Here is a 136798-nt window from a genome sequence, read left to right on the forward strand (position 1 = left end):
TCCACTGGATTCTGTTCTTGCAAATGGAGGGGACTAAGAAGCAGAAGTGTATGTTTGGTATTTATGCAATGCTGTGGAACAGCTCCTGGGTATTGCAGCAATACTGTGAGACTGCATCTCCCACAAGACATCAGTTCTTCCCAGTGTTTGGATTTGTAAAGCTATGTTGTTGTTACTGAGGTATAGAATAAAGCATGGAAACTCTGAGGATCTCAGGAAGAAATGTCAGCTGATGGTCTTTAGATGTGGGAGTTGCTGAAAATAAATAAGGCAGTTGAGGCAGTGAATTTTAAAATCTGGATGCAAAATCTGTGGAGATATGAGAAGAAGAAAAAAGGGGCCTTTATTTTTTTCTCAGTGGATGCTAACTCACTGATAATTTGTTTTTCCCTAACCACTGCTTACAAGGCTGATAGTATATTTCTTGCTCTTTTCCTAATGTCCACCTAATCTGAACGTCCCTTGACACAGCTTCATACCATTATGTATTATCAGGGGTTGTAGTTATCTTTAATAGGATTATTCATTAATTTTTGCATCACTTGCCATCTAATTGCAGAAATAGAAGAATTGTTTACAGGCATTGTGATTCAGGGCCTGAGTTCTTCTGCACAGGGCAATTTAAAGAAAAAAGTATTGAAAGTAGTTTCTGTATGCAATAGCTTTCTAAATAATTATTCAGTAGCTATCCATTTATATGGGGTCTGAATTAGATGCAGATCTCTTTCTGTACATTCTCTCTATGAACCTTTTTCACAGGTATAAACTATCAGATCTGTAGTGTGTTATTACAGTGGGTTTTGGTATTTTCTATCTCTTTCTGTCAGCCTCCTGATGTGGTCAGAGGGTTACTTTTATCCACTACTGTCCACTAAACCATAGAGATGGCACCTTAGGCAAGGCATTCCATTTCTATGCAAAAATGAAAGAGCAAAAATATCTACACAGCTTTTGTTGATGACACAGATCTTTTCCCTTGATCCCTTTCTTTAATGAGAAGTAATGTTGCCATCTGCTGGCAGATGACGAGGACTCTCTCAGCTACGTCTGGTGCTTTATGAAGAAAGCTGATGTGTTCCCTTGATGAGTTACAAATAATTTCTTCCCCCCTGTGTTTGATTCATTTATCTTGGCCTTATCTTTACCACACCGAGGCAATCATTTCTGTGTGAGATCCATGAGTTACTTATGAAGGTTTGAATCAGAAAACCTTCTACATAGAAAGTTTTCCTTTCAAGTATCCATTGGCCTTGTCTTAGTAAAGGAGTTTAATAAAACATTAATGATGTGATCCTCTTTATGATTTAACTCATCCGTGAAACATTGTTAAAGCAATTTTTTTTCTTATGAAACGGTAAATTTATGCCTTTGCTGTAAACCAAGAGGTTCCTTTCATTACCACCTGCATAATAAAAAAAAATATTTCAGATCCTCTAATCTCAGTCAGAGGTCTCAACAGTAAAGCCAACAGGAAGAGACAGCTGGTTCCTCAGGCCCTGCTCATCTGTCTTTTAATGCTTAGTTCATGAATGAATGCCAGAAAATACTGTCTAGGAGTGTTGGGACTGTTACTGCTTTGGAAGAATGGGGATACCAGAACTGATTCTGTGCCAGTTGTCATATTCTTCTTTGCTCTTGAAATGTGTGCTCCTTAGATAGCCCTGACCTTGGGTACTGTCTATAAAGATACAGAAAAAACACTAATGTCTCTCTGACACTTTTAATGGTCTGATGCCATTTCTGGCAACTTATTCCTAGGACTTCTCTTAGTTTAGCTTGGAAGAGCAATTCATATTCCTCTTCTCAGTTTTAGGGAAACTTCTCGAGACTGGCTTCACTTTAATTCACAAGACTCAGTTTTTAAACCTTTTCTCTCAAGCCACTGCCCCTTTGTTAAACTACTTTGTCTTTAACTCATATCTTCGATCAGTTTTATAACTCAATTTTTCTTATTTTCCCAGATATTAAGTGTTAACTCAGTGCAACTCCTGTAAATGTAGGAAAAGAAAAAAAAAAAAACTTAAACTCCAAACCAAAACCAAAAAAAAAGCAAAAAACCCAACTAGTCCCCAAACCACCACCACCAACTGTGAATGTACCAGAGAATTGTTTCACCTGAGAACATCTGAAATCCTGTTCACAGATAACTAACAGACAAGAAACATTAAAAGGAAAATGCATAATGCCCATATTCAAAAGAAAATAATAAAATAGATCAAACAGCCTTTTCTCCTTATCTGAAACCTATTTTGCTTTAATACAGTTACCATTTGGTTTTGTTGTTTTTGTCTTCTGAACACAAAATAATGATACTCGTCTTCCTCTTTTCATAAAGCTGCTGATCCTGAGGAAACAGATGGAGAACATTTCCTGATTTCACCTTGCTTTATTTTTCAGACTTCATGTATGTTACAGGATGCCGATGGTTAAAAGCCCAGGCCTTCTGGTAGCTGTGGTAATGCTTTTCCATGAGTAACCACTGAGGGGCTCTGAAGGGTGTGTGATACTCCACCATTCTCTCAGAAAAAGAGAACAGTATTTCTGATGTTGATCATGTTCACAAACTGCTGGCTAAAAGAAGGTGCATTTTGGTTGGAAATTGAATATTATGAATTTCTTATCTGTGCAAAAAAATGCTATATCTGATGCCCAGACATCAGTTAAGTGTTGGATATCAAATACTGTGGACTTGAGGAAGCTGTAGCTTTTCATTAACTTACAAATCTCATCCATATGATAAGGTGGTGAATGTACATAGCACTGGTGTCTAGAGAGAAATCATTCTGACTTCCTGGGGTTTTAGTAATTAAAGGCCAAGTTGTAGTAAATTCTACTTAAGTTCGAGGAAGGATGACGAAGGAAACATGGCAAAAATTTGCAAAGAATCCTGTGCCGATGGCAGCATGGACAGATCTTGAGAGATCTCAGATCGCAGTTGTTGCGTGACACTGTTTGAACTGAAAGCTTTCCTACTTCCTTGTCTCCAGGGAGAAGCAACTGGTTGGAGCTGCTGCACATGACAGAGCATAGCTGACATGCTTCTAAAGAACAGACTGTTCTTTAGGCAGGTGTGTATTGAAGAGAAAGTATTTGTCAAACCTCCTGCAGAAGAGAAGGGGATTAATGGCAGAAAACAAGCTAATCCTCCCTGCCCAAATGGTTAGCTGGATCAGAATTTCCATTGCTCTTCATAATGCTCATTTTTTTTAATAGCAGGAAGGGAAAGAAGGAAATTCCTTGGATGTAGTTGAGGGACAAAGCTGTCTCCCACCATTTCATCCCTAGGCCCTGCAAGAAGGTGGATGGTCTTTGAGATTGGGATCATAATAGGAACATGCATTGGAGTTGAAACAGAAAACTAAAGCATATATAGTCAATTTGGAGGGGATGAAGAAGTAGGGTTAAGTGAGCAGAAAAGTAAGGAACTGGGAGTTGAGAGGGAGGGGACTGGGGGGTGAGAGAGAAGGGACTAACAGGCACTTGGATGCCCTGAATTCTAGGCCAGACTTTTCTGTAACCTAGGTTACTTCCTTCAATCTAGTTTTATTTGCTCTTTCATTAAATTACAAATCCCCTTATTTCTCTGTGTTTTGGAGAGTCTTTTGTTCTGCCATGTCAAGTTTGAGTGCTTGGTACTTGGACAAATTAAAGATAGACTAAAAGAGATGTTAAAAACCCTATCCATGAACATTCTGTGATTTGGGTTTTCAGTAGGTCAGCTGACAATATCCTGTACCTCTGTGAATTGACACTGCAAATGAAATCCTTGCATAGCCAATACTCCTATTTTCTGCTGCAGCCTGAGAAGGTTTAAACATAAACCTGAGAGTGTCTCCACCACCAAAATTGTGGGAATGTGCTGGTGGAAATCCATCCATTCCTGCTGAGGCTAAATAACTGTGAGAAAGTCAGCAAGTTACCCAGAGGGAGCTCTGATAGGAAAGAGGGATCCCCATTAGGTTGGAAGTGAGAAACCCTGACCACGGGCCTTATATTGTTTATTGTATCTAATGCCTTCTGATTATTATGACTGTGAACCCATCAACATTGTGATTGATGGAAACTAATCTGAGATAACTTCGTGTTTCTATGCAAACTTAGTTTCTATGCAAATAATGTTGAATGCATTTCTTAATCATATTAACTCTCTGTGTTTACCATTAAATTTTCACATAGTTAAAAACAACTATGTTCCACCTGAGTGGGACTTCAACAGAGCCATAGCTGTGGAACAGTAATTTTTATTTTACTCTGGCCCTTTTTCATGGGTATTCAATTGCATTGCATGGAAACACTCAGGATTTGAATTTTCTATTATGCTATCTCAAGCCAAGTTCTACTGAAGAATGATGTGAAATGGACACAAACAGTTTTGACTTTTTTGAAAGTGGTGAAACAAAATTATAGAATCAGTGTATGGCTTGTCAAGAAAATCTGTTGTTGCCAAAAAAGTTACTACCCCCTTTTTGTATAAAATGTGAGAAGTTTCAAAATATGATATATTTTTGGTATGGAGATTTCTACCACTGCTCCTTACATGGCCTTAGATTTCCAGTTTTCTTCTCTTGCTGTATTCATCCTGAATCTTTTATGGAATTTCTCAGCTGTCAGTCTTGGCCACAACAGCTAAACTGCTTTAGCTAGATCTAACGAAAATACAACATTCACTCCAATTTGGGTAAGTAGTTTGTTCTAAAAAGATAAGATTTTTGCTCCATTATTTGGAATGTACAAAGTAATTTTTTACACAGGGATGGTAGTTGCATTAGGTTAACAAATTCACATTTATAATGAAAATGTTACACCTGTGTGAGTACCATTGACTTTAACATTGAATTAAAAAATCTCTGAGTTGAAGAATATAATTGAAGGAGAGATTATTCAATGCTTAGCACAACAGATTCATGTGTGGGTGGACCCTTCTATGCTACTGCTACAGAATGGGAGAACTGGGGCTTCTAATGTTCTTTGAAGGAAAATTAATACACTTAGGCATTGAAGTGAGATATGTTTAAGTGGTCAAGGCATTATACTATTGAACATAAGCTAAACAATTCTGTTTGGGCTTTCTTTTTTTTTTCCCTTCATGTTTTAAAATGCTGTTTGTAGCCCTGCATTCAGTCCAGGTGTTTTAACAGTCACTTCATTTCACTGTGATGATCATAACAAAACACCCTGTGCAACAGAACAAGTGGCATTTTACCTAGTCACAGTCAAAATTCATTGACCTGCTCTGCTGCAAACAAACACGACATATTAGCATGTGTGAGGACTGTATTTCAGTTACAGGAGGAGGCTGCTTCTCTTAGGAAATGGTTGTAGAATCACAGTCATAGAGTTTTAGGAAGAGCATTTCTTTACAATACCGGAACTTCCTTTCCTTGAACCAGGAACTTGCCATAAGTCACAAACGTAAAGATGGGTACAAACTCCACATATAGGCACTCTCATAATTGTTATATTTTATCAGCTGTGGCATGCAGCTGTTGTTAATTCTTCAGCTCCTCCTGGAGTCTGTATTGTTTGTTCCTTTTGGAAACTGGGCGGAGATTAAATAATGAATGTCTTTACTGGGTGTTTATCTTGGGCCAGGCAGCTCTTTAATGACTGCTGCTCTTTCTCTGTTGTAAAGAGAGTTTTCATTTTCAGAATCTCAGAATTACAGCATCTGCAGGATCTGGAGAATTTAAAACTCCTTCAGAATATTCAGCTTCTCTTCACTGTTGTTCCCGAAAGCTAGTCTGAGTTTTCTGTACTAAAGTGATCCAATTTTAGAGATGCTTTCCTCCACAGATCCAGTAAATGGAAAATAAGCATGTCCAATAAACTGAAAGTACATGTCTGTGTTGTGATGAATAAAATATCATTCACTTGAGTTGCATGCTCAAGCAGCTTATTCCAATGCAGTTCTAAAAGGCAGAAATCCTTTGTTTAGGATAGAGTTACAGTGTTTGGTGAGATAGTTTTACAAGCAGCATGCTGTATTTATGAGATTAGAACACTGAGTGAAAAGAACTGGTAATGATTTTCTAGTTTTCACTGTTCTGAAAAAAAGTGTATGCACTGAAACATGACATGGTGTATACATTTTTAATTTAAAAAATTAGTTCAGTACTTAAGGCGTAGAATAAATGTCAGCGCTGGAGGGTATAAAACATTTACTATAACCACATAGTTGATACAACAAAATCAGTGCCTGTTTGTGCTTCAGCGCTCTGTCTCATCTCAGCTTTGCTGATGCAGAATGACCATTGGCACTAATGAAAAAAATATATGAATTATTGATGCATTTAATTATGATTTGAGTCAGATGGATGCCTTATTATAGACAATAGAAAGAACACAGTACTTTCTATTTCATTTCTGGTACGGAATATGCATACTGCTAAAACTGGAGTGATTTAACCTCAGTACCATTATCTCAGTTGTTTTTCAATTCATGGCCAAGATATAAAAAAGATCTATATACCATTAACAATTAAGAAAATTGATGGTCTGAACTGTATGGTACTATGCTATGCAAATCATGGTACCTCTTTCATCTTCATACTTTTGCTTCTTATATTTATATTTTATTGTATTTATATTTTACCCTTTTCCCTTCACAGTATTAGTGTTTTATCCTTTTCCCAATCATTCTTACTTTTGTCTAATCATTAGGAAAGCTGCAGTTATTTGTGAAGTTTTCTTTTCAAAATGGGTGTGTGATGAATTAACTGTGACTTTAAGATGGCATGTAAGAGGAAAATAGCTAAGCTGTAATGACAGGCTCTTATTTATTACCTCTTAAACTCTGCCTCCCACTCAATTATTGCTCTAAAAATTGAGATCAGTACAAAGTGCTGGAAGACACTGGGTATTAATAATACTAAATGGGTCTGTCTGTATGTCATATATGTTTGGGCTTTTCTCTGATAATAATAATTATCCTGTTGTAGTTAATTCATTTTCATATTTCCTCTTCCCTTTGATGGGGAATGTTAGATTGTCCCTGACAATCTATTGCACTGCAGATTTTAACAATATGTTATTTGCTATTGTCAAAATGTGTGTGCTTATTACACCCTAAAGATGGCCATGCATTTTAGAAAGGCGTAACTATTCATTGTATCACCATGAGTAACTCATGAATAAGGAAAAATTAGAGCTGTAGATTTTTACTAAGGGAAATTTAACACTTTCTCACACTTACCCAAAGCCTATAGATGTCAAGAAATGGAATACAAATTTTCTGCAGAGTTTGAAAATAAGAGAAGGTGACTATGCGGTGGAAGCTCCTGGAAATGCCATCATTTGAATAACTCACACCTAGATTTAAGAAAATAAAAACTATACTTCAGAAAGTAACCATGTTTGCAAAAAGCAGGTATGGTAAAAAGAGCTGTGTGCTTCCACATTCAAATAAATTACAGAATACTTTTCAATCACATTTGTCTTTTTTCTTTGACAGGAAATACCCATATGTGCTTAATTGATCAAATATAGTTTTGTAGTCTATGTTTCTTAACATGGCTTTTATTTGCCAGAGTCTTTTTTTCTAACAGTTTGAAGTAACTCTTACATAAGAAGGATCTAGAACCCATGTCTGTAAATGATTGTGTACATAAGCAGTCTAGTTTGTAAAAAGAATTCATTTAAATAAAGTAGGTAAATAGAGGTGAGAGGATAAGTCTTGTCTAAGAAATTAACCCTATAAAAGAAGGCTACCAAGTGCCTATGTCTTATATAACATGTCACTGCAAAGGTGGAAGAGACAGGAATAAGAAGTCAAACCTTCAGAGTGAGAGGATTAGTGGGGCCAACTGGGACTTTTATTTCACAAGTCCAGTCCTGGGAGAAAGTGCTGAACATTGATGTATCTTTCCCTTCCTACAAAATAACCTTGTTTTTCTTTAAATCCAAAATTAAAATTCAGGTTGTTTTTTTTCTCTGCATTGAGCCGTATCTACAACTGAGCAGAAATCACTGTGCTAACAGAAATCACTGTAGTAACTATAGACTTAAAATCCCATCCTTTTAGTGAGAATGTTGATTACATGTTAAGAGGAGGTCAATGCACTTCTGATTATCCATGCAACATAGGAACAGTTGGAAGTGGAGGAGGTAGTCAGGAAAAAGAGAGAAAGAAGATATGGCTGTGAGAACAGAGCATGTGTCTGCTTAGCAGTATCCATGCACAGCAGTTAAATGTTCAAAAGAACGTGTTCTTTATTTTCTCTAAATTTTTTTTCAAAGATGTTGAAATGCCCAAAGTGCAAAAACCTTCTAAGGTCATTTGAAAAAATTATTTTCTGACTAGACTTCTTTTCTGGAAAGTATTCACCTTGTCTGTGAGTTCTCAAGACAGTCAGACAACTGTGGGGCTGGACAGCACTCACCTGATAGCAACCTTCCAATAGGTAAGGGGACGGTAGAAAAAGTCTGGAGTGGGACTTTTCACAAGGGCATGTAATGATAGAACGAGGGGGAATGGCCTTAAGCTGAAGGAGGGTAGGTTTAAATTAGATAATAGGAAAGAATTTTTTACTGTGAGGATAACGAGGCACTGGAACAGGTTGCCCAGACACATTGTGGACCTCCCATCCCTGGAGGTGTTTAAGGGCAGGCTGGATGGAGCTCTAAATAACCTTGTGTAGTGAAAGGTTTTCCTGTCCGTGGCGGGGGGGTTATAAATACATGATCCTTGAAATCCCTTCCAACCCATGCATTGTATGAATCCATGATTTGCCCAAGCTTGTGTTTGTGTTCAGCACCATGGCCAGGGCAAAAGGTAAGGGATATGTAACAAGGACAAATGTATAAATAATTTTAGTAACAAGTAACCTTTCCGTGGATATGTTGCTATTGTACATTCAGTAGATGATCAGTAGCATATGATTAGCGAGATTTACCAGGCATAAAACTGTTTGATTTCCTTCTCTTCTTGATAGTCAGTCATTAACTGAGTGTTTGTTTCTCCTGTAAGTCAGAGCTGACAGGAAGGTAAATTGCACCATATTTGTAAACTCTTAATCAGAAGTGAAAGACAATCATGCCCAAAAGGAACTATGACAATGTCCCCTTCAATAGTGCCTTATCTAGCTTCCTCTTTAGCACCTCAAGTAAGGGGTTTGAATGTTTATTCTAGGAACGTATTCCAAGTATGAGAGAAACATAGTAAGCTCAAGAAACTCAAAACTGAATCTGAAGATGTAGTTTAGCTTTAGGTAGTGAATAAATAATATTAAAGATGTGCACAATTATGCTTCTCTTTCTGCCTCTGTATCAAATATAAATATGATCTTCATAACTCATGCCCTTCCCCACCCTGCCCAATCATTTAGTAATCAGTGGTATATCCCCTGCAAGCAAACATATGTAATAAAACCCTGCCCAATCATTTGTAACAAGTGGCATATCCCCTGTAAGAAAACATTTGTAATAAAAATGTGCATGGGATCTTTTGGAAAAGGAGAGAGATTCTTATTTACAAAACTTCTACATGAGTTTATTTTATCATCTTTATTTCTTCTGTTCTCAATTTCAGTCAGTTGCCTTTTCACACCCACATTTTGCAAGCATTGAGCTTGAGTTGCCAAGTTTTACCAGGTTTGGCTAGTATTGTTGGTGTGCAAGCTAGAGCACAAGAGACATTACTGTCAATGCCTATTGCATTTATTATTTTTCCTTTTGTTTGGTGGACAAACTACTTTGCAGATCTGTATATCCTTTTGTAGTCCCTGGCTGTTAAGACATGATCATTTGCCACAGAATATGGCTTATTTCAGCTTTCTGATATCTTAGATCTGATTACCGCTTGTTATCTGTTTTCCCCCATTTAAGTTACATGTCTTTAGTCTGTTCTCTTGGTGAACTAATGGAAAAGGAATGGAATATGTGACATGGTGCTACTTACTTCCATCCCAATCTCAGGATGCACTGTCAAGTCATCTGTGATCTTAGCAGAGTGCAGGTCTTTTTGTTTCTGGATGCAAACAACACAATTGCACTTTCTCCCTGGTAGCAGCATCTTGGAACCAGTGTTCTTAATCACAATTTTGTTCTTCCAATGCTTACCACGTGCACATTTTTTTCACATACATTCACATTTCTACCACCATCATCTAGTTCTGGGTCAAGTTCTGAAAATCACATTTTTTTTAATGGTGTAACCCACACTCAGTGGCACTTCCTGTATAAGATATACACCTAGCAATGGAAAAAGTGGTGTAGAAAAATACAGACAGCCATTGTCATGTATAGTGTCCATAGTTGTTCATATTCAATAAATGAGAGGTATCTGAAGACATCAAATGTACTTATTAAAAACCTAGATCTTTACAGGTGAACATTCTGACCTTTTATAGTAAAAAAAATATGCTTCTTGGAATGGAATGACCAGAATAAGAATTTTGTTTTTTTTTTTAAATGTAAACCCTCCATGAATGCAATATAGAATATTACACTCTTACTTTGTGCTTGGTTCTCTATGCCCTTAATACCACTATATGAACATTTTGAATGTCACTGGTCACTTAGATAGTATTATTTGGTACTTGTCACATTGGTTTCAAGATATTTTTCCTGACAGCTGATAAATACCATTGTGCCTTTTATGTGTCTGCAGGAAGGAAGACAGTCTATAAGAAGGAAGGATGGGAAGTGTGCTGTGGACACACTGGAATTCTTCTTTTGAATTCACACTTTATACATGTAGTCACTGGATTTTTTCTACTGTTTTTTTACCCTCTCAGCACTATTGGCTAGTTCTGCAGTTTTCTTTCAGTTTAGTTTTGGCTTTCCTGGATAATCTTGTATGTTAACAAATGGTATGTAGCTTCACAGTTCACTATTCTTAAAACTTTGACAGAGCCCATCAGTTACTTCTGTCTGTTGTGACAACTGACTTTCCTATAGCTTGTTTAAATATCTAGAAAATTTGATCATCCAGGAGATGACTACTCATGGGAGCTTGTCCTCCAACTACTTTTGAAATGTAACAGTTTTGTACTTAAGCTTCTTTAGAACATTTTAAACATTTAAAGATAAATTTGTTTACTGTTCAGTTTATCAATTTATTCTAAAATCTGATTTTTCTTTATTTTAGACTAGTATGTTATTTTGTCTCTATTACTACTGTGCTTGGCCATGCTGGTTTTTATTCTCGTTCCTAGTCCTTTTAGATCTGTTTTGGTTTCTGTTATTCACCTATATGAGTCTTTAATATGGTGCCTGTAAACAGCTATGAGATCACTCCTTATTTTGATTGATGGTCAATTGTTCATGGGCATTTCCCATTTTTAAAGTTAAATATTAGTCTTCTATTAATGGCTGTATTACTCCCAGAGGTGTTGAATTATGTACATTAAAGCATTATTAAAGCATCTCATATCTCCATTCCTACATATAGCAGACAAGTCTCCACAAAAACATATTGCAGACCCAGTTCTTGATACTCAGATTTCCAACGTTGTAGTTCTGGTAGTCTCTGCATTATTGAAAATCTTGTTCATAGCTAATACCCATGGGCGAGAAAAACAAAAAAATTTCCCCAAAAAACCCCAACCCTTAGCAATTAAAAAAAAAAAATTTAATTGTTATAAATGTATTGCTTTAGAATTTGAGAATCTACCCAGCAAGAAAAGTAACTTCTAAAAAATGTTAATAATGTAGTTAAAATGCCTCCTTGACCCTGTTGTTTCAGTAGCTGAACATTTTACATCCCACAGGATAAGCCTTTAACTTGTAACAGAAAATTGTGTCCACTTCCTGAAGTTGTTGTGTAACATATGGATAGAGGTGTTGGACCTGTAGGTACTATAGGTCTAATTGTCCTTGCTAACACTGTCTCTGTGAGGTGTTGCAGAGGAGGTTGCAAACTCAGTCATGGAACTGGGGAGGTGTAGAGAGACCAGGCTCTGTCTCACAGAAATATGTTTGTCACTAACAGTGCTCATGATCTTGAGAATCTTTTCATTAGGTTTCCCACAGAATCAAGATAAAGGTTCCCAGGAAACTGTGCTGGTTTTGGCTGGGATAGACTGAATTTTCTTCTTGATATCTCGTATGGGGCTGTGTTTAGGATCTGTGCTGGATATGATGTGTTATCTGTTGATAACACAAGGATGTTTTAGTTATCCCTGAGCACGTCTTTTCTGCTCCTCACCCCATCAGCATGGAGGCTGGGGTGCACACAGCCTGTGTGAAGGAACACAGCCAGGACAGCTGATCCCAGCTGGCCAAAGGGATATTCCAGACTACATGGTTTCATGCTTAGCAGTGTAAAGCTGGGGGAAGAAGAAGAAGAAAGGGAGGGACACATTTAAAGTGCAGGCATTTTGTCTTGCCAAGTATCCATTGCATGTAATGTAGTCCTGCTTTCCTGTTGGTTCATGGCATTTTACAGTACTGAAATTTTTTTTTTATAGCTTTTGTTTTGTTTCTGTTCTTTTGCAAATTTTACTCATGGTAGTTAGTGGTCTTTGTATTGACACAGTTCCACACAGGAAGTAGTTTTTTTGAAGTGCATTTGAGTACTACATGATTTAATAATAAATGAGAATATGAATGGTTGCAATGAAAGATATGAAGTGCTTTTTTTCTTTTTTTAATCCAAATGACAGTATTTAGGCAATTCTTGTTCTAACATACAAGTCTTAGATTGAATGCAAATATCTGACATGGATTGTATAGAATTAGAAACTGAATTCTTCTATTATTTTAATTTTAACTATGTATTCTTGTCACTATTTTGCCCTCTTCCAGCTAATCAAACTAGAAAGCTTTTTCTTAAGTCTCGTGTAGACTGTGCATGGACTTACCCAGCTCATGCTCATGACTCAGTAGCATGGACTAATCTTCTATTCACATCAGACTTCTTTTATATTTTTTACATTTACTTTGTGAAATGGGAGTTGCCAGATTGTATGGGAGTTTCTCAGTAAACAAAGAGGATACACCTCCTTAGTCAATTAGAGAATTTATTATGAAGGTAAATGCCATAAGTTAAGCATCAATCACTTCCAAGTTCATCCCAGGTATGCTTTGTTTGCTGACCTACTTTAATATTATTTATATAATAGGAGTCAAGATAATACACAGGATTATATAAATACTGTTTAGCTTTGTAAAACCAAATTCTCTTAGTTCAAAATTGCTGAATTATTCCCTGCACCTTTCATGAAAATGTTGTCTAGTCATCCCAATGTAGGATGAAGTGAGTTGCTCTTTTCAAGCACACTGTCCCCTCAGTTAAAAATTACTTTTTTTTGGTGCTTGCAGTTTATTTTGGCTCAGTTCCATATACTAGCTTACATGAGAGAGACCTAATAAGTCCAGGGTCATGACATGAAAATGGCATTTTCAACCAAAGAGGGAGTTTTTTCTAGGACTGCTATGAAGTAGCTCCTATCAAAAGCTCAGATAATCCATGTTTTTAAATCTTTATTTCCACTCATATCCTGTGTGTTTAACATAGGTTTGTTTATAATAAATACTGTCACTTGTATAAATAGTAGCAAAATAAAATCTAGTACGACATCACTCAATTCAGGAGTATTTTTTGCTTTGATTTGGATGACTCAATCTGAAACATTCCTGTGATGACAAAAAAAAAAATCGCAAATTTAGGAAATTAAATGAAAGAGCTGAAAAGCAGGCTTTTCTTTGACATGTCTCTATCACCGTAAATTTCTTTCTAAGAAGGGGAAAAGTCCACTCCCAAATGCATGTAGCCCTAATAGAAAACATCCGTTTTTCAGGTGAAGCCTAGAAGTATGATTTACTTTTTATTTTATTATAATACTCTTCTTCAAGAGTTCATGTGCCTGTCTCAGTCTTTCAATTTCTGTAATATCCTAAGTTATGGTGAATGTGTTGTGATAAATGTATATTAAAGTTTGACTATTGTTTAATAATTTTTGTTGTTTTAAGTACATTTTCTGAATGATGGGTGATTTACAGAAGAATGTTCCCCTCTTGTCAGAGTGCTTGGATTTAATACCTTCGGAGTAAATGCCTAATTACATTGTTTGTTTACTGACAAGCATGTTCAGTCTGGCCTAAAATACCAGAAGAAGATGTTTTGTTAATCATATGGCCCTTTGAGATTATGAAGAGATGTTTCTGTAATAATTTATGTAAAGATGTGTGGTACATGGTAAGATTTTGGTACCAGAGGAGCTGCACAGGGGCCTCTGTAGGAAGAGACATGGATAACCCTGTGCTGGACACAAATGCTGCCAGCTGGCTCCAGACCCAGCACAGCACACAGCTGAGCCCGTCAGCCACACTGGTGGCTTGGAAATATATTTATATGTTTGGAAATATATTTAGGAAATGTTGGAAATATATTTAAGAAAGGCTAAAATGCTGTGTAGCAGTTAGAAAGAGGAGGGAGAAATGTTCTGTTGAGGGAAGGGAATGAGAGAGCTGCTGGCTGAGGGTTTGCAGTCAACCAAGATGAACCCATCACAGCTGGAAAAGAAAGATTCTTTGTGTCTAACTACAGATTTGCCAGACTTAGTGCAATACTTAGTGCAACATTGGTGAAACACTGTTCTGAACTGGAAACTTTACTCTAGTCTCTGTCTTGGGAAAGTACAGATAAGATATTATCACTTATCTCATGGACTTGCTTTTGATTTAACATTTTTATTAAGCTATTTGCCTTCAGCAAACATCTCTTACAGAGTTCTTATGACATACTTTTCCTCTATAATGTTTCTAACCTACGTAAGCATTGCCAGAAAAATAACTGTTCTTCAGAGTGGTCAGAGAAAGGGGATTGTACTCTGTCATCCATGTTCTTCATGCTAATTCACAGGAACATGTTCGTGTTCAGCTAGGTCTTACTTTCCAGGTCAAGATAAGAATTCAACTTTATTTTTTGATAATCTTTTTCTTTCCATAATTTGAGAAACCTCTTTAAAGGTAGATAACCTTAAAAAAAGAAGTGGGCTTATATCCATACCAAAGTTTCTATTCCCATGAGGTATATCAAATGTTTGTATTAAATGTGGTCTCATCTCTCCTCCCTTTTCTCATCAGTGATTCCCTCTAATTTCTGCATTGTAGAGTCATGCTAATTCCTGCTTACCTTGTCTTTGGAGAAGTGAAAAAAGAAAGTATTCTGTGCAAAACTGAAGTGCTTCAAAATTAGGAGAGAACCTTAGAGCCCAGTGATTCAGGCATTAAAATAGATTTGACCAGTTATAAGGAACCTACAACAAACATCTGCTCCAACTATATTCTCACAGTAAATTATAGAATCATAGAACAGTTTGGGTAGGAAGGGACCTTAGAGATCATTTGCTTACGACCCTCTTACCATGGGCAGAGAAAACTCCCACTAGACCAGGTTGCTCATTTAAACTGGCTTTGAACATGTACAGAGATGGGGTATCAACAGCTTATCTGGGCAGCCTGCCCCAGTTTCTCACCCAGTTTCTCACACTCCTTAAAGTAAGGAATTTCTTTCTAACATCGAATCTAAATCTACTCTCCTTCAGCTTAAAGTCATTCCCTTTTGTCCTATCACTATATACCCTTGTAAAAAGTCACCCTCCAGCTTTATTGGAAGGTGCTTTAAGGTCTCTCCAGAGTTTTCTCCCAACTGCGTTTTTCTTTTTCTTTTTCTTTTTTTTCTTTTTCTTTTTTTTTTTTTTTTTTTTAAGATTTTGCTTTTGCCTGGTACAGGCATCTCCTTGTTCAGAGTGCTGGATGTGTTATACATATTGGGACAGGACTTTTTTAGAGGTGCATGTATCAAAACTCTTGAGATATTCTGATGCTCTGGGTAACACTTATTTTGAACATTAATTATCCACAATTTGAAGTCATAATCAGATTTTTTATTCCAAACGTTTTTTATCCATCCCTTACAAAATTTGGTATGTAGGTAGCCCCAGTAGATGTAGTAGACTGAATGGCATGGACTGTCAGTGTTACTACTGGTATTTTATAGTACAGATGATTGACTTCTGAGAATTGACATTTGATTTGAAAAAGCAGCAGCTGAAGAGGAGAAGGATGAAGGAATGCTCAAAAGTATTTTTTAGTTTTGCTTTCCTTTTCTCCCCTTTCAAAAGACACCTTGAGAGTAATCTGATTCAAATTATGAAAGTGCCTGGAAAATAAACAAATCGTGCAAAATATCATGGAAGTGTATAAAGGAAATTTTTTCTCAAGTTGTCTAATTCATCTGTTCACAAAGTATTCTAGATACATTTTTATATTCACAATGCTGCTCTGATAAAGTGCTGTATTGACAATATTGTCTTTTTGATGACTCAAGTGTTAGTTATAAAGTCATGTTGTTAGGAAATGTGCATGGCAGCTGGAAGACTTGGGTACAAGTCAGACGTATTCTCCCGTTTGACGCAGTTAATCCCTGTCCTACAATACAGAAGGCACTATTAACTACGTAACTGCTGCCTTACATAACAGAAAAAAGTTAAACTTTACCATAACTGTGGCAAGTTTGCTATTCTTTTGCAAGCACAGCAAATTATACCAGCAGAATTGTAGTATTCGGTGGTAAGAAGAGGAAGACTAAAGATTCTTAGCAATTCTTACTTCAAATAAGCTCAACGGTTCATAACATCCTGTGGAACCATCACCATATCTTTATCACTACTCAGAATATTGTTTATCTCAGCTACTTGATATTAAATCTTATTAAAGCTTATAAAAATCTGTCACTTCAGTAAAGCTTTTGGCTGTGGGCCATAAACTAAGCCATTTTGTTAAGAGATGGGGAGAAATGGGAAAAGTCTAATCCATCAGCCAAGTAACTAGGCTGGCCATACTTAAAAATAAAAGAATATACTATGTTGAGCAGTAGTATTTGAAGTGTCTTTCATAAATTCTTGTTTTGAAATCTAAAAAATAACTCAAAGCAAGTGTTGACTTGGAGGCAATATTGATATGCTGCTGCAAAAAGGACAGTGAAGGTTTGCTCTCCAATTCTTTGTGGCAGTGAGTCTGATTTCCCATATAAAACTATATAGTAAATGCAAATTTACTTCGGTTCCGCCTTCAGTGTCAATAGGAATTTTGAGACAAGGAGGTGGTAGAAAATACTAGTAGAGGAAATGTGCAATTAAAACAAGTATACTCATTTAGTTTTTTGTTCAAATTCTCTCTAACGTCTCCTTGATATGTGAGCTCCATTGAGAGAGCACAAGTTTAGGTACTCAAGTTTTGTCTCGAATATTTTCTAGCATCTAAGTGAACTGCATTTTCAGAAAAAATCCTCTCCAGAGGACAGAGTTAAAAAACCCCACATTTTGCCAATATTTTTTTCTCCCACTTTTTCCTGCAGAGAAAAGATTTGAAAAATCCCTCTCCCTTGGCAAAATTACCAGTGTGGTATGTGTATTACCAGGGTAAGGTATGTGAAGTGTAATTCCCTTGATGCCCTTCCTATGCCATCTCTTCTTAGCTTGGTCCATTTCCCTGTAGTAAATCCAACAGATGCTTGAGCAAAGGAGAACTGGTCTAAAATTATTTAAAATCATCTAATATTTTTCCTTGTGTATTGATGTAGAAGCTGCTGTGAGGAGTCTTTTTGCAGACTAAAATTTCCTACATCCCTTCCTAATCTTCAGTAATTGTGTGTCACATGTTTATCCCCACTTGTACCCAACTGGAAGAGAAGGAAATGTTTTGCAACTTTAGTCTCATAAGATGAGCTACTGACTTCCAAAGAAGGAAGTACTGTGGGTAGAAAATGGATACTGTTCTTAAAATTTCTATGCCAAACCACTTAAGGAAGGGCATGTGAGAACATTATATTGCAGCCATTATCAGCAGATACCTTACAATATTGTATTTGTTGGGATGAAAATAAAGCCCATAACCAAAGGCTGCTCAAGGTTACAGTGAAGAAAATTATTCTATATCAGTTTTACATCCATCTAAATGTTGGCTCCTTTTGTGTTGATAATTTTGGATTAATCTGTTGACAACGTTCTTGTCAAAATTAAATTCACCTCCATTACTTCGATGTCATTGCTTTAACACTTTCATGCACTGTTCAGCCTTCTGCTGCTTGTCTCTGTTGCTTAAGGTTTTGTCAAGATGTGCTATAGAGGGCTTAAGTGCCTCAGTCAAGGAAATACATCTCTGAATTAATAATTTGACTAGATTTTACCTGAGCTATTTTAGAATGGCTACCAAGGGAGTTCCAACAACCCAGTTGAGACAATCTCTGTGCTTGAAACAAAATGAGTGATGTGTGTATTGTGCAGTTGTATGGTCGTGTGTAAGGCTGTGTGTGCTCTGGTGAAATTCTGGCAGGTGGAAGAGTAGCAGAACAAAATAATTTGACCACATTTGCAGAACAACATTACCAATAGAACATTGTTGCTTGGTTTGGCAGACTGTGATCAAGTCAGGACTACAAAAGGAAATATGGAAAAGACCTCAGTCACCAAGTGTAATTGCACTTTTTGAGGTATTTGTACAGTTGTCATCCTGTGATTGCTGTGGCAACACTGAGATTAGATTTCCTCTTGATACGTTAACTAATAGAAACAGACCCCACATTCTTGAAAAGCTGTTTATTCTTCCTAAAACAATAAACCCAGTCAAGTCTCAGCTGAATTATATCTTAAAGTCATATAAATTATATATATAGGCCCTTTTTTTTGCAGTGTGATTCAGAATGAAGATAATCCTCCATGTAGATTCTCTTTTTAACAACAAGTGTATTGCAAAATAAATTTACCCTGTGACTAAATGAACATTAAAGGTTAGCTGTGCTGATGGAATGACTGGAAATAGTCTCATAAAACTTTAAGGGTAGGGAAACAATGCATTGACATAACCATGACTCAAAACACATCTTTTATCTCTTCTTCTGTATCTGCTGCTATAACAAACACACTTGCCATGCAACCAACTTACCTTTTTTATGCTTTGGATTTTAGCAGTGATTTTTGTAGCACTGCTGTTGCGGCTCCTATGTCAGACGTATAGTGAAAGCTTTGGGAAGTTGTGTTGCTACTCATGGGCTTCAGGAACTTTTAAAAAACCATCTCTGTTAATACTCAACTGTGGAACCTAAATATGATAATCCTTCTTCATGTCACTAATTCTGCTGCCTTTTGCATAGCAACAGCATGCAGGATTATCAGTAATATATTTGGTAATAAAAGAACCTGAACACCTGACATTGGAAAGAAGGTGATTTCTGATGAAGATGACTAGAGGCAGGAATGAAAAAGTTCCACAAAAGTGTCAACGCAGGTATAGATAACTTGTGTAAGCTTAGGGCAAAGATGATAATGGTAAAGTGGAATTAACTTTGTTGCAAAATGATTGGTTACTTCAGGATGTCAAACAATTTATGGCAAATAAATTAATGCATAGATACAGATGTTATCTGCACATTATCAGTAAGGTTCTTCTGGATTAAAATGTATAGTCCAAAAACCTTTGGGGTACTAAGCAAGAAAAAAGCCAGGCTATGATGTCTATCTCAAAGACTGACACATAAACCAGATGGTAGACAGAATCATTACCCTTCTGACAATAAGGAAACAGACACAGTATAGTTCAGGACACCTAATGCTAGCAAAAGTACAAATACCTAAGAATTTTGGAGATTTCTCTTCAGATCATCACAGTCATGTGATGTAAGCTCAAGTGTTAATTCTGCAAGAGTGGTCCCAGTGCTTAAAGACGTGTTGATGTTCCATATTCTCCAGTCACAGCAAGCCACATGTATGTGAGAAGGGACAATGGGAAGTTGTTCTCTGAGAAGCAAAGACTAAGGAAGGAAAATAGTCCTGTGTAACTTCGTAACTCAAGAAGAATCATGCTTCCTGTACAGACAGGACAAAACTGGAACAGAGTAACTCAGTCTCTAAAATTTAGAGCTGCTTAACTAAAAATGTCTCTTCTCCTACACAGAATGTATTAAAATTATTAAAATACCAGCATACTGAGGGATGGTGCAACTGTAGTTGAAGAATTATTACCTTTTTGTCCCAAGAAATGAATGAGTCTCATTCAATCAGGATCTAGAAGCTTTGGGGCAAAAAAACCTGAATGAAAAATATGCAAGCTTCCAACTTACACCTGCCAGCGTACATATCCAGTTTAATCTACATAGGGGTCAGGTTTGCTGTTTACATGGAGTTGTTGCAGTTTGCAAAGAAGGAATTAAGTAATGTAAACCCTTTTTCTTCTGAGGTGATAGTTGTAGCCAGGAGACTACCTAGAAAAACACAGGGAGGAAAATAAAAGCTCAAAGCACAGTCCTTTGGGAATCTCCTAAGTACAGTAATTTCACGATTATAAGCCGCACCATTTTGACTAAAATTTTGATCCGAACCTGAAGAACGGCTTATTATCAGGTGTGGCCAATATATTGATGAGGTTCAGAAATTTACTAACCCGGAAGTGCGAGCCCGCACGGCCCCGAGCCGATCCGAGCCCACATGGTCCCTGCAGGGGAAAAGCGGGGCCGATCCAAGCCTGCACGGCCCTGAGCCAAGTCAGTAAACTCCGTGATCCCGCAATTCTGTTACTAACTGGCAACTTCGTGAAAGTTGCACGTGGATCCTCGCTGCGAACAAAAGTGTGGCTTACAATCTGGTGAGGCTTATATATGGAGGAAAAACGAAACGTTGCCGACACCCCGGAAGTGCGGCTTATAATCAGGTGTGGCTTGTAATCGTGAAATTACTGTATTTTCAGAAAACACTTCCGAACTAAGAGTTTTGGTGGTATAAAAGACAGAAAATGCCAAGTTGGGAGATGTCTCTGACATATCATAAGAAATTTAGTCTGTAACCGCTGAGGAAAGGTATCTGTAGACGGTGTTTTTTCTTTGTTTTATGAATAGTTGGTTCCAACTGGTTATTGCTGGATTTATTTTTATTTTCCAAGAAGGAAAATAAAGTTATATTCTTCCAGTGACAGGTTCATGAGAGACAAAAGGGCTGCTACTTAATTTCAGTCAGGATTGTTGAGTGATACACTGTGTAAGGGTAAGAGAAGTGCAAATTTGTATTCTCAAGTAGAGAAAGGAGAAAATCTAAAACCTTTTGAGATGTTCAGATAGAGTCTAGGCTGTAGCTGAGATAAAATTAGTAAATAAAAAAAAGCAGCTAAAGAATATGCTTTTATAATAAGAGGATATTTCTAATTGACTAGAGCAGTTAAAAGGTCTAAGTAAAAAGTTTTCTTGATATTTTGAAAAATATAAAAATTCTACTTGTAATATGACCAATGAAAGTAAGAAATACTTTAAACAATCAAGAGGATTACAGATTTCTGGTCACTGCATTGAAAATGTTTTGATGTGGAAATACAGAGGCTGGCCTGGGAACTTTAAGAGGTAAAACCCTGTTAGTGGTATGAAGCAGATGTGAAAGAAGTGTGTTCTACCTCAAGGAACCTGTGTTTTATCTTCAGAAGAGACTTGCAGAAAGACCTTCTTAAAGTAACTTTTCAGCACAAAATAATGTGCATGTGGAAATTTTGTGTTTCTGAAGCAGCATTCTGAACTTGCTCCTGATTCCGTTTTCTGCTTTCTGTCTTTCCCAAGGAGCCTCCCAGTCTTTCTCGGCACAAAGCAAAGCTGACCTTATAGCTTTTATAGGATCTGATGTGGGACAGCAGAGTGTAAATTCATCATTTATGTACAAAGTAAACCAGAATGAGCAAGAATGTTTAGGGGGATTAAGGACAGTAATGTTTTTTTGTTTTCCCTCCTTTTTTTACTTTTTCTCTAAAGCTTGATATTATATGAGAATCTCTACAACTTTGATGGACATTCTGTTGGAAAGAGCACCTCTTTTACTGTAAAATCCTTGAACTTACTGTTTCATCTAGTCTCAATTATGTTTTGGGCAAAATGTGCAGTATGGACAGTATTTTGGTTTAGATATTCCCAATAGTTTAAAAATTAAAGAAATCCAATAATTGCCTGCAAAATAATTTTATAACACATGATGTGCCATTTTATTTGTAAAAGTTACTGTTAATTACAAAGAGCTTCACAAACATCCCTTAATTTTTACAGAAGTCGTTCTATGTAATGATGAAAAATGAAAAACTCTTTGATTTTGAAACCTTTATTTTAGGATCTCACCTTAACATTTCTTAAGGGGATTTCTTTGTTCAGCCATCCCAAAATTCATTATTTGTTATGGGAGTTGCTGAAGGTTAAACTTGGCGTGAGCATTTGAAGGATTTAAAAGCACGGCATCCTGTAGATGAAATAGAGCAATAAAAAATTACATGATTGCTGAATCAATATTCTATCGTTTCCTGTATGCTGAATTCCTTCATTTATGAAGGAAAAAAAAAGATTATCTGTTTACTGCTTATCTTCTGCAAATATCACACCTGTTTTTTCACCCCTCCTCTTGCCTCCTCCCTTTGAATCTCCTCCCCTGTGATACAATCAATTGCCTCAGTGAGTATTATAAAAATCCGAAGTTTCCAGTGGATCTGCCATTCACCCAGCTTAGCCACCATGGGGCTAAGAGCGGCCAGCCTCTTCCTCCTCTGGCTGGCTCTTTCCTCTGCTTATGAAATAAAAAAGGGTAAGCTCTAGAGATGAAATGGTAGCAGGCTGCCTTCTGGAAAAGAGGGAGAGAGAAAAAATATCACTGCGGAGCTAGAATGAGGCAGTTCATTTAAATAATTCTCTAGAGTTTTAGGATGCCTTAAATTGGTTAAACTTTCAAATATTGAGGCTGCATTGCTAGGACAAAATTGGTAGATACTACTTTCTTTGGAGAAATTAGTGCCTATATCTACTGCATTGGTGTCTAGTTTGATGTGCTTGAAAAATATTTTCAATGTTGCTTTTCTTTCCATGCATTGAGTCTTTGCTAGGTATGGCAATGACTGGGCAGAAAGGAACTGTAGGACTTTGAGAGGTTCATTGTTAAAGCAACGAAGGAAGTGGATGATGGTATCTTCTATTGCTTTGGAACAACATAAATTGTTATTTAAAAACGAACATAATAACACTGAAAAAAGCTAATTTTGTCATTTAGGACATTTTCAACCCTTTTTCTCTAACTTACTGTATTTGCTATCAAATTTGAAGTGATGGAATGGAGCACTCGTAGTGAAAACTGCTTTTTAGAGGAATAGGTGATGAATTATATCCAGTGATCAGGTTTGAGCTGTTGAGCTTGGTCTGCTGTGTCCTGAATTCAGCAATGGGAGGAAAACTTTACCTTGCATTTGGTCTTCCAGCTGTGAGCTCTGGGAGGATCTCTGTGCAACCGTCCTTCTGGGGAGGGAAGGGTTCCAGCTTGGCTGGATGTACCTGGTATTACTGATACCAGCAAAGTACTGTAACCTAGAGGTTTTCTTAGCAGTTTTGCTTTCTCATGTTAAATGCTGCAAAGAAATCTTATGAAGATGAGAGATATGTCAAGATTCCTAAGGATGCTCAGCTTTTATGATTTGCCCCTAATCTACAGTATCTGGAGATTTATCAGATATTGTGTTTATTTGTATTATTTGTTGGCATAGATGGCAGGGAAAGGAACAAATCATCTTCATATTTTGCTATGGCAAAAAACTTATTTTTTCCCTCCTACCACAGCCTATTTTCTGGCCTGTCATCTGAAAAACTTCTGTCTTGCAGTAATCAAAATCACTACTGCTTTTAGGAAAAGAAATAATTCCCTGAAATCTCCTATTGTGCACAAACCCTTTCATAACCTTTAAACTATTTGCCTTCTAGAGTAGGTAGTACCTTCTTGGTTTCCTACCTGTTTTGTTTCTAGTACATGTTGCAGCAGGGAAGAAGATAGTTCTTGGAAAAATTTAATATTGATAAAAATAATGCTGTAATTCAGAATAAAATCATATGCTTGGCACAGAAGCCAAGTTAGTGGTCAGTATTAAGTCTCCCCAGCTCATGCAGATAAGTTCCTTCACCTCAGTGAGGATTATAGGATATACCCTGGTCTCAGAATTATTTATTAACATCTTATTCTCCTTTAGAGGTTTTCATATTTTCTGCTGACCTGGCAGATACTTGATCAGGCTTGAAATCTATGGAATCACCGTGCACATAATTGCAAGTGGTTCCTACTGTAAAATGGAATGCTTACTTTTATTCACACTAGATCATTTCTTGCACTTCTTTTCATCTCTATGTTCTTTTCATCACTTAACAGGAAGGACAAGAAACCATGGCCACTATGTCTGCAGCACCTGGGGAAACAACCACTTCAAAACTTTCGATGGAGACGTCTACCAATTCCCTGGCATTTGCGAGTATAATTTTGTTTCCGACTGCCGAGATGCTTACAAGGAATTCTCTGTCCACATCCAGCGTGCTCTCAACGATGATGGCCATCCTGAGATCCAGTATATCCTGATGAAAATCAAGGATATCGCGATCTACCTCAAACCAAACCTGGTTGTGGTGGATGGACACATGTAAGTTCTTTTGCTGTAACGGTGTTCAGAGAAATGTGCTGGGAAGAGAAAAGCAGGATTGATTCTTTACACAACTGCCTGTGTACCATTACAGAAACTGCTGCAAAGCATTTCCACAGACTAACAAACAAAAAAGCCTTTTGAAATTCAGCATTAAAACTGCTTTGGGGAGGGGCATTAATATTAATTGTAATTTCTACACTGGCATAAGGGATTATATAAATGCAAGTCAGAAATAGGTTTGAGTGAATTGTTCTTCCTGTTTTGCAGAAAGCAGTGCAACTCAGGAGCCAGATTTTTCACTGGCATAAAATTACATGGCTTCATTTGTTTAGTGGCATCATCTTGAGTTTACCTTAGCAGATGGTCTAGAAAATCCTTGAAAAGGAAATGCATTTCTCTGGGGTCTTTTCCTCTTATTTTCTGACAGAAGAGAGGTATTTTTTTCTGATCTTCATAAATAATTCTTTAAGATCTGATGGTCATTCCTCAAGGGAGTTTAACAGATACAACACAGGTCAAAATTTTCACTAAGTTATCCGTGGCAATATGTACTTTTTCAGACTAAGCAGTGTTATTTTTCTATTCCTATGATATGATTACACAAGAAACTCATCTGACACCATTATTGATGCTAAATAGTGTCTTAACCTAGTCTTTCCTATCATTAGGTTATCCTTGTTGTGTGTGCATTTATATTCTGAAACAAGTGAAGCAACTCATGAGTTAATTATTATGTCTTAGCATAATTGAAAAAGAAAGAGAGCTTTTAAATTGTCATTGGAGAACTTGGTTTTTCCCAGAATTCCGCTTTTGCTCTAGTTTGAAAGCCGCTGCAATGAAAATATGTTCAAAGATTGAAAGTAACATTCAGTTTTCCAAACATGATACTAGAATCCATTAAAAAAGGCCAGAAAGTTACAAAAAATGTATTCTTGCCTCAAATTGAAAAAGCTCTTTATTGTGTACTCTTAACAAGAACTCCATGAAAAAGAAGTTAGAAGTCCTTTTAAAACTGTTTCTCTTAAACTGAACTATTTTTCTCTTAGATAGACTTTATTGTCATGAAACAACAGATCCCTGCTGAACAGGTTTTAGCTTCTTGGAGAACTTTTGTTTTTGTAGAACCTAATTTTCCATATTGATCCTGAAATGATAAATGATCAATTGTCACTTAAAATAGCATTTCACAGTGCTGAAGTGAAAACTGTAAAGTAGGAAAGTGTATGGATTACCCTTCAGGTACCTGATCCACTGATTGACTGAATGTCCTACTATTAGAAAAAAAGATAAATATTTCATACTGTGATAGCTAAAAGCTGAAAAGTTGTCCAACATTTTATGTTCCCCCTCAAGAAACATAATGTCTCAAGACTTCATTGTTTATTGATGACCATGCAGTCAAAAGCAGAAATAATGATCTCTGAGTTTGCATCTAGATGTGTAAGTAATTTCGGCATGTTAAAAAATGCCTGAGGTAAATAGCTGTAAAAACCCCAGTGACAGAAATTCAGGAGATAAAGCTCTCCTAGTCAAGAGACTAGTTAAGAGATGTGCATACACATGCACGAATCCTGATGGATAGCAATTACATTGATAAATCTGTAGAAAATTAACCAGTTATTTTGACTGGATTCCAGTTTACATTACTTCTGTTTGAACAGACTCTGGTCCTCTAGATTTTATAGGATGAGACTGCCTGCCACAATCCTTTTATTGCTGAATGAAATTCAGTAGTTCAGGTTACTTGTAAGACAGACACAAATTGTTATCATGCAAAAATATCTGTGCTCAGACCTCTGCATAGCGACTTCTGTCACTGTTAATGAGCTCAGTCCTGTCCACTTAAAACTAAGCAACTAACTACTGAAAGAGCTACTGAATTCCTCTTAACATGCTCCTTTCTTCTCAAAATTTTTCTGCCAGTCCCTGTAACTGCCTGTGCATTATGAACTCTCTCTTAAGGAAACAGTTCCTTGCAATGGAGCTGTTAATTCTCTCTGAAATGGCTGTGAGATATTTTGGTAAAGAAATGTTGTAAATTAGGTAGCTCCTTTCATTGATGTAAATTATTAGTGAGTGTTTGAATATCCTCTGTTAATACCACAATGATGATGTTTTTTTCTTTGATTAATTTGAAGACATCTGACATTTTGTTTTTTCTTAAGTTAAAGAGCCCAAAGTGTTGGGTAGGCTTTTCCTCTGAAGTTGCTTTTAATTTTAAATGAGTTTTTGCAGTGAGTTATTGTCCCAAGTGTTAGAAAGAGACTTTGTGCTTCATTAAAGCAAGGTATCCTGTTCAGTTAGGATGAGGTAGTCAGACTAGTTCCTCTATTCCGTGGAGCATTTGGCTTATTACAGACATTCGTGTCAGCCCTTATGTTACCTAACTAATCCAAAGTCTGTGATTTTCTTCCTAGTGTGAAGACACCTTACTACTCCTCTGGCGTCTTCATTGAGACCACTGAAATTTACACCAAGATTTATGCCAAAGTAGGCATGGTTCTGATGTGGAATCAACAGGATGCCCTGATGGTATGTATGATCAAAATATTTTTAATTAGTGTTTCCTGTGTTTCTTGGGATATTTCTCTATCTCAGTAGGAAAACCAAAACAAAAAAAAAAAGGAGGAGAAAAAATTTTAAAAAAAGAAAAAAAAGATAATTATTTTATGTTTTTCCTTTTCTTTTCATTGTTTAGGTGGAGCTGGACAACAAATTTAATAACCATACCTGTGGTCTCTGTGGGGATTACAATGGAATTCAAATCTACAATGAGTTCATCAAAGGAGGTGTGTCATCCCACCATACTGACAGTTGTCACTGAAGATAGGCTGACAAGCCTTGTGCATAGAAACGTCACAGGAGAGCAAATTTCACTTGAGAGGTTTCTGTGATTGCCCCAGACTAAACATGAAGTTCCAGTGCTGCATTCCTGGTCTAAATTTATTCTATTCCAGATTAATCTTTTTGTTATTTACTAGCTTTCTTTTCCTGTATCCCCTTTACATTTTTAAGCGCAGTTAGGCATCATTCAGAGCAGGTACCTGTGTCTAACAGGCATATTTGATACCATAGTAACTGTTTCCCTTGATCAGCAGAGTTCCAGGAATCAGGTGCTCCTTGTTGTCAATTTTTGGGGCTCAGCGAGTTTTCTTTCTATTTTTTTCTCATAGATGCAAGCTACAACTCAATTACATTTGGGAACATGCAGAAGATTAGCAAACCCACTGCCAAATGTGAAGACCCAGACGAAACCCAGGCTCTTCCAAGCTGTAATGAGCATGTAAGTATTCCCTGTGAACTTTTACATGGGCATATGGAGACATCCTCATGTAGAAGGGAGTTAGTTGCAAGGAGCAACTATCCCTTCCAGGATAAATGGTTACTTTTTCCTAGCTGTTCAAAAGACAAGAAGTTTTTTTGCAAGATAAGAAATATCCAGAAACTCAGATGCTTGCATATCTCTTAAACATTATTCCTGTTCCTCTTCAGCGTGATGAGTGTCAGAAGCTGCTGACTTCCTCTGCATTTGCTGATTGTCGGCTACGTCTTAATTTGGAAATGTACATCCAAGCCTGCATGCAGGACAAGTGTGCCTGTAATGGGAAGACAGACTCCTTCTGCCTCTGCAGCACCATCTCTGAGTATTCCCGCCAGTGTTCACATGCAGGCGGCCGCCCGGGAGAATGGAGAACAGAGAGCTTTTGCCGTAAGCAGCGACACAAATTTTACAAAGATCCAAATGTTTCATGCATGTAGCACCATGAAATTTAAATTCATTACTTCTTCACAAAACCGTTGGCATGTATTATAAATTTCATACCAGTTGTGCTAAAAATATTATGTTCTCCCTGTTTTCTTCTTCTGTTACTTTTGTTATTAAGAAATATTTTTCAGCAAATTCTGTTCCCATTAAAAAAACCTGAGATTTGATGCTGCAGGAGATAGGAATAATTTGATGTCCATGAAACCAAAAGAAGTAAATATAAAAACCAGGAAAAGCAGTTCAGAGTTAGATGAACATGCTTTGCCATGTGGAGTCTGGCTTGAGACACCATTGACTTGAAGGGAATAGGTATATGATCTGTGGTTTCTCAGGAATGATGGACTTAGCACTCAACTCCTGGTGTCTTTTTACTCTTTCAGCCAAGAGTTGTCCTGCTACCATGGTCTATAGAGAAAGCAGCTCACCCTGCATGGATACTTGCTCACACTTGGACATCAGCAGCCTTTGTGAGGAGCACTACATGGATGGTTGTTTCTGCCCTGAAGGCAAGTGTTATTCTAGCAAGAGGAATTCATACTAGAATACTACATGTAGTCAAATTATATCTTAGAAACGAGTAGAACTACTCATTATTTTTCCCCCCTAGAGGAACATAACTGTAACATTTTCTATGGAGGTAATAATTGATTAATTAATCAATTATTTTATAGTTCCAACATATTAACAGAGTGACAGGTAATAAACCTGTTTTTTAATTCTCAACAAGTGGGCTTTTGATGCTATGCAGTAAATCATGCTTTTTAGGTTGAATAATTCTGAGACAATGGATGTAATTTGCCCAGAGAGTGGCAGTGAGGACAGTGAGTGAAATTCTCAGGCTTGCTGTCTTCTTCAAAAGAAGATTACAGTGATAGTCTTCACAGCCAAAAAGACTAAAAATCTAAACATGTGACATTCTGAGATTGCTCTTATATACTTATATTAACCTTTTAATATGTGTGTAGTTATATAATTGAACAAGGTGGATTTTCAAAGCTGCATAAAAGTGCTTTCTGTATGTCTTATATTACAAAGAATAGAGACAGTATTCTTCACAGTTTAGAGAAACTCAGCCTGTGCAGCAAATTAGAGTTTTTCCTCTGTGGAAATTGCTTATTTGAAAAAGAACTGGAATAGTTAATGTAATGTTTTATAGGAACTGTGTATGATGATATCAGTGAAAAAGGCTGCATCCCTGTTAGCCAGTGCTACTGCAAACTCGGTGGAAAGACGTATGCACCTGGAGAAAGCATTTCCAAAGAATGTGAAGAATGGTAAGAATCCTGGTTGTTGTGCACCTTTATTTGAATGACTGTAAGTAGATCTGCATTTTTCAAATTTCCACTTGGTCATAGTAAATGTCCTGAAGACACTCTGAATTTAATGTTTATGTTGCATGCCTATAGAACAACATTTCTGAAAAGTTTTCTTGATTTTATGGGATGTGGCAGAGGGAAAAATCTAAAAAAAAAGGTCAAAATGTTTTAAAATGTTTTAAAACAGGTGGGGATATTTTGCTGGTTGCCCAGTATACAGATACTTTCAGTGTTCTCATCTCCTCTAATAACTACAAGCATTTTTGTATTATTTGTCTGTTTATAGCACCTGTAATTCAGGCAGATGGACCTGCAAAGATCTAGACTGTCCAGGCACATGCTCAGTGGAAGGAGGTTCCCATATTTCCACCTTTGATGGGAAGAAATACACCTTCCATGGAGACTGCTACTATGTGTTGGCCAAGGTACTGTGTACTGTGGGGCTGTTCTCTTGTAGTAGGCTGATGTGTATCTGTTTGGAGTTATTGTTCTATACCACTTCCATAGAGTGAGGGAAGCAGAAATGCTGGAAGTTTTACTAGAAAATTCAGGATTTAGCTGTAATAGCCCTAAGGGGAAGCTGGGGACTTATTGCAATGGGTGATTAACTCAGTGAGATAGAAGACTGCCTATGCTGTCATTATCCAGTGGAGTCCTTTGTATATAAGAAATCAAAAAGTCTCAGGATTAGAAGTTCTTGACCACTTCTGTAATAGTTATTTCTGAGTGTGAAAGTTGGGTAGGGAAAAGAGGTAGGCAGCTGTTTCATTCATCCCTAAAATATCTGGTGTCCATTCTTCTAGAGAACGGGGAAAATCTTGTCGAGCTAGGAAGGTTACTGTAACTGATAAATTTAGTCTTTGTTGTGGAAATCATCTCATGAGATTTTTTACTTGACTAATGGACATTTCTTTTGCTGTGATTGTAGGGTACTGCAAATGAGAGTTATACTCTCCTGGCAGAGCTGGTTCCCTGTGGCTCCACAGACAAACAGACCTGCTTGAAGACTGTTGTGCTGTTAGCGGATAACAAAAAGAATGTAAGTGATATTCTGTGAATTTTGCTAGATATGTTGAAAACTAGCATATTTCCGTTAATGTGGGTAAATACCTTTTTCTTCAGGACTCATTATTGTGGATAGATAAGGAACCTCAGACAGGCTGACAAACTGCTCAGATTTCTGCCTTGAGAATTCAAAATAAACCTAAATTTTAGAAAATATAAGACTCAAAACAACTGACATTTCCCCCTCTTCTTTACTCTGCTCTGTGCAATATGATTATTCTCACAGGATTCCAGGTGTCTGGAATCAGGAGTACCATTTTTCTCCCCCTCACAGAATTTTTCTTAATTCAGATATAATTTTATATGTCTAATTGAGCTTTTTCAGAAGAAAGTCTGTGTTTGGGGGTACAATCCAACCTTCTCAAATATTCACTTTAGTATTCTCTTTGTTTATGAGAATATATAGACTATCTCTATATATAATTTACATACATATACACATGGTTTTCCTCACATATTTTTGGACTTCCATGCCCTTGCCAGCATTACTAGAACATAAGAAAACCAGATAAAAACACAATAATTTTATGTTTCTATAGGTACAGAGCAACATTTTTTGAGGAAGTTTAATAAACGGCTTTCTTACCATGTCAGAATCATATTAACCATCTGACAGAAGCTGTAGCACATGCTTCAATAAGGAGTAAGAACTTGCTACAGATTCTGAAGACATAATATTTTCTTCTACTTGTTGAAACCAAAGTGCTCAATATAAATGAGTTTTTCATTTCATTATTGGTATGAATTTTTGTAGGCAGATGTAAGAGAACACTGAATAGCAAGATAAAACCTTACGCATATCCTATAGGGCTCCTGCCATGCTCAATTTTCAGACAGATTTTTCCTTTGAAAAATTTGGAGTTCTAGACAGAGCCTAAATGTGTAAAATGTCCTTCCTCTTAATCTCCTTTGTGTTAATTCATTTTCCTCAGTCCCTGGAAGCTCATTGATTCCATTTGCCATTACACAGGTGGTGGTTTTCAGATCAGATGGCAGCGTGCTCCTGAATGACATGACAGTGAATGTGCCTCATGTGTCAGGTAAGGGACATAGCTTTGTATGTTAAGTGTCACACACCTGATTTCTCTTATAGAGGTGTATTTTTATTGAGACAAAAGTGGAAGAGAGGTATTTAGCATTTTCCAAACCTGGCCACGTGGTGTGGGCGTGCCCATCTGGTTCTGATCCCAGAGACCAGTCCTTGTAAGTAATCAACTTGTTAAGTTTGTGAGGACCAGCATCATATCTAGTTGGCCAGTGATTTTTAAAGGAAAAAAAAATTAATTTGATCCTGGTCTCAGAGATTTATTGCTGGTGATACACAAGAATCTATGTCTATAGATTATATATAATAATTTATATAATAATATAATAATTATATATATATATATATATAAAGAGGAAGTGTTTCTTTTGCCAGCCTGTGTGTGTCTGTTTACTAAAACAGTTCATGTTTTGTTTTTCAGCCAGCTTCTCAGTATTCAAGCCATCTTCCAACTTCTTTGTTGTACAAACTTCTTTTGGGCTTCAGATGCAGATCCAGCTGTCCCGAGTCATGCAGCTGTTTGTGACTGTAGATCAATCAGTTAAAGGAAAACTTCAAGGCAAGTGTCTACACAAGTGGGAAGCAAAGCCATGCTGTTTCACAGCTGAATAGTCATGTATTCTATATATGAGGGATAACTCATGCTACTTGGGGAGAAAACAGAAAGAAAATAGACTCAAGCAAACTAGAAATGTGTTTTTATTTTTTGATATTGAAATGACCTATCACTGGTGCCAGTACGTAGGTGTTTCTTAGAATATTTTTAACTATCCACAAAACCAAGTTTTTGGTGTATTTTGTGGTTTCAGTATCATCAGAAGGCATAAAAAAATATGGGTTAGGATAGTAATCTCTTGAAGCACAGATATCTTCATGATTACTGTTTTAGGAGACATTGAAGATTTAAAGCAGGGCTTCTAAAACTTCAGTATTTATAGTATGCATTAAATTGATATGGAATAATCAACTGTTTCTAGTGTTTGTGATCAGTTGTCCCTTTCCTTTGACCTTTCTATATGAGAATAAGTAATGCTTATGTGAAATTTTTACTTTGTTCTCAAATAGGTCTTTGTGGAAACTTCAATGGAATGGAAGGTGATGACTTTAAAGCAGCCAGCGGGCTGATTGAGGCTACAGGATCTGCCTTTGCTAACACGTGGAAAGCTCAGTCCACCTGCAGAGACCAGGCAGAAAAGCTGGAAGACCCCTGCAGTCTCAGCATTGAAAGTGGTAAGCACATTAATAAGTTAAATGGTTGGCTTCTGCCCGGATGAGCAGTGCCTGCTGTGCTTTACTGCAGCAGGCATATAAGAGTTGTAGTGGGGCATTGAAGACTTTTTACGGGACTGTAAAATTAATAATTAGTATCTGCAATTATGTTTGCATACAAGCACTTCATCAACATGAAGTGAAAATTTAAGGGGTGATTGTAAAAGAATCCTAAGGTGGAAGAATGGAAAAAAAGTCATTAATTTTTATTATCTGCAAAGACAGCTTGTATCTCCTATCATTATCTATCCTTGCATTTAACTTAGCTTTATGGTTCCCAAATGGAAGGAGCTGTCACTATTTCTGTGCACAAGTTGCAAAAGTACAGTGCAATTTTTGATTTTATGATTGCATGACTCTGAATCGAGGATTAGAAATACATGTATGGTGATTGCATATAGTTTTTCCACTCCCCAATATGCACATAGTTCTCTCATTTGTATTGCTGCACTGCATTTAGGCATGGCATGGGGAAGATAAGTAAATGTGATGAATTTCTCTTTTTTTTTTTTTCCCAGCAAATTATGCTGAGCATTGGTGTTCTTTGCTGAGAAACCCAGATGGTCCTTTTGCAAGATGTCACTTAGCCGTTGATCCTTCAGAATACTATAAGGTATTGTCATTTTGCACTCTTTTAGTACTGCATTGTTTCAGATGGTTAACTGTAATTTATCATTGTTTGAACATTTGAGACATCAGTGAGTAGCTTGTCCATAAGAGATGCTGAAGTTTTTGCATTGACTGATTCAAGCAGCATAGCATTTGAAGTATCTCATGTAATGGGATCCTTATGGACTGCAGCAGAATAAAAATGTACATTTTTTTCTTTTGCTTTCTTATGTTTTGTGTTTCATGTACATTTTTATTGGCTTGGATATTTGGACTGAAAAGAAGATTCTAGAGTTACATATGTATGTGCACAGTTTAGGCCTACCCTTAAACATTAGTTTCTATAAAGTGGGGGGGAAAATTCCAACCAAATATAGCACCAAATAATTTTCATGCCAGATTCTCCATGAATCTTTTTCCCCCATGTTCATCTCTGTTGAGCAGTAAGTGAGGAAAGGGAATTCCAGAGTCATTGCTTATACTTGGAAGTCAGTGTGAGCTCAAACGCTGTAAAGGTGTTCATAGATCTGGTTGATATTTTGCTTTTATTATTCTAGTTTTTGTGGATCTCTGCATTTCTAATTAGTAACTGAGAACAAGTGGTATCAATATCCTTCAAAAAAGATGTTCTAAAGGAGGCTGACTGCTTTTTAAAGGTTTGAGAGGCTTGGATTAGGTTAGAATAAGCATTCAAATATTTTCATTGTGTATGAAATGAAGCAGCACTTTAACTTTGGTCTTTATCCATTCCTTCCTGTTCACTGGTCATGGGAATTAATACAAATGTCAGGAAAAGCAGACAGGACATTTTGTAGCAATCAAACCGCAATTGCCCATTGATTTCCCGGGGACATATTGACCCTTTTGTTAATTTTCTTTCAGAAATGTAAATATGACACCTGCCTCTGTGAAGACAATGAAGAATGTTTGTGTGCTGCTCTGTCCTCCTACTCAAGAGCCTGTGCTTTCAAAGGGATCATACTGGGAGACTGGAGAAATAGTGTCTGCAGTAAGTAGTGGAACAGTAATCCCTGTGGAAATAATTTCCCCCGAGAAACAAGCAGGTTCTCTTTATATTTGGTTGTCAGTGATCTCATTGTTAAGGGGTTTGGAGTATCTTAGAAATGTCTAATGGACATAAAAGAGACAATGCTGATAATGTTTACTAATCCATGTTATATTCTTCAGATGTAATTCTAAATTTTTATACTTAAAGTAGAAAGCAATATTTTTAACTTTCACCTTTCCCCCCCAGTCTAGCTAATATAATTCCATTTACTAATGGAATCCCAGCCATCAGGGCTTTTACTGTGCAATTTTTTATCAATGTCTTTGTTTCTGATCATGCTTGCTTTTCATCAATGGTTCAGTATGTTTGAGACTAGAAGATTATTGTATTGTGCTCTATGTCTGATTGTCAGTATGTGAAACCTATAGGGGTATGAAAGTAGAAACTATTAGTAGCAGTTAAAAATATGTCTTCAACTAGTAAAGTAGGTCAGTGTTGCTTGTGACTTCTAATACTTTTGTACTTTAATAAGATCTAAGGGAATGTTTTTATCACTACATATGGCACAGCCAAGGAAACCAGAATGAAAATGTCAAGGCCAAATTATCCATCCTGCATACCTTTTTTATCAGTTTGTTTTTTTCCCTCCAGGCAGCGAAGCATCTTGCCCAGGAAATCAAGTCTTCCTTTACAATCTTACAATGTGCGAGCAAACCTGTCGTTCCCTTGCTGATGGTGAAAAGTATTGCTTGCAAGACTTTGCTCCTGTGGATGGCTGTGGCTGCCCATCCAACACATACCTGGATAACCAGGGTAACTGTGTGCCCATCTCCCAGTGCTCATGTTATTACAAGGGCTCATACCTGGAACCCGGGCAATATTTCACAAAAGATGGAGAACGCTGGTATGTTTTATTTTGGCTTCATTTTGTGGGGAAATAGCCCTTCAAAAATTACTTGTTAGGTGTAAGTTGCTTAGGCTTTTTTGTACTTTAATGAGGAGTTGCAATGCATTTCACAACATCTTCATGCTGAGCAAAACATTATTCTGTTGCAATTTACCAATTATTGGGAAGTGCAGCTTGCTTTGGAGGTATGAGTACTGACCTTCACAGAGAAATGTTATTCTGAAGCTGCAGTGTTAATAAGGCTTTGTTAAGCAGAAGGGTGAAAGGAAGATAAAAGACCAACTATGTGTTACATTTGCTTTTCTAGCAGACACAGATTGCTTGTGTCTTCCACTGGAAGAAGGTCCCCTATCCTTGATATGTATTTACTGTAGTACAGGCTTTTGAAAACAACATTAATGATTCTGTCATATTTTGCCATAATCTCTGGCAATGCTTGCTGCCTGAGTCATCAGTGCAAACTGTGAAATGCCTTCTTTCATCCAGCAGAAGAAACATATAGGTCAACAAATTTGCAGCATATAAATTGAATAGGCATGAATATACACTTTGTATTCAAATGAAGGCTTTGATTTAAATTATCTAATTCCTGAGTTGTCATAAAACATAGTACTAAAGATTAATAGACATTCCTTAAAACATAACCTTTCTGTGCATTATGCCTAAAATCTTGCTATACTTTTTCTCCAAAAAAAAAGTTAATGAGGGTGATTCAATAGAATTTACCTTGAAATTTCAGTAGAAATTATGCCAGACATCTTTAATAAATTCTCTCAAATTTATACAAACAAATTCTTAGACTTAAATTGAAGATATTGAGCTTGCTTTTTTTTAAATTTCTACTTACTTTACTTTTCTAGTGTTTGCCGAAATGCTAAGATCCAGTGCACTTCAGTGAAATTAAGAATGAGAAGTAAGTGACATTCTGTGAACTAAACTAGAATGAAACCCATAACCAACCTCCCAGCCCAAACCTACTTTCCTTTTGAATTTTCCATGTATTTGTTTTGTGTGTTTTTTTCTCTTTATGTAAAACAGTAACACATTTTCACTTTGTTCTCTCTTCACTGAGCCTATTTTATTCACTAGGATAGACTGAGATTTCTGTCTCAGAAACTACCGCCTTTCACTCACATTTCTTTTGACTTTTCTTGATTCATCTAAACCAACAATGTACCTTTCAGGTGAAGAAGAATGTTCTTCTAACAAGACATACTTTGACTGCAGTGCATCCTCAAAGTGGAGTTCACAAACACCTCTACAGCTTAGCTGTCATACTCCTCAAACTGATCATGTATGTATTCAACTTTTCTTTCTGTCTTGCTTTCTTTATTCTGTATTCTTTACATTACATGGTGCTACACAGCAAATACAATTGTAACTAACAGTTTATTTTTCTTTGATTTAATTAGCCTTCCCCCCCCCATCATATTAATCTGTTGCCATTTTCATGATGATTCCACTTACAGCTTCCTTCCCCTCTTTCTTTTTACTGTGGCTTCAGTAGAGTCGTAATTTCCAAGGGAAAAAGAATTTTGATTCTTAGGCAATCAAAAAAGAAAATAAAAACATTAGAAACCTAGAAAAAAAGAACCTTATAAAACTAATCAATATTAGACTGTGTGGTTGTAAATGCAGTTTTTAAAGAGTGCTTGTGGATGAAGTGGAATTAAGATGCAGTACTTTGTCATCAGGTAACCATTTCTCCTTATATTCCTTAGTTCCAGACAGAGTGTGTCTCAGGCTGTGTGTGTCCTAAAGGTCTATTTGATGATGGCAGAGGGGGCTGTGTTAAGCAAAATGATTGCCCATGCATTCATAACAATGAGTGGTATTCTTCTGGAGAAAAGATAAAAGTGGACTGCAACACTTGGTGAGTTATAAGTGAATACTCTCTTCTGGAATATATTCTATGCAGTATATGAATATCGTGTCTGGGCTTATGTACTGCAGTAGCTGCAAAAGCTGGAAATATCATCCTTCATTTTCAGGAATACTTACTGCTAACTCAGAAAATACAGATTCTGCTGAAAGTATGGGGGTAGTAATTACCTCTGTTTTCAGTAGGCATCTCTTGTTGGGAAAATTCACTCATTTTTTAAAAATTGAATGTTATCAGATCTAAAGATTGTAGCTCAACAGAGTAAAAATCATTTTATAGGCTTAAAAACAGGCTAAACAACTGAAGTGGAGGCTTGGATATTTTGCACATTATCACATTGTATCAGTCAGCTGCTTGGTTTGTTCTGCAGTTTTTCAAACTGCATACTATTGGTGAGATCTGAAAATTCAACTTCTCTACTCTCTTCTAGCACTTGCCAGAAAGGGCTTTGGAAATGCACTGATCATGTGTGCTATGGGACCTGTACGATATATGGAAGTGGCCATTATAACACTTTTGATGGGAAATTCTATGACTTTGATGGGAGCTGTGAATATGTGGCTACTCAGGTAATGCTCATCACGAGGGCTAAAAAGGAATTTTATTGCCTTGAAAATCTACTTTTCTCTCTGGTTTTGTCATTCCTTATTGCCTGCCATCATTGTTCCCAAGGTGTTCACACATTCTGTCAGGATAAATTGTGTATTTCCAGTGCAGGCAAGTGGTGTGAATGTGGCTTTTTTTTCCCAGATATATCATAAATTACATGTAACAGAACTATGTTACAGTTACAACTAACTATCATTTGTGAAATAAATCCAAATTCTAAGCTTAGAAACTTGAAACTTATATTTAAAGATGTATTCCACACTTTGTATCCCACTCTTTTTCCCAGGCGGAGACTGTGTTAACTGTTTATATGTATGTATGGAAGTATGCATATATGGCTGTGCATCTGTAGAAATATGTGTGTATGGGATCTCACATTTGAAGGAGCGTTAACTTTTTATACATTGTGAAGATTTAAATGGTTGTAATTACTATGAGATTGAACTAAATTAAATATTCTATCTATTTTTCTCATATTCTTTTCTTTCTCTTTTGCAATAGGACTTCTGTGGCGACAAAAATTCCAGTGGCTCATTCAGTATCATCACAGAGAATGTCCCTTGTGGAACTACAGGAGTCACCTGCTCAAAGGCTATCAAAATGTTCCTAGGGGTGAGTGGTGATAGTCAGTACATATCAGTAATCAAGTATTACCAAAAATGTAATGCTTCAGAGTCACACCCCTAAAAGCACCTGTAACAAACATTAGAAGCCCTATCAAATTATTCTGTAAAGGTGTAGGTTCCCAGGTGGTGAAGCCCTCTCAAACAGAAGTGCTACACCATTGCCTGCCATCTTGGAAGTCATCCCAGAGTTTGAGCTATTGGTTTCAGAATGAGTTGCACTGTTACAAGTGCTAGTATTTTGTCTCATCATAAAGCTAGTGTTACAATACTCCTATTTTATCTTTCAGAAAACTGAACTGAAATTGGAGAACAAAGAGTACAAAGAAATTCAGCGAGATGTTGGTGATGATGTGCAGTATTGGAACAGGACAGTCGGTCTGTACCTGGTTATTGAGGCTAGCAATGGTGTGATGCTGATCTGGGACAAGAAGACTACTGTTTTCATCAAGCTGAGCCCTGATTACAAAGTTAGTGCCTGTCTTTTTCTGAAGTAGTATTGTGAATAGACAAGGAAACATAAATCTATGCACTGATGATTAGCTTGCATTATTGCAATCACAGCTTGCAGAAGCACTTCTGAGGTTTCTTACAGTCTATCACAGTGTATTGCACAGAATTCATAGGCTGTAATACTAATAGAGATAAACATCTCAGGCAATACTCTTGAGTTTGTGAGTATTGATAGCCAATCATCCAGAATAATTTAGGGGATGTGGACTAACTGGGCATGTGCTCAGAAATCTACATGAAGTCTCAGCCCTGTGTTAAAACCAAACTCCCTATGCAATGTATGGTAACGATTCTGGTTCCTGAAATTCAGCATGCTGAATTGGAGAATGTTGAGGTATAGTACAAACAGTGACATACTGTTTCCTGAGGGGACTGGTGGACCTTAAATAACACTACCAAAATTTTGCCATTGAGGGCAGATTGGTACATTTTCTTTCAAGAAAAATGGGTCCCTGTCATTTCTTTTCCATGAATGAAGAAATCATGCTGATTATGTTAGAAACTTTTAGTAAAAACAGCTTTGAGCAGAAATTAATTACCTCAGACATATTAATAGGTGAGTTATGATAAATTTGGAAGAATGGAGAATAAATAATTCTTCTCAGCTGTAAGAGGCTTGGACACTCTTTAATGTTTTAAATTGGATATGGAGACAGAGATATGGAAGTACACCCGATATAATTGATTTCAAGGAGGGAAGACATGGCAGCTGAATTTGCTGAGGATGGACAAATAAAAATTTATTTTCTGTACAAATTATTAGACAGTAAAGATGAAAGTCATCATTTACAGAGACAGTAATTTGTCACTTTTCATGTCAGTGTTTTGCTCTTACTTTCCCAGAGCCTGTTTCTCACTTCCATGGTATATTTAAAAACTCCATTTTCTTTAACTCCATTTTCTTTTCCAGGGCAAAGTGTGTGGTCTGTGTGGCAACTTTGATGACAAGGCAAACAATGACTTTACAACAAGGAGTGGTCTGCAGGACTCTAATCCTCTGAATTTTGGAAATTCCTGGAAACAATCTCCCATGTGCCCAGATGTCACACAAGAGATTAAGCCCTGTGATCTGAAACCACACCGGAAATCCTGGGCGGAGAAAGAATGCAGCATCATCCAGAGTGAAGTCTTCAAAATTTGTCACTCCAAGGTTTGTAGAAGACAGTAGGTGATGGGACAGCACAGTGCATTTCTGATAATGCAGAACCAAAAAGACCATCAGAAATGAATGAAGAGATGGTTAAAATAGAGTGATCTTCAATTAACTTCAATAGAGCTACAGGTGTCAGCACATTTCATGTGGCCTTAGTCAAAGTAGTCTGAGTCTGTGGCAATGGGACTGTATCAGTGGTGGTGGCAACCCAGTTGTACAATATTCATCACCACAGTTTCACTGCTACTACTCTGCAAGTTAGCTTAAAAAATGTATCCTGAACAGATGTTTGTTTACTGCAGTTGCACCATCTCTTGTTGAGAGACAGTCAGTATTGCAAGTACTGAAGGACCTTACAATCATCAGACCCATCTCCTGATGGAAATTCATACTAAACGTGAAAGGTGGCTGTTGAAGAGGCTACTGCTTGTAGTATTTAATCCGCAAAAGGATCTTCTTAGACACCACTGACATCACACAGTTTAGATAGACAGATGCTGGTGCTGTGCCTCCAAATTGTCACAGCAAACACTGTGACAGCCCACAGCTCCTAGAGCGCAGTGCACAGAGAGCACTGCTCTTTGTTTCTCATCTCTTTCCTGATGTATGGTAATATTAACAACAGTTTTTTCTTAACTCAAAGTCACAAACAATTTTAAATTTAATTAGTTTACTATATGTTTCCATGTGGTTTACTTCAGCAGCAAAAATCCAGTCTAAGTTTCTCCTCTTGCAGTCTCAAAAAAAAAAAAAAAAAAAAACAAACAAAAAAAAAACAAAAAAAAAAAAAAAAAGGCTTTTAAAAAATGTGTCATTGGATAAACTCCAAACACTGACAGGCACAAAATTATATGTTTCATATTTGCTGTGAATGCATCCTTTTTGACATTGTTCAGCATTTGTTTGGCAAAGCTTGCTGGAAGATAAGACTTCATTGGCATCAATTCAACTTGGTTTTTGGAGCACTAAAATATAACTCTATTAGGAAATGTGAACACTGCCAAGGACTCTTATGTTGTTTTTTCAGTCATAGCGACTTATGAAGGAGCTCTATTATTTTAAGTCTATTATTCCCCAAAATATATTGAGCAGCTTCAAGCTTGTAAATGTTTGTGATTTGGTAACTCTTAGACACAATCTTATTCTGGCCATCTCAATTCCCATGTATCAACAGCTCTCAAACATATTAATTTGAAAACTAATTTGGAGATGAACTGGGGCATCATTTCTTCCCCTGACAGGTGAACCCACTTCCTTTCTATGAAGCTTGTGTTCATGATGCCTGCTCTTGTGACAGTGGTGGAGACTGTGAGTGCTTCTGCTCTGCAGTTGCAGCGTACGCCCAAGAGTGCATCAAGGCTGAGGCCTGTGTTTTCTGGAGAACTCCTGATATCTGCCGTGAGTAACAGATAAATACAGCTATATCTTTCCAGCTGCTGTCAAAAGGCCAGTCAAATATATCATTAGTACTGTCACTGCAAAGTCATGCTGGCTGCTTGGTGAAATCTTTTCTCAGCGTATCAGGGAACAACAGGGCTAGTAAATTTATATATCTCCACTGTCTTTTGTTCAGCCTGGCAATTCTCTTTTCTCTCTTTTCTCTCTTTTCTCTCTTTTCTCTCTTTTCTCTCTTTTTTTCTCTTTTCTCTGTTTTCTCTTTTTTCTCTTTTTTCTCTTTTCTCTTTTCTCTTTTCTCTTTTTGCTCTTTTCTCTTTCCTCTTTTTCTCTTCCTCGATCTCTCTCCTCTCTCAGTTTTTCAAATTACTCAGAATTTTATTTTAGCAAGAAGTATATAGCACTCCCATGCTTTAGCACTGAATCTTATCAGTGTTGTGTATATTAAAGTGTCCATTAGTGATGCTAGTATTCATACCAGTACACCATAAATGAATGTAAAATATTATTTATATTAATATTACTCAAAAAACACTCAAATCAAAAATTTGAGATTCTAAGTAGCAGAAATAGATTTTTTTTTAAATTAAAAAAAATAATTCAGATTCAGAATTTGGACTAATTGGAACTTTAAATTGTAAGAAGCCAGTGAAACGAGAATTGTAAGTTTCATTCAGCTTTGATATATAAGTTAATAAAAACTCCTTTCTCTGTCTCTAGTTATCTAAGCTGAATTTGAGTTGCATTCATAATGGCTCATATAGCTTCCTCTTGGACTTTCAGCCTGTGTGGTACAACAAGATGGAACTATTTAGTAGAAAATGGAAGAATATTTAGGAGTTTGCTAGTAGCTACAGAAGAAAAATACTCTCAGAAATACACCTTTAATTTTAAACTAAAATAATTTTTTAAAATCGTTTTTCTTTATGATTTGAAACATTTTTACCCAGTGGCTTGAATATTTAAAATTAAAATCTTGGGCACTGGTGTTTTGATGTATCCTAAGTTTAAGCAGAGGAGCAGAAAGTCCAGGTCTTGTACCTCAAGGGAAATTTAGCAGCTTAACTTTTAGATTGATGTAGCTTGTACCTTTAAAGGCCTGCTCAGAACTGCATTCTGATAACCTTGTTTTAAATCAGCTTCTCTCTTTTCTCATCAGCCATATTCTGTGACTACTACAACCCCCGCAATGAGTGTGACTGGCACTACGAGCCTTGTGGCAGCAATATCACAACCTGCAGAATGATCAATAATGTCAGCACCAACTTAACAATACCACTACTGGAAGGTAATAAATTTTATATTGTGTTTTGTTCAGATATCTTGTAATAATTATGAACTAGTCAGTCAACTAGATGAGATGTTCCTAAATCTGCTATGCTGCATTTGCCTCCAGTCTTACATAGATGTTTCCTATAACATAGTTTATTATTTATTAACCTCTGTGGGTGATAGATACATTGCTGTCAGCCACAAAACTAGGTGTCTGCTTGGATAGTATCCTGAAATATGCATTATTAGTACGTTATGGTTATTTTGAATTCCATGCAAAAGTATTTCAAAAGCAGGAAAATCTTTGATATGGCAAAAAAGCAAGTCACTGATAGATGGGCATTTTTGACCTTATAAGTTTTTATGTACCAGGTCATCTTGCCTTTACTAGATTAGTGTACAACATTTACCTACCTTTACACTGGAAAATATATTTCATAGCAGACACACTGATGCTGCTGTATATTGGATTCTTAATGGAGATTCTGTTTCCTTTGTAGATGAGATATTAGTCGGTAACAGTCCTTGTAGTTGATAATGGAACAGGAATTTCACATTAAAAGGACTGCAATGATCCAAGAATGTGAAAGATTTTACAAGTATCTTCTGGTTTACCACATGGTAAAACTGGAGAAAAAACGTATATTTTTGGCCATAAAATCTTTTTGGTCTGATCTGGAAGCATTTGGGATTGGCAAGAAATGCCTTGGGCTTGACTTTGCTTTAAACTGCTAGTAAAAAAAATTAAAAGAAAAGAAATCAATCAAACCAAAAGTCAAGAGAAACAAAACAAAACAAAACAAAATACCACCACAAAACCCTATTAAAAAATCAACAAAATCCTTAACCAAAATATTTTTTTAAAACCCAACAAATCTTTGTGTTTTAAAATAAATTGTCTTATATTATTAGAAAGATCTGGGAAGTGTCAGAAGGCAGATTATTATGTATCCAATTATCTTTCTGAATTGTTTTTGTTGTTTCATTTCACTGGAAATATAGAGCACATCTATTTTTGTTAAGACATCTTAAGTACAGTCTGGCACCGTAAGAACCAGCTAATTTCATGGTGCTTCAGTTTAAAGGTTATTTAGAATTCCAGTACAGTATAAAGAGGGCTTCACGTCATTAATAATTGGACTTAAAAAAAGGTTATTTGGAGGAAGGAGATACAATAATAATAGCAGAATAATATTTTTAAGTGTATTCACAGAAAAAATTGAATGAGAATTGACAGAAAACTAATCCCTTTCAGTGAAGTTTGGATCACTGCCCAAGGGTTAGGAAAAACAGAGATAAATGGTCTGTTTAAGGTAGAGATACTGATGTATTCAAGGCATATAAACAATGTCTAATGTTCCAAGAAATGTAGTGAAACACCTGTTTGTTAGTGAATCTGCTTCCATATTCCTCACAAATATTAGTGATATAGTGAGCTATACAAAAATTGGGGTGTTTCTTAAAATTACTAGCCGCCCATAGAAATGAGTATAAATTAGGGGTTTCTCTAAGGTATTGAACTAACAAAAAGAAACTTCACTAGTTTTTTGTAAAAAACCCTCTTACTTAATCCTCCTCACCCCAGTATTATCAATGAGAACTGTTGAAGTCTTTTGGAAAGACTAATTGTCCACAGTTTGATTTGCATGGAAGTTTTAGATTTCTTTCACTATGCTTGATTCAGTGCGAATAATTTACCTTCAGATGGTAGTGTATCACTGAGTTAGCATTTTGTACTTTTTCTTCATCCTGTATTCTGTTCTACCTTTCATCAATAGGCTGCTACCCCAGATGCCCTAAGGACAAGCCTATTTATAATGAAGAGACAAAGGAATGTGTGACTGAAGATCAATGTGGATGTTACCTTGAAGATGGAACTCATGTTCCCCCTGGACAAGAAATACCCTCAAACGAAAACTGTACAATATGGTATATAAAAATTACTTGCAGTAATTCAGGAAATAATTTGTGTATGCTGAGTCCTTCATTTACTTTACTGGGCCTCAAAAAAATAGAGATGCAACTTCAGCTGAAGAGCTGGTATTCTTGTATTTCATAATTTTCCAAACCCATAATAATCCACATTTCAGGTTGGTGGCGTTACTATAATAAGTGTATGAGCAAATTCACTAATTATACCTGTCAACTGTCAAAAATTATAATAATTAAGCCTGGGTGAACTTCTAAAACAACCTTTCAATTCTCATGACTCTTTGGGAAGAGAGGGGCTACTCTGCCTTGCATTCTTACTTAAAACTGGGACTTCCACATCACTGTAATCTGAAATAGCCTTGCCTTGAAAGAAATAGTTGAGTCCCAACCATGTGTTAGCAATGGCTTATACCTCTGGCTCTACGTGGTGACCAGAGAATAATCTGATCTAGCTGTTAAGTTCACTCTGCAAAACAGTTGTTATTGCAGTTTTGCAACTTGCAGTTGTACTGAAATGGTGACTTAAATTGAAAGAAAAATGGTAGGCAACACTAGAAAATATACCCAGAAAAATATCCAATAGTGTGAATGAAGATCAAGTGACAAATATCTATGTTTCTGTGCTCTTGACTCTGCTAACAGGTGTCATAAAACATCGGCAACATTTTAACTTTTGAAAATTTTTCTTTTAGTGTCTGTGTCCCATCAGGATCCATACAGTGTAAGCCAGTCCCAGGTAAATAATGTTTGGGGAAAAAAAAATGCATAGAACTGCTCTGTCTGACTCTACAAAAGACTTAGTATTGATTTAGAATAATTCTTTCCAGTGCTAGTGAAAGTTGTAACTAAAGAAAATTTACCAGCACTTTCTTTGAACCTTGCTGTTAGTACTTCTGGTTCAACCTTTTTCTCATGCTCCTTCAGTCTTTCTCCCCATGTCCCATATCCAAACTAATGGATTTCACTACGAGTTTGCGCTTCCTGAACATGTAGTTATTAATATAAAAATGTGAGTTAGTAAATTGCAATTATTATTTCTCTCAGAACATTTTAAAACGTACTTTCTAAGTCTGTGCCACCCGGCATATTATTCAGGACTTGATTAAATATGTCCTAACATTGCTTTAAATGTAAGGATAAATTACGACAATACAGTAGATCTAAGCTCCAGGTACAGCTCTGAAAAACAGCTCTGTAAATGCTCTCTTGTCCATAAGTATTTTGCCTCTGCCTCTTACATGGTAGTAGAAAAATTGCACAGTAAAGCTCTTTCTTGTAGGGTGTCCTTGTGTCATCAATGGAACGAGTTATGAAGAGGGTGCTACTGTGGGAATTGTACAGGATGGCGACATATGTATAACATACATCTGTGCAGAAAATGGTTCTGTCGTTCCTGGTGAAGTCTTTCCTTGTCCAACATCTTCACCTACAACCATTTCTACCTCCTCCTCTTCCAGTACACTTACCACCACCACTGCAGGTAAACCATCAATACAGATGTAATCTAAAAATTGTTTTCTTTAAGGAAAAGATTTTAAATATAGAATGTACATTTATACGGGGGATTATAGTTTACACAGGGAGAGCAATATTTATGAACTGTTTTATCACACCACGCTAAGAAAGACTTTTAGCATTTTGAATTGATTTATATCTCATGAAAGAAATTGTAAGTATAAATGTACAGGGTGCCTTCCTATTTCTGAAAAACACGTATTAGCTTTACAATATCCCAGTGGGATAGTAAAAATAATAATAGGACTGTCAGCAAAACAATACTATTATATTTCTTTTGAAATGACAGAGTAATTCTTTTTGTTCTATTTCAGTTTCCACTACGAGCCATCCAGTAACTACAAGTAAGTTATAAATACAAAACAAGGTTATTAAAAATGTCAAAGGAATATGTAAAGGAAGACTAAATTAAAGATAATCAATTCAGAAAAATTTATTTTAAACAAAAATGAATAATTTTTTATAATTTCAAAACTTCCATTAGTATAGAAAGAAGAAGGATCTTTAAATGTTTCAGGTTGGTGATTTTAGTTTGATGCAAAACTGCTAGTTTAAAGACCTGGTAATAGAGAACCCATTTTAGAACTCTTTTCTTTGGAAAGATGGCAAATTGCAATACAATCCTCTAGCCCTTAATGGAAGAAAATAAAAAATTGATCTTCTCAGGATATTCTCTGTAAAGTCTGAAATCTCTGTCTTTTCTTGCAGCTCCTTGCTTTGGACTGATCTGTAATTGGACTGAGTGGTTTGATGTTAGTAAACCTGATGAAGGTGATGGTGACTATGAAACATATGAGGCAATCAGAAACCATGGACACAAAATATGTAAAGCTCCTGAAAAAATTGAATGCAGGGCTGCGGATAAACCTGGTGTGAGCTTAGAAGAACTTGGTCAGAAAGTCCAGTGTAATGTTACATATGGGCTAATCTGTAAAAATGAGGAGCAAGATGTAACTATGTGGCAACTTTGCTATAACTATGAAATCAGAGTAAACTGTTGTGAGTGGCAAGAAATTCCTTGTGAGCCTACGGCTACACCTACTGCACCACAAACTACAACTTCAACCACCATCAGGACAAAACCCACCACCACAACAACCAGGACTTCAACCACACCCATATTTATCCCTTCCACAAGTGAGTATACACCACCAGTCCCATTCCAGTAACTTCAACATCTACAAGTATTTAACAGAAAAGTATTCTGTGATCTTACTTTGCCTTTGGAGAAATAAAAGGCTGTTGGCTACTAAGGGCATGTCACAATCACAGAAAACATTGATCTGCAAGGAAGTCTTTCTTAGGAGTGTTTGGACTTTTACGTTTCTGATGGAGAGAATATACCCAGAAGGACCTGCTGTGTGAGCAAAGAGTAGGCTATGCTTCTAGCTCCTGTTGCTAGAGGCATTTTCTGGGTGGGGACTGTGAAAGCTTCCTTCTTAAGCAGACATGGTCTTTCTGATTTTGTCAGAAGCACTTTGCAGCACCATGCCTAATCCCTTCACTAAGAAAAAAAGGCCATGAACTTCTCTGTGCATGGATGTCAGGAATTCTGCTTTCCAGGGCCAGAGAGGAAGGGTAGGGGCTAAGGACCCTTCCTGCACTAAGGGTGGGATGACCTGTGTATGTCACAGCTGCCTCATGCACAACTTCTGCTCATTTCACATTGAGTCCATTCATGCATTTGTGCCTTTGTCTGTTTTCTCTGTCCCTGCTGTTTATAACAGGCACACCAAGCACAACATCCCCTACAACGGAATTGCCAACCATTTCCTCATCACCAGAGACTCCCACCACAACCACCGGTACAATTACCACCACACCCACCAGCACCACCCCTCCCACTACCACTACCACAACAGGAAGACCAACAACAACAACAACTGTTTCAACAACAACCACCACAGGTATGATCCAAAACCAAATGATTCCTGCTAAAAGCCCTGTGCCTCCAACTACAATAGCAACAGAGAATTCTCTTGCTCTGTTGTCATTTGTGTCCTTGTTGTGGGGAGTAGTAAAGGTCTATGAGCACCTCCATTTGAGGCTCTGGATGGGATTAGGGATGGCTATAACTTCTGGGCATACTAGGAAATGTCATGTGCCCAGAGTTGGCCTTTTTGACCTGGCTATTTCATCAGGAACAAAGATTTAGGGGTCCTTGGGAGAAGGTGTTTTCTTCCCTGACTCAACAGTGTTCCAAGGAAGCACTTCCTTTGCAATGTCAGTGCTAGTGGATGCCAGTGTTTATAGATGTAGGAAGCAGGCTTTTGGGAACAGTCTCAGTCTGCAGACTGTCACTTCCTCTGAAGTGTGGTCATTGGCTGATGAGATTCACTACTCCTCTGGGAAGCCCTTCAGAGGGCTCACGTTGAATCAGTGGAACTCTTATGAAAATGAGGAAGGAACATATTCATGTGTGTACTTTGTACTCAAACCACACATTCCCCTCTCAGCTCTTGCCCCAGAATTTAGGAAGGTCTTTAGATATTGAGGCAGAGATAGAAGGCCCCAACCAGATACAAAAGCATTACTCCCCCTCACCTCTTGCTTGGTCATTCTTATTTTGGGAGAAGCACCTTCCACAACCGTCTGCAGTCTCTTCACAAGGCAAGGAGGGCCAAGACTGTCTTTGTGCATGCATGTCCAGGATTCTGCTGTCTAGGGCCAGAAAGGAAGGCTTGGTGCTATGGGTCTTTGTTCTGTTAGGGTTGGCTGGTCTCTCCAGGTCTGTGGCAGCTGCCTCATGCCCAGATTCTGTTCATTTGTTCATTTCACATTGAGTGTCACTTGTGCCTTTGTCTGTTTTCTCTGTCCTTGCTGTTTATAACACACACAGAGAGCACAACATCCTCTACAACGGAATTGCCAACCATTTCCTCATCACCAGAGACTCCCACCACGACCACCAGTACAACTACCACCACACCCACCAGCACCACTACCTCTCCCACCACCACAACCAGTGGACCAACGACAACTGTTCCAACACCAACCCCCCCAGGTATGATCCTAAAATAAATAATTCCTGCTAAAAGCCCTGTGCCTCCAACTACAGTACTAACAAAGAATTCTCTTGCTCTGTTGTCATTTGTGTCCTTGTTGTGGGGAGTAGTAAAGGTCCATGAGCACCTCCATTTGAGTCTCTGGATGGGATTAGGGATGGCTGTAGCCTCTGGGCAATCTGTGGGTAAAACTGGCCTTTTTGGCCTATTTCATCCGAAACAAGTATTTAGGGGTCCTTGGGAGAAGGTGTTGTCTTCCCTGACTCAACAGTGCTCTAAGGAGGTATTTCATGCTTGTGCCCAGCTTAGATAGCTACTGAAGTGATGAGAATGTTGCTTTTGCTGCTATTGGACTTTGTCATTCAGCTGGGTATAATGTCATTGGAGGCAAGGTGTGCAATTGGAGTAGGGCTAAAGCTGGTGGCAGAGCATTTCAGGCTCTGTTTGGGCACAGCTGTGCAGACCTTCTTCCCTTTCCTATTTTGTCTCTGTGGATATTGCTGCTGCTTACCAGCTGTTTGAGCTGTAGGAAGCATCCATGGCTATTGCTGGCAGAGTTTGGGGAATGGTTTCAGAATGCAGATTGCCATTTTTGACAGATACAAGCTCTGGGCAACTGGATTCTTGCAACATTCCTGTTGATGTTTGTCTCCTGTGATCCATGTTCTGCTGAGAAGGAGTTGAGCCTTTGTCAGCAGCATGTGTCCTGTTGCCTGCTTTTCCTGTGGTGGGGTACCTTCCCAGTGCTTAATGTCTCCATGAGATATTGAGATGCTGTGCATGGTCTGAGAAGTTGAGAGTGGCAGGAGTCTCTGCTTAGTCCCACTCTGCCACCTATGTCGGTCTTATGCGAGTGTTTCTTTGCACACAGGTCCATACAGAGGAATGTGGCCCATCTGTGGTGGGCACACACAGAACTCATCAATATGTGTATCCCATTTTGGGCCTGGAGTGGTTTGTAGGGCCAAGAAGGAGAGGACTGGCCACACCACTGAACTTTCTTATGGCCAGTGTTGTCTGAGTAGCAGCCTGAGGGGCACTGTTGAATGCAGGGAATGTCCAAGGCACCACCATTGTGTGAACTGGTGCCCGGCAATGTTGTCTCTGTCCTGTCTGTTTCTAATTGTCCATCTTGTTGTCACCTCCCAGGCTGTGAGTGCGTCTGGACGGACTGGATTGATGTGAGTTACCCAAATGGTTCCGACAAGAACAGTGGTGACTACGAAACCTTTGAGAACATTGGGCAGAAATACCCCTCCTGGGAGTGTGCAAAAGTTGAGAATATTTCATGCCGAGCAGAGAAATTCCCTAACATTCCTATTGCAGATTTAGGGCAGAAAGTGGAATGTAGTGTTGATGTAGGGCTCATCTGTAACAATTCAGTTCAGAAGCCAGGAGGGGTAGCACTAATTCCAGTCTGCCTCAACTATGAGATCAGTGTCTGCTGCACCCCCAACCGCCCAGAGTGTTTTCCATCTCCCACCCCGACCACCACTACAACTACCACCACAACCACCAGAACCACCCCTCCCACTACCACTACTACCACAGGAGGACCAACGACAACAACAACTGTTGCAACAACAACCACCACAGGTATGATCCAAAACCAAATGATTCCAGCTAAAAGCCCTGTGCCTCCAACTACAGTAACAACAGAGAATTCTCTTGCTCTGTTGTCATTTGTGTCCTTGTTGTGGGGAGTAGTAAAGGTCCATGAGCACCTCCATTTGAGGCTCTGGATGGGTTCAGGGATGGCTATAACTTCTGGGCATACTAGGAAATGTCATGTGCCCAAAGTTGGTCTTTTTGACCTGGCTATTTCATCAGGAACAAAGATTTAGGGGTCCTTGGGAGAAGGTGTTGTCTTCCCTGACTCAACAGTGTTCCAAGGAAGCACTTCCTTTGCAATGTCAGTGCTAGTGGATGCCAGTGTTTATAGATGTAGGAAGCGGGCTTTTGGGAACAGTCTCAGTCTGCAGACTGTCACTTCCTCTGAAGTGTGGTCAATGGCTGATGAGATTCACTACTCCTCTGGAAAGCCCTTCAGAGGGCTCACTTGAATCAGTGGAACTCTTATGAAAATGAGGAAGGAACATATTCATGTGTGTACTTTGTACTCAAACCACACATTCCCCTCTCAACTCTTGCCCCAGAATTCTGGAAGGTCTTTAGATATTGAGGCAGGGATAGAAGGCCCCAGCCAGATACAAAGCATTACTCCTCCTCACCTCTTGCTTGGTCATTCTTATTTTGGGAGAAGCACCTTCCACAACCGTCTGCAGTCTCTTCACAAGGCAAGGAGGGCCGTGACTGTCTTTGTGCATGCATGTCCAGGATTCTGCTGTCTAAGGCCAGAAAGGAAGGGTTGGTGCTATGGGTCTTTGTTCTGTTAGGGTTGGCTGGTCTCTCCAGGTCTGTGGCAGCTGCCTCATGCCCAGATTCTGTTCATTTGTTCATTTCACATTGAGTGCCACTTGTGCCTTTGTCTGTTTTCTCTGTCCCTGCTGTTTATAACACACACAGAGAGCACAACATCCTCTACAACGGAATTGCCAACCATTTCCTCATCACCAGAGACTCCCACCACAACCACCGGTACAACTACCACCACACCCACCAGCACCACTACCTCTCCCACCACCACAACCAGTGGACCAACGACAACAACTGTTTCAACAACAACCACCACAGGTATGATCCAAAACCAAATGATTCCTGCTAAAAGCCCTGTGCCTCCAACTACAGTCGCAACAGAGAATTCTCTTGCTCTGTTGTCATTTGTGTCCTTGTTGTGGGGAGTAGTAAAGGTCCATGAGCACCTCCATTTGAGGCTCTGGATGGGTTCAGGGATGGCTATAACTTCTGGGCATACTAAGGAAATGTCATGTGCCCAAAGTTGGCCTTTTTGACCTGGCTATTTCATCAGGAACAAAGATTTAGGGGTCCTTGGGAGAAGGTGTTTTCTTCCCTGACTCAACAGTGTTCCAAGGAAGCACTTCCTTTGCAATGTCAGTGCTAGTGGATGCCAGTGTTTGTAGGTGTAGGAAGCAGGCTTTTGGGAACAGTCTCAGTCTGCAGACTGTCACTTCCTCTGAAGTGTGGTCATTGGCTGATGAGATTCACTGCTCCTCTGGGAAGCCCTTCAGAGGGCTCACTTGAATCAGTGGAACTCTTATGAAAATGAGGAAGGAACATATTCATGTGTGTACTTTGTACTCAAACCACACATTCCCCTCTCAACTCTTGCCCCAGATTTTAGGAAGGTCTTTAGATATTGAGGCAGGGATAGAAGGCCCCAGCCAGATACAAAGCATTACTCCTCCTCACCTCTTGCTTGGTCATTCTTATTTTGGGAGAAGCACCTTCCACAACCGTCTGCAGTCTCTTCACAAGGCAAGGAGGGCCGTGACTGTCTTTGTGCATGGATGTCCAGGATTCTGCTGTCTAGGGCCAGAAAGGAAGGGTTGGTGCTATGGGTCTTTGTTCTGTTAGGGTTGGCTGGTCTCTCCAGGTCTGTGGCAGCTGCCTCATGCCCAGATTCTGTTCATTTGTTCATTTCACACTGAGTGCCACTTGTGCCTTTGTCTGTTTTCTCTGTCCCTGCTGTTTATAACACACACAGAGAGCACAACATCCTCTACAACGGAATTGCCAACCATTTCCTCATCACCAGAGACTCCCACCACAACCACCGGTACAACTACCACCACACCCACCAGCACCACTACCTCTCCCACCACCACAACCAGTGGACCAACGACAACAACTGTTGCAACAACAACCACCACAGGTATGATCCAAAACCAAATAATTCCTGTTAAAAGCCCTGTGCCTCCAACTACAGTCGCAACAGAGAATTCTCTTACTCTGTTGTTATTTGTGTCCTTGTTGTGGGGAGTAGTAAGGGTCCATGAGCACCTCCATTTGAGGCTCTGGATGGGTTCCGGGATGGCTATAACTTCTGGGCATACTAGGAAATGTCATGTGCCCAAAGTTGGTCTTTTTGACCTGGCTATTTCATCAGGAACAAAGATTTAGGGGTCCTTGGGAGAAGGTGTTTTCTTCCCTGACTCAACAGTGTTCCAAGGAAGCACTTCCTTTGCAATGTCAGTGCTAGTGGATGCCAGTGTTTATAGGTGTAGGAAGCAGGCTTTTGGGAACAGTCTCAGTCTGCAGATTGTCACTTCCTCTGAAGTGTGGTCATTGGCTGATGCGATTCACTACTCCTCTGGAAAGCCCTTCAGAGGGCTCACTTGAATCAGTGGAACTCTTATGAAAATGAGGAAGGAACATATTCATGTGTGTACTTTGTACTCAAACCACACATTCCCCTCTCAGCTCTTGCCCCAGAATTTAGGAAGGTGTTTAGATATTGAGGCAGAGATAGAAGGCCCCAGCCAGATACAAAGCATTACTCCTCCTCACCCCATGCTTGGTCATTCTTATTTTGGGAGAAGCACCTTCCACAACCGTCTGCAGTCTCTTCACAAGGCAAGGAGGGCCGTGACTGTCTTTGTGCATGGATGTCCAGGATTCTGCTGTCTAGGGCCAGAAAGGAAGACTTGGTGCTATGGGTCTTTGTTCTGTTAGGGTTGGCTGGTCTCTCCAGGTCTGTGGCAGCTGCCTCATGCCCAGATTCTGTTCATTTGTTCATTTCACATTGAGTGCCACTTGTGCCTTTGTCTGTTTTCTCTCTCCCTGCTGTTTATAACACACACAGAGAGCACAGCATCCCCTACAACGGAATTGCCAACCATTTCCTCATCACCAGAGACTCCCACCACAACCACCGGTACAACTACCACCACACCCACCAGCACCACTACCTCTCCCACCACCACAACCAGTGGAACAACGACAACAACTGTTTCAACAACAACCACCACAGGTATGATCCAAAACCAAATGATTCCTGCTAAAAGCCCTGTGCCTCCAACTACAGTCGCAACAGAGAATTCTCTTGCTCTGTTGTCATTTGTGTCCTTGTTGTGGGGAGTAGTAAAGGTCCATGAGCACCTCCATTTGAGGCTCTGGATGGGTTCAGGGATGGCTATAACTTCTGGGCATACTAAGGAAATGTCATGTGCCCAAAGTTGGCCTTTTTGACCTGGCTATTTCATCAGGAACAAAGATTTAGAGGTCCTTGGGAGAAGGTGTTTTCTTCCCTGACTCAACAGTGTTCCAAGGAAGCACTTCCTTTGCAATGTCAGTGCTAGTGGATGCCAGTGTTTGTAGGTGTAGGAAGCAGGCTTTTGGGAACAGTCTCAGTCTGCAGACTGTCACTTCCTCTGACGTGTGGTCATTGGCTGATGAGATTCACTGCTCCTCTGGGAAGCCCTTCAGAGGGCTCACTTGAATCAGTGGAACTCTTATGAAAATGAGGAAGGAACATATTCATGTGTGTACTTTGTACTCAAACCACACATTCCCCTCTCAGCTCTTGCCCCAGATTTTAGGAAGGTCTTTAGATATTGAGGCAGAGATAGAAGGCCTCTAACCAGATACAAAGCATTACTCCTCCTCACCTCTTGCTTGGTCATTCTTATTTTGGGAGAAGCACCTTCCACAACCGTCTGCAGTCTCTTCACAAGGCAAGGAGGGCCAAGACTGTCTTTGTGCATGCATGTCCAGGATTCTGCTGTCTAGGACCAGAAAGGAAGGGTTGGTGCTATGGGTCTTTGTTCTGTTAGGGTTGGCTGGTCTCTCCAGGTCTGTGGCAGCTGCCTCATGCCCAGATTCTGTTCATTTGTTCATTTCACACTGAGTGCCACTTGTGCCTTTGTCTGTTTTCTCTGTCCCTGCTGTTTATAACACACACAGAGAGCACAACATCCTCTACAACGGAATTGCCAACCATTTCCTCATCACCAGAGACTCCCACCACGACCACCGGTACAACTACCACCACACCCACCAGCACCACTACCTCTCCCACCACCACAACCAGTGGACCAACGACGACTGTTCCAACAACACCCCCCCCAGGTATGTTCCAAAACCAAATAATTCCTGCTAAAAGCCCTTTGCCTCCAACTACAGTGCTAACAACGAATTCTCTTACTCTGTTGTCATTTGTGTCCTTGTTGTGGGGAGTAGTAAAGGTCCATGAGCACCTCCATTTCAGTCTCTGGGTCGGATCTGGGATGGCTATAACTTCTGGGCAACCTGTGGATAAAGCTGGCCTTTTTGGCCTATTTCATCCGAAACAAGTATTTAGGGGTCCTTGGGAGAAGGTGTTGTCTTCCCTGACTCAACAGTGCTCCAAGCAGATATTTCATGCTTGTGCCCGTCTTAGATAGCTACTGAAGTGATGAGAATGTTGCTTTTGCTGCTATTGGACTTTGTCATTCAGCTGGGTATAATGTCATTGGAGGCAAGGTGTGCAATTGGAGTAGGGCTAAAGTTGGTGGCGGTGGCATTTCAGGCTCTGTTTGGGCACAGCTGTGCAGACCTTCTTCCCTTTCTCTCCTATTTTCTCTCTGTGGATATTGCTGCTGCTTACCAGCTGTTTGAGGTGTAGGAAGCATCCATGGCTATTGCTGGCAGAGTTTGGGGAATGGTTTCAGAATACAGATTGCCCTTTTTTGACAGATACAATCTGTGGGCAACTGGATTCTTCCAGCATTCCTGTTGATGTTTGTCTCCAGTGATCCATGTTCTGCTGAGAAGCAGCTGAGCCTTTGTCAGCAGCATGTGTCCTGTTGCCTGCTTTTCCTGTGGTGGGCTGCCTTCCCAAAGCTTAGTTTCTCCATGAGATATTGAGGGGCTGTGCATGGTCTGAGAAGTTGAGAGTGGCAGGAGTCTCTGCTTAGTCCCACTCTGCCACCTGTGTCAGTCTTATGCGAGTGTTTCTTTGCACACAGGTCCATACAAAGGAATGTGGCCCATCTGTGGTGGGCACACACAGAACTCATCAATGTGTGTATCCCAATTTGGGCCTGGAGTGGTTTGTAGGGCCAAGAAGGAGAGGACTGGCCACACCACTGAGCTTTCTTATGGCCAGTGTTGTCTGAGTAGCAGCCTGAGGGGCACTGTTGAATGCAGGGAATGTCCAAGGCACCACCATTGTGTGAGCTGGTGCCCTGCATTGTTGTCTCTGTCCTGTCTGTTTCTAATTGTCCATCTTGTTGTCACCTCCCAGGCTGTGAGTGCATCTGGACGGACTGGATTGATGTGAGTTACCCAAATGGTTCCGACAAGAACAGTGGTGACTACGAAACCTTTGAGAACATTGGGCAGAAATACCCCTCCTGGGAGTGTGCAAAAGTTGAGAATATTTCATGCCGAGCACAGAAATTCCCTAACATTCCTATTGCAGATTTAGGGCAGAAAGTGGAATGTAGTGTAGATGTAGGGCTCATCTGTAACAACAAAGATCAACCAATAGGAGGTATAATTCCAATGCCAGTCTGCCTCAACTACGAGATCAGTGTCTGCTGCACCCCCAACTACCCAGAGTGTTTTCCATCTCCCACCCCGACCACCACTACAACTACCACAACACCGATCAGCACGACCCCTCCCACTACCACTACCACCACAGGAGGACCAACAACAACAACAACTGTTACAACAACAACCAGCACAGGTATGATCCAAAACCAAATGATTCCTGCTAAAAGCCCTGTGCCTCCAACTACAGTCGCAACAGAGAATTCTCTTACTCTGTTGTCATTTGTGTCCTTGTTGTGGGGAGTAGTAAAGGTCCATGAGCACCTCCATTTGAGGCTCTGGATGGGTTCAGGGATGGCTATAACTTCTGGGCATACTAGGAAATGTCATGTGCCCAAAGTTGGTCTTTTTGACCTGGCTATTTCATCAGGAACAAAGATTTAGGGGTCCTTGGGAGAAGGTGTTGTCTTCCCTGACTCAACAGTGTACCAAGGAAGCACTTCCTTTGCAATGTCAGTGCTAGTGGATGCCAGTGTTTATAGATGTAGGAAGTGGGCTTTTGGGAACAGTCTCAGTCTGCAGACTGTCACTTCCTCTGACGTGTGGTCATTGGCTGATGAGATTCACTACTCCTCTGGAAAGCCCTTCAGAGGGCTCACGTTGAATCAGTGGAACTCTTATGAAAATGAGGAAGGAACATATTCATGTGTGTACTTTGTACTCAAACCACACATTCCCCTCTCAGCTCTTGCCCCAGATTTTAGGAAGGTCTTTAGATATTGAGGCAGAGATAGAAGGCCCCAGCCAGATACAAAGCATTACTCCTCCTCACCTCTTGCTTGGTCATTCTTATTTTGGGAGAAGCACCTTCCACAACCGTCTGCAGTCTCTTCACAAGGCAAGGAGGGCCGTGACTGTCTTTGTGCATGCATGTCCAGGATTCTGCTGTCTAGGGCCAGAAAGGAAGGGTTGGTGCTATGGGTCTTTGTTGTGTTAGGGTTGGCTGGTCTCTCCAGGTCTGTGGCAGCTGCCTCAGGCCCAGATTCTGTTCATTTGTTCATTTCACACTGAGTGCCACTTGTGCCTTTGTCTGTTTTCTCTGTCCCTGTTGTTTATAACACACACAGAGAGCACAACATCCTCTACAACGGAATTGCCAACCATTTCCTCATCACCAGAGACTCCCACCACGACCACCGGTACAACTACCACCACACCCACCAGCACCACTACCTCTCCCACCACCACAACCAGTGGACCAACGACAACAACTGTTGCAACAACAACCACCACAGGTATGATCCAAAACCAAATGATTCCTGCTAAAAGCCCTGTGCCTCCAACTACAGTCGCAACAGAGAATTCTCTTACTCTGTTGTTATTTGTGTCCTTGTTGTGGGGAGTAGTGAAGGTCCATGAGCACCTCCATTTGAGGCTCTGGATGGGTTCAGGGATGGCTATAACTTCTGGGCATACTAGGAAATGACATGTGCCCAAAGTTGGTCTTTTTGACCTGGCTATTTCATCAGGAACAAAGATTTAGTGGTCCTTGGGAGAAGGTGTTGTCTTCCCTGACTCAACAGTGTTCCAAGGAAGCACTTCCTTTGCAATGTCAGTGCTAGTGGATGCCAGTGTTTATAGATGTAGGAAGCGGGCTTTTGGGAACAGTCTCAGTCTGCAGACTGTCACTTCCTCTGAAGTGTGGTCATTGGCTGATGAGATTCACTACTCCTCTGGAAAGCCCTTCTGAGGGCTCACTTGAATCAGTGGAACTCTTATGAAAATGAGGAAGGAACGTATTCATGTGTGTACTTTGTACTCAAAACACATATTACCCTCTCAGATCTTGCCCCAGAATTGTGGAAGGTCTTTAGATATTGAGGCAGAGATAGAAGGCCCCAGCCAGATACAAAGCATTACTCCTCCTCACCTCTTGCTTGGTCATTCTTATTTTGGGAGAAGCACCTTCCACAACCGTCTGCAGTCTCTTCACAAGGCAAGGAGGGCCGTGACTGTCTTTGTGCATGCATGTCCAGGATTCTGCTGTCTAGGGCCAGAAAGGAAGTGTTGGTGCTATGGGTCTTTGTTGTGTTAGGGTTGGCTGGTCTCTCCAGGTCTGTGGCAGCTGCCTCAGGCCCAGATTCTGTTCATTTGTTCATTTCACACTGAGTGCCACTTGTGCCTTTGTCTGTTTTCTCTGTCCCTGCTGTTTATAGCACACACAGAGAGCACAACATCCTCTACAACGGAATTGCCAACCATTTCCTCATCACCAGAGACTCCCACCACGACCACCGGTACAACTACCACCACACCCACCAGCACCACTACCTCTCCCACCACCACAACCAGTGGACCAACGACAACAACTGTTGCAACAACAACCACCACAGGTATGATCCAAAACCAAATGATTCCTGCTAAAAGCCCTGTGCCTCCAATTACAGTAACAACAGAGAATTCTCTTGCTCTGTTGTTATTTGTGTCCTTGTTGTGGGGAGTAGTAAAGGTCCATGAGCACCTCCATTTGAGGCTCTGGATGGGTTCAGGGATGGCTATAACTTCTGGGCATACTAGGAAATGACATGTGCCCAAAGTTGGCCTTTTTGACCTGGCTATTTCATCAGGAACAAAGATTTAGGGGTCCTTGGGAGAAGGTGTTGTCTTCCCTGACTCAACAGTGTTCCAAGGAAGCACTTCCTTTGCAATGTCAGTGCTAGTGGATGCCAGTGTTTATAGGTGTAGGAAGCAGGCTTTTGGGAACAGTCTCAGTCTGCAGACTGTCACTTCCTCTGACGTGTGGTCATTGGCTGATGAGATTCACTACTCCTCTGGAAAGCCCTTCAGAGGGCTCACTTGAATCAGTGGAACTCTTATGAAAATGAGGAAGGAACATATTCATGTGTGTACTTTGTACTCAAACCACACATTCCCCTCTCAGCTCTTGCCCCAGATTTTAGGAAGGTCTTTAGATATTGAGGCAGAGATAGAAGGCCCCAGCCAGATACAAAGCATTACTCCTCCTCACCTCTTGCTTGGTCATTCTTATTTTGGGAGAAGCACCTTCCACAACCGTCTGCAGTCTCTTCACAAGGCAAGGAGGGCCGTGACTGTCTTTGTGCATGCATGTCCAGGATTCTGCTGTCTAGGGCCAGAAAGGAAGTGTTGGTGCTATGGGTCTTTGTTCTGTTAGGGTTGGCTGGTCTCTCCAGGTCTGTGGCAGCTGCCTCAGGCCCAGATTCTGTTCATTTGTTCATTTCACACTGAGTGCCACTTGTGCCTTTGTCTGTTTTCTCTGTCCCTGCTGTTTATAGCACACACAGAGAGCACAACATCCTCTACAACGGAATTGCCAACCATTTCCTCATCACCAGAGACTCCCACCACGACCACCGGTACAACTACCACCACACCCACCAGCACCACTACCTCTCCCACCACCACAACCAGTGGACCAACGACAACAACTGTTTCAACAACAACCACCACAGGTATGATCCAAAACCAAATGATTCCTGCTAAAAGCCCTGTGCCTCCAACTACAGTCGCAACAGAGAATTCTCTTGCTCTGTTGTCATTTGTGTCCTTGTTGTGGGGAGTAGTAAAGGTCCATGAGCACCTCCATTTGAGGCTCTGGATGGGTTCAGGGATGGCTATAACTTCTGGGCATACTAGGAAATGACATGTGCCCAAAGTTGGTCTTTTTGACCTGGCTATTTCATCAGGAACAAAGATTTAGGGGTCCTTGGGAGAAGGTGTTGTCTTCCCTGACTCAACAGTGTTCCAAGGAAGCACTTCCTTTGCAATGTCAGTGCTAGTGGATGCCAGTGTTTATAGATGTAGGAAGCAGACTTTTGGGAACAGTCTCAGTCTGCAGACTGTCACTTCCTCTGAAGTGTGGTCATTGGCTGATGAGATTCACTACTCCTCTGGAAAGCCCTTCAGAGGGCTCACGTTGAATCAGTGGAACTCTTATGAAAATGAGGAAGGAACATATTCATGTGTGTACTTTGTACTCAAACCACACATTCCCCTCTCAGCTCTTGCCCCAGAATTGTGGAAGGTCTTTAGATATTGAGGCAGAGATAGAAGGCCCCAGCCAGATACAAAGCATTACTCCTCCTCACCCCATGCTTGGTCATTCTTATTTTGGGAGAAGCACCTTCCACAACCGTCTGCAGTCTCTTCACAAGGCAAGGAGGGCCGTGACTGTCTTTGTGCATGCATGTCCAGGATTCTGCTGTCTAGGGCCAGAAAGGAAGTGTTGGTGCTATGGGTCTTTGTTCTGTTAGGGTTGGCTGGTCTCTCCAGGTCTGTGGCAGCTGCCTCATGCCCAGACTCTGTTCATTTGTTCATTTCACACTGAGTGCCACTTGTGCCTTTGTCTGTTTTCTCTGTCCCTGCTGTTTATAACACACACAGAGAGCACAGCATCCCCTACAACGGAATTGTCAACCATTTCCTCATCACCAGAGACTCCCACCACAACCACCGGTACAACTACCACCACACCCACCAGCACCACTACCTCTCCCACCACCACAACCAGTGGACCAACGACAACAACTATTGCAACAACAACCACCACAGGTATGATCCAAAACCAAATAATTCCTGTTAAAAGCCCTGTGCCTCCAACTACAGTCGCAACAGAGAATTCTCTTGCTCTGTTGTTATTTGTGTCCTTGTTGTGGGGAGTAGTAAAGGTCCATGAGCACCTCCATTTGAGACTCTGGATGGGATTAGGGATGGCTATAACTTCTGGGCATACTACGAAATGTCATGTGCCCAAAGTTGGTCTTTTTGACCTGGCTATTTCATCAGGAACAAAGATTTAGGGGTCCTTGGGAGAAGGTGTTGTCTTCCCTGTCTCAACAGTGTTCCAAGAAAGCGCTTCCTTTGCAGTGTCAGTGCTAGTGGATGCCAGTGTTTATAGATGTAGGAAGCAGGCTTTTGGGAACAGTCTCAGTCTGCAGACTGTCACTTCCTCTGAAGTGTGGTCATTGGCTGATGAGATTCACTACTCCTCTGGAAAGCCCTTCAGAGGGCTCACTTGAATCAGTGGAACTCTTATGAAAATGAGGAAGGAACATATTCATGTGTGTACTTTGTACTCAAACCACACATTACCCTCTCAGCTCTTGCCCCAGAATTTAGGAAGGTCTTTAGATATTGAGGCAGAGGTAGAAGGCCCCAGCCAGATACAAAGCATTACTCCTCCTCACCTCTTGCTTGGTCATTCTTATTTTGGGAGAAGCACCTTCCACAATCGTCTGCAGTCTCTTCACAAGGCAAGGAGGGCCGTGACTGTCTTTGTGCATGCATGTCCAGGATTCTGCTGTCTAGGGCCAGAAAGGAAGGGTTGGTGCTATGGGTCTTTGTTCTGTTAGGGTTGGCTGGTCTCTCCAGGTCTGTGGCAGCTGCCTCATGCCCAGATTCTGTTCATTTGTTCATTTCACACTGAGTGCCACTTGTGCCTTTGTCTTTTTTCTCTGTCCCTGCTGTTTATCACACACACAGAGAGCACAGCATCCCCTACAACGGAATTGTCAACCATTTCCTCATCACCAGAGACTCCCACCACGACCACCGGTACAACTACCACCACACCCACCAGCACCACTACCTCTCCCACCACCACAACCAGTGGACCAACGACAACAACAACTGTTACAACAACGCCCCCCCCAGGTATGTTCCAAAACCAAATAATTCCTGCTAAAAGCCCTGTGCCTCCAACTACAGTAGCAACAGAGAATTCTCTTGCTCTGTTGTTATTTGTGTCCTTGTTGTGGGGAGTAGTAAAGGTCCATGAGCACTTCCATTTGAGTCTCTGGGTGGGACCAGGGATGGCTATAACTTCTGGGCAACCTGTGGCTAAAGCTGGCCTTTTTGGCCTATTTCATCCGAAGCAAGTATTTAGGGGTCCTTGGGAGAAGGTGTTGTCTTCCCTGACTCAACAGTGCTCCAAGTAGGTATTTCATACTTGTGCCCAGCTTAGTCAGCTTCTGAAGTGATGGGAATCTTGCTTTTGCTGCTATTGGACTTTGTTCTTCAGCTGGGTATAATGTCCTTTGAGGCAAGGTGTGCAGTTGGAGTAGGGCTAAAGTTGGTGGCGGTGGCATTTCAGGCTCTGTTTGGGCACAGCTGTGCAGATCTTCTTCCCTTTCTCTCCTATTTTGTCTCTGTGGATATTGCTGCTACTTACCAGTTCTTTGAGCTGTAGGAAGCATCCCAGGCTATTGCTGGCAGAGTTTGGGGAATGTTTTCAGAATACAGATTTCCCTTTTTGGCAGACCCAAACTCTGGGCAACTGGATTCTTCCAGCATTCCTGTTGTTGTTTGTCTCCAGAGATGCATGTTCTGCTGAGAAGCAGCTGAGCCTTTGTCAACAGTATGTGTGCTGTTGCCTGCTTTTCCTGTGGTGGTGTGCCTTCCCAAAGCTTAGTTTCTCCATGAGATATTGAGGGGCTGTGCATGGTCTGAGAAGTTGAGAGTGGCAGGAGTCTCTGCTTAGTCCCACTCTGCCACCTGTGTCAGTCTTATGCAAGTGTTTCTTTGGACACAGGTCCATACAAAGGAATGTGGCCCATCTGTGGTGGGCACACACAGAACTCATCATTATGTGTGTTTTTATTTGGGCCTGGAGTGGTTTGTAGGGCCAATAAGGAGAGGACTGGCCACACCACTGAGCTTTCTTATGGCCAGTGTTGTCTGAGTAGCAGCCTGAGGGGCACTGTTGAATGCAGGGAATGTCCAAGGCACCACCAGAGTGTGAGCTGGTGCCCTGCATTGTTGTCTCTGTCCTGTCTGTTTCTAATTGTCCATCTTGTTGTCACCTCCCAGGCTGTGAGTGCATCTGGACGGACTGGATTGATGTGAGTTACCCAAATGGTTCCGACAAGAACAGTGGTGACTACGAAACCTTTGAGAACATTGGGCAGAAATACCCCTCCTGGGAGTGTGCAAAAGTGGAGAATATTTCATGCCGAGCAGAGAAATTCCCTAACATTCCTATTGCAGATTTAGGGCAGAAAGTGGAATGTAGTGTTGATGTAGGGCTCATCTGTAACAATTCAGTTCAGAAGCCAGGAGGTGTAGCACTAATTCCAGTCTGCCTCAACTATGAGATCAGTGTCTGCTGCACCCCCAACCGCCCAGAGTGTTTTCCATCTCCCACCCCGAGCACCACACCTTCCACGGCTTCATCCACAACGAGCAGGGTGTCCACTCCAATATCAACAATCTCTCCAACGCCAACAAGAGAGGAGACTCCCAGCAGTACCACCCCTACCACCACCACCACCACCACCACCACGTTGCCCCCCAATACCACCACCACCAGTGGCAGCACCTCACAGACAACGCCAACTGTTCCTGTCTCAACAACACCCATTTCAACTACTTCAAGCTCATCCACGCCCACACCAACATACACCATCACCACACCAACTCCAGGTACTTCTCTGATCTGTGCTCTCATGTGTTTCCTTGCTGTGGGGAATTGAAGGTCTGTGTGCACCTCCCTCTGTGCCTCTCTATGGGATCTGAGACTGGACTAATTGCTGTGTATCCCCTGAAATGGCCTTTGCCCAAAGGTGGCCCTTGGGCTGGTTGTTTCAGAAGGAAGGAGGACACTGGAGCCTATGTCCTCCTCTCCTGTGGAGATATTGATCCTCCTGGTACTGTGCATACATCCTTCCCTGCCCACAGATTCCCATCTCAGCTCTTACTCCATGAGTTAGTGAGGTGCTCAGGTAATGAAGCACAGATAGAAAGTCCCCAGTAGATGAAAAGCATTGTTCGTCCTCCTCTGTTCCCTGTTGGTAGATCTCTGATTTTGTGAACAGCACCTTCCATCACTCCCCCCAGTATATTCACTGGGCATGGAGGTCTGTGACCCTGTGTGTGTATGGCTTTTAAGGATTCTGCGTTTTGGGGTCAAAAAGGAAGGGCTGGTGCTAGAGACCTTTATTGTTCTAAGGGTGGGCTGATCTCTCTAGGTCTGTGGCAGCTGCCAAATGTGCAGCTTCTGGTGAGTTCACATTGAATCCCACTCATTCCTTTGTCCATTTGTTTGTTTTCTCTGTTCCTGCTATTTCTGACAGTCACCCCAAGTGTAGCATCCACTACACCAGAACTGCCAACCACATCACCGCAGACTCCTGGTACCACTACCACCACCATCACCACCACCACCACCCAGTCTCCAACCACAACCACTACTGGTATTGGATCACCAACACCCACCTCAACTACTTCTAGCACATCATCTCCCACACCAACATACACCAGCACTCTACCAACTCCAGGTACTTCTAAGTTTTTGTAGTCTTGTATGTTCTTTGCCTTTGGGAGTACTGAGGGTCTGCGAACACTTCATTTTTTTTTCCTGTATGACATCAAGAATGGGTTTAAATTCATGACAGCCCCTGCTGCAGCCTTTGCCCACAGCTGGCCCTTCAGCTCTGTTTCAGAAGAAAGAACAACTTAGTGGCTTCTGGTGCTGTTGGACTTTGTCTTTCAGCTGGTCAGAGTGGCGTCAGTGGACACATGGAGTGTAATGGAGTGGGGCTTGATTTTGTGACACTTGTATTTTAAGCTCTCTGTAGGCACAGATGTGTGGACTTCCTTCCTTCTCTTCTGCTCCTTTGTCATGTCAATACTAATGTTTCTCAGGTATTAGAGATGTAGGAAGGAAACATTCCTCTGCAATGTTCTTGGAAAGTGTCTTACTCTGCAAACTGTGACTTTCTGTGAACTGTGGTCTTTGCCTGACAAGATTCACTAGTACTCTGGGAACTCTTGACATCAGAAAACCGCAAGCCAATCAGGGAGGAACATAGTCCTGTGCATGCTTCCTTCCCTGATCACAGTTTCCCCTCTCATCTCTTACCCCAGGATTTAGTGAGGTCTTCTAGATAATGGGGCAGAGATAGAAAGCCCCAGCTAGAGCCAAATAATTACTCCTTCTCATCTCTTACCTATTGGTAGGTCCTTCTGATTTTGTGCAAAGCACCTTCCAGCACCATTCCCAGTGTCTTTGCTAGGAGCGGAGGGCTATGACCCTGCATGTGCACAAATTTCAAGGAGTTTGATCTCCAGGGGCAGAAAGGAAGGACTCATTCTAGGGATCTTTGCTGTGCTAAGAGTGGCCTGACCTCTCTAGCTCTGTGCCAGCTGCCTCATGCACAGCTTCTGTTGAGTTCATATTGAGTCCACTCATGCATTTGTGTCTTTGTTTTCTCTGTCCCTGCTCTTTCCAACAGCAACACCTCCATCCACACCAAGCACGCCAAAATCAACAACCACTCCCTCATCACCAGAGACTCCCACTACTACCACCAGCCCTCCGAGCACAACAACCACTGTTTCTCGATCAACAACAACCATCTCAACTCCTGGAAGTACGTTTCCAACGCTAGTAATTCCCATAAAAACCCCTCTGCCTCTAACCACTGAACCAACAAAAATTTCTCTGGTTCTTTTATCATTTTTGGTCTTGCCAAGGGAGTAATGAAGGTCTGTGAGTACATCCATTTGTGGCTCTGTGTGGGATCAGGGATGTGTAAATTTTGGGAATTCGAGGAAATGAGTTCTGCCCAAAGTTTATTTGGGCTGTTTCAAAAGTGATGAGGTTACAGGGGTCCCGGGAAAAAGGTTTTGTCTTTCTTGATGCAACAATGCTCCGAGGAGGTATTTCGTCTGACTGCCCAGTTAAGACATACTGAACTGATGGAAAATGTTGCTTTTTTAGCTGTTTGACCATGTCCTTCAGCTAGGCAGAATATAGTCAATGACATGCATCTGGACAGTGACTTTGGTTTTTGGCACTGGCATTTTAGGCACTATTTTAGACTCAGCTAAAACGTCAGTATAGATATTTTTCCCTCTCTCCTCCTTCTTGGTGGTGTCTGTGCTAATGCTTGTCAGTGGATATAGATGTAGAAAGGAAGGATTCCCCTACCACACTTTTGGCTACATACTACCTCTTGCAGTGAACTGTGGTCTTTGGCTCACTGTAGAGATCCACTATGACCATAGAGATCACTATCTGTGATGTCCTTTATCAGGGTGACATTGGGAAAATCATATGACTGTCAGGCAGAAACATATTCTGGTGCATGATCCATTCCTGGACCACAGGTTCCCCTCAGCTCTTACTCCATGAGTTAGCCAGGTGATTAGGTAATGAGGCAGATACAGAAAGCCACAACCAAATCCAAAGCATTACTCCTCCTCATCTCTTACCTACTGGTAGGTCTATAATCTTCTGACAAGCACCATCCAGAACCATCCCAAATCTCTTCACTAGGAAAGAATCATCTCTGCACATGGAAGTCAATGAGTTTTCTTTCTGGGCCAGAAAGGAAGGGCTGCTGCTAGGGACCTTTGCAGTGTTAAGGGTGGCTAGACTCTCTAGCCCTTTGCCAGCTGCCTCATGTGCAGCTTCTGTTCAGTTCACATTGAGTCCCACTCATTGCTTTGTACCTGTTTTCTCTGTCCCTGCTGTTTCTAACAGCCCCATCTTCGTCCACACCGAGCACACCAAAATCAACGACTCCCTCGACACCGGGGACTCCCACCACCACCAGCACCAGCCCTCCAATCAGTACCACCACTGTTACTGGATCAACACCAACACCCACTTTAACTACTTCAAGCACATCCTCACCAACACCAACATACACCACCACCCTACCAACTCCAGGTACTTTTGTGTTTTGTGCTTTCTACGTTGCCTTCCTGTGGTTGTAATGAAGGTCTTCAGGATGGGAGGAATAACTATTGGGCATTCTAGTTAATGCCCTATGCCCAAAACTGGCCTTTTGGGCTGGCTATTTCAGAAGGAAGAAGGATTCAGGAGTGATGAGGAGAAGGTCTTGGCTTCCCTGATTCAACAGTCTCCAAGGAGGCTTTTCATCCTAGTGCCCAGCTTACACAGATGCTGAACTGACAGGAAATCTTGCTTTGTTACTGTTGAACTTCGTTCTTCAGAATTCGTTCTTCTTGGCAGAATGTAGTCACTGAACCCCTGATGTGTAGTTGGAGTGGGGTTTAAGTTAGTGATAGTGGCATTTTAGACGGTCTTTTGGAACAGCTTTGCAGACATTGTTCCCTTTCTCTCCTACTCCTTTGCCTGTCTATGCTAAAGGTTTTCAGAGGTTATAAATATAGAGAGGAAGAATTCCCCTGACATGCTTTTGGGAGAAGTTTCACTCTTCATACTACATCAAACCATGAATTGTAGCCTTTGGGTGACCAGATCCACGAGTATGCTGGGATATCCTTTATCAGGGTGACATTGGGAACACCACATGCCAATCAGACAGATACCTACTCCTGTACATGCTTCATTCCTGGACTGCATATTCCACTCTCAGCTCTTGCTCCAGGATTTAGTGAGGTGTTCTAGGTAATGACACAGAGATAAAAAGCCCCAGCCAGATCCAAATAATTACTCCTTCTCATCTCTTACCTATTGGGAGGTTTCTCTGATTTTTTGAGAAGCACCTTCCAGAGCCATCTCCAGTTTCTTCACCAGGGAAGGAGGGCCATGACCATCTCTGTGCATGGATGTCAAGGAGTCACCTTTCTGGGGCCAGAAAGGGAGGGCTGGGGCTAGGGACCTTTATATGCTAAGGGTGGGCTCTTAGACCTGTCTATGTCTGTGCCAGCTGCCTCATGCACAGCTTTTGTTCAGTTCCTGTTGAATCCCACTCATTGCTTTGTGCCTTTGTCTGTTTTCTCTGTCCCTGCTGTTTCTAACAGCCCCATCTTCGTCCACACCGAGCACACCAAAATCAACAACTCCCTCGACACCAGAAACTCCCACCAGCACCAGCCCTCCGATCAGTACAACCACTGTTACTGGATCAACACCAACACCCACTTTAACTACTTCAAGCACATCCTCACCAACACCAACATACACCACCACCCTACCAACTCCAGGTAATTCTCTGGTCTGTGCTGTTGTTTGTTCCCTTCCTGTGGTTGTCCTGAAGGTACATGAGCACCTCAAATTGTGCCTCTCAGTGGGATCAGGGATGGGTGTAACTGCAGAGCCTCCCTGGAGCAACCTTTGCTTAAAACTTGCCTTTCATCTGACTATTTAAGAAGGAGCAAGACTTTGGAGTCCTAGGGTAAAAATCTTGTCTTTCCTCACTCAAAAAGGCTCAGAGGAGGTGTTTCATGCTGATGCTCAGCTTATAGAGATCTTAAACTGATGGGAAATCTTACATTTTTTTCTGTTGAACCTTCTCCCTCAGCCAGAACAGGACATACGTGCAATTGTGGCATGGCTTTGGGTTTTGGTACTGGCATTTTAAGCACTGATTGGACATAACTGTGTAGATCTTCTTCCCTCTCTCCTGTTCCTTTGCCCTATTAGTGCTAATGCTTGTCAGCTGGTATAGATGTAGGAATGATGGATATGCTTTTGGGAAGAGTTTCACTCTACAGACTGTGATTTTCTTCAAACTTCCAACACATTTCATTGCTCAGAGGGAAGGACCATGACCCTCTGTATGCATGGATTTCAAATATATGCTTTTTGGGGCCAGAAAGGAAGGGCTGGTGCTAAAGGTGGGCTGACCCACCTTAGCTGCTCTGTGGCAGCTGCCTCGTGCAGCTTCTGTTCAGTTCACACTGACTCCCACTAATGCCTTTGTGCCTTTGTCTGTTTTCTCTGTCCCTGCTGTTTCTAACAGCCCCATCTTCATCCACACCGAGCACACCAAAATCGACACCCACTCCTACACCACCGGAGACTCCCACCACCACCACCACCAGCCCTCCGCGCACAACAACCACTGTTCCTGAAACAACAACATCAACCGTCTCAACTCCTGAAAATATTATCACTATAACTGCATCGGGCCCACCCACAGAACCAATAAGTAATTCCCAGGGTTTCATATCATTTGCTGGTTTTAGAAAGTGGGGTTTAACATGTGGTTTAGTTTCTATACTCTGCACTAATGTAGTTGATTATATTTCAGAAACATCCCAGCTAACCTTTCAGCAGCAATGCCATATCCCCTACTGTCCCCGTTCATCTGCCTCTTTTAAAGGACATGAAGTACCTGAAGGAGTTTGCCTGTCCTCACTCAAACATGAATTAGTTTTCATTGAAGGACTGTCCTTGTGGGCTGCCTGCACAGAACCAGTGTATTTTAATGCCTCTAGCATTATTACTGCACTCTTATGTACACAGTGCTTCTCTCTCTACTATGTGTCACTTATATCATGCTATAAAAGCACAAATAGATGGCTCTGAGGCTGGCCTGTGAGCATCATGAACACTTTCTAACATCCTAATCAAAAACAATTTTGAAGGAGTCTCCATTAGCAACAATAGTGAAAACTGGCCATGTTAAAAAGCAGAAAAGTGTATTTGGGGTTTGTAGCATCCCAAAATAGCTTGTGTATGAGTCTTAATGGCCTGGGCATCAGAAATGGAACACAGTCTGCTCTAGCAACTGCTCTATTTCTGTAGAATCAAATGACTCTGAGCATAATCAATGGTGGTATGAACCACCACGAAGCAGCACAGACCCAATAATGGTCTTTCCATAGAATATAGTATGACAGCAATACACTATTAACCAGAGTTCATTGATCTAGTCAGTGGATTCCCCTGGATCTAGGACTGCTGAACTCTTCTCTGCAATATAAAGTTTAAGCACTGCAGGAGATATTCCCTTTGACACTGATTGTTGATAAAGCCTCCTATGCAAGATGTAGGAGATTTTGTTAATAATCCCTCAGTGATGCATAAACCATTAATAAAACAATTTCTACTTTATTTCTATCTGAAGACCTTATGCTTAGGCTTGTTGAACTACATATGCTTAGTAGAAAATGAGATGGCATTAGGAAGAAAATGCAATTTCCCTACTTAAAATACTCTGTTTTCTCCCTGTCTTAAAGAGGGTACCACAACACCAGAGACGCCAACAAACACTCCAGTTACTCCTTCAACTACCCCGCTGCCAACAACAAGAACTACAGAAATAAGTACGTCTACTGCAAGCACCACTAGTCAACAGTCAACATCACCAGTGTCAACAAGCCCAGTGACATCTACCACCTCTGAAGTCACTGAAACAACAACAGCCACCAAGACCACCACTTCAGGCCCCACACCCCCATCATCCACCAGCACCACACCAGTAACACCTTACCATGGGAGCACTACCACTAGTACCACAAGCCCTCCAACAGGATCACCTACCACCACTTCTGGCCCTGGCACCACCACAACCTCAGGACCAAGCAGCACTACAGGAACACCACCACCAATATCAACAACCCCATTCACTGGAATAACATCAACCACCAAGACCACCACTTCAGGACCCACACCCTCAGTGTCCACTCCCCCTACCACCACAGTAGGAACAGAAATAAGTACCCCGAGTACAACCTCTGCAACTGTTACTACTCCAACAACATCACCTGCATCAACCAGCCCTGTGTCAACCACCACTTCTGGTACTACTCCAACAACATCACCTGCATCAACCAGCCCTGTGTCAACCACCACTTCTGGTACTACTCCAACAACATCACCTGCATCAACCAGCCCTGTGTCAACCACCACTTCTGGTACTACTCCAACAGAAAGCTTTACCACCACTTCAGGAACCACCACGACTACTGTTATCACAATCAATGCAACCACCACCTCCACCACCTTCAAAACCCTCCCCCCTAGCTCAACTACTACATCTGGGACTACTGCAACATCAACTGCAGTCACCACTACAGGAAGTTCTACACACAGTGCAACTCCTCCAGTTAATGGCTCAAGTTCAACTACAAGTCTAACACCAACCACTCCTAAAAAAACCTGTACTATTTTCCCTAATGAATCTTATGAGGTGAGTAGATTTCATGCTTTCATTGTGCTGTGGTTGGAGACTAGACACATCACTTCAATGTTAGTAACATAGAGAGTAGGCATTAATCTGATTAGAAAAGAAGTATCAGTCTGTTCTATTTCTTTCGTTTTCTTGGGCATCAGCAGGACTTCAAATGATATTTGGAATGGTAGCTTATGTATTGCAATTAGCTCTTCAAGGATAATTTTTAAAAAGCTTTCTGCAAGGAGCTAGATCACAGCTCGGTATTTGTCTTTGTTGTAGGATAGCTCTGATGAAGAGGAAACCCAGAGCTAAGTGGTGCTAAGCTATCTTTTCTATTTTTGTTTCTGAATAAGTCCAGAATGGGTAAAAGTTGTTTGTGTGTTTACATTGCACCCCCAAAAAAATCCACAGGGCTGAATTTGTCTGAGTTTGGAATGAGTCACACTTGTTTACAGACTGGTCTCAGGAGAGGACTGTGAAACAGATCACTGCATTCAAATGCTTGTGAAATTTGGCTCAGATTTTTTTCTTTTTATTTTGAACTCTCCACCTCTGACATAGACAAGTTAGTGTCTTGTACATTTCTAAAGCCTCCTCATAGTTTAGATACATACCAACTTGCTCAGTCAATCTGCAGGAATAAAAATTATACATGGCTTAAAAACTGGTAGAAGATAGAAAAAAACTCATGTTATCACAGTGCATGCATATAATCACCTTGGACACCTTGTTCCCCCAAATAGTTGTTGTTCACTGTAGCTTTAGCTATTAATCTGTTCTAGGTATTCATGGAATAGAATTGATCATATATTGCCATTCATATTGATGAGTGTCTTTCACTGTTCTTTAGAGTGTGTTAAGGTGATGAGATTAGATGAAACATCTCACTTTTAGACAGTTGAAACTAGAAGAGGGGATTCCCATTTCAGTTTACTGGCTTGACTTTTGTAAGTAATGCTTTTCACTTAGCAACTCTCAGTTGCAGACCCAGATAGTGCTGACTGATGCACTTCCATCCTATTTTAAGATTTCTGGTGGGGGAAAGCTTGTCAATAAACATACAGCTTTTCATAAACCTACAGAAGGTATTCAAGCATAACTGTTGTCAGTCTCACTGATTCCTAAGGTTTGTCTCCTCTGTCCCCCTCTCTTTTCAAACACAGCAAGGTGACTCATGGTGGCTCTGTAACTGCACTAAGGTAGTATGTATAGAAGACAACATTGTCCAGGTGATTCCAGTAATCTGCAATCCACCTCCAAAACCCACATGTGCCAATGGACTGTCTCCTGTGCCAGTCATTGATGAAGATGGATGCTGTTGGCACTGGGAGTGTGATTGTAAGTATACATTTTGTTGAATATTTAACCTCCTGAGGGAACAATACTATTGTCAAGACCAACAATATTTATCAGGGAACAAGTATTGTGCAAGGCTGTGACTCAGTCTTCTAGTGTTGGTTTAAGTGCTCTGTTGATTCTTTTTAGCCAAATGAGGGATTTGCTTAAGATGCCATTATCTCTACATAACTGTTGTGTTAGTAAATGGGTCTCCCCAAGTAGGATTTAAATGTCCAGAGGCAGACATCTATAGGCTAGAAGCCTGTATATATGTTACTTATTCAGACTATTGTTAAAGATATATCTATGTACAGTTAATCCTATTCTCAGTTGTCTGTCATTAATGTCAGATGAACTGTGCATTGAAAGTGCCTGGTTTTTATTGTTGACTTCTAGCTAATGAGCTCATGCATTGGCATGTACACTTTATTAAAATTAAAATGCCCGAAGTTCACTGAAATGTTTCCCAAACCTACAGATTTAGCTTGAAGTCTGATATGTTTTTTTATTTTGTACGTTGCCATAATAGCCTAACTTAGCTGTATGTTTTTTTAGGCTACTGCACTGGCTGGGGAGATCCACATTACATGACTTTTGATGGATTGTACTACAGCTATCAAGGGAATTGTACATATGTCCTTGTGGAAGAGATCAATAAGAAAGTTGACAACTTTGGTGTTTACATTGATAACTACCATTGTGATGCACGGGATGTAGTGTCCTGTCCTCGAACACTCATCGTGAGACACGAGACTCAGGAAGTGAGACTAAGAACAGCACAACCGAATACTCTACAAGTAGAGGTACTAAAGAATGTTACCACTGATTTCTTGATTCAGATATTAATACTATATCAACAGGATAATTATATTCACAAGGTTTGGGGAAAACATTAATCTGTGTTTTAGATTCAGTAACAGTATAGATTATAAAATTGGACTGCTTCAAAGGACTTCAAAGGACTACTTCAAAGCATTTTTTTACTCCAAATGTGGAGAAAAATATTCTACAACTCCCTGTCTTTTTAATCTCAAATCTTTGCAGATCTCTCCTAAATACACAAGTGGGGAGAAATTGCTAAGAGTTAAGGATATAAAACAAGTTAATTTATAATTAACATTAATGTAACAAAGGAAAACAATGTGTCATGGGAAGAGATAATGTAAGGTTACCTTTTTAATTTTTCAAAATAGGGCACTTTATTCCATTGATAAATGTGATGTCACTGGTTTTGGGTTTCAAAATTAGTAAGAAGTGTTTGGGGTTTGTTTGTAGCTTTTTACTGTTTTCTTGGTTTATTTTTGTACATTAATATGTGAGAATATTACAAGTTACGTACAACAAATTGATGAAAATTTACAACATTTAGACCTCTTTTTTTTCTCTAGAGCAAAGGAATCTTGAATTGCTGAGTGAAAGTATTAGTGTTAACTTCACAGGTATATCATATACTGTATTTTAAAAAACAATACAGTTTTAGTCTTATTTCTGCTACCTAATTTTCCTATAAGCATGTTCTCTTTATGCCAAGAAACCTAAACTTTTATACCATATGAATTTAGGAGAATTTTTTATTCCACTTTCATGACGAGTCCTTGATGCAACAACAGACTCTGATAAGTCTGTTGAGTGTTAGGATTTAGCTGATTTAAACCTTGAGTTTATTGACTCATTTGTTGATGGCTGATGGTTGATGGGCATTTTGTGGCTCAGAGAAGTTTGACTTTCCAGTAACAAAGGAAACACAAGAACATTTGTTACAAATTAAAAGGATATTATTTACCTTTACATTCTCTCTGCAAAGTAAAGGAACAGTCAATTGTTTTGAAAAGTCAAACTAAATTTATGTCTCTTTTCTGTTTTTCTTTATTTATCAGGTGACAGTAAACAACCAACTTGTGGCTTTGCCTTATAAGAAGTTTGGCGTGAGCATCTATGAGTCAGGCATAAATCGTGTTGTGGAAATTCCTGAGCTGAAAATGAATGTGACCTACAATGGCTTGTCCTTTGCTATCAGAATGCCCTACAGCCTGTTTGGCAACAACACCCAGGGACAGTGTGGTAAGGCTTACTCTTCCAATTTTTGCACTCTAAGAAAACCACAATGACAGCCCTGCTGCAAAGATGAATGGAATTTCCCAATAAATCTGTGAGTGAATTCTTCCTCTCCTTACCATCCTTAGGTACTTGCAATAATAACACAGCAGATGACTGCATGCTGCCAAATGGAAACATTGCAGATAACTGTGAAACCATGGCAGATCATTGGCAAGTTCTCGATCCTTCCAAACCCCAGTGCTCTCCAGGCCTAGTTCCTACAGGTTCACCAAGCACAACACCAGTACAGCCTTGCAAAGAATCTGCCATCTGCGAGCTTCTTTTGGGAAGGTAATATTACTCTTGGTTTTGCAAGCCTTTGGTCTTTGATTTAAATTGAAATTTTAGGGTTACTTTACCAATGGAAAGTGTTTCCAGCTATTGCTGTTTATGGTTTGCTTCTACTCCTTTCACTTTTTCTGGTTGTTATTTTTTGCTGACAGTTTCTTTCAACCCTCTGGCTGCCATGCTAACCTTTGTTGATGTTCCCACATTCCTGTATACTCTCAGCCCTCCCCTGTCCCATGATCTTGCCTTTTCCCACATTTACTTAGCAGAAAACAGAGTCCAACTGATAACAGAGATCTTAATTTTTAGAACACTATGTTAGAACTGAAACAGAAAAAAAAAAACCAAAATCACTTTAAAGAGATAACACATGGTTGCACCCAATAATATACAACTCCTGGACTCAAAATGGTAGTGTCTAAGTGTTTTGTAGGTGAGGGAAGAAGATTTTAAGATATGTTGGAAGGTTACTATCTGGATAAATGCTCTTAGCACGAATTTCTCATCAATAGTCCACATCCACATCTCCTTAATCTCCCACGTTCTCTGTTGCCACATCATAACATGTTAAACACATTGAAAAATGTATGGATCATTCAGTAACTAATAATGATAAATATTTCTTTTTCTAGTGTGTTCAAGCCTTGCCATGCATTTGTGAATCCTGAAAAGTACTATGCAGCCTGTGTTTTTGATAGCTGTGTACTTCCCAACATGGACCTGGAATGCTCAAGTCTGCAGATCTACGCTGCCACCTGTGCTGATCAAGGCGCATGCATTGACTGGAGAAAACACACCAATGGTGTATGCTGTAAGTATCTGGCCATTTATCTTGAATTATTAAGGAAGATTATGTGGAACTTTTTCAGCAGTAATGTCATGCTGCTTTCAGAGTAATGAAGACACCAATAAATCACAGCAACTGCTCTCCTTAAGTAATTTTGCAGGTAAAATTTTTAACAATGGAAATGAGCCTTCAATAATATACATGTATTGACTGTTCCAGAAACATCTTTATCAGTACCTACTTTTTTGTATGCAGCCAGTTTTATACATTGCAGGCATCAGCAGATCACTCTATTTGGTGATATGTACATCTGTTTTCATCTGTAGTAAGAGTGCAAAGGGAGGGAATACATTCCTCTTTGAGAGCTTGTGCAAAAGAGACTGAAACTATGGGAAAAAGTTTTAATCAAGATGTAGACGCTAGGCTTTATCACCTTAGTGTAAAGTACAGTACTGTATCTCTATGGCTAAATTGCACAAAATTATTCCATTTAGAGATATGAGTCTATCTGGGCTTTTTCCTCTTTACTTCTCAGGATTGTCATAGACACATAAGGACAGTGTTTAAGTTCTTGGCATAAGGTCATGGAGCTTTTATATGATGTTGTTACTGAGTTGTTCCTCCTTTTTGTTCTTCCATTCCAGCTCATGAATGTCCTCCAGGTAAAGAATACAGAGCATGTGGTCCTATTAAAGAGACAACCTGCAAAACAAGGTAAAAATTCCTTCACAGTTAATTATAGCTTATACAGTATCTACAGTTGTATCTAATGCACAGGTGAATGAGCAAAATCAACCTCCTTCATATCTTAAACTGACTGGCAAATTTATTAGCACTATTCTGCTGACCCTAAATTGGGATGCCTGAACTGTTTCTGTTTCTGTTGTATCAAACACAGACACTGACAATCCCCAATCACAAATGTGCAGATCATTTACCACTGTAATTTCAGTGAAAGGTTATTTGGCATAATCCTCCTGTATGTGCCTATGACATTAATGGTGTTCCTCTGAACATTTTGTCTCACAGAGGACAGAATGACACATCAACTAAACAAGTGGAAGGCTGTTTCTGTCCTAATGGAACCATGCTGTATGACTCCGGTGTGAATGTCTGCGTGAAAACCTGTGGTGAGTTTTACTGCTACACTTGGATGCATATTTGTTTCCTCTTTGTTTCCTTCCATGTATGCAACATAGATTTGACTGCATGCAATGCTCATTCAATGTATAGTAGAGATGCTTCCTGTTATGTGACTGGTAATGGAAATTTATTTTGGTATTTTCCAGGCTGTGTTGGAGTGGATATGATACCGAGAGAGGTATGATGCTTTTGGATTTTCAAGTAGAAGTTTGGGTGGGGAGAGGAGAGTAGTCTCCACTGGTACAATCTTATTTTGTCACCTCGAACTTTGTATTCCTGGTTTTACTTCTGTTCCTTTTAATTGGTTACTATGCAATCACTCATTTTATTATTTTTCAATGACAGTTTGGAGAAAAGTTTGTAGTGGACTGTCAGGACTGTATTTGCCTGGAAGGTGAACATGGCATTGTATGTCAACCTCATGTATGTGATCAAAAGAAGGTCACTTGTGATGGAGAAGGCTTCTATGAAGTCACTGAAGTCAATCCTAATGACTCCTGCTGCCCTCTTCTCACTTGCAGTGAGTTTATACTTTTGTTTCTAGTCTTTCTATACCTCTTGGAAATAGAAAGGAAAAGAGACTGAACTAGCTTAGTACCAGAGATCTACAGCAGGGTGTCACAAAATAGTGTCTTTCCTCATGCTTTTAAAATCAACTTGCCCAGTGCTAGGGAAAATACATTTTAATATTGCAGTGATTCAGTATAACTGAATTTACAGTTATGGGACTCAACTCAGGCTATAGTCTTATGTTCAGGGTCACATTTTATTTAAGCAAAATGCAGAGAAATTATGGAGTTCTCTGTGGATTTTCATTTTCTAACAGTTGCCTAAAATCCTGGAGAGAGTTCCCTACTTCTTTGCATAGAATGGTGATACTTTATCAACACAGGATAATTGCTTTGTAGAAAAAAATTCATAAACTAATACAATACCCCATATCCAGTGGCTGGGTTTATGAGGGAAAAAAGTGTTCCCTATCTGCAGTTTGTTTCTTTGAAGAGAATCTGGACTGTTCCCTTGCAATGGAAAGTTCATCCTAAGAGCTTTGATAGGTGCTTATTTTTAGTAGCTGTGATTTAGTGTACTTTATTTTTTTTTCCCTCCTCAGAATGCAATACAAGCTTGTGCACAGCCAAAGCCCCCAAGTGCTCACTGGGATTCGAAGTTCATTCTTATATTCCCAGTGGTCAGTGCTGTCCTGTATACCAATGTGGTAAGTCCCTTGCAAATATGTTACAATGATGAGCCTTATAGTTTTATTTATTACATAATTTAGCATTGCACTTAATAAGACTGTATGCAATAACCTGTTGAAAGAGGTGTTAAATGCAGTCAGATTGTACAAATTCACTACTACTAACATTGGTTATTAGTGCTGTAGTTATGAAACTAGGAAATCAGATATAGCTTGGGGGCCTCAAGTTCAATTTCCTGCTTATGAATACATGCAAGAACAGCTAAAGAATTAACTGGGATGATGGTCTCAGCTTAATCTAGCAAAAAGTCCCTAGAATCCCCAGTAGAAGACAGATTTACAGTTCTTGGTAACTGAAACAAGGAAGTGCTTGTGGCTGTTAAGTGGACATTCTTGGCTATGAATTGGACCACATATTTTGGGACAAATATTTTTCCCTTCTTGCACATGCAGTATTGGTTTTTATACTTTGTACATGTCTTATCTGCTACCAGAATTGGGCAATAAAGATATGAATTGTGATTGATTGTGGAAGAAATGAGTTTGATTAGAGTGGGATGAAGACATTTTTTGTTCTTTTTTCCTCTCTAAACATCTGACTCCTTGCTTATTAACAGTTCCCAAGGGGGTTTGCGTACACGAGAATGCTGAGTTCTTGGTAAGTTCCTCTTTCAGCCATCTTCTAAAAATGCTTAAAAGACCAGTTAGTATACTTGATCAGAAGTGCTATGAAAAGGTTTATCCAGTACAACAAATATTTCAGAAATTTTCAAATTTCTGTCAGGAGTTTATCAATTTCAGAAAGCCTAAATATTTTCTGAAAAATTTCCTGTGTAGGAAAGAAATTGAAGAGCTGCATGTATGTCACTATCATAGAGGAATTTGGGTTAAGTGTGCTGGCATTTAAAAAAAATCAGTTCACATTTACTTTCAGCACATTATTGCAGTTTTAAACTCTGTTTTCAAAAATTAAAAGACATATAAATAAGTATTATTTTAACCAATTCTAGATTTCTAATAAATTATCTTGGGTCTCGAAATTGTGTCTGTTCTTTTAATATCAGAGTTTGTCATTGCTATACAGGACTTCAATTAAGACACATGTTAATATAATTAAATTCTATTCAGTATTTAAAATATTGTCTTCATAAATGGTTAGCCAAATAGCTATCCAGTTGTCTTTACGATTTTTTTCCTTTTCCATTGCTTCATTTACAGATTTTTAAAAAAATAAATGTCTGTTAACATGTAATATCTCATTACTATGTGATTTTTTTCCCTTAAAATGTATAGCCCAACTCCTCAGTCTTTGTTGACAAATGTCACAGTTGTATCTGCACAAATGATGTTAACGTCAGCACTCAACTGAATATCATCTCCTGTGAACATGTCCCCTGCAACACATACTGTCAACCAGTAAGTGGCAAACTTAAAGAAACAAAAGACCCCAAAATATCCATATATTTTATTACTTTATTTTAATGAATATTTAATTAAAATTAATATATTTTTAATTATTACAATGTAATATTATATTAAGCAAAGGACAGGAGGTTGAAACCAGGAGACCAACTCCAGCATAGATATCAACTTTTCTTTGATCAATCTACTGCCTGAGATTGACTGTTAAACCGTCAGCATTCAGTTCACACTGGCAGAATAAGCTGGGAAATTTCTGTAGACCACCTTGTGGAGTGATATTTAATTATTATGCATATTTATTCTAGTGCTTTAGTTTATGCCTTTCATAACCTGCTTCTATTACTTGTCTTCTGTTGGATTGGAATACAAAAAGGCATAAATCTAGAGTGCACTTCAAAGTGTAATCAATTAATGAATTCATATGTTTTCATTTATTTCTCAAAAATTCATCTATCATAGTGCTATTGTTTTTGATTTATTTATAGGGATATGAAATTAAGCCAGTGAAAGGTGAATGCTGTGGAAAATGTGTGCAGACCAAATGTATTATACACACAGCAGACAATTCTGAACTCATCTTGAGTGTAAGTATGCTCTATGTCTTAGTTCTCCACCAAATCTGTAAAGTTCCCATATCCAGAAAGGGAGCCTCCTTGCCAGAGATAAAGCTTTAGTAGAAGTTTTCACCTGAAAGATCAAAATCTCATCTAATGCAAAACCCAGCTACAATGTTTTGACCTGAAGGTAGGTCTCATGAAATAAAATTATCTGTAAGGCCCTTCCTGGAATGAGAAATCCAATACCATTGGAAGGGGTTTTCTTCCAGTGTCTGAAGGCTTGAGCTTTTCTATGTTACTTGATTTCTGTATGCTGAAAAACACTATTAAAGCCTTGATATGAAACAATTCCATTGTCCTAGTGGATGAAGGTTTAGGATTTTCCTTTATTAACATAAAAACAATCAAACCTTTTGAAGGCAAAATCCATTGGCATGAATGATTTTGTTGAAATACTCAAGGTACTTTAGAGATATTTTTCTTTCTCAAGGAAAACACCATGTAAAATTGAAATTCTCTCCATGTATGGCATATTGCAATACATGTCCTGATCTGTATCCCAAAATGGCTGTTAACCTAAAAATAACTGACTGGGAAACAAGATGAAAGTCATTATCAGAGGGCAAGAAAATTTCTGTCTAAGCTCCCTTCACCTTTTCTTATTACATTTTGCATTTCGCTTGCAGCCTGGAGACTTTAAAAATGATCCTCAAAACAACTGCACCATTTATAGCTGTGTAGATATCCACAACCAGCTTATCGCTTCCACATCTGAGATTACCTGTCCAGCATTCAATGAGGAGAGCTGCAAACCTGTAAGTAAAAATGGAAAACTTACCCTCCGCTCCATACATAGATTACTTCAGTTTAATTCAGCCATCTGACTAGCAAAAAATGTAAAATTTAGCTCTGATGGATCTTCCATCATAATTTCTCAGTCCAAAGGGCATAAGTTCCAGATGCATCCATGCTTAGTGTATAAAATAAGATATCTGGGTGAGAAGTCGAGGTTTACAACTGGTAGCTGTCTCTCAGTAGCCAAAATACTGGTCAGCACCGAGATACTGAATCTTTGCTGACTGCTTTGTTTGGGGTTCTGTCTCAGCAAGATCCAAGTTTCCTTGAATGTTAAAGAAATGTGAGCTGTTCAGTCAGTAGGCTGCCAGTAACACCATGCACAGTCCCCATTCAAATATAGAGGACTCAGAACCATTTGTTGGAATTGCTTCTGAGGAAAAATTGCATGATTCTAACTGTAGACTTCCTTCAAAGAATTGTTTTTATTTTCACAATCCTTTGTAAATTGATAGATTTCAAGTCAGGAAGAAGCTGTTATCTTTGCTTATTTAGATCAATGTTACAGTTTTCACTGGTTATTTCCAGCCACTGAAGAAATGCTCTCCTCTGGTTTTGGCCATAATGCCTATTTAAAATAGAAAAATAATCTGTTATTTTTTCTCTGTTTCTTTTTTCTTTTAGGGAACTATTTCATTCTTACCTAATGGTTGTTGCAAAACCTGTAAGTATGCCAGTGTATCTGAATCAACAATATAGAGAATTAATTGTCTTCTTAAATCAGCCCATTTTCCAGATAAATTTGTATTTAAATATATACTTTTATATTTGTAATTCTAAGCCTTCACTATCCAATCTCTCTGGAGAAGTTTCAGCAGAAGAAGAAAGATCCCTTAAGGCAATTCTTTGAGTGCACTAGTGAAGCCCAGGGAATGCTGAGGTGCATGGGACTTCTGGAGCTCTTTCGCTGAAAGTATTTTCTGCTCTTTCCCTGTAGGTGCCCCTCTGGACAGCACCACCCCGTGCTCTGTGCGCCACAGATCAGACTTTATCGTCTACAATGGCTGCCGCTCCGTGGACAGAGTTGACTTGACTGAATGTGAAGGAACATGTGGAACCTTCTCGCTGTAAGTAAACTCATCAGACAATGAGATTTAAGTCCTGGTGGCACAGAGTTTGTTTAAATAAAAGGAACAATAAATAGTAGACTACACAATGGTAGAAGACCTGGAACTATCTGCTTCCTGAATCATGGACAAAAAGTCATGGAATCTGTGACTGACCAGTTGATTTGTCATAAAACAAAGCAGAAAAGTGTGTTAAATTCTCTTGGGATACAGACAGTTCTAATATAATGTATTAATCCATTTAGAGCTAGCTTTGTGTCAGACCACCTAGGCTGAAATCAGCACAAAAGAGCATGGATTATTTCCTGTAATAAGAATGATCCCACAGAGCAGCTAGGCTTGACAACTGAAAGTGGAAAAGCTGTTTCTCAATAGTTAAAATTTAAAATGAAATACACAGATATCTTTTAAAGGAAGACTCAAATATGCACGATTTTTATACAGTGAAGAAATGAGAAAATAAATGCTTTAGGTGTGGTGTTAGTAGAGTGACTTGACTGTACATTTTTCTATGAAATGAGGGAATATATTAAAAAGTGACTATAAGGAAGTGGTTAGTAGGACACTTGGTAGTGAGCTACTAAACCACTGGAAAAACAACTCTGACTCTCCAAAGAAACTGTCACTTACTGCCTGTCACTGAGTCTGACACAGTGCACCTTATGTGGATGAAAACTGATCTTTAGTATCACATGAAACTCTGAGGAGCCAGGGAGTTTATTAGTATTTTGAAATTCCTGATGATCTTAGGGTCTTGCTGTGGTTGCTTCTACCAAATACAAGAAAAAGAATGATCTTGTCACAGTTTGTAGCCTGATATCGACAGATTCTTCAGGTCAGGAATGGTGCTTAGGAAGCTGATGAACACAAGGCTGTGAAAAATACTTTGCTGTGAGATGGGAACAGAAAGAGCTGCTGCTTCCCCTTCATGTTTACACTGCCCTGATTGAGTTACGCATTCTATAATCACTGTTCTGTCAGATGAGCTTAGCACTTCCATTAGTCACAACTGTGGCTCTTCTCACAGGAGTGCTGTATCTGATTTCACCCTCTCCTGAGTGCTGGCTTCTGGCACAGAGTAACATTGCCATTTTGCATGTTAACAGATACTCTGCTGAGGCCAATTCTATGGACCACAGCTGCTCCTGCTGCAGAGAAACAAGCACCACTGAGAAACACGTGGTTCTGAAATGCCCCGGTGGGCACTCAGTGTCACACAAGTACATGTATGTGGAGAGCTGCAGCTGTCAAGACACTGAATGCAGCAGGCCACAGTCCAGTGAGCTGGAGAACAACGAAGAAAATGACAATGTGACCCTGGCATCCTAAAAGGACTGAAAACCATTCTTAACTTCCTTGACTACTTTTGAACTTTACTTTCCCCAGTAATGCATCCTGTTTGTTCTCTAATTAATTTGAATTGTGTTCTATTTATTTGTGCACAAAATAAGAACACAAATATGTATTCTTACAAGTGCACAGCCTCTTGGATCCTTTTCAAATCTGCTTATTTTTCTCTTAATGATTAAAAGCACATCTCAAAAAGCATGACTTTTGTACTTATTCTTATACAATCTTGATGAGTTTGAGTTTGAAGAGAGAAGAAAAGTTCTTTTTCAAGTTATAGAAAGTCAAGTGATTGCCTAAGTTTTTGGGGTATGTACTCCTGGCTCCTTAAAAGCTGATCAGATTGTGCTGTTCAGAAGACCCAGTCTAAGGTGGGAGAGAAGATGATGCTGTCTGCCAGAACAAAGGCAAAGAGGGATAATGATGGTGAAATATTCAGGTGACTTGGAAAAACTTCTAGTTCAGCACCAAAACTTACTTTAGCAGGGCTCTGTACGTTAGAACTGCCTCAGTTCATTGCAATTACGTGTTTTCACTAAAAACGTTGTCCCTCGGCTATGTCAAGTTCACTCCTAGTGCTTTCAGAATGTATGGTTACTACTGTAGTAAGAGCTCTCCAAATTCCAACATTTGCAAACAGATGCCCATCACTAAGCTAGTAATCCTAGACTTCCTCTGCACAAAATTGAAAGCAATAGCCATTTTTGATATTAATTTGTGTCACAACAAAGGACATATCTAAAGAAGTGCCTGTTTATCTTACTGTAAGGGGCACTGAAGCAGGTAATGGGAAGTTATTTATTTATCTTGAATCATCTTAGAGTACAATGTGGGTAAACCACACCTGTTGTAGCAAAAAAAAAAAAAAAAAAAAAAAAAAGCTTTTAACTTATTTTGTCTCCATTTATGAAATCTTTACTGGCAACAGCCAAACTCAATACTGGCATCTTTGCTACCTAAAGAATTGGTGGCACCATTTTTTGCTACTAGTAGCCTATCAAGCTGCAGCTTAAAAGGCAGATAAGATTTCTGCCTTTTTATAATACTGATAAGGATGTACAGAAAATGAAACCCCACATTTTTTTCAACATTACAATACTATAATTGAAAAGCAGATTTCTCTGGAGTTGGAGAGATAGGCTGATCTAACAAGAAGGAAGTTTTTTCTGTTTACAAAGCAAGCTGCAGAATTAATGAAGCCCAGTTTCCATTTTAGTACAGGTTTCTAAGGATTTCTCTCCCTACATTCATTGTAGGATGTGACTGAGAGTTTTCTCCCAGGGCACTTGCAAAGTCACTCTCCTCTGTGGATTCTTTGTTATCCAACAATTTCTGACACTAGAACCATACATTTCCTTGAGCTTTTCTCAAAATCTGTTGACATTTAACTGTCTTTGAGTTTTTCATTTTTGCAGTTAAATTTGGCTGAAGTCAGCAAATAAATTCCAGAGACAAGGTGCAAGGTGTGATCAAATCTGCCTTGTTTCCTATGAAAAAGAGATAAAATATTACTAGTCAGTAGTGACAGTTAGCAGCACACTGTATTTACACTGAAATATAAAATCTTCCTTGCTTCATTTATTTTTCATTTGGTCTGTGGTTTGCACAGGCTCTTTCTGTCCCTTCTAGTGATGGGCAAACTACTTTTGAATTAGGAATTCTAAAGATCTTGGATAAATGTCATTAAGGCTGCAGATTTTGGCTTCACCACTGCAGGGCAGTCTATGGCTGAGAATGTAAAGTCACTTCATACCAAAAAAGCAAGCTGCCTCGAAAGGGAGTTTTATTTCATCACACAGAGGGTTTTATCTCTAAGAAGAATGAATGCTGATCTCTCCCTATAGACATTTATATGCTCTTAGTAAGCACTGAAAAAACAATTATTCTGGCAGGAATTTACATGCAAGGTGTTGTTTGTCACAGTGCTCTGGGTTATGGCAGCCCTCTCAGTTTTGGTGCTGGGTCAATGCTGCCATAAGGAGGTTCACAAGCACACACTGTTGGAGAATTCTTACTTACAAGTGCTTGGCAGTTCCAGGTCACACTGCACATATCAAACCTCCGCCCCCTTTTGCACTCTTATTCACCTTAGAACTTCGTGGTTCAGTTTGCACCTGCATTTCCAGTGGAACTGGATGACAGAGTTGAACAGAAAAAACTTTCTCCAGTGGAGAAATCCACTGGTAGTATTTGGGAGAGAAAGGAAGGAAAGAAACCCTAATTGTGTATTCCTACAAAGAGTAGTAGTGGCAGTGAGCAGCACTTTTGCTTCCCTCTTGGACTCAGGAAATTGTGGAATCTTCTGATACCACTGTCTTCCAGGCAGGACCTAACACAAAGGACCCTGACAGCTTCATATAAAGCATTAGTGCTGGAAGGGAGTGGGCTTGACTCTCTCTGTCCTCAAAGAATGACTCTGTTCTCCAGGAACTGCCTTGTCTTCCGGAGTCTAGCAAAAAGAGAGCAGTAGCAAGAGCCTATGTCTTGTCTCTATGCCTAAGCCTGTGTTCATCTCCTCCAGATTTTCCATCTAGCCTCCCACTTTCATTGATGGTGAGGGGTTTCTCTTTGTTTTTTTTTTCTTCCTCTCCCAGTACTTAACAGTTTCAGTTTTGTCTTGAAAAATGGGGAAGCATTCTTGGGTGGCAAATAGGACTTCCAGCCACGCAGCCTTGAAGGCACCAAAACCCAAGGTCCCAGCTCCTGCTGTCCAAGATCGCATGGGTTTCATTCCCACTGTAGTCTTCCCATCCGAGATAGTTTGAATCTCAAACAATTTCTTTGTAGTTACCTGGAGATGAAAAACATTGTGAAAATTCAGTGTTGTTCATAGGACTCTTCAGCAACACAGTGAGAATTTCCATCTGGAGTTGAAAAGGAGTTCACTGAATATTTGTTCATAAAGATAGCACAGATGTTTTATGGAGCATTATTGGAGATGTGTTTTGAGAACACCAGCGACAGAGAGGAAAATACTTGTTAGCAATATGGAAAAATCACTGCTGTTAAGGTGAGGCAGATGGGATTTAGAAAGAGGGGAAAAACCACATGCAAAGCAAGAAGAATTCTTCCCAAAATAATACGAAGTAGGGGTTTCTGTTCTAATAACTACCTTGTTTTCTGATCTAACTATGTTCTTTAATAGTATTATTTTGTGCTGTGGGGAGGGTAAGATAAAATTTTTAGTGTGTTTACCATTTGACTGTACTTTGCTAAACCACATTTCACTGAACTAAGCACATGCAACTGCACATAAGCCCCAGTGAAAGGACTTTAGCAAAGGCAAAACCCTAAGTAAATAATCGTGCAGTTACTGTACTTGTTATACATTGTTACACTTGTCTGGAAAAGCAAACTCAGATAGGAGGAAAAGACAGAAATAGACTTGCAAACTCTGAGATCATAGGAAAGAACATTCCTGTAGTTTTAGGTCTGACAAAAAATGACATACATTTAAATAACTGCAACCTTGATGTACAATTTCTGAAATTTCACCTCTCAGTGGAAGCTTTGAGGAGTAGGGGGGTATTTTAAGGCAGAACAGGTCCTTAAAGTTGAGCAGCCCTCTTCCAGGGCCAAATTTCCAAAATTAACTCACTCTTTTGAGGCTGCCAAAAACACCTGTGTTCTTAACTGGCAACCTCCCAGACAAGGGTCCAAACAGGTCCAAGCAGGCTACCTAAGCCATATTTCTGTCACTAATATGGAAAATCCTGTAAGTTCTTTTTCAGTATCATGCTTCTAAAATCTGTTCCATGCAAACTGAATTCCCTTTAATGTTTCAGTTTTTCAGCACTCTTACATGAAAGGCTTGAATTCTTTTCACAAACTAGTCTCTAGAAGAGTAAAAAACACCACTGTGATGTTTTCATTACCCCAAGACTTTGAGAAAACTCAAACAGAGAGAAAGTATGGCAGAGCTGGTGCTGAGAAGGAGCACCTGTGCTCCATGCAACTTTCTTTTAAGCAGTAACAAAAGGCAACAGTGATCAAGGAATGTGGCCTGTGACCTGACACAGCAGTTAAATTTCAATAGCCTATCCATTTGGACTAATGTAGCTGAGCACTTCCTGTCCTTTTTTTGCAGAATCTATGGGATCTGTATGATCGTTCTTCTCCTGAAAAGTACAGGGAGTCTGAGCAAAGTGTAAGGGCAGGTAGTTCTTGGGTGGCTAATTCTACCTTCCACACAAAAAACCCTAGACCAAGGTTGCTTAGATTCCCACCTTAACTTGTTTTCTGACCCATCTCTTATCCTTTCTTTTGGCTTGCAGTAACTTTCAGTCATGATGGACATGGTTACTGGGTATGTAATTTCATGTAATTTCAAGGTTGTAGAGACTTAAGTATTAAACATACAGTGGCCTCTTCTGAATTATCTAAGTGGCCAGGAAAAAAGAAATTGCTTTTTAAAAAGAGGTGGAATCTGCTCTAGCCTAAATCCCATAAAAGTTCTAATTATTAAAGCAGAAAATTCACATGCTTCCTTTAGTTCTGCTACCCCCTATTTTTCCACCAGGACAGTTGTTTAAAGAAAAACGTTTCAAGTAGAAAATTTCAAGGGCCCAACCTCCTGATGAGATGACTTTCTATGCAGGGAGTCTCTCTTACGTGAGGAAGTACCACTAGGTCAAAGAGACCTGTGTGCATGAACACCAATCAGCCGTGTCATTGCTCCTTGTACGTGGATTTTGAAAGATCTACATCTTCTTAAAGAAAAACAGAAAGGAGCAGCTGGACTCATTCCTCATTCCTCATTCCTTGCAAACAGGAATAACTAATGTCCTTGATTTGTTCACAAAAAGTCAAGGAGCTCTATGGCAAGATGAGAGGTTAAGAAGCTTTGTATCCATTCTAAGGCATAATGTAAGAACACATCCAACCCCTTCCTACCAAAATTGAAATACTGAAGACATTACTCATTTTATTTTAATGGACAATTAATGACAGATATCCATTCCCTCATTTCCCACTGCCAGCTACAGATCACCTTATACTTCTGTTTTAAACTGCATGGTAGACAAATCTGATAGATCAAATAAATCTTTAATGTAACTTTCCTAAATTCTGTGATATCATGCAAAGGATTAAAAAGGATAATCCATGTTGTTTTGAATTCTACTGGCAATTTAGAATGTACAAATTATTGTTATAACTACCAGTTATGTAAAATATTTTGCTAAAGTTACTTCAGATGTTTTTTATCATATGGATTATTGGCACAAACTGCCCGACACCAAATTAAATGTTTTCCTAGCTGACATTACTTTGTTAATGGAGCACACATAATTTCTTTAGAGTAATTTTATAGGCAGTGCTTGTAATACACTGTCTTATAGTGGATGCTTATTTCAAGAAGCAATGCCAGTTTTGCCTGAAATGAACTGGATTGTTAGAGGATTTCCAGGCTTAACCTCCCAGTGCTGAACTGACTCAGGATGCCCATGACTCTTAACAGCACATATGGAAATCACCTTTTGACAGAAGGATATTACACAAATGCAACTTCCAGACTTCAGTACAGTGGCTGGCTATGAAAGGCATTCATCCACCAGACACCTCCTATCCGAGTGTGTCTTTTACCAAGTTTGTAGCAAAAATATATTTTTGTGAGTCACTGGTATATTATATTAGCCTCAAGATGGCTTATCTTCAGTGAGTCAGTGGTGATAAAGAAGCTGAGTTAATATTTACCTATTGTATTTACTAAAATCACATACCCTTTAATGGCAAATGATCCATGAAATGGGCTGTAAAGGGGCCAAGAGGAATTGTTCTTTTTTTGCTAATACAGCTGCAGAAGAGGGAAGGCCTCTTATCCTGCAGGATCCAATAAAGGGAAGAGTTATTAATCCCAGTTTTTCACTGCAGGGGGAACATTTATAACTTGCATGCCAATAACAATGATTCAGTGGTAAGTGATCAACACAGTCTGTAAGCTCCCTGTCAGTCTGCATTTCCTTCTGGAAAGCTTCCATGTACTGCTCCTGAAAACCTCAGGGTTTCCACGCTTGAATATAAAAACTGCATTTGAATGCAAATATCTTTCCCCTGTCAGTAGCCCTGAAATCATTGCAGAGGATTGAAGCAACCAGTGATTTCTAAGGAGTGTAGCCCGCAGTATCTGAAGCAGCCAGAAGCAGCAGCTCTGGTTAGTCATTGACAGAAACTCTGCTCCCCAAGAAATGGCAAAGGAATGGCACAAATGACAGAGCAGACAAGCAGAGGTAAGAAAACGGCTAGGTACAGAGCAAGAGGACTGGGTTTCCCATTTCTCTGAGTAGAGTTTTGCTCTTGCTTTTTTCAGGGGAGGATCCCAGATGACTGATACTACTGTCTGTGCTGCGTAGAGCATAAGTGGATGGTGGTTCAATGAATAATTTGTTTTATTCTGTCTGTTCCTTGAAAAGTTCTAACATGCTGTTCATGTTCTTCCCAGGCCCCTAAGTGCTAGGTGGGGCTTACAGGGAGAAATCATGCCTTAGCTCATTCCTCCTGCCCATCCTCTCATTACCTTGAATCAGCCCACATGTAGAACCCAAAAGGCTGGAAGTTGCAGAGGTCAACCTTAATATGTCTTTGTCATTAAAGGACTACTCCGATCTGAAGGGTATCTTTGGCAAGTAGTTACTACATGGTTCCTGTTGCTTTTGTGCAGCTCAGTGGGAATAAAGGGTTTTTTTCCAGAGTCAGGAGTCATACTCCTAGAGTCTGATTCTTCCTTCTACTCTCGTACCAAAATGAATGAAATAGGTACTTTGATTTCTTGGGTGGAAATGGGAAAGGAAGAGGACAGTGATTGAAGAAACATGGACTTTATCTCAGCAGAGTTATGCACTTGGATTTTGACACTAGCATTGATTTTGGAAAATTCATATATTTCAGCTTTCTGCCTTTACCCTCTACTAAGCTTAGTCTGTATCTGTGGTCTACTCACCTACATGCTTTTCCTCTTGGGAAAAGCCCTTCCACACACCTGCCATTAGCCCTATTCTGTGGCCTAAACAAGAACTCAGTATGAAAATTACCAGGAGAATCTGTTGAATTTGAGTGTTGATATTTCACTGTATTCAATTTCAGATCATCTTCATATTTCCAATATCATATTCTCATGGTTAAGCTATATTCTCCTAGCTTACTTTGTATCTATTTGGACAGAAATCAGGAGGGAAGATGTTTTGTGATTAAAAGGAAAAGCAGCAGTGGTCCATGACTTCCATCACCAGTGCCATAAAGTCTGTTCTGTGTTCCAGCCAAAATGGCAGGGCTTCAAGAACTACCTCCCAGTAGCGCCCTGCCTCAAGTGCGGCTGACAATGGAATTAATGGGGCATGGACAGTGGCAAAGGGGTAACACGAACTCTTGTTTCATGTCCCGCACAATGCTCACGCACCCTGGCGCAGAGTTTTCTTTAGAGCAAGGGCAGCAGCAAGGGCATCTGGCTGATGCTGTTACCTGCAATTCTGCAAAGCACCTTGTACCTGTGTAGGGCAGCAGATGGTGGGAGCAGTGGGCCAGCTTTGGGACACCACTATGGCAATAGCACAAAGCCTGCTAAAGCAGTGAGCAAGACGCTGTTCCCAAGGCCCAGATTGCTACCTGCCAACCAGATAAAAGGCATTCATGTTCATATTCTCCAGTGGGTGCATGGGCATGCTTGATCTGAGGCCTTGCAAGAAGGGGAAAAACTATGTCCACCTTAAACTGTATTTGTGTCCACTTAACTACTGGCAATCACTCTGGCTTTACTGTTTTCCCAAAGGGGATGGAGAAGCTGGAAGCATGAGAATGTTTGTTATCCATATTTGATTTGCTGGGATTAGGTGAGAGGCTTCCTCTCTTGTCAGGAGCAGTTCCCCCATGGCACAGATGAGGAAAAGAAATGCAAGATCAGTTTGTGTCAACAGAGCAAGTAAATCTCTAGAAGGGATTCTAAAATTACTGATATCAAAATATCTGACAGGATGTCCTACAAGGGGTGTAGAGCCCATACCTGAGCTCACTGGATTTTTTATGGGTATGTGGTAGGGTATTAAAGTACTTTGAGAGCACCAAGGGACCCTTTTGCAGCAGCATAATTTAGGTGGCGAAGGAATGAACTGTGTTCTACATTATGATGGGACTTGGGCTCTGCTTCCTTATAATGTTTGAAGAATCCACCACCTCTGTGTGCATAAAGAATAAATTAAATCCCTTTTGTGAAGTTGAGGTGAGAATTTTTGCCCTTTTGGTTTTGTTTCTGATATACTGAAGCAGTAAATCTGGCCTTTTTTGATAGGATATTTTGGATACACTTTTTAAAGGACAATGCCCTCCTGCCAAAAGATTTTGTTCTAAATAAACCATACATTATGCCTCACCTGGTAATACTTTTTGCTCTGTTTAGAAGTACTCATTAAAACTGATAGAGGCAACACATTTTCTTGTGCTGGGGGACTCTGCTGATGTGCAAGACAGGGAAAAACTCTGAAAGAGGTCAATGATTGCTTGTAACTAATCAAATGTTAAAAAAAAAAAAAAAAACTATTGCTGCCAAAGAAATAGCAACTGTAGGAGGAGGGTGAGGGGACCTATTTTCAAAGGAGGAAGTTAGAAACAGACAGCTCTCTGTCCCCCTAAAGCAAGAAAGAACTGGATACCCGTCCTGTCCGAAAGAGAGGTTTCTGGGTGCTAATAATGAATGACTGAAAGAGAATTTAATGAAGCTCCACCTTTCAGGGACCCTGCCATCAATGTTTTGTTCTCATGCCAAACTCCTGGACTATAAAAATCTGCCTATAAGCCAAGAAAAAGCACTTCCCTGAAAGGATTTTCAAGTTACGACTTCATGTCAAGATGGAGATAAAAAATGGGAGATCATTTTGGATCTTGTGCCTAATTTGGAGTTTTTGCAAGGGCAAAGAACCAGTTCAGATAGGTAAGAAAATAATCTAATTCTTGCATTACTTGCTCTCATATGGCTCTCCATAGGTGAGAAATAGAGTTGACAAACGAAAATGTGTAACATATTCATGTAAGAGCTGTAGACATGTCAGATACTGTTAAGCATTGTACATTTTTATCCTTATTTTCTACCATTTAAGTATTTTACTTCTTTTCTTTCATTACTAGATTGTGTATCAACTGTTTTATGTCCTAAGTGGCTAATCTTATAGAGGAGACTCTCTGAATGCAGTTTGCACCAAAAAACAAAAATAAAAAATGGTGACATCCTTTTCAACACATTTCACACATATTCTTCATAGAAGAAGTACTTGCCATATCCCCGGCTAGGTTTGATCAACCAGTATGAAATGCTGCATTAGCAGGAATCATATTTTTTGTAGTCTGCTGCCCTGGTTTGATTTTTACTGTCTTACACTTTTCCCAACTGCTATATACAGTTGATGTACCAGTTATTACTGCCTTAGTAATTCCAGCAATTTCTCTTCCAGGACAGCCAAACTTTCTCATTTGCCCTTGCTACTGTGTAGAAAAGTGTAGAAAATTGCCCTATTCCACTACAGTGCTGCAACCACCTATGACAGTAGCAGTCCCCTTAAAAATCTGTTTCTGCAAGAACTTACTGGGCACATGAGTTTGGGCTGCTCATTTACAGACGTAAGGTTCTGAATTTCTCAGTTCTTCCCTGCTGATTCTTAGGCAGGAATATTTCATAATATTTTAGAGTTACCTGAGTAAATGAGTAACTGTTTTTGATTTCATCTGTAGTGGATATTGCTATTCCTAAACATACTACCTGAATCAACAGAAAGAAATTTGCCCATTTAATTTGTCATTCTTTCGGAAGAAATTTTGAAAGTATTTTGTAGCAAGCATATATAATTTAATTCAAGGTGATTCTTTGTGAAGCTTACTGCTTTCTGAAGTAAAGTCTTACATGCACTTAGACTGTGTATCTATACCTTTGACTGAGATACAACTTAGAGATCCAAAACATGAGTTCAGAAGGAAAACTAAGTATCTCTTAGCCAACAGCTGAAGCTGGTTGCAGCCTCAACCACTGAGATCAGCAACTGCCACTTTGCTGTAAATTCATTCCTCCTGGAAAGCACTCAATACAAAGTCTTGCCTGAGTTAAATCAGATTTAGACATCCAGAATGGGATTCTCCTCACTTCACTTAAATATCTACAGTGAAAATATGTCTTAGCATAAATATAGAGACAGCTTTTCTAGACAATGGAGAGATGCACGTGGTTTACAGCATCTTCTTGCTAGGCACATATGTAAGATGAGAAAGCTGAACCTCTTCTGTTTCTTAATGTTAACTTCAAAGGAGACTGGGCTAATCTGCTCACATTGCAGGTATCTCTGTACTTCAAAAGTCATGGACTTCAAAAGTTCAGTGAGATGAAACTGCTTCCCAAGGGCTAGTATCTTCTTTTTGCCTTTGAAATTCTGCCCCTTTAATGTTTTTCAGCAGAAAAAGGGCAAGCACCTCATATGGGGTGAATTTCTAAGTTCCCGTACTATGATTTTTCTTTAGTCCAGGTCTCTGCTGTCAGTAGGAGTGAATGTGCCACCTGGGGCAATTTCCACTTCCATACCTTTGACCATGTAAAGTTTACTTTCCCTGGAACCTGTACATACGTCTTCGCTTCACACTGCAATGACAGCTACCAGGACTTTAACATTCAGATCAGGCGCAGTGCCAAGAACAGCTTCCTGATCTACTTCACTGTCACCATTGATGGAGTGGTCCTGGAGGTGAAGGAGACGGGAATCACTGTGAACGGGAAGAAGTGAGTAAAGGCTGAGCTGTTGTTTTGTGCTGCATTTTTATTGCTCTGTGTTAGGTGGTCTGACTGGAAGGCAGTGGTGGTGTGTGAGATGTTCATTGCTTTTTGAACAGGGTATTGTGAAGAGACCCCCCCCCCCCATAGTGTTTGAGAAGGGAAAAAGCATTTAAACTAAACTACACATCCCAAGGACCAACACCAACCAGTTAAGTAGAGAGTAATGTGTATATTATAAAAACAGAAAGTGTTTTAAGGTTTCCTTAATATTCCTTAATATTGCTTTGATTTGAGAGGGAGGGATGGAGGAGAGTACATATTTATTCATAAAGAGTTTAGATTTGTAGAAGCTCTGTGGTTTTTCTGTTTTCTCAAAACATTATTTCTGTGGTGCTAACCCTACTGTTTAATGCTGCTGTCCAGGAACAGATGGTTCTTTTAGGAATAATTTTCTGTTTCAAGATAGATTAGTCTAGAAAATTACACTACTTTGCAGATCACAACTTGCCTAGGGATCTTCTCATAAGAAAAGGCAGAATTTTTAGAAATCAAAATTGATACCTTTATTTCCAATTCAACAATGAGCCACAAAGGAAACTGCAAAGAGAGGGGTAAAAATATTCCATAAGTAAAAATCATATGTAACAATAGCTGAAAAATTGGCACAGTGTTAAGAGCAGTCCTCATGGGGAGTGCAGAGTTCTGCTCCTAACATATAATTATGAAGGGCCTAGGCAACCTTTGACTCTGAGAAAACCCCTCACAGTCTGGTTGGAGAGAAAATTGCAAGCATATGGGATGTGCTGACAGCCTTCCATTCTGTAGCACCAAAGCCCGTATGTGTCTCTAAACCAAAAGGGCAAGAAATCTCCTATCGTCTAGGCATTTTCTGAATTTGTAGGTTTTCAGGCTGTTGCAAAATGAATGTTAATTGTCTTGGTAAAATGGAAAAGTTGTGTGTGAATCCCAAATGTCAAGGAAGTACTAGAAGGATGATAATAACATGTAGTGTACTCATGTGGAGGGCCATTTTCCCAATATTATTATTTTGCTTTTTATAAACTTTTGGGTTATATCCTTGGGTTTGGCTGCTCTCTGTCAGTTGAGTGGCTGATTTACTATTGACAAGAGACCTAAATGTATTGAGTTGTGGATTAAGGTTGGTAAAAGGACACAGCGGACAATGTAATACATTGTGTGGATGAAGTCTAACCTTGCAGAGTGTTCCCATGTCTTATTTACTTCCTTTTAACTCTAATTTTATTTCCTATATGTCTGTGAGGATTTAATTAGTCTTTTTTTCACTGCAATCTGTTTTGCTCCCTTGAATTTCCAGGATCGCCATGCCTTTCAGCTTGAAGAGCATCCTGATTGAGGACACCTGTACATACTTCCAAGTCACTTCCAAGCTGGGCCTGACACTCAAGTGGAACTGGGCTGACACTCTCCTAGTATGAACAGTCAGTTAGTTGTTTTCCTCGTGATGAACCTCATCAGTGATGAAAAGCAGGGCTGGATGCAGGCACTGTGTTGATATTTGAAACTGTGGGAGGGAGGTATCACTGTATCCATAAGCTGATAAACACCAAACTAGGTAATAGTTTCACTGTGCAGGGGCATGGAGGCACAACCCTGTGGCATTTCCAGCTAATTTTATATAACAGAAGGGTTAACCCTAGGTATAACACATCTGTAGTTAGCTCCTTGATCCATGGGGTACTGGCAGCAACACAGCCCTCCTGCTCTGCCCTGCTACTCTGTCTCAAGCACATCTTGTGTAGGAAACAAATCTTTGTGACCACTTCAGACCTGGGCCCCTTTCACTCCAAAGCCATGCTATATGGGAATTCTCCTCTAAACATCTACCCTGCAATGTCCTCTTGTGCAAGAGTGCATTTACATTTTTGTTTGTGAACGCTTGTCTTTCGCAATCAGGGCTGAGATTAACTAAATGGAAATTATGGGTCATATTTTGCCATTCAGAGAACTAGAGAGAGGGTAAAAGGTGAATAGAGAGAAAAAATACCAGGAAGCAATCAACTGATATTGAAATTCTGATTTATTGATGTATTTGCTTTCTCCCTTCCCATGTACTAATACCTAAAATGTTAAAGGCATTACCACTACATTACTGTGTAGAGGATGCAACAGTAAGAAAAGCACTGCCTTTTCTTGGTGGACCTGAGTGGCACCACTACTGTTCCCCAAGCATATAGGAGTGAAAAGGTACAATAGTTTTATCCAGCAAGGCTGTAGTGTGCTAACCTAGCCGTTTATTTCCACTAAGCATGAACAAAACAAGTAATGCTGGGCAGACTCACTCCTAGAACTACTATAAAATTTTTCATCATCCTATGGACTAGAAAACCCATTATATATGGCTATAAGTTACCCAGAGGCTGCTTCTTTACAGCATCCAGCATTAGATCACAATTATCTGACGTGCCCAGAGAGGAGCTGGGGTACCCTGCAAGATGCACCGAATGTCTGTATACCAGTGTCTCCATACTGGGAGACACTGGTCCAGGGATTAATCCAGTATTCAACATGCATCAGTTACCTCTTCAGTGGGTAGCAATGACAATTGCTGGAGTATTCTTTTCCCATTTGAATTCAATCTGTCTGCAGATAAGTTTTATAAGAGATTTGTAGCAGAAAAGGAGATTGCTGCAAACTGGGAATGAGCATTTCTGCCACTGCACTTTTCTGTTGTGAATCACTTTGCAACAAGTGCTGGTGATATGGGGAAAGGCCTTTAAACTCTGTTTGCTCTTTTCTAGCTGGACCTGGAAGAAACATATAAAGAGAAAATATGTGGTCTGTGTGGGAACTATGATGGCAATGGGAAGAATGATTTGATTTTGGATGGTAGGTCATAAATATAGCATATTCCACTCTGAACAGACTTTCTCATACATGACATGAAACTTGATATTTGTTTCCTCTGAACAGGCTTTCAGATTTCCCAGCAGGCACATGAATATTTCCGTATACAGGAGATGTATTTTAAGAGGTTCTGAGATGATTTGGGATTTTCTGCTCTTTTCATTTTTGTAATGATGCCTTGAGAGAGTCTCCAATCTCTTTGACCAAAATTAATTGCTTGGCTATCATGCAGCAACACTGACAATAACATACTTTAAGGAAACGCACGAGTGCATGTTCTGTTCTTCTATTTTAATCATTCTATGTGTGATTATTTTTGCATCTATAATGAAATAAAAGCATCAGAGAAAACACAAAGTATCTTTGGAGAAACTGTGGTGCCATCCACTGACACCTTCAGATATTGCAAATAGCTGAGCCTATAATCCTGCAGCAGGTTGTATGGATGGAACTTCATCCTGGGATATCAACTGCAGGACTGAATCCAAAGTTATAACAACACCCTTTTATGTAATACCTATATGACTGTTATACATGCCAACAGAAAACTCCATAAGATCACATGCAAAACACCCAAAACAAAGAGAAGTCTTTGGAAATGATCAGAAAGTTCAAGAGTCTCATATGATTTTAAATGCCTGGGCTGACAGCAGGTCTTGATACAAGCATGCCAGATTCCTGACCCTAGCCCAACAGAAGGTTCTATCAGTCTGTCATCCTCTATAAAATATGGATGCTGGTTAAATTTGGGCTTCTCATGAAGTGCATGCTGCCTTTGAGTCCAAAGAGTAAGTGCATTTTTATAGCCCATTTATTGACCTAAAGAATTGTGGGCAGTTACTGAAATACATCTGGGGATTTTTGCAGGATATAAAATGCATCCGAGGCAGTTTGGGAACTTCCACAAAGTAGAGGATCCATCACAAAAGTGTGCTGATGTGAGCCCAGATGATGACACTGGAAGACATCCCAGGAGGAAGGACAATAGATGCAGTGCATATGTAAGTGTGTGGGACCAAGAAGTACAAATACTCCCAACCTACAGTGTTGAAGAGACTGTTTAAACAAATCTTAATTACAGAGCATGCACTCTTCTGAAAAACTGAATTTTTCAGAACTCTACACATATATTTGAGCAGAATTATGTTCTTACAGTTGAAAGAATAACCTATTATGGTGTTAAAGAAATAGATATTGGGAAAATGCCCAACTGAATGACAGCTTCCAGTCCAAGGCAAAGGACCTTGTGGCAGAAAATTAGACTGGATAATCTCCTGAGATCCCTTAGATCCCTTCCAACTTGAATTATTCTGTGACTCTAGAATTCTGTCATCAAAACTTGGGGTATATATTCAAAAACCTAAAAGGTGGGAAAATGTCCAGTATTAAGTATTGCTTTTCTTGCCTTTTTTTTTTCTTTTTTTTTTTTTTTTTTTTTTTAATAGAAAAAAGGATGCAAGAAACTTATGTCCCGTTTTGGAAACTGCCCCAGAGTGGTTACCTTTGATGACTACATAGAGACCTGTGCTGAAGATATGTGCTACTGTGCAATTAATTCTTCTCACTCTGATTTGGTTTCCAGCTGCATATGCAGCACTTTAAACCAGTACTCTAGAGACTGTGTCCTGAGGAAGGGAGACCCTGGGGAATGGAGGACCAAAGAGCTCTGCTGTAAGTAGCTACTTCTCTGGAGGTTTATTTCAGGTTACACATTTACACAAGTATTCTGATCCCAGCTGAGCAAAACTAGGAGCTCTGGTAACTACCTTGAATCAATCTTTGACACAAAGATTGTTAATGTAAAAGCTTCTACAAATTTAACTTGATTTTGCTCCTTAAATTAGAACTATACCTTGATATTGCCCATCTCTTTCCAACAACTAGGTTTTCTCGAGTTCTTTTTTTTTTTTTATTTTACTATGCACGGTTAACTCATAAAAAGCCTTACTTCAACATGGTGACAACTAGACAGAGGTAGTTACTGAGAAGAGCAATATGTTTGTACTTATCTTACCCCATGTTTTCATACTCAGTAGTCCAGTTACTGGGTAGGAAATCTCTTTAAATCCAGGGGAAAGGCTACAGGTAGTTCAGCCAAACTGCTGGTGTGGATTGGGATAGCAAATTAATGCCAGCAGAACTGATGCTTCAGGCAAAAATAAACTGTTATGACTCCCTAAATGAATCTGGTGTTCTTTGCTTGTATTGTGACTTCAGTCAACCTTGAGATAGTAATGTAATGTGAGATAGCTCATATTTCCCAGCAGCACAGTTTTGTCCAAATGATAAAGTAAAAGTGGCCATAAAACATTCCTTTACGAGGTTAAACAAACACAACATATCTGGATAGAAGGTCTTGCAAAAAAATATAGAGGAAAGGAGGAAGAAGGGGTTGGGTAGTGACACAACAATTTGAGAGATCTTATGAATACATCATTAACATACTCCATTTTGGTTTGGTCTTGCAGATCAGAAATGCCCAAACAACATGGAATACATGGAATGTGGAAATTCCTGTGCTGACACATGTGCAGATCCAGAAAGGAGCAAGATTTGTAAAGCCCCGTGTACAGATGGCTGTTTCTGTCCTCCTGGTAAGGCAGCTCACTTATGCTGATGATCACACATATCAAGGGACAAAAAGGGAGGTTGTTCCCTTTCTTTACCATTTCACACAACAAATAAACTGATTCTTCTAGCATCATTTGCAAACTTTCTTCTTGGAAGAGGCAGATTTCTGAGGACTTGATATCCTGACACTGGAGAAGGGAAGGAAAGACTTCTAAGGACTAGACAGGGGAAAAAATGGTGCAGATATGGAAAGAGAAGAGGTGTTCTCTAGACAGTAAGAATGCAGGTGAAGATGTCTCATGAGATACCTCCCTGCTATGACACTAAACCTTGCTGTAGCTTAAGTGACACAAAACATAAATGCATACATTTCCATGTATGTGCACGCGTAAATTTTCACATGAAATAGTCTAAGATGAGGCTCTGATTTCTGTCAGATTCATTATTAGAAAAGGATGGAACTGGCTCACACCCTTGGAATCTGGCACTTGATAATCCTGCTCACAGTGAAAAATTTCATAACAGGAAATGTTCTTTGAGTTTGGCATTGCTTTCATCTGAGTTCTAGTAAGAAATATTTCCCATCCATTAAAAGCTGAAAGGGCCCGGTGTGGTGTTTTCCTTTAAAAGTATCCCATTCATTTTAAGAAATGCTGAATAATCCAGGCTTTTTTCCATACTCTAACCTTTCTTGATGGTGTTTCCCAGACTCACCAAAGAAATATTAACTAGCCATTGTGTCTGAACAGGAACTATCCTTGATGACCTCAGCAGCAAGAAGTGCATCCCCAGAGACAGCTGCCCCTGTATGTTTCAAGGCAAAGTCTACTCATCTGGAGGAACTTACTCCACTCCCTGCCAGAACTGGTACTGTTGTCATCTTGATTGCACTAAAAAAGCAGAAGTATTTATTTCAAAACACTGACCAGTTGCATTCTGTACTTTCCTTGTTTTGCTGTTGTTGTTGGGTTGTTTTTTTTTTTTTTAATCTTTTCCTGTCATTTGTCTTAAATAACAACTCAAAACCTTGTTCTCAATTTCAACAGTGTAGGAAAACTTGGAGGTATTCCTCAACCACACATAGTTATTACTCACCCTCACTTGAAACTGCTTGTGAAAACTGAGCTCAAGATTTCAGAATGTAGAAAAATGAAACTCTTTAATGGTTAATTCAGAGACTTTGGCCACTAGTCAGGTGAGAAGTGAGATGAGAAGTCATACTATGTTAATAAGTGGCACTTCCAACCCCTGACTCTCCGCAAGGCTGTTTAAAGGCCAGATCTCAGAAGGCCTGATCCTTGAGAATGATTTGATTTAGAAAAAAACCTGGCAGCTTGAACCCATCTCCATTCTGCACTGGTGAAAGGTGATAAGATCTGAGGTATATTACTCTCAAAACAGTTTTACATTTCTTACTCTGTGTGTGTAATCTGGGCTCCTGTGACACACCATTTTTTGACCATTGGTTAAAGCTTTACTATAGGGAGGAATGAAATGTGTTATGGTGCATGGCCAAACATTCTGGAAGCCCCTTTGGATTAATATATCCTGCATTTTGAGAAAATGCTTCTCAAATCCCAGAAATGTTGAGTAATTGAATTGAATGGACTTTGGGGGGTTCCCATCTTGCCACATCCTCATATACTCCTCTCAGAACCCAAGCTTATGTGGCTGGACTGTTTTCTTCTTGTGTGCACAGGTGTGAGAATTGCTCATTATCTCAGGTGCTCCACAATTAGCTTCTGAAGCATCGTATCAGTGACTTGCTGAACGGTTGCATCAGTAGCGCAAGATGTTGCAAGATCCTGCTTGAAGAGGTTCTTTCTTTCTTTGAAAAGTCAAATAAAAAATTTAGGCCCAGAAAAGCATTTCTTTCTTTCCCATCTCAGCGTGACTCTGAGTAAGCCAGCCCAAAGCCCAGTGCAGTTAACTCTCCCACTGAGAGGAATTCAACCCTCACACTTTAAGGGCTTAATATAAAGGCTTCCAGCCACAGGGTTTTAATAAGAAACCAAGATAATCAGCTAAAAATACAAAGAGGCCACATCTGTGCACATTCAAATGGTGTATCACCTTTGCTCCCTTGAAACTGTGTTTATTCTAATGGTTGCATTTTGGGTTTTGCACAGCACTTGCAAAGGAGGCCACTGGAGTTGTATCTCTCTGCCCTGCTCTGGAAGTTGCCACATAGATGGAGGATTCCATATAACAACATTCGATAATAAGAGGTTCAATTTTCATGGCAACTGTCATTATGTCTTAGCTAAGGTATGAGCAATTTCTCTTTTCACTCCTAATTCTCCTGAGTAGCACGAGGCATTAAACTTTGCTGGAGCATTATATGACTTAATTAAATTAAATGGCCCCAATCCAGCAAAGCACTTCAACACATGCTCAGTCTTAAACCTCATAAATTCTTGAATTTGCAATGGATAGCAAGTCAATTGCTGATGCTTAACTTCTAAGTTTTGTAGCTTCAACATGCTTGTACGTTTTTTTAAATGAAATCATTTTCTTAATGGATGTATTAGTGTTGATTCAAGCATTTCTTTTGAAGTTTTCTTCATGTGTGACTGTCAGAAGGAAGTGGATGAGCCAAAATTTCTGCAAAAAGTTTGAGTTATCTGTGAATGTTTGCAAATGAGATCCACACAGGCTGATAGCAAGGAAAAAGAGTAGAAAGGAAAGTTACTTAAATTATTGATTTTGCCAAAAAAATTAAACAGTTTGAAGTTAGATATCAAATACCACAATTCTTTCACTACTTCTTCTTAACCTTTCAGTGACACCTTTTTTCTTCAAGCTCCCAGCCTGTAACATGCTAAAAATGTCAGCACACACCTTTTTCTCATGTCTTCTCAGAACACTGATGACACAGTTGTGGTGATTGGGGAGATCATTCAGTGCGGGACTTCAAGGACAATGACTTGCCTAAAGAATGTATTAGTCACCCTAGGAAGAACTGTGAGTAACTGTCTTTAATTAGTGATACATAGGAAGTCACTTCTATTTTCCTTACATTCTTGTGTGGTGTCTGGACACTGAGTTACACTGACCCCAGGGGTGATGAGGTTTTGAAGACACTACTCCTCAATGCTTAATGAAGCTTGTCAGTTGCTCTTGTCTGTCTCACATCATATGCATTCACTGCTGTGGGCTTTTTTCCTTTTCCCTGCAGACTATAAAAATATGTTCCTGTGGAAATATCTACATGAACAATTTCATTGTGAAGCTGCCTGTAAGAAAAGGTAAATTCCCTTCTTCACACCTTCCACAGAACAGCCTACATCTATTTGCAGAGGGATTCCTGCTCCTTTCTCTGAAAAGAACATGATCCTACTCACTGTTAGGTAGATACTAGGTCTGGGATTCTCTGGGAATCTCTGTGTGCAGTGGAAATGGAAGTCCCTGTTTACTCGGCTTTGTAAAGATTTCCAAGTGTATACAACATTTTTCTTCTTCTCTTTATTGTTTAGATGGCATCATCATCTTCAGACAATCTACATTTTTCATCAAAATCTTGAGCTCAGCTGGAGTGCAGATCCGTGTGCAAATGAAACCTGTAATGCAGCTCTCCATAACAGTCGATCATTCTTTTCAGAATCGCACATCTGGTAGGACACATAAGGCTAAACCCTTCAATGTGCTGAAGAAAATCTCTGTGATGTTTAGTGTGTGCAAATCTTTTAGACTCCATCTGTTTAAATAGCCCTTCATCAGAGACTTGTGAAGTGCAGACTATGTTCTTGGTTTTGCCACCCATCTCCTGTTTACACCATTGAAGACTTTTGTGCTTCTGTTTCCTGTCTGTGCAATGGGATTACACCCTGTCTCTCTGACCCATTTTGTTTTTCTTTGGCCATTTCCTTTATTTATAAACCTTTGGGGAAGATATTTTCTGTCTGCCAGGATTTACTGAAGCACATTTGAGCAGTTCCAATCCCTATGCTATTTCTAAGGGCTACTGTAATGCAGAAAAATAATACACTCTAAACATCTGATTTGTGGGAACATCAGAAAGTCTCTGAAGGAAAATGGGTTTCTCTCATGTGAGGTCCATTACAGAGCTAAGAGTGTTCATCTAGAAGCCATTCCTTTTTGCATGCTTCTAGCAATTTCTTCTTTTCTTTTGCCTTTTTTCTTTTGCCTCCCACACAAGGTCTTTGTGGCAACTTCAATAACATCCAGACTGATGACTTCAGAACAGTCACTGGAGCTGTGGAAGACTCAGCTTCTGCTTTTGGTAACTCGTGGAAAACTAGAGCCAGCTGTTTTGATGTTGAGGACAGCTTTGAAGATCCTTGTTCAAACAGTGTGGATAAAGGTACCAGGCTTTTCATCCCTGGCTTATCAGTGTGAAATAATTTTCACATGATGGATAATCAAAAAGACTTTAGAAATCTCATAAACATCAAAACCCTCTGCCTTTGAGGCTATTACTAGAGAAAAAATACTGAGTTTTGAAGGTCTTTAAGAGGATAGTTTTGCTTTCAAAACAAAAAGACAGCACTGCTGGAGAAAGAGCCAACACATTCACTGATGACTTGAAAAGCACACACAGCATCAATGACAGCAATTTAGGTTTAAGGCAGAGCACATTTGCTTGCCAATATTTGGGCAAGTTCTTCATCCAGTCTAGGTTGTTAAAGCTGTGCTGGAGTCCAGAGGAGGAAGTTATCAACAGTGCTGAGTTAAGCAAGCATTGTACTGTCCTAGGTGTACTGTCTGATTTTTCACTCTGACTACATTTGGATATATTATTTGGACTGACCTCTCCTAGGTACTGCCACATGTAATTAACGCTCCAGCTCATAGCCACACAGCTCACTGATTATTACACACTTGATATTATTGCTTGACTATAAGGAATTACCTGGCTGTAAAGCATTAAGAAAGTTTCATGAAAAACAATGAAAATAGGGATGTTCTGTATATGTTCTGCAAATCCAGCTGCAGTAATAATGTTAATACTTGGAAGGTGCAAGCTTTCTTTTAGAAAGATGGCTGGTCATCCATCCAGCTATGCTTATCCCTTTGGTGAGTCAATGACTTCTATCCAGCATTATCTAAACACTTCAGGACATTCTAGTTCAATGTGATACCTGATATGAATATTGATTCAGACAGTAATGTGGTTTAAGTGACTATGGACAATGATATTTTTTCCCACTTCAGAAAAATTTGCCCAGCACTGGTGTGCTCTTCTGTCCAATACAAGCAGTGTGTTTGCTGCCTGCCATTCTGTTGTAGATCCTTCTGTGTACATCAAGGTAAGGCACTGCTCCAAATGGGTGGTTTAATCTAGTCCAGAGACTGATCCCACATGAAGGTGGTCTGACCTAGGGGAGTGAAATAGGTTACAGTAGTGACTGGTCACAAAGAAGTTCACTGATGCTGATTAGAAGAACTATAGGAGTTTGTGCAAGATGGGCCTTTTTGGTTACAGCCACATAAATAATTGATTGGCATCACTGTTGCATGACCCAGAAGCAAAATGAAAAAAATCAGTTCAAGATTTCAAAGTTTCAAAGAGTGAAAACTGTTCACTCTTTGACTAGCAGAATAAGTGTTTCTGCATGAAATTGAATTGAGAGTTATACCAGCTCCATGGATTCCCTCTGACTTGGTTCAAAATGCACATCTAGGGAGAGAATGTATATTTACATTGTGTATGTCTCATTAATTACTTTTGCTTTTTGGTAGTCTTCTTGTGTTTTGAATGCCTGAAACTGTCCATATGTTCTCTTGGTGTAAACCTCTTATAAGGGTGCTGAGAAAACTGTCTGAGCTAGAGAGTTGCCACATTTCTGTGGATGGTAAAGAAGTTCCTGCAAAAACACAGAAAGTTTGTGCAGGGGGTGTGTGTGTGTGATACAACTTACTGAGAAAATACCTGAGCCTGAAATTTTGCCTAGATTATAATATGTCTTCAGGTACCTTTACAAATATGGTTTATGTATTAGCTCTCCCAGAAGAAAATATATTTACTTCAGAATTCATGTAAACTATAAATTAAATAGGATTTCACAATTTTCAGTTAAGGGGAAGTAATAACCAGTTTAATATAGATATGTCTGTTACTTCTCTTGATCTCATCAGATTTTAAATAATGATTTGTGAAAGCCTTTTCCACAACGTCAGTAATGGCAGGATAAGTCACTGTCTATCCAGTATGATCTTACTGCTCTAGAGTGACTAGCTGTATCTGTGTTCTTTTGTACAGCCCACACAGTTAAAAGAACTGAAGTTTTAAATTCCAGCTATACTTACATAACTAGTTCTTAAAATGTCATTACATATGACTGACTCTATAAACCACCTTCTGTCATGCACCTGTCATGTCATTGGATGCATCTCATCTGCTTACTAGATGGTACAGAGTGCCAGTCATCACTGTGCAATATTTTCTGATGATATATTTTGACAGGTCCTCGATTGTACATCCTCATGGGAGGCTGGTAGAGTAATTTCTTAGTGTTTTAGTGAACTATAGATGCCTCTATCTTTTTTATTATTCATCTGTTAATGAGTGTTAGACACAATGTAATTGCAGTTTCTGTAACTGATTTGCTGTTTCTCAGGTTTTCATAGTATTTCATTAGCATACATTTTCTCTTAGAGATATTAAGTTTCATTGGTAATAATACCTATTTAAAAATATATTGGTTGGCTGCTTTTTGAATTGCTACATGTTTTGCTGTTTCTTCTGTGAACTAGACATAATAATATCCATGCCCTTTTCTGTCCTTTAGAAATGCATGTATGACACCTGTAATGCTGAGAAGAGTGAAGTTGCATTGTGCAGTGTGCTCTCTACTTATTCCAGAGACTGTGCTTCAGCAGGCGTGTCCCTGCAGGGCTGGAGGCAGGGTGTCTGTGGTATGTATGAGAACTGAAATTCCTTGGGTAGGGATATGGAGGAACAGCTTCAGAACAGCCTCATTTGTGGCAGTCAGTGTCCTTTGTCTTTAATCATCAAGTCAGAGAGCTTTTGAAAAACAAGATAAGCATTTATTCTATAAAATTCAGTTTGTGACTGCTTCATGCTCTTACAATGCATGTTCCTTGTGTAAAATCTTAGGTGAATTCAGTACTCAGAGAAGCAAAATAGTACAAGTCATATTATTCAAATCAAAACAGGAGTTAAGGTTAGTTTTAGTGTAGGTTTAGTGAGCAATTAGGCTACTTTTGAACACATGGGATTCCCCCCTGTTTTAATTCCAATACCTTTTTTGCATTACATTCAGTCCTCTTGTCCCAGACAATACAAATGACATCACTCTTATTGACCACATTTTTCCATGTTACAGTAAAATAGTAAATTTTAAATATATATAGAGGTGATATCTGAGAATGTGAAAATCTCTAAAGGCATTTTCAACTCAGGATTACCTAAAAAAATGAACAAAAGTTTCTTGGACATACACATTGTCACCAAATCTTGAGTACAGAGTCCACATATGTATGTATTTTCCTTTGGCACTGCCAGAATTTATTGCAAGATGGCATAAGATCTGAAAATAAAACTCACTATCTTGGATTCTGAATTTTGTTTCAACGTTTCCAGGTTTTCATTGATGGTCAGATAGTTCAAATGAGATTTGCCTCTGTCAACATGAAAAAAGATGTATGGGTTTCTTAACTAATTGCACATCTGAATAGACAACATAACAATGATTATGTTTTTGGAGCTTGATGCAGCTATGATCTGTTTAATTGCCTGACTTAGGGGCCAGCTGGGATATTTAATAGAGGCAAACAATATAACTGGTGTGACACACTGTCAGAGGCATTTAAGACTGTAGTAAGGACAATTTCACAAACCTATGCTGAAATAATTCAAAGGAACACAGTGTAGTCTACAGTAAATTGTCCTAGAATACTGCAGAGTTATGCACTAGACACAGACACTGTTTATTGCAAGCTTTGTTCCCAACATAGAATTACTGATATCTTTTATGGCAAATCAAGACTGGTTCACAGCATGGGTTTGGCTGAAATCTGTGTTCTTAAGGCACAGTAGGTAATATTGACTCAAACAGTGCAGTAACCTTGAGAAAAAAATGCTAATGGTTTAATCAGAACAATCATTTTAGGCCTTATTTAAGAAGAAATAATCTTTTGGGAACATGGCTGTGATAACAGTAAGGTTGTTCATGACTCACTGTTCATGAGTGAAAGACTAAATGGGCCACAACCTTCACTCTGCGTTCTGTCCTGTTGTGGGGGTTGGAAAAGCTGTCCCAGCTCGTGAAGCTGCAACCACTCTGCCAAGCTGCTGGCAGCATCCAAGGCAGATTGCATCCCAAGCAGATGTCTGCACTGCAGTCAGCAGAGTGTGTGAAACAAGCAAGTCCTGCTAGTTGAACCCTGTGCAAGCCTGTTACACACTCTTTAGCAGAAGCATGAGCCACTACTGGAGTTGCTGGTTGCCCAGCAGATCACTGGGGTGAGGAGCCTTGGCAGTGCTTTTCTGGTGCTCCCTGTGCAAGCTAGCTTGAAGGTATCTTTGGTATGCTCATGTTCTCTGCACTTGTGCCTCCAGATATGATTTGTCAACTTAGATGTGTGTCACTCCTGTGACCATGAGCACATAATCAAACAACCTTTCTCTTACCAGTCACACTTTACGGGAAGTGATCTTATTCCTTTATGAAAATTTAAAGGGAGAAAGTAAACACACTATTTTATTGTATTAATAGCTAATGATTGAGACAGACGTAAATTAATACTCAACATCTTTATTAATATCTATTTTTTGGCTGATTTTGACTTAAAAATACCACTTGCTGTATCTTCAAAGAATAAAAAGTAGGAAAACATGGCTTGCCTGACTTACACACAGGATATTGTGTTTGCCCCAGCTAAGGACCAAAAAACCAACTGATTTATGGTGGTAGAGTTGGTTGGTAGTGCTTGTTTTGAATGTGTACACAAGCCTAGCACACTAACTAATCTAAAGAAGTGTGTAACGGTCATGGACTGGAAAAACATACAGAGCTTTATTTAAGCATGGAACCTATTGCTGATAAGTTCTCAGCATTGCTGCAAAACTGATTAGCAGAGGTGACCATGATCAATACCCCTGTATCTTCTAGTGCATCGGTGTATATCTGAAAAACAGCTGCAGGGTTAAATCTGCAGAATTAGAAAGAGGCCCAAGATGTCTAGATCTCCAGTTCTCACTGAATTTCAAAGAAATCTGGATGCCAGACTTTCTTGGAAAATGCAGCCTTAATGTGGGTGATATTTCCTGACAAAATTTAATGTCATCCCTATGAATCAGTACTGCAGATTTTATGGCAGAGCTCTGATGGTGGTACATACTGTCAGCCTGTGAAAATTCATCAGCTTTTTACTGTCTTACAGGGTTAGTTGAGCTCTTTAGATTTTGGTATTTACCTGTTTGGTTTACCCAGAGATCTTAGAAACTGTTGTTTCTCATTTCCCCAGAGGATGACAAGAGTTTTCCTCAAGACATCTGTGAGAACTGAAATCCCTTTTCTTGGTAGCATCAATCGATTGGCAGAGTTCCTTGTCACAGCCATTTAATTTCAAAATTTGTCTCTTACAAAATATGGTCATTTCTTAAGTTATGCCAAAGAAATCATTAGAAAAGGTCAGAAAATAAAATTTTAACGAGTCAGAAGTTACTGGTTTCGGTTCTTGCCATAAGATAGAAATATAAATCGTGGAAATTACAAAAATATACACCCTACTGAGTATTTCAGTGTTCTGTGTCATATAATTTAGGCTATGCAAATAGATTTTCCCAAAACCCTGGGAGACAAGATCTGGTAGTTTGACAAAATCTCATTTATGGCTACCAGTGTTCAGAAAGGCATGCTAAAATCATGGGATTTGATTGCACAAAGAAGGCCATACATCCCTTTTATTTCTCTTGCAAAGATCCCTCTGAGGAGTGTCCTGAGACTATGGTTTACAACTATAGTGTGAAGTACTGTAACCAGTCTTGCCGCTCGCTGGATGAACCCGACCCGCTGTGCAAGGTCCGGATCGCGCCCATGGAGGGCTGTGCTTGCCCTGAAGGCACCTACCTTAACGATGAGGAGGAATGTGTGCCTCCAGATGACTGCCCCTGCTACTACAAAGGCAAGATTGTTCAGCCTGGCAACTCCTTCCAGGAGGATAAACTCATGTGGTGAGTTGCTCTGATGATGCTCTGTGCCTGGGGACATCAGGGCTCATCTGCTCCAATCCATGAATGGCATCATTTTACAGTTAGGAATAATGGCAAATTTTTCTCAGATTGTATCTTCCCCTGGCAGGAAGTGCAGCCACAGCAAATGTTAAGATCCCATATTCCTGCTAGCAAACAAGAACCTGAAAACATGTTAAGTAGAACAATATTTGTAATCTATCTCTTGCAGAGTTCATTGTGTAAAAAATATCCACAAACAGTGGGAGCAAGTTTTCTAGAAGACAGAAGGCTTGGAGGAGTTTCAGCTTTGAAATGAAAAAGCAAAGTGAAAACCACCACACCATCCCGCAGACTATTTAAAAAATAAACATGGTCCATGAAAAAACCCACCCAATTCTCAGTTTTGAAACTGATTTTTTTAGAAAAGAGAGAGAGAGAAACTGGGGGGGTATGGGGGGAGGATACTAAAAATAGTGTCATTAATTTGCATCTGCCTTGAGCAACTATTGTCATTATTCTCATTTTCAACTACTTTAGGGCAGCAATGGAAACAACTACCAGGGGAAAGCTTTTTTCTTATCTTTAGATATATTCTCTCTCTAGCTGTCTTCCAACTGAGGATTCTAGACTATTTTGTAATCACATATTCATTTAAGTAACTTAAGAGATCTCATATTTAAGAAAGTATTAGTCTTATCTCATGGAGTGGAAAATGGATGCTTAGGAAGAACTTGATTTAGGGAAAACACACAATGAACCAGTGGCAGATGAAGGAAGAGTATTTTAAGAGCTGGGTCTTTTAATCTTCCTTCTGGGGATGGTAATTCATGTCTGTGAAACTGATAGCTGTAGCAAATATTCATTTTGATAGGAATTTGTTATTCATGTGACAAGTGAAGCTTTGCAGTGCCTTTCTCCCTAGTGAGGGAGAAAAGTGCAAAGAGCTGATGTGTTTTGTTTTATGGAATCTCTCTAGCAAATGCATTCAAGGAAGATTAGACTGCATTGGAGAAACTGTCTTGGTAAAAGGTGAGATTTTGTTAAATAATGGCATTATGGTGTCAGCCAATATTTACAATGTTTTTCTGTGTTATCTCTCACTTTCTGTAACATTTTAGTATTCTGCACATTTTTCCATTCTCCCTGAAATGTGTTAGGTATTGATAACATTTTTCTTTGTAAAATGTCACCAGACTTGCTAGACTTTTTAGATGATGAGGATATTTCCCAAAGCTTAGAAGTTATCTGCCTTCTTCTCCCTTCACTGTTATTGGGCAGAAGCAAAATTATTAGAAACTTTAAATGATAGACACCTGTTGCCCTCTGAAATCCTCTGGCTGGTTTTGCAATTGCTGATGGCATCCTTATTGCTCTCTCTAAATTACCTTCCTGACATGTTTTCTCCTACTGCAGATTGCCCAGCTCCTATGTATTACTTCAACTGCAGCACTGCAGGTCCTGGAGCAACTGGATCAGAGTGTCAGAAAAGCTGCAAGACACAAGACATGCACTGTGTAAGGAATCCACCTCCCAGTAGGGGCACAGCACAGCATGGCTGTGCATGTAGGACTGTCCTTAACAAGCCCTAATAGGAACAGGCTATGCTGGGCACACACCAACTGTTTCACTGATAATAGAGCAGCTGTAGCTAACAATGTACCTGTGATGTTTGTAGCATGATTTCCCCCAGCTTGCAATTAAGAAGTTTGGCATCCAGAACTAGCACACCTCTGCTGGTTTCCTGTTCTTTCTGTGCACTAACAAGTTGTCTTCTCCTGTATCTTCTAATGTGCAGTATGTCACAGAATGTGTTTCTGGCTGCATGTGTCCCGATGGACTGGTATTGGATGGCAGTGGAAGATGTATTCCCAAAGATCAATGTCCATGTGTTCATGGAGGACACTTCTATAAACCTGGGGAAACCATCAAAGTGGACTGCAATACATGGTGTGTTATCCCAGGGAGTCTTGTTTTATAACAGTTTGCTAGAATTGTCAGTCCATAGTGCCTTGGGGCAGGCTGTGCTTTGAAGCCTTCCTCTCCATCATGAGAGCCATTGGGCTGCTAGTAAAAATAAAAGGGGAAGTATTTCTCTGCATCATGCTGCATGAGCCTGGACTTGGGGAAAATAAGCACCAACATCTTCTCTCAAACGATTTTTGTCCTTTTCTGTTTCCCCATCAGCTTCAGAAACACCAACCTTACCTTGGTTGGTGTGTGGTTGCTCATTCAATAAGGGGGAATTGAATCTGTGTGTGTTAGGCACAGCTGAACCCTGGAAAATGATTGAATTTAGTCAAAGAGGAATTCCAGTGGTCCTCCCTTGAGACTTGTAGTGCTTCCAGATGCATAGTTCTCCAGATAAATTAATACTCGAGTTGCTCAAATTTCTGGTGCCATAGACTTCACTGTTATTAGTGAACATGGTGGATAGAATGCTTTTAATCCTTATCCATTATTTAGCAAGGAGGAGACCGTATAGTTCTGCCAAATGGATGCACAGAAAATAAGAGTTAGAAACACTTTGGTCTAATCACCATTGGTACAGGCAGTCAAGTTTAACATGTGAAGTCAAAAAACCTGATAAGCTCTTGTTGCTTATCAGAATAGTCATTAAGAAGTTTTATTTCAATGAGGGCTTAGTTTTCTTATGAGAAGAGGACGCACATGGGAAAGAAAAGGTAGTCTCTGTGTCAGGGCTATAACAACTATATTTTCTGTTTACAGTCCTCCTGAACTAGAGATGAGGTTTGTCAAGGTATGGTGGGTTGACTCTGTCTGGACGTTAGGTAGCCACCTAGCTGCTCTACCCTCCTCAGCTAGACAGGGTTGGGGAGAAAACAAGATGGAAAAAACTCACAGGTCAAAATAAGGATGATTTAATAAAGCAAAAACCAAGGCTGTGTGCAGAAGAAAAGGAAAACAAAATTATTTATCCCCTACGTCCCATCAGGTGATGTCCACCCCACTTTCCAAGGAGTAGGGCCTTAGAAAACAAACATTATGACATACATCACTCTGTTCCTGCCCCATTCTCCCATTCTCTTGGCTTTTATTGCTGAGAAGACATCACGTGGTTTGAAATATCTATTTGGCCAGTTCAGGACAGCTATCCTGTCTCTGTCCCGTCCCAAAACCTTATCCATGCCCCAACCTACTGGTGAGGGGGAGAATGCTGAGGAGACAGCACTGGTGCTGTGGGAGTGCTGCTCAGCAGTAGCCAAAACACTGGGGTGTTACCAACACCTTTTTAGCTGCCAATGCAAAGCACAGAACTATGAAGGCTGCTGAGGGGAAAAAATTCTCTCCATCTCAGCCAGACCCAAGCAAAGACAAGATAATATTTGTTCACACCACTGCAACAGAACTGCAACATGATCCCTCACAGATTAAAATTCAGAAATGGTTGAAATACTCAGTTCTTCATCTTGAATTTGTCTCCTAAACCCCCAGTGTCTGCTGCCAGGACTCCATTATTTAAAATATACTTGAAGGAAATAATAGTATAAATGTGTCAGGGTAGTAACTGTGAACTTTCTGATTTATATGGCATCTCATGTCATGATCTTAGAACAGTTGAGAGGGTACTGCGAGCAATAAACCTTTTAATTATTCTGCCCCTTTTTGGGATTAAGGAATGCCCATGTCTCATGCAAACGTTGATATTCTTTGCATTTTGACTCCCAGCACCTGCAACAAGAGGCAGTGGAATTGCACGGACAATCCCTGCAAGGGAACCTGTACTGTATATGGAAATGGACATTACATGAGCTTTGATGGGGAGAAGTTTGATTTCCTTGGAGACTGTGACTATATCCTAGCTCAGGTACCAATTTATTTTCACTTTCCCATCCATATGCTTTTTACAGCCCACGCTGTAGGCTTCAGTCTGGGTAATTAAAAGGCATTCCCATGCAAAATAGCCAAACTGATGAGCAGAGCCTACTCCCCTCCTCTTGCACGTAGAGCTGATAGAGTCAGATTTTCCATGTAAAACAAAGCAAATTGACTCTCAAAGTGACACAAGAGGGCACTGTGTGATCCCAAATATTTCACTCCTTGGTTGGACTGCCCTTTCCTGACGGCATTCCAGCATTTTCAAGGGAAATGAATTGGTGTGGTGCTGAAAAGTGTATCCATCAGCCATCCAAGCATTAGTTTTGTTGTGACAGAAGCACGCAGAGATTAGCATGTGAGCCTCATGTATAACAATTCCATGTAATGGGACAGCACTCAGTAAGACATTTTGTCATCCCCAAATTTTAGTTGGTTTTGCTAATTTTAAGAAAATATGTTTTACCTTTTTGAACTGCTGCTATGACAAACTCATTTTCCCCATTAGTTTTTCTTTTTGAAAATCCTGGTCAAGTATGAAACTGCCACCAGGTCATCTTCCACCAGATTCTTCTAAAATTCCTAGAGTTTTAATGAAAAAATAAGTCAGATCAGAGTGTCATTCATTTAAAGCTCCTGAAAATGCTTATGACTGTTTTAGTCGCCTGACAAGATCTAAGGGAATGTTATCTGTTTTTCTAAGGATTTTTGCCCTAATAACATGGATGCTGGCACCTTCCGGATTGTGATTCAGAACAACGCCTGCGGGAAGTCACGCTCCATCTGCTCCCTAAAGATCACATTGATTTTTGAGGTTTGTCTAGAACTAGTTATAACCTAGGAGATGTAGTCTTGATTTTGTAGTATTTACTGTACCATTCTCTTACATTCCATCTCAGTTGCTGCTAAAGAGTACCTATGGAAGTCAAACAGCGAGCAAGCTAAGGCAGGGAACTTGGCAAAGGCTTTGGTATTTAATGTTAACAGGGATTGAACACTTCTGTGGATGAGTGGAAACGTGCAAGGAGTCAACAACACTCTATAGACGTGCATTTATGCGTGTGTGTTTGCATTTGTGACAGTAGGCTGTGTGCATCTGTGACTGTGGCTCACCTATCTACCAAGATAGAGTGTGAATATGACAGAAAAATAAGACGAAGAACAAGAGGCGGAGTGCTGTTCCACTAAGTTTTCCATTTGATTTCCTTCCATGCAATGTATCTGTTCCTTTGTAGAGCAGTGAAATAAGGCTCTTGGAAGGAAGAATTCAGGAGATAGCCACTGATCCAGGAGCTGAGAAAAATTACAAAGTGGACCTCAGAGGAGGTTATATTGTAATTGAAACAAATCAAGGGATGAATTTCATGTGGGACCAAAAGACTACTGTTGTTGTTCATGTGGCCCCATCTTTCCAGGTAAGTAGGGGGTGGACTGGGATTTATGATTTCAAACTCAGAGTTATGCATCCAGAACTGGAGCCCCAGTTTGAAAAGCAGGACTTGGGAAAAAAGGCTTGGGAAAAGTTTGGTTTAGTGGACAAGAAGAAGCAGCAAGCAGGCCATATCTTGTGTTTTATTGCACTGTTCAATCAGTATAAAACACTCCAGAATATTTGGGGCTAGAAGTATTGGTAACACATTAGGAGCATTTCTGGCACTTGAAGTCCAACTTTTTCTAAGCCATTTTTGCTGTCTGTTTAGAAATTTGCACCTATTTTGCCTTTACAAGTTCTATAGTTTATTTCTGTCAAAGAGTGGGCTGCACTCAAAATAACCAAAGCATTTACTGTGCCTACACAAATTACACAGGGAAAAGTCTGTGGTCTTTGTGGGGACTTTGATGGTCGCTCAAGGAATGACTTCACAACCAGAGGGCAGTCCATGGAGATGAGCATCCAGGAGTTTGGAAACAGCTGGAAAATAACAAGCACCTGCTCAAATATAAACGTGACAGACCTGTGTGCGGATCAGCCTTTCAAGTCTGCCCTGGGACAGAAGCACTGCAGCATCATTAAGAGTAACATCTTTGAAGCCTGTCACAGCAAGGTAATCCTGTTCTCTCATCCTCAATAGTTTCACACTAAAGATTTGTTGCTGTTTTGCAGTACATTGGCAGCATATTTTTAGTATTGAAGCTACTACACAGTAGTACAAGGTTACCTCTCAAACCCTCACTTCACAGCTATGCCAGTTAAATCCTGTTGTACAGTATTGAGGAAACAGCAGTGCCTGTTTTGAACAACTGAAGATAAAGAGGAAAATAGTTGGCCACCAGAGATAGAAAGTTAGGTATCTGTAAAATGTAGAGATAAGTTAGTCTAGGACTGTTTGTATGGTAAGCCTTGGTAAGTTCATTTAAGTTATCGAAAAAGACTAATTATTTGGTTTATTTGAGTCACAAATTGAATTAATTTAAACAGCAACAAGGCTACTCTTCTTAATTAGAACATCTATACAAAGCTCCAGTGCACTTTATTAAACAATTTTAAAAACAGACTTGGCCTAATTTCCTTTGTTAGTTTATGTTGGCAATGGTTAAAAACAAGAAACGTGAAGTTTAGTAGAAATAGGATTTCCTTTCATATTCACTTAATCACTGTCTCTCAGGTGAAGAGTGCACACACTGTGTAGTTTTGCTAAGCCAACTGGGAAGGCATTTTAAGTGTAAATGGCAGCGTTACACATATGAGAATAGGAAGATTTAGAGTCCAATTCTACCAGGAAGGTGAAAATAGAAAAACTACCTGTTGTAAAATATCACAGCTCCTTCGTGACAATCCCTGTCTGTCACAAACCATCAGTGCATGACAGAAATTCAGAGCCCTTTTCCTCATTAAAACACAGTGCAGCAGATACAGCTGTGGTGACAGCTCTGTCGGTGTTTTGGCAGGTGAACCCAATTCCATACTATGAATCTTGTGTGTCTGACTTCTGTGGCTGTGACAGTGTGGGAGACTGTGAGTGCTTTTGTACCTCAGTTGCTGCTTACTCGAGGAGCTGCAGCAGAGCTGGTGTCTGTATTAACTGGAGAACCCCTGCCACTTGCCGTAAGTACTGCGCTGAAATGCACCCGGAAAGCAGTGCTCCTTGTGCTCGGGCACACAGGGGATGCAGAATAGCAGAACACTTACATTGCTATGCATGTGTGACTGAACAAGCTCTTTTTATCATGTTTGTCTTATTAAAATCTTTTAAACAAGATTTAAAAATAGTCCCTACCCAGTGTCTGACACCTAAATGTTTTATATTCTTTTGTTCCAGCTGTGTTCTGCGATTATTACAATCCACCTGAAAAACATGAGTGGTTCTATAAACCATGTGGAGCCCCTTGTCTAAGGACCTGCAGGAACCCACAAGGGAAATGTGGGAACTTGCTGTACAGTTTAGAAGGTAATTCTTTCTTGACTTTAATGCAGTTTATGGGAGTTGCAGCTACTAGTCTGGACTAGTTTTAAATGTCTGAAACATCAAGGTGATTGAAAGGTTATCCCATGTGTCCCAGATGCTCAGTGATCATGCCTTGCTAATTCCCTGTGTGATGGTGCCATTCATAGCATCATTTGCCTGCTGCCTTTAAATAAATGGAGAGATAAAGCACCATTCAATATAAATTAGCAAAGAATAATTATCTGTTGACAAATGTAGTAAATTAAAACTTTGGGGAGAGAGGTAAAAGGAGGACTTGGATAAATAATTGGTAGTAAAAAGAACATTAATACTGGAATCACACTCACTTGGGATCAAATCTGTATTTGGTAGAGGTATTTATGTGTTTTCCTGTGTCTATGTAACTCAGACTAAGAGTACTTTGTTTGATTTTCCAGGCTGTTACCCAGAGTGTAGTCCTGACAAGCCGTATTTTGATGAGGAGAGCAGAGAGTGTGTCTCCCTCCCCAACTGCACTTCATGGTAGGTCAATTGATGAAGAGAAAGGTAAAATAGGACTGGAAAGGACAAACTAGATGTTTTGTTAATTTTTATAGGCAGTGGCAAGTACTATTAAATCCAGGCATAAGTTTTTTGTAAAAGTAGGTACAGTTGCAGGCATTGTTATTCCATATACTAATTAATTTCAATAAATTCTTTTTTACTCTTTCTCTTCAGCGATCCCAAAGAGAAACTATGTGCTGAAGACTCCAAAGGTAACTTTTCACCAGCCTCACCATGCATTGAGTGATGGCAGGACTGAAACAACCCAACATCACATTACTGCAGACATACTGGTAATAGGAGGCCAGACAGGTAGTTTAATACGTGGGTGCACAGCAGCACAGATATACTTTGATAAGCAAAATGCAGCCTTTGACCTCAAGAACTGTGTAAAGGAGTGGAGGATTCATCTTACCCAGGTTAATACCACTTTTTCACTTCCTTGGTAGTCAGTGAAGACAGATAGATAGTAGTCTATAGCAGGCCATTCATGGTACCTCTTTTAATAAGTACTTTTAGAACAGGGCAAATCTTGCAGAAGTGCTGTTTCCTCACCATTTAATAAAATAAACTAAGACAGCTAGCTTATGAGATACGTGTTTGTGTGCCTAAAGGTCACATTTGGTTAAGGTACAGTATCTGTTCGTTCCCATATCTGGGCAAAATCATCCCAAAACACAGGGTAACCCAATAGATAATACATTTGCAGTTTAGCTGATTTTGTTACAGTAATAGATACACTTCCATTGGTTCGTACATGCACAGTCTCCAAAATCTGGAGAGCTTCTCATATATTTAAATGAAACTGTGTACCACTGCATGCTCCTCATCCGTGGATGGAAATGCTGTGCAACGCCTCCTGAGCCAGTGTTTTGTCACTCAGAAAGGCACCAATCCCAGTCACATTCCCTGTCCAGAGGGAGTTCTCCTGTGCTCCATGCTGGGTTAGGCCAGTACCAGTTCTCACACTTTTACCAACCAGTATTTCCTCTATGCAAACTTACTCCAAGAAACACCAGCTACCAGAAAAATCCAACACACTTTAAATAAATGAGATAGACTCGCAGTGCGGCCTCTCAAATATAAACGGAGAAAGTTTCTTAACCAGGTAATTTATGGTTGATGTTGTGAGCTTCAGAAGGGTAAATGCAGGGTTTGGTTTGTTTTTCACATGTATTTATATTGCAAGTGTCTTCTGTTGCCATGGCATTTTCTCATTTGGTGCCTCAGTTTGCCTGTGCTGCTACAATGGGAAGACCTACACCTTAAATGAAACTGTGTACAGCCACATGTATGGGACCGAGTGTGGTGAAGCTGTCTGTGGCCCTGATGGACAGATCATTAAAACCCTTACCCCCTGCAGAACTCCATCTACACCAGCACAAGGTACCAGATTGATAACAGGCTTGGTGGTGATTCTGTGCAAGTCCATAATGGTAATAAGATTTATTCATCCTAAAAAGCCTCCTACAGCATGTCTAGGATAAGAGCAGAATTTAAGACTGTTGAAGTTTCAAAACTGAGGGATCACAGCTTGTGGGTCTTATGATGAGGACCAAAAGTGTAATTTTATAGATTCTTGCTGACCTTATTTTCAGTGAGGTTAAGAAAGAATAGAAAGATTCAGCAATTTTTCATACAACCTCTACAATAAGCTCGAGCATATCACAGTTGACACTCTGGTGTTGTTAGTCTCAATATTTCATACTTCTAAATCTTTTTTTTCCCTCCTTCTTATCACCTATAACACACTCTGTTTTTTATTGTACTGTTTTCTGCATTGGAATAAATGAATCTCATACGGGTCACTAGAATATGAAAATAAAGCTTTCTGGCAGTTAACTCCTGTCCAAAAGATATTTGCCAGTCTGAATGGAATGTGAAAAATCAGAAAATAGGAAGGAAGAAGAGATAAAGTGGGGAATTTACCACATGATTTTTACAAATAAAAATAAGTGGCTAAAAATATATGCATATGTATTATCCTGACAGCAAATTATACAAGGGAAACAAGAAAAATGAGAAGTTAGTTTCTCTACTCATGTAAGTGGAAGAGCTAAATACTTGTTGGTGAGCTTGTGTGTTTGGTATTTATTGTAAATGTTAACAAGTGGGCTAAGTACAGTGAAGTAATACCTAGTAAAGGAAGGATTATTGAAAGCAGACTGTAAGTGGCATATTAAAATGTTTACATGATCTGTCTCTATTTGAACCAATAGTTTCTTTGAAAGAAAACATTAAAAATCAAAATGGAGTGCCACTGGAAATCACCTCTCCAAAATCAGGTGAAGTACCTCAGAAACATTAAATTGGAATGAATAAATTACAAAAGAAGGGGTGTTTATTGTATTCCATATAGGAAAATATAACTAGGGAGGGGTGTGTGTGTAGTGTTACAGCGCTTTACTGTGAAATAGAGAGAATGTTTGTAAATACAGAGGATAATTTTAGTGTACAGAATGTAGAAGGGTAAAAAAAAGATTTTTTTTTTCTCTTTGTTTATTGTGGTAGTAGAGAATGTAAGAGATGTCATAGGGCTTGAAAGTAGAGTAGTAGAGGATTAAAATGCTAATTGATTTGATTTCCTGCAGAACCACATATGCAATATATAACATCTGCACCTCCCTCATCAAAGGTCACCACTCCCTGCTTTTGCAATGACAATGGACAGTTGATACAAATGGGTGAGAAACCATGCCATTTTTTTCTGCTCCATTGACATGGAAAGATGTACTGATTGATAAAAGTGCTTCAACAAGTGCTCTTTCTCCCTGTCGCAGTTAGACTTTACCAGAAGTTGTTACATCTTTGAACTGTAGCTAACACCTTCAGAACTAGAACTCTCCCATATCCAAAAACTTTGCTCTGGTTTAAACAACCTTGGTGTCAGGAAACTAATAACAATTGCTGATGTCAGCAGAGCTCTGAATCCCAAACTGCTGAACATGAGCTTGTAACTCACAGTAATATTCCAAAAGCAGGGGAGGAAAGACTCTTCTTCATCTGTTAGTAGCTCCTGCTTCACTTACTTCCTGGTGTTTGTGAAGAGCAGATGCACTTAGTGATGTACTCTTCTTGTCATCAGACCTTAGGCTAACACTTGGGTTTTGCCCTTGCAGGACGAAATGTTTCTCTGCCAGTGAATGTATCAGGTCGTTGTGCTTACACTGTCTGCAATAAATCCTGTCAGATTGAATTAATCTGGGCAGAGTGTAAAACTGGTCATGCTGACACCCTCAGAGTCTGTGATCCACATTCTGAAACCTGTCCATCAACACCTTCTCCTGCCATAACAAACCAAGCTCCTGCTCCCACAAGGACTTCTGTGAGCGATTGTCTTGCACTCATTCCTCCCAGAAAGGTGAGAGACTTTGAAGATGTGTTTCATCATTCATAATTCCACCATTCGTGCATTGCCTGCAACGAAGATTTAGTGTTCTCCTCTGATGCTGGTATCCAGCACTAGAGCTGGTCTGTAGGTGTGGCTGAATGAGATGATTTAGAAGTACGCCAGAAACCCCCACTGAAAGAATAAGTTGAAGATTCTTCTGTTCACCTGAAACACCTAAATGATTGTATGTGAGCACATCTACCTAAGCTGAGCAAAGAATTGGAAGCCACATCTGGTGATGTCCTGCCATCAGAAGTGGTCAGGACCCTAATATATGTATCTAAAAAATTAGATACCAAGGCTCTCTTGATTTCTATATTGCTCATATTGCCTGGTTTCCAGAGCCAGAGTAGACACCAAATTTTGCCATGCTAGACAATTAACTGAATGGAATGTAGTTGCTGTGTGTGATTTTAAAGATTTTGTGACATTACTTTTTTATTTGCCTCTCCTCTTTTTTTTCAATTAATCAATAGTTTAATGAAACATGGAATTTTGGAAACTGCCATACTGCCACTTGCCTGGGAGAAGGAAACAATATCAAATTGTCTGTCATGACTTGCCCACCTCAGCAACAGAAACTCTGTGTCAATGGTTTCCCCTTCACAAAACACACCGATGAAACAGGTTGCTGTGAAGTCTCTGAGTGTCAGTGTAAGTGGCAGGAGAATTCCTGAAATTTATCCTATGTTCAGCTGAGCCTCAAAACAGAAAACTGTATCTGGTAAACATCTATATTATGTTCATATCAATTCAGTGGGATGGAAGAGAAATCCCATCTGAAATCTTGGCTGTTGAAAGCAGATGTCCTTGATAGAGTAATTTTTCTTTATCAAACTGGATATTTTGTCTCTGACTGGAAGCGAGTTAAAAGGTTAAAACTGACTTGTACCTACAGGTAGCTCAGAAGTCAAACTTAAAGCCTGTCATTCTGTATTCCAGGTATTTGCAGTGGATGGGGAAATGAGCATTATGTGACTTTTGATGGAGCATATTACCATTTTAAAGAAAACTGCACCTATGTCCTTGTGAAGTCAATTCATCCTGACTCTTACAACTTCTGGATTCACATAGATAACTACTACTGTGCTGGCATGGGTGGAGCAATTTGTTCAATGTCCCTTATAATTTTTTACTCCAACTCTGTTGTTATTCTGACACAAGCAATGGAACATGGAAAAGAAACAAACTTGGTAAAATGTGTTTAAATGTATTCTCAAAATTATTTTGCTGTAGTTGTATTACTGTACTACCAAATGTCTGTCATTACAAAAGATTAAGCTTGTAAAATATGGAATGGGTAAGAAATGCAATTACTTTGCTTCTTCTCTCTCTTTTTTGCTTTGTGTCAATAAAATCTGTATATTCTAAAAATCAGGAAAATGATCACAAAACTGAAAATTGTGTTTTTCGTACTGATATGAGTATTCAAATATGAATTGCAAATATTAAAAAGGAATATTAGACAACTGCTTAAATAACTACCTTTGACAGACATCATTTGGTGTACCTATGGTTTGAATTTGTGCTGCTCTGCTTTCCAGTTGCACTAGTCATGTACCTTACTCAATGAAAGAATGCCCATTAAAAACTTTTGTTTCTTTTATTTTTAGATTTTGTTTGATGACAAGAAAGTTGTTCCAGATATTTTTAAGAATGGTATCAGGATAACCAGTTCTGGCCTTTATGCCATAATTGAAATACCTGAATTAGAGGTTTACATCTCCTATAGTCGACTTGCATTTTACATAAAGCTCCCTTTCAGCAAGTTTTATAACAATACCAAGGGACTCTGTGGTGAGTGTCCTCATCAGCTGATAAAAAATTAATGCTCTGAATTTTTCCTCCTTCTATTTCTCATTCCCTTGTAAAATCTCTAAATGCTTACAACTTCACTATTTCTCACAAATGTTAATAAGTTTATTTAATGGAAAGACCATCAGGAAATTAAAATACAGTTTTATAGTTAAAAATAGTTTAAAGTCATATCCTTTCATTCTATTCATAATCTGTTGGAGGATGGACATAGAATTTTTCTAGGCTCTTCCTTTTCATCATACCTACTTCATATAGGAATGTAGGAAATGTGGATAGTCCTGTGCCATGTCAGTTACTCTGGCCACCAGGAGAAATGTATCAATGAACACATCAATTCTGGCTTTCATGAGTAGCTGGCAAACTGTTTCTTTGAGTCTTCTCTTCCTAGAAACAGTTTGTGTGAATTTATCCAGGACCCCACATGTTGCTCCCTTCACACAAGGAGGATAACTTCCCCCTAGATTTTCTCTAAAAGCAGCTTCACCAGCATCAACTGTCCTTGAACTGTCATTTTTATATTGTTACCAGGTACCTGCACCAACCAGAAGTCTGATGATGCCATGAAGAGGAATGGTGAGATTGTCAAATCCTTCAAAGAGATGGCATTAGATTGGAAAGTCCCATATCCTACCAACAGATACTGTAATCCTGGTGTCTCACGACTATCGAAGACTGAGTACCATCAGCATTGTGTGCCTTCTGATCTGTGTAAAATCATCTGGTAAGACAACTCCCAAAAGTATCAGAAAAATAGGTCCACGGGGTAATTTTGTTCTTCCCTAAATGTCTTGGGTGAACTGGTTCTAGGATATGAAGAAAATACAAAATCTTGCATGCTTTGTGAAACTGAGAAGTGAACTGATGTGTGTGTTCTTGAGCTTGGCAGACATTTTTCAGCGGCATCAGCAAAATCAGTCCTCTCTTAATAGTGTCTGCTGCTTGGCACTCCCTCTGCCTGTCAGCTCTGGAGAGGCCAAGTGGGAACAAGCTATGATTCAGTATCTGAAAGCTCTGAATGATATGAAGCACAGAATGTAGTAAGCAAGTATATGTGTCTGTTTTTAAAATAATTTTGTTGTTTAAAGCAGGATTTTCAAACATACTAGCATAAAAACGTCAGCATATAGACTTATAGCTATGAGCTGTGCAGGAGCCTTTGCAGGTAGCAGTCCAACATAATATTGTTTCCTTTCAAAGCATTGTAAAGAATGGCAGGTAAAGCTCATTCTTTATTAAGCTGTGTGGGTGTATTGCCTATGAGAACAATTTGTAGTTGTACCTTGAGACTTTGCCTGGGGCAGGGGGGATAGTTTGTCTCTGAGTTGAATTCTTCCTTGAAAGTAGCCTAAGGTTTTTCTCCTTGCTTTGTGAAGGACTCTGACGGAGTGCCACGGCGTGGTCCCCCCCCAGCCCTACTACGAGGCGTGTGTGGCCAGCGGGTGCTCGGAGGAGCACCCCAGCACCGAGTGTCAGAGCATGCAGACCTACGCGGCCCTGTGCGGGCTCCACGGGGTCTGCGTGGAATGGAGAAGGCTGGCGAGCGGGCAGTGCGGTGAGCGTGGGAATGGCAGTGCTGTGAGCGTGGGAATGGCAGTGCTGTGAGCCCGAGAATGGCACTGCTGTGAGCCCGGCAATGGCAGTGCTGTGAGCCCGGCAATGGCAGTGCTGTGAGCCCGGCAATGGCAGTGCTGTGAGCCCGGCAATGGCAGTGCTGTGAGCGTGGCAATGGCAGTGCTGTGAGCCCGGCAATGGCACTGCTGTGAGCCCGGCAATGGCAGTGCTGTGAGCCTGGCAATGGCAGTGCTGTGAGCCTGGGAATGGCAGTGCTGTGAGCTCGGCAATGGCAGTGCTGTGAGCCCGGCAATGGCAGTGCTGTGAGCCTGTCGCTGGCACTGCTGTGAGCCCGGGAATGGCAGTGCTGTGAGCCCGGGATTGGCAGTGCTGTGAGCCCGGGAATGGCAGTGCTGTGAGCCCGGCAATGGCAGTGCTGTGAGCCCGGCAATGGCAGTGCTGTGAGCCTGGGAATGGCAGTGCTGTGAGCCCGGCAATGGCACTGCTGTGAGCCCGGCAATGGCAGTGCTGTGAGCCCGGGAATGGCAGTGCTGTGAGCCCGGCAATGGCAGTGCTGTGAGCCTGTCGCTGGCACTGCTGTGAGCCCGGCAATGGCAGTGCTGTGAGCCTGGCAATGGCAGTGCTGTGAGCCCGGGAATGGCAGTGCTGTGAGCCCGGGAATGGCAGTGCTGTGAGCCCGGGATTGGCAGTGCTGTGAGCCTGTCGCTGGCACTGCTGTGAGCCCGGCAATGGCAGTGCTGTGAGCCCGGCAATGGCAGTGCTGTGAGCACAGGAATGGCAGTGCTGTGAGCGTGGCAATGGCAGTGCTGTGAGCCCGGCAATGGCAGTGCTGTGAGCCCGGGAATGGCAGTGCTGTGAGCCTGGCAATGGCAGTGCTGTGTGCCCGGCAATGGCAGTGCTGTGAGCCTGGCAGTGGCAGTGCTGTGAGCCCAGGAATGAGCAGCGAGTAAAGCCTGGAAAAACCCTCCTGGGATGAAGCAAGTCTGGTCTGCTCTGTCCTCCCCTGCTTCTCTGGACCTGAGAAAAAGCAGGAACAAACCAAAGAGGTTGTTGCAGCCCAGACCTGCTGCAAAACAAAGCCCACAGTGTCTCCTGGGTAGCTCAGCCGCGGCGTTCTGTGTTCCCCGCAGCTTGGGCACTAGATGGCAACACACTGCTTCTCTCTGCGTGCTGTTCCCTGCTCGGGCCACCGCACGGATCAGGGCGAGCACTTCTGGTCGTGTCGCTTGCATCCGGCTGGCCCCACGGCCCCTCTCGCTGGAGCTGCAGGGACCCCCTTGCCGGGCTCTGCGGACCCGGGAGATTGCTGTGGTAGCCTGGGCTTTGTCCCTTCGTGTCCCTGCATGGGAGGGTACACACGGGTCTGGGCTGTTTAACTTGTGTGTTGCAATGTTCCACAGAGGCCAGCTGTCCTCAGGATCAGGTGTACAAGCCATGCGGGGAAGCAAAAAGAAACACTTGCTTCCGCAGGTGGGTAATTTCCTATAAGGCGTTTTTCAAGTCCATAATGTGCAAATTGCCAGGGAAGTTTGAAGTTTACATTCCCTTGGGGTTTAGGTGTCTTGATTGCCTTGGGCTACGTTTTTCCTCTGTTCATTCTCATTTATATTCTGACTGTGCAGAGGAGTCGGTATGGACACCCTTCCCTCCCAAAACAGCACATCAGTGTTTGTTGAAGGATGCTACTGTCCTGATGGAAAAATTCTGCTGAATGATCATGATGACATTTGTGTGTCTGTTTGTGGTAAGAAATGGTATAAATGGTGCCATGGGAAATGGGGGTAAGAGCCTGACTAGAAGTGTGCATTAAGAGCGTTGTTTTGGGTAGAGAGGAAATGGGGGAGATCTTGTTACTGACCCTTGCTGGTGAGGCTGGAAGCATTCCAGATTGAGAGTTTCTGCCTGCTCTTATATGCAGAAGGTGCAACTTTCAAAAGAACAAAGAACAGCATGTTTAAGATGTTTTTGTGTTTACAACCTGTGACTGCGCTCTGAATTTCTCTTTCTCTTTGTGGCTGTTTTTAAGATTTCCATACCTTCCTTCTGTTCCTGTTTTTCTGCTTCTGTTGTTTTCCCTGATTGAGTTACCTTTAAAGTAACATACAATTCATTTTATAGGTTGCACTGCACAAGATGGGTCAGTGAAAAAGGTAAGAGAGAAAGGAAAATAAGGTTTTTATCGTTTTTCTGTGTTCTGTGACCTTCTGCAAAAATGACTGCATAAGTTGTTTCTTTTAATTCTAAGCTTAAAAACCAGTGAACTGCAATGACAGTGGGGAGAAATAAGATTTTATTAACTCCAGAACTTGTTTAATCACTTGAGGTACAGAAACAGAAAGAGCAGTTTGTGGGAATCACTGGTAGAACTATCAGGCTTTCCTCTTGGAAATACATAAACCATCTAAGGAGGGTGGCAAATAATGACATTTTTTCTTACTATTCCCTTCTTCTTCCTCTGGGATTTGAACTGCAATTTTCCTACACAATAAATTAAGTCAACTCAGTCCTACACTGGCTTGCAGCAGGCATTCATTGATATACTGCTTCCAAGTTTTGCTCTCTGAGCTGCTATCCCTCTTGTTTTTATAGCCTAGAGAGGCTTGGGAACATGACTGTCAATACTGTACTTGTGATGAAGCGACCTTGAACGTCTCTTGCTTCCCCCGCCCTTGTGCTAAATCTCCACCTATCAACTGCACAAAAGAGGGCTTTGTACGCAAAATAAAACCACGTCGGGAAGACCCCTGCTGCACAGAAACAGTGTGTGGTGAGTAGATCCTTCACATGCCACAATATGGCATCATTTGCCTTCCTCAGTAATCCTAAAGTGAGATGTGGTACCCCACAGATAGCAGATTCAAATAAGCACACTGGGGTGGTCATTTCTTCCATCTACATGGCAGGAGCTCTTGCTGGCAGAAAAGAACACCTCTGATCTAACTTGTACTCTTAATTAGTGCCATGACCTGGAAAATCCCCTGTGGAGCAGGGATCCTGTTCCACAGGATCCTTTGGCTTCTGTCCTTCTGAGATGAGAAGGTGATCCTTCCATAGAGATTCAGCCAGTAAGGGAGGATGTGTTCATCTTCCAGGCTTCCCTAAGGCTTCCTATGGAGGTTCCTGATACATGTTTGCCTTCAACTTTGCATTTGCACCCTCCCCGTTGCAAATGCCCACCACAGCACAGGAGTAGCCTGCTCCTAAACCTGACTATTCCCGTTATGTATACCAAGATGCAGGACAGAGGATCCTGGCAATGGTAATAGGATGGTTTTTCCAAGTAACACTGTCTGCAAGTAACACTGCTGGATGATGTGGATAGATGCTTTGGCTTACTTTGTCTCTGCTGTCTATTGCAGAATGTGATATAAAAGCCTGCATTATCAACAAAACAGGATGTGACTTAGGTTTCCAGCCAGTGGTTGCTATATCTGAGGATGGTTGTTGCCCTATCTTCTCCTGTAGTAAGTACCTTGTTTCCTTAAGGTGTTTTATTTATTCCTTGAAGTATTTGATTTTTCTAAATGAGTTAACATCATGGCAGAAGCCTGTTCCCTTCCCTCTCAGCCTTTACAATTGCGCTTTTCTCTAAGTTAGCATAACTGGTTCAGGTTCTCTGTAACCAGTATTCAGGGAGTGTAAGCTATTGACCATGTACTGAATGATGGTTAAACTGAACCCATCCAGAAACTCTGCTGCCAAACTATATTTCCGGATTTACACACATAAATCCATTAGCTTTGTTACCTGCATGGTGGTTAACAATAAAGAAAAGGTCAAGTAGTTTCAAGTATGGGTAAAAAATTCCACAAGGCAAATAGATTTTACCTTATGGAAAATAGCAGCATATAGAATCCCCACTTGATGCATACATCTAAGCAGATGCCACATGTGGGCTTCTGAATACCAACTAGCATCATGTACTAGTTGCTTTTTTTCCACCTCTTTTATGGGCTGTTAAGTTCAGCTCTACTCTTTGTCTTCTCTATCAACTCACAGTTAAGAGATGAGTACAGTAACTGCATCATTCCTAGCACAACCTTTTCATTTATTTTTCTTACAGTACCAAAAGGTGTATGTGTTTCTGAAGGAGTTGAATTTAAGGTAGGTCTTCTTCCAGACACTTCTTCCTATGAGTTAATGTTGCCTGAGTCTGAATTTTCTGAAGTTCTTGTTTCCAACCCTTGTACAAAAAGCAGGATTAGAATGGCCTGTAATTCTTCCCTGCCAGTCGTCTCCTCCCAGCCCCAAGCAATCCGTAATTCTGGAATAAGTTGCTGAATAGGTAATGCTAGTGACCAACAACTTGCTTACTAAAAGAGGTCTTGCTTATGCTTTAGAGTCAATGGGTCAGAATTGTGATTGGACACAAATTTTAAATGTCATTGAATGTTGCAAGATTATTGCTTGGTCAAACTGACCAAAGATAAATGCTTGGAATTTATGAGAACTCATTTAACATCATTTAACACTTGGTAGTATCAGCCTTGTGTTCGTTTTGTGATACCAATGGTGAAGTTTTAGAGATCTGGATCTATATTAACTTCAGGAAATTCTTCCAAAAATAAACCTCTTAAGCAGTAGTTTCTTCAATAGGCCAGGGAGGTGTTTATTCCAGAACCCTCTCAATTCTTGTCATGGTTTTCTCTCTCCTCTATATTTCCAGCCAGGAGCACTGGTGCCTAAAAGCTCTTGTGAGAACTGTGTGTGCATGGATGAGCAGGATCCTGTGACACAGACCAACCGCATCCAGTGCCTTCCAGTGCAATGCCAAACCACCTGTCAGCAGGTCAGCACCTCCCTTACCACAATGGCTGTTGAGTTGAAACAGGGACAGTGTAACTGCTTTATCCATGCAACACAGCAGGATAGACTCTTCTATGAATTCTTTTGTAAAGCCCTTTATAGGATGCTGGTTATTTTTGCCCCAGCAAATTTAAGAGGTCACCCTTGGAAAGGTGCCCTGAGGGGAAATGATTGCAAACCTGTCAAAGACTGACAGGTGTTTGTGTCATTCTGTTGATGTTGTCCATTGTCATCTCATAAATGAAGATTGTGAGGAAACTGCACAGTGGTTTGTATGTTTCCAGACACTTTCACTTGTGGGTGGGGAATACTCAGTTACTTAGTTCTTGTGAGAATCAGCACTCAAGTTGTTCAATCTGTTACTGACTATAAGCAGGGTGGTTGCTTTTCCATTCATGCCCAGATAAGGACAGATGCACCACCAGTGTTAAAAATGAACTAAACCTTTCATTATGCTTTTTCCTGAAACCAGCCACACCCACAGCCACAGAAGACAAATGAATACCTAAAACACAGGGGAGAAAATCTTCACATGTCTGACAGAATAGTTCTTGTAGATAATGATGTCAGACCAAGCAGTAGTGGCAGATTGTGCAAGTAATCATGTGCTAAATTAATTTATTTAACCTCTTTTGTGTGCTAGTCTGAAGAGTAGTCAATGACAGGTCTTTATGGCAACTGAAGTACCCAAAAGTCATTCAGTAAGGCAGAAAAATTACCAGCTTTGATTGTCAGGCTTAATGTGATTCCAGCAGGTTTCAAAAGACAACAGAATTGAAACCAGAAGGTTGGCTCATTTCCTCTGCCATCTTCAGTGTAGCTTTGATCCAAAGATGCTTCAGCAACAAGACATGGGTTAACATGGATAAATGCAAACTTTATTCCCACAGGGTTTTCGCTATGTGGAAGAGAAGGGTCAGTGCTGCAGCCAGTGCCAGCAAGTGGCATGTGTGGCAAATTTTCCATTTGGCAATGTGACCATTGAGGTAAGCACTCCCTTGCACTGCACACAAGGCTGGATTATCAAAGCATTTCAAGGCTGGGAGGACCTCAAGGAGGTGTAAAAATGTGTTTCCAAAGTGAATGTAGGTGTTTATACAGCTGTTCCCTGCTGTGTGCATCTCACAGGCACTACCATGTTGACAATTATATTCTCTGGCAGGAATGGAAATCATATTACCTCCACTTCTCTTGACATGAAATAGCAAGAAAGAATTTGGAAGGGATGGTGACATGGTGTAATACTGCTGTTGCAGAGATACATGTGCTGGCTTCACATCACACTGCTCCCATCTGAAGCAGTTTCATTATCTTGCCCTGAAGATACAAGAATACAGTGTGAGCAAGCTGATAGAGCTGTGCTGCCACTGCTTCTGAATTTGCTGAGGCAGAAATCAAGTGACACAGCTGCTGTAGTGTTCCGTGACTTGGTAACACACATATCATGTCTTGCAAAGGTAGCATTATGTAGGCACGAGCTGAGCCTTTAAAGGATTGGCTTGATGATCTTGGAGGTCTTTTCCACTCTTAATGATAGTATGATTCCCTGATTCTAGCTCTTTGGTTTTATTACAGCCTGTTACTCCTGTGTATGGTTAATGATGCTGTTTCAACCCGTGGCTTATCTTACATGCTTTTGCTTCTTTGACAGCTCTTGTGTTCTGCATCTTATCAATTTCATTTTTTTATTCCTTGATGATTTATCTTACCACCTAGATTTTTCCATTCCAATGTATAGTTTTTATTTCTGCATGAGAAGGCTTTGCAGTTATCCATTAATCTCTTTTGCAAAGGCTTTTTTTCTCTTTCACACCTTTTCATTTTCTTCCATATATTAAAAAAGAAAACTGTTGAAATATTTTGAAAGATTTATTTTTCTTTTTTGTATATTTTAGCCCACAAACATTAACACGTTTACCTTCTGGCATTTCTGTTACTACCTTTATGCTCATTCTGGCATTCTTTCATTCTTTCCCCCTGGGAGGCCACAGAAATGATTTTGCATAGACTGGTAGTGGGCAAGCTTGGTACATAATTTGTAGATGTGAGTTGCAGACATCTCAGCCCATTCAGAGTGGTATGAGCAACCCAGTCTCTGCCAGTTCACTGATTTTATTACTGTTTAAGTTGTCTAATTTTATTGCTATTCTCCACTGGCTTGTTTTTGTGGGGGGTTGTTTGTTTGGTTTGGTTTGGTTTGAGGAGTTTTTTTTGTTTGTTTTAATTTTTTTTTTGTTTTTTCTTGTTTTCATCAGGTTGGAAAGAGTTACAAAGATCCATATGACAACTGTACTCAGTACACGTGCACTGAATCAGCAGGCCAGTTTTCCTTGACTAGTACAATAAAGGTCTGCCTACCATTTGAAGAAGCAAACTGTGTGCCAGTAAGTATTTTACAGGCAGAAAAAGACTTCTGTAATGAGCCCTGATGCTGGCCTTGGAGTTATATCTGCTGTTTTGAATGAGCATTTATTGATCTTTCTGGTATGATTGTCCTTGCTTGAAGGAAATATGCTTTTCCAGCCCTGTGTCCCATGGAAATTAAGCAAAAATATTTGCAAACAAGCCCATACAACTTATATTGTTGTGGGATAAGCACTAGAACTTGAAAGAGAAGGGTATTGGAGCAATAGCAAGGAGGGATTTTTCATCACTTGAGAAATATTAGTGTTATAAAATGCAATTGAACAAGTGATAACTCACCATGGATCCTTGAAGGACTGATGAACAAAGTGTCTTCTAATATGTGGTGTACCATCAAGTGAGGAAACAGAATACGAATGAGCAAGGGTAACATTCATACTCAGGCTTTCAGCTATTGGTGGTTTCCAGTAACTTTCAGAAGCATTTTGGAACTTCACAGCAGATCAAAGCAGGGACTAGGGTAGCCATGTACTTGAATTAGCTCTGGGGTAGGCTCTGCCCAGGTCAGGCTGTTCAGTTCCAGGGGCAGCAGTCATTCTCTGGGGCTGGGATTTTTACGCTGCCTTCTATAGTACGTAAATAAGATCAGGCATGTATTACAGGGCATCTTACTGGGCTTGTGAGAGGATATATAGTTCTAAGAAAATTCACTCCCTTCCTTGGTGAATGATTTGTTTTGTTTTGGGTTGTTAAGCAGCTTTGTATATAATTGGTACACAAATACACCTGATGAGGAATTTGTGTGGATTAGAGATGAGGGACTGTAACTGAATTCTCATCATTACTACTGTCTGCTTAGCACTACATGCATCTGAACTGACTGTTCTGGTTACAGGGGACAGTTGAGGTGTCTTCAGATGGCTGTTGTAAGACATGTGAGTGCATTAAATCACTGCTTCTCTATTCCAATACTGTTTGGTCATTCCCTGCTTGTAGCCCTGCTTCTGCATGCACTGAGAGCCTGCACATTTCACAGACTGAAAGACAGTTTAACAGCAGCAAACTGTTCTGTACCTCACAGTCAAGATTAAAAATCTGCCTCATTCTTCCAATGGGAACGCAAATTTTTTTTATCTCCTTTTCTGTGTTTTTAAATAACTGAAATACTGTCAGCTTAAATTATACTCTTGATAAGAAAACTTGTAGAAAATATTCTCTGTGTGCTTGCATCTGCAAATTGCATGGAAACAAAGTTTTGTTGTTTTTTTTCCTGTAGCATCTGCTCAGAAATCCTAGGTTGTTATAGAGCCACAACTGTAATTTATAGCAATTTTTGAAAAACCTAAACCCTTCATGTCTCCTTTAGGTCTTGATTCAACGGTATCTTTACATGCTAAAGCTAGTCCACAAATGGAAAAGTGGGGAAAGACCAGTGAGGAATCATTTTGCTGAATTAATGCCTTTTTGCACTCTCATTTGTGGTTATGGTTGTGCATTTGAACTGTGAGAAATTTTACTAGGATGAACTGTCCTTGGTCTACTAGTTTATACCTTTCAAAACATTTGTTTCCCATTCTGAAGAAGCCTAACAGAAGTGTTCTTCTGCCCAGGTATTGACCTACCACACAAATGCAAACGCAGTGTGAAGGAGCAGTACATTGTCCATGGCAACTGCAAGTCATCTGCTCCTGTCCCAGTGCCCTTTTGTGAGGGGATGTGCAGTACCTACTCTGTGTAAGTAGGAAGTCTTTCCTTGTCCTTCTCTGTGGCTTGTCTTACTGGGTTCTTGTCACCAGTGGGCTGCAACTGTTTGTCCCCTTCTTGCTGTTTGAAAGGACCCTGTCGGGAAACTGGGTATGCAGAAGAGCAGTCATTAGCAATGGCTTCATTTTGATAGAGTGCCTTATCTTAGTCATGAAAATAGATCCCTTGGGAAAGATGTTAGCTAAATTTATTAAACATGTTATTAAATATGTCCTTGTATGGTTTTTGAACAACTCTAGGAGGTTCTCCTGCCTTTTGTTATATGCTTGAATTGCTCCTTTCTGTCCTGCTAGAATGGACCTAATCCAAAACCCACTGAAGTTATTAGGATTTTCCCCTGGTGTCAAAGGAGCTGGCCCTACATGGCCAATAGCATCCTGAGGAAAGACTATTATGAATAAGCAGAAAAATAGATAGGAAATTTTGCTCCTTAGTAATACATGCATTTGGAGCAGCAAATACAGATGAGTTTGGGAAGACCACAGGCAGCAGACTGATATGAAAAATTTCATTTCTATAGGTATTCTTTTGAGGCCAGTGAAATGGAACACAAATGCACTTGCTGCCATGAAAAAAGAAGTCACAAAGTGAAGGTGGAACTGGTTTGCTCAAACCATAAAACAGTCCAGTTCACATATGTGTACGTAGATGAATGTGGATGTGTGGAAACAAAATGCCCAAAGAGGAGAACATGAGTATAAACTAAAGGAAACATTTCATCTCGCATTTAATCCTTACCTATCAAGTGAGTAGTTTAGCAAGCAGCTGTGACTAACCTTCAAATGACCACAGTAGCGCTTTTTCTTTCTGATATAATATGCAGTTATGGAAATTAGCTAAGATTTTATTCTAAATGTTTGTAGAATAAACTGCATTTCAAAGAGGACTTGTTCTCCTGTTTCAGTGATGCTAATGGGGCAAAGTGGCTGATGTCTTTAATCCCACACTGATGTATAAACCAAGGTTATTACAAGACACTCTAGAGACAACTGATGCCTTTCAAAAGTCCTGCCTGAAGAAAATGCACATTTTTAAACCATAACTACATGTATCACTTCATTTCCCTTGGAGGGAATCAACAATCACTTCCACAGCTGCACTTCAGGCAGAGGCAGGACTTGGCTCAGGGCCACATTTCTGTTCTTCTCCCCAGTGGTCCCCAAATCTACTTTGGCTGTGACTCTGGGTCACTAGAGGAAGTCAAGGTGTTTTTTTCCTTCTTCACAGTGAGCAATATGTCAGGAGTGTAAAAGCATGCATCTTATATATACACTACAAAATGAATATATTTGCACACTTACTGGAAGTCCTTATCTCACTGGGGTGTTTTTATTATTTGCCAACATCAAGCTCTGATCTATGTGTTAGTTCAGTCTCACTACTGGTTACATGACTATGATTTGTGTTACAAATTAACTCCCAGTTAGTATGCCCAGTGGTACTGGTGACAGTATTTCATGTGGACAGGGATCAGAATGATCCAACAATACCTTGAGAGTACACAAGGAGGGCAGATGGTTCTGTTGTTTGTGCAATTTGTGACCTGGAAGAGAACTGAAGACTATGACTTTCTTAGTGTCCTGCAGCCCGCTGTGGAGGCTTTTTGAGAATTGTTTTGCAGGGAATGCTTTTGAACTGACCAAGTAGATATGATATGCATTATACTTTATCTTTCCATTTTTAAAGTGTTGCAGCTCTTGAGCCCCAAGGAATCTTTAACCTGCTTCTTTTTCATAATAAATCCTTCCAGCAGATGTCATGTTTCTTTGATGTGTACTGTTTCATCATGATGTTACTGATCTTAAAATTATGGGGATCCTGATATTGTTTGATTACAAGTTATGGAACCTCCAAATAATTCAATTAACTGTCTGTGAAATGCAGCTCCCTTGGAAGGCACAATTGCTTGACTGAGGCTCATGTACAAATTTCACATTAGTCCAGAAAACTGTTTTTATTGATACAAATCAAGCTCATAAATGCTTTTGCAATGTAAGGAACGGCACCAAAAAAACAGGACATTCCTTTCTTTCCTCCCTGCCTTTCCCTGAGGGGCAAGAGGTCGTTCTTGAGTGTTTTTGTCATCAGAATAGTAAGCAGACTCTGTAAGTAGTCATGTACACATTCATGCAAATCAACCAGCCAACCAACCCTGCAAATCAGTAATTGTCAGCAAGATGACTTAGCAGGAACAGGATCAGAAACCTTTCACATCTCTGCATTATCTTCGGGTGGGAGAAGGGAATAAACCACAATCGAATCATGCCAGCTGTCTTTAGATTTCTATTCTCTTGTCTGTTTCAGTGATGATGAGATTTTATACAGAAGTTGAAAATGGCATTGACTTAAAAGCATGCTTTCGTGCTCATTTTTGGCATGCATTTTGCTTTTCAAGCAAGTGAAATGCTTGAACCAAAGGCATATTTCCATCTCCGGGATGCTTTTGATCGTGTAAAATCTCACATGCTCCTTCTTCATTCCCAACACCTGGCACTCCATTTACTCACTCAATCCAGCATCTAACTGGTCTATGTGATACCACTTTGAGCCCTGATGGCCAGGTTTTAAAGAGAACTCTTTGGTTCTATGTTTGGAGGTGCAGAGTCTTACTTAGCTGCCAGCAAGGTAAAGGCTTTTTAATGAGAATTTCAGCTTCTTCAACTAGAGGACAGTCAGTAAATATTACAGAATCACAGAATATGCTGAGTTGGAAGGGACCCACAAGGATCATCAAATCCACCTCCTGGCCCTGCACAGGACATCCCTGGAGTCACACCATGTGCCTGAGACCATTGTCCAAATGCTTCTTGTGCTGTGTCAGGCTTGGTGCTGTGACCCTTCCCTGGGGAGCCTGTTTCAGTGCTCAGCCACTCTTTGGGTGAAGAACCTTTTTCTAATATCCAACCCAAACCTCCTCTGATGCAAATTCAGACCGTCCCCCCGGCTTCTGTCACTGGTCAGAGAAGAATTCAGTGCCTGTGCTTCCTCTTCCCCTCAAGAGGAAGTTATAACTGTAATGAGGTCTCCACTCAGTCTCCTCTTCTCCAGGCTGAACAGATCAAGTGCCTTCAGCCCCTACTCATACAACTTCCCCTCAAGGCCCTTCACTGTCTTTGTGGCCTTCATTTGGACCCTCTCTAACAGTTTAGTATCTTATATTGTGGTGACTGAAAGCATACACAGTACTCAATGGGTAAAACACCTCCTCACCCACCACAAAACCAAAAATCAGCCTGGAGGCTGTTTAATCAAGATGCTGACAAGCTGGCCCTTCTTGGTCAACCTGTACCTCTGCATGCAGCA

At 40.0% G+C, this 136798-nt stretch overlaps 2 protein-coding genes across 2 annotated transcripts; both read left to right on the plus strand.

Moving 5' to 3' along the window:
• Positions 1–22471: 22471 nt before the first annotated feature.
• On the plus strand, positions 22472–83689 carry MUC2 (mucin 2, oligomeric mucus/gel-forming). Its single transcript, XM_033062779.1, has 68 exons — positions 22472–22541; positions 24141–24405; positions 26826–26940; positions 27107–27197; positions 27582–27691; positions 27901–28117; positions 28555–28680; positions 29331–29448; positions 29777–29915; positions 30419–30529; positions 31526–31595; positions 32022–32159; positions 32666–32830; positions 33388–33482; positions 34361–34491; positions 35143–35391; positions 36255–36307; positions 36579–36688; positions 37116–37267; positions 37707–37845; positions 38387–38497; positions 38799–38978; positions 39932–40171; positions 41416–41572; positions 42729–42857; positions 44620–44770; positions 45466–45509; positions 46053–46253; positions 46603–46632; positions 46997–47360; positions 48077–48195; positions 49128–49292; positions 50443–50989; positions 51820–51987; positions 52919–53086; positions 54017–54184; positions 55117–55281; positions 56160–56242; positions 56438–56884; positions 57816–57983; positions 58905–59081; positions 60003–60179; positions 61111–61278; positions 62209–62379; positions 63535–64146; positions 64797–65000; positions 65958–66095; positions 67211–67399; positions 68461–68643; positions 69402–69590; positions 70624–71576; positions 72725–72899; positions 73455–73702; positions 74777–74960; positions 75083–75287; positions 75917–76101; positions 76719–76785; positions 77101–77201; positions 77361–77392; positions 77560–77734; positions 78326–78430; positions 79030–79070; positions 79706–79828; positions 80320–80418; positions 81078–81206; positions 81871–81910; positions 82184–82313; positions 83420–83689. Exons 1-68 carry the CDS (start codon positions 22472–22474, stop codon positions 83640–83642), a joined length of 11892 nt encoding a protein of 3963 aa, XP_032918670.1. The 3' UTR covers positions 83643–83689.
• Positions 83690–92495: 8806 nt separating this feature from the next.
• On the plus strand, positions 92496–134308 carry LOC116998250 (mucin-5B). The gene is made up of 48 exons (XM_033063753.1): positions 92496–92577; positions 94149–94404; positions 95735–95849; positions 97179–97266; positions 98152–98285; positions 98730–98955; positions 99753–99878; positions 100605–100722; positions 101985–102123; positions 102718–102819; positions 103034–103103; positions 103332–103469; positions 104015–104179; positions 105031–105125; positions 106608–106734; positions 109765–110017; positions 110994–111046; positions 111431–111531; positions 111813–111964; positions 113705–113843; positions 114555–114665; positions 115087–115266; positions 115660–115896; positions 116741–116897; positions 117112–117240; positions 117675–117759; positions 117955–117992; positions 119011–119166; positions 120000–120065; positions 120372–120464; positions 120900–121141; positions 121648–121825; positions 122114–122364; positions 122785–122968; positions 123518–123710; positions 124363–124541; positions 125962–126031; positions 126184–126305; positions 126680–126711; positions 127151–127328; positions 127921–128025; positions 128625–128665; positions 129228–129350; positions 130258–130353; positions 131623–131751; positions 132627–132666; positions 133342–133465; positions 134016–134308. The coding sequence occupies exons 1-48, from the start codon at positions 92496–92498 to the stop codon at positions 134188–134190; spliced, it is 6393 nt and encodes a 2130-aa protein (XP_032919644.1). The 3' UTR covers positions 134191–134308.
• Positions 134309–136798: the final 2490 nt, after the last annotated feature.

Source organism: Catharus ustulatus, chromosome 6, assembly GCF_009819885.2.
Source record: "Catharus ustulatus isolate bCatUst1 chromosome 6, bCatUst1.pri.v2, whole genome shotgun sequence".
Classification (NCBI taxonomy): domain Eukaryota; kingdom Metazoa; phylum Chordata; class Aves; order Passeriformes; family Turdidae; genus Catharus; species Catharus ustulatus.

Bases quoted from the DNA above. Each gene is read 5' to 3' on its own strand.
- MUC2 (XM_033062779.1), top strand. From the start codon at position 22,472: ATGGGGCTAAGAGCGGCCAGCCTCTTCCTCCTCTGGCTGGCTCTTTCC. The intron at 46,254-46,602 runs GTAAACCATCAA...GTTCTATTTCAG, and splicing joins ACTTACCACCACCACTGCAG to TTTCCACTACGAGCCATCCA. The intron at 55,282-56,159 runs GTATGTTCCAAA...CTTTGCACACAG, and splicing joins TCCAACAACACCCCCCCCAG to GTCCATACAAAGGAATGTGG.
- LOC116998250 (XM_033063753.1), top strand. From the start codon at position 92,496: ATGGAGATAAAAAATGGGAGATCATTTTGGATCTTGTGCCTAATTTGG. The intron at 95,850-97,178 runs GTATGAACAGTC...GCTCTTTTCTAG, and splicing joins ACTGGGCTGACACTCTCCTA to CTGGACCTGGAAGAAACATA. The intron at 126,712-127,150 runs GTAAGAGAGAAA...TTGTTTTTATAG, and splicing joins AAGATGGGTCAGTGAAAAAG to CCTAGAGAGGCTTGGGAACA.